The 125,942-nt window shown below is 34.5% G+C and overlaps 7 protein-coding genes and 2 pseudogenes across 7 annotated transcripts; 2 read left to right on the forward strand and 7 right to left on the reverse strand.

Moving 5' to 3' along the window:
* Positions 1 to 1,183: 1,183 nt before the first annotated feature.
* Positions 1,184 to 4,465, reverse strand: LOC115975536 (probable indole-3-pyruvate monooxygenase YUCCA10). Its single transcript, XM_031096344.1, has 4 exons — positions 3,857 to 4,465; positions 2,748 to 2,981; positions 2,053 to 2,175; positions 1,184 to 1,360 (listed from the first exon to the last, which is right to left on the reverse strand). The coding sequence occupies exons 1-4, from the start codon at positions 4,463 to 4,465 to the stop codon at positions 1,184 to 1,186; spliced, it is 1,143 nt and encodes a 380-aa protein (XP_030952204.1).
* A 6,474-nt stretch (positions 4,466 to 10,939) lies between these two features.
* Positions 10,940 to 14,796, reverse strand: LOC115976575 (annotated as a pseudogene).
* A 6,223-nt stretch (positions 14,797 to 21,019) lies between these two features.
* LOC115958079 lies at positions 21,020 to 29,030 on the reverse strand (annotated as a pseudogene).
* An 11,618-nt stretch (positions 29,031 to 40,648) lies between these two features.
* LOC115974245 (lysine histidine transporter-like 8) lies at positions 40,649 to 47,055 on the forward strand. Its single transcript, XM_031094507.1, has 5 exons — positions 40,649 to 41,254; positions 43,988 to 44,121; positions 44,838 to 45,265; positions 45,391 to 45,522; positions 46,395 to 47,055. The coding sequence occupies exons 1-5, from the start codon at positions 40,869 to 40,871 to the stop codon at positions 46,881 to 46,883; spliced, it is 1,569 nt and encodes a 522-aa protein (XP_030950367.1). The 5' UTR covers positions 40,649 to 40,868; the 3' UTR covers positions 46,884 to 47,055.
* Positions 47,056 to 53,968: 6,913 nt separating this feature from the next.
* LOC115958107 (zinc finger BED domain-containing protein RICESLEEPER 1-like) lies at positions 53,969 to 56,282 on the forward strand. Its single transcript, XM_031076474.1, has 4 exons — positions 53,969 to 54,141; positions 54,308 to 54,382; positions 55,085 to 55,796; positions 55,944 to 56,282. The coding sequence occupies exons 1-4, from the start codon at positions 53,969 to 53,971 to the stop codon at positions 56,280 to 56,282; spliced, it is 1,299 nt and encodes a 432-aa protein (XP_030932334.1).
* A 7,049-nt stretch (positions 56,283 to 63,331) lies between these two features.
* LOC115977864 (dof zinc finger protein DOF1.6) lies at positions 63,332 to 64,779 on the reverse strand. The gene has a single exon (XM_031099889.1). It carries the CDS (start codon positions 64,490 to 64,492, stop codon positions 63,794 to 63,796), a length of 699 nt encoding a protein of 232 aa, XP_030955749.1. The 5' UTR covers positions 64,493 to 64,779; the 3' UTR covers positions 63,332 to 63,793.
* An 8,666-nt stretch (positions 64,780 to 73,445) lies between these two features.
* LOC115977868 (ent-kaurene oxidase, chloroplastic-like) lies at positions 73,446 to 81,671 on the reverse strand. The gene is made up of 8 exons (XM_031099892.1): positions 81,464 to 81,671; positions 81,029 to 81,189; positions 75,339 to 75,500; positions 75,101 to 75,241; positions 74,762 to 75,016; positions 74,341 to 74,502; positions 74,053 to 74,247; positions 73,446 to 73,953 (listed from the first exon to the last, which is right to left on the reverse strand). Exons 1-8 carry the CDS (start codon positions 81,618 to 81,620, stop codon positions 73,642 to 73,644), a joined length of 1,545 nt encoding a protein of 514 aa, XP_030955752.1. The 5' UTR covers positions 81,621 to 81,671; the 3' UTR covers positions 73,446 to 73,641.
* Positions 81,672 to 106,876: 25,205 nt separating this feature from the next.
* Positions 106,877 to 111,768, reverse strand: LOC115974246 (ent-kaurene oxidase, chloroplastic-like). Its single transcript, XM_031094508.1, has 8 exons — positions 111,609 to 111,768; positions 111,285 to 111,445; positions 108,615 to 108,776; positions 108,378 to 108,518; positions 108,012 to 108,266; positions 107,762 to 107,923; positions 107,361 to 107,555; positions 106,877 to 107,276 (listed from the first exon to the last, which is right to left on the reverse strand). Exons 1-8 carry the CDS (start codon positions 111,766 to 111,768, stop codon positions 106,965 to 106,967), a joined length of 1,548 nt encoding a protein of 515 aa, XP_030950368.1. The 3' UTR covers positions 106,877 to 106,964.
* A 6,967-nt stretch (positions 111,769 to 118,735) lies between these two features.
* Positions 118,736 to 121,563, reverse strand: LOC115974247 (pollen-specific leucine-rich repeat extensin-like protein 4). The gene has a single exon (XM_031094509.1). It carries the CDS (start codon positions 121,385 to 121,387, stop codon positions 119,033 to 119,035), a length of 2,355 nt encoding a protein of 784 aa, XP_030950369.1. The 5' UTR covers positions 121,388 to 121,563; the 3' UTR covers positions 118,736 to 119,032.
* Positions 121,564 to 125,942: the final 4,379 nt, after the last annotated feature.

A 125,942-nucleotide genomic window follows, 5' to 3' on the forward strand; every position in this document is an offset into this window, starting at 1 on the left:
CATTACAGAAGATTTGCTCGGTAAGATGGCCATATGATATGACCAACGTTTTATATCCTTAATTAATATCCTAAATATTTATTTATTTATTTATTTTATAATCTGCAAACTTCATTAAATTAAGAAAAGTGTTACGTCCACAACATTTTTACAAGAAATTATAGGTAGTTAGTTGTTATTGGTTCAAATTTAAACCTAACACTAAGATTATTTTTTTCTCCAACAATAACAACCAGTAACAACTTATCACTTAGAATTTGTTGTAAAAATATTATGAAAATATTATGGACATATTGTTCCTCTCAAATCAAATAGAGGCAACTACAATAATGCAATCAGTTTTGCAAGCATCCAGGATGGCTTTAGGAACTTCATGTTTATTACAACAAAAATGGCTTTTAAGCCTAACAGAAAGCTTGGCAGTAGCGTGGGCTGCAGAATTTAGCTTTCTCATGACCCAATTAATATGCTGAACATCTATGTTTAAAATCGAGTCATTTTTCTTTTCCCTGTAGGCATATACTTTAATCTATGCCATCCTCGTTTATATTTCAGATGGAAAGGTAGTGATGAAGTACATATTGGGTCACTGGGCTTTTCAGCAACATTTGATTGGACCCTGTTTCAATTGAAGATAATTTATCACATTGACTTCCATCTCTTAATGTTTGCTTTGGTATATATCCATACAAATCCATCTTGCAAGAAAAAATATGAGACACAATAATATTCATCCATATTGTGCCATTTTATATATAACATATTAGCATCTGCATGGCCAAATTACCAAACATCAAACTATTCATTTTTTTTTTTTTCAATGGGTGAATATTACATTCAAATTTCAAAGTCTTCAATGGAAACGTTAATGACTATGTGAACCACCAACAAAAGGATAATAGTGATAATATATAGTTACAACAAGGATGAAAGAGAATTCGAAGCTTGATTCATTAAAAGCCAAAAAATCACAAGTGATGCCTTAATTAATTAAGTAATCAAGGACATTAATCACCATTGGATAATTTTTTTTTTTCTGTTACATAGGGTTATTATTATTATAGTGGATCCATCAAACAAAACAAAAAGGGGATCTTTATTATAGTGCTTCCATGTAGGCTAGCTACTGAGAGAACCATACTAGCTTCTGGAATATGGTCGGGACGAAAGGCATTGAGAAACTTTATTTTTGGCCAGTTATAACCTTGTTGATGTCATTGGCTATGGCCTCGGCATCCATTGATACTCCAAAGAGTCCTCTCCTTGACAATCCAGCACAATATAGGCCCTTCTCTCCTTTCCAGTGGTTTGGCATTCTATTCTTTGGCATTCCATCACCATTAAGAGCATACTTATAGTCCTGCAAAAGATAATATTACACATTACTACAGGACCAAGTGCCCTTTTATAACACATTACTTAGTGCCCATCCTTCCCATTTTGATTTTGTTATACCTATTTAAGAAACCCAACTTTCTAAAAGGAAATTATCTATGTTGTTTTTTGATACTTGAATTTAGATTTGAGTTTGAATTTTAAAGTGATGGATTTAAAATTCTTTAATTCCAAATTCATAAATATTTAAGCATGTTGGATTTATAAAATTTTATAGGTTTAGAAGTTATTTCAAATTCAAAGATTTTACGATTTAAAGTCTTTGGTAAATTTGTCAAATTCAAATTCTTGACTATTTGTAAACTATTCAAACAAGATATTTGGATTTTAATATATTATCCAATCCAAATCTGTGTGCCTAAATCTATCATCCAAACACGACATTATGCATTGTTTTTTTTTATATAAAAATTGCAAGTTTCTAAAACTATTTTAATTATAACTTCTTCTTTTTTTGAGAGAATTTTAATTTTAACTTTAGTGTAAGAAGAATGTTGTCTTTTTAAATATATAAAGTGAAGGGTATGTTACGAACTTTATTTATTAACTTTTCAAAGATCTTCATTTTGGGACTTCCTAAAATGGAATAAATATTGCTCAACAATATGGGACAATAGGAGACAGGGAATATCATAATAATAATAATAATAAAAAAACCTTTAGCCATTTATTTGCTGCGCTCTTATAGCCAGTGGCCAAAACAATGGCATCGAAATTCTTTTCTGTGCCATTTTTGAACTTCACATTATTCTTTTCAATGTTCAAAATCTCCGAGACAACCTGCAGTAAACAAAGCAAGGAAATTTTCATATTAGATATCATGTGAACTATGTCTTGTAATCTGGAGAAAACTCAGGCACTTAATTTCTTGATTAAATAAAAATAGTAGTGACAAATTTCATTTATTTATTTTGCTTGTGAACGTGTTCCGCAAATGTTAAAAAGGAGTCAGGAAAAAAAAAAAAACATTTCTGATTCTTATATTTTTATTTTTTCAGAATAAACTTCTTTTTTTCTTTTTCTTTTTTTTGAGAAGAAAACCTGATTTTTAACTTGGTTATTAAGTTTTCACAATTTCTATTTTAGTGTTTATATTTTTTAAGTTACTATTATTTTGATCCCTAACATATTCTCATATTTAGAAAATTTTATTTTTAAAATAGCAGTGCAATTCATTAGCCACATATGAATTATTATTCATAAGTAAAATAAGGGTCAAGACCAAAATGATAGCAAGTTTAATAATATAATGACAAAAACAAAATATATAAAAAATATTGTCAAAATATATATAGGAACAAAAAATGTGTTTTGCCTTAATTTAAAACATAATTTTAATTATGAGAAGTTACCTCTATCTCTCCATTTTGAATCTTTCCTATGGTTCCAACATCGATAACCGGAGATCTTCCTGTTACATTTTTATGAGCAAATGGACCTCTCGGTGGTCTATAAATCCCATACTTAGTCAAATCACCATATTTGAGTCTTGCAAGCATTGTGATTAGAGTATCCACCATGTAAACTGGGAGATAATTCAACAAAGACATTCCCCGATGCACCAATTCTTTGGTCAACACATGAAACTACAATCAAACACATTAGTATATAGTGAGTTAACTATTAAAAAACTATTATAGGAAGAAGTATATATGGCTTTAAACATGTTTGGAACTGTATTGCCCCAACCTAGATTTGGCGATTAAATTAGATATCATTTATATGTAATTTTAGTTACATGATTTTTAAAAATAATTTATGTGAATTGTTTAAATAATACACATAAATAGTTTTATAAACTATTACACAATAGATTAGAAAATATAATTCCAAACATATTTGGAACTAAACATTTTTTAAAATTATACATATTAGATTTTTATGATGCCAACCGAATCCAATTCTACGAATTCCATGTGCCAAGAGTTGAGAAAAAAATAATGGATTGTTGTTGTTGTTATTATTATTATTATTATTATTATAATTATTATCAGATTCAAGTATATATATAAAATTAATAAGTAAATATTATCAGGTTCAAGTTTATTTCAAAAGTTTTTTTTTTAATAAATAATGTTTTTATAAAAAATATTTACTTATATATTTCTAGGATGTCTCCTCAATATTATTTGGTTCAATGAGCTATTATGGTTTAAGAGTAATTAGAGGTCTCATAGAAAAAGAATAGTTAGAGGAAAAATGAAGTACATTAATAATTTATAAACTTTTCTATTTTTTATGAAATACATTAAATATATTATAAATTCTTATACGAATATGTACCATTTTTTTGTATTTTACCAATCACAACTTGTCTATGTGTTTATTTATTTATTTTTATTTTAAATTTTGGTTATTTTATAAGGAAAGTAAAACAAATATATAACAAGTTATGACTGGTGGAGAGAGAGAGAACATACATGCATGTTAATACGTACACAATAAGAAGAGAGAATCTTACTGGACTTCTAATAACAATTGAAGTGCGAGCTCCATGCTCTTTAAGGTCATAGGCAATCTCCATTCCAGAGTTACCACATCCAATTACCAAAACATCCTTAGATTTATATCTTGAACCTGATTTGAAATGGTTGGAATGGACAATCTCACCTGGAAAACTTGACAACCCTTTAATATCAGGAATATAACCCTCATTATTCTCACCACTAGCAACCACTAAGAACTCAGCATGGTAAACTTCCACATTTCCTTCTAATTTGTTCTTAGCTTCAATTCTCCATTTCTTTCCAGCTTCAACCAAAGAAGCCGATTCGACAGTCCGATGATAGAGAGGGTTTATATTAAATTGTGAGACATAATCATCCACATATTTAAGAAAAAAATCTTTGGGCATGAAGGTAGGTGCATCAGGAGGGAGAGGCTTATGTGGCAAGAAACAAAATTCTTTTGCTAAATGGAGACCTAATCGATCATAGGTTCTTTTCTTCCAAAGAGAAGCATAACAATCTTCTCTTTCAAGGATCAAATGCGGGATCGAGTGGCGAGTTAAGCATGCTGAAGTTGCAAGACCAGAAGGCCCAGCTCCTACGATCAACACTTTTGTTTCCATGGTAATCACAAATTCAACAATTCGATCACAAGGTCGAATGTATATGATTTTTACTTTTGCTTTAATTTTCTAAGTACTTCCAAAGTGTAGTGATGGATATTCTTTTCATGTTTGATTTTATAAATAAATCAAAACTTATCTCATTAATGACAATATCTGTACAATTCTGTCTCTGGTTCTCTTGGATTTTGATTTCCATAACTGTAAATCATGATGTATATCCGTGCATGTATGCTACCCCAGAGACTACATGCAAACTATGCAACAACTCTAATTTAATTTATTGGCTCTCTCGTTAAGGAAGGACTGACTGGACTGTAACTTATACTTACCAAAACAAGATATAAGCTTTGTTCATGCATGGAAAAAGAAAACAGTGGGCTAGCTCTTGACCTAGAAACAAATGAGTGCAAACAAAAACCTTCTAATCATGGTACTAGTTAATAAAATCTTACAATTCTGAGTTGTTTTACAGATTTACACATTCGAGATAGTTATATATAATATTCCAAGATAGAGAGAGTTATAAATAGTATATCAGGTCTATTCTCACAAATTGTTAAAAAAGAATTGTTCTATTATTTCTTCCTTTTGATTTCTAAACTTACTGCCCTCACTTTTTCATAAATAGATAACTAGATAACTCAAAATATTTTTAATCTATCCAACACCTCATAATTATGAGTTTATTAACTATTGTCGTAATATTTGACTCTTTGAAGGTTCGAATTGATCCTACTTCCTAGGATACGTACTCAGTCTTTAGGTTAGTTGTTACATTGCTAATTTGGTATGCATAACAAACGATACTTTCTCCTCATTGAAGGAGGCAATAACATGAATCATATATAAATCTAGCACATCTGACAGTAGAATTAATCTAGATTATATGCAATATTATACTTGCATATTTGTTATTAGGTGAAACTAATTACAATAAGTTCTAATTAATTCAACTAATAAAGTATTTGATGGTGAAACTTTTTTTTTTTTTTTGGTTTTTTGAGAAAGATCTTATGGTGAAACTAATTATTCATATTTGTTATTGTAGGAGCCCAAAAACGTAAAGTCCACTTAGAATAGTGGAGTCAGATTCTTTGGACCCAGTACAATTAATTTTTTAGAGCATGGGCTTGCAAGGTTAACTTTGACACATGGTTATGGTCCAGTTAGAGGGCTAATATAATTAGAATTTTAAAGATAACAAAAGAGATACAATGATGAAGGAACAACAATCCCTGGGGTCTGGCCGGCCGAGAATGTACTAATCAAAAAAAAAAAAAAAAAGCTTAAGAGTTTTATACAAAGTCCTGTTCTTCAGTTTATATTTCTCTCGGTTTAGTATTTTTCTCTCATCCCCCATTTTTGGTGGTATTCCTCTTCTTTATATAGGTCTTGGGATTGCATCCTAGCCCTTCACTTGTACAGCTAGGGTTTTTCCTTTGGATGCTTGTCCCATCAGAGTTGTGCTGGAGGTGGTAAACTGTGCTACAAGCTGTAAGTTCACTGTTCAGGGGTCACTCCTTTATTAATATGGCCATCTGAGTTGTTATAATGTATTAAATGCAAAAGTGATAGTTACTTTATTAAGATATTTTCTTTCTTCTTTGTTTCCTTGTCTCTTCCTCTCTTGGTTTCTTGTCTCATAGTGTTGTGGGCCCGCCTGGGAATTCCGGAGGGATGTTTGCTCCTCAGACTCCTCAGAGGATTGGCTTCTTTATATTTTCTTCCTCAGGCTCCAGTCCTTGGGTCGAGCCAAGATCTAACGTGTGTGTGGCTCCTTTTTTCCTCCTTGGGCTAGGCCCACAGTTTCTAACTTGTACTCGATTACTTCACTCCTACAGTTATAGTTATATCATGTAACAATCACTAACAAGTTAACCACCGTGTGTGTGGCTCCTTTTTTCCTCCTCGGGCTAGGGTCACAGTTTCTAACTCGTACTCGATTCCTTCACTCCTACAGTTATAGTTATATCATGTAACAGTCACTAATAGGTTAACCACCGTGCACCTTTGGTGCAATGGTTAGTACTCTATAAGTATAAGTACTTGTGGAATGAGAGGTTAAGGGTTGGGGTTCAAGTTTCTAAGAATGAGTTTTACACACATATAAACTAAAATTAAGTTACAGTAGAATTTTTATCTTTGTTAAAAAAGAAAAAAAGTTAAACTTGGATAATTGGGTGTATCTAATACAAAATTCTATCTATTCTAGCTTTTCTTTTTTATTTGTTAATCTTTGTTATATCAATTCTATGGTTAATGGTGAAGACATAATTTTTTTTTTCCAAGAGGACCAATAAAATATATATATATATATATATATATATAATACAATAAAAAAATTGCAAGAGAGAGGAGGGGATTTTTTTTATTATTATTTATTTATAAAAATCCAGGGACCATGCCACACCTCCCTATGCCAGTGTCTACACTCTACAAAATGGGGTAAGTGAGTTGTTAGGGGTACCTGCGTTGTTATCCTGGTTAAGCATATCATACTATATTATATTATATTATATATATATATATATATATATATATATCATGATAAAAGTTTATAAAAGTCAAAGTTGTGCCAAATGGTTGCCATGTTTAATTGCCAAAAGATTATGCCAAATTGAAGCAATTTTTTTTTTTAATATAAAAAAATAGAAACAATATCTACTGTTTTCTTAATTCTACAGATAGACACAAACCAGGGATAGACCCGGGGGGCCTAAGGGGCCCGGACCCCCAGCCTAAAGAAAAAAAAAAGAAAATAAATTTTGGGCCCCCAGCTCAAAGAAAAAAAAAAATTATTGGTTATATTTTTTTATTTCTAGAGTTGTGCCTCTCTTTTTCAAAAATTTAGTCCGGCTCCCTTTTAATTAGTATAGCCCAACTAGCAACTATTCAACTCAAAAACTTAACAAAAACAAAATTGCAATATAGAAAATAAAAAATCTTAGTCAACCTAGTATTAGAGTACTAGCATTTGGTGTTCTAAATGCTAAATATTTAGTATTTAGATTTTGAAACACTAAATACCAAAAATACTACTGTACGAAACATTTCAAATGTTATATTAAAGTAGCAAAAGTAATTTTTGATTCTTGAAAATAAATTTATTTTGCAATAGTTGATACTCTTAAGAAACAATATTATTTTGTGTATTTTTGTTGTTATTAGTAGGATATTACATCTTAATGTATTAAAAAACAATTATTTTGTGTATTTATCTTGGTTGATAGTTTGTTAATACGATATGAATACTTTTTTTTTTTTTTTATTACTTCGGCCCCCTAGTTTGAAATCCTAGGTCTGCCCCTAACACAAACGCTTAATTATTGATATCAACCTTTTTTTTTCCCCTCACTAGTTCACTTATTTTTATTAGACAAAGGAATATTTGCCGTAAATGCTTCATTCTTCTTTTCCTGACGTACAACTTGTGTCCTACATTATATGATTGTATCAAACCAATGGATATCTTCACCTTGTTTCACCTTTTGCTATATGGTGTATATCTATCCAGTTTGACTCTAGAACAGGCAAAATATATATATATATATATATAGACAATCATGCTTGACCATCTATAATCTTAAAATATCTAAAAGTATAATCTAAAGGAGCAATGACGGCTCTAAGAATTTTTTTTAAACTAGTTACTAAGAAATTTAAATTATATAAAATTTAATAAAGAGACAACTTGAATATATCAACATCACCAAAAAAACACACACACACACATACAAATACATGAAATATTACAATATTTTTGTACTAGTAAAGAAAAAAAAAAGACTAATAAGAGATAAAGTGGAAATTGAAAATGTTGATATGAGAATAGTAAAGTGACTTTATAATTAGTAACAGCTTACTAATAATTTGGTTCAATGAGCTATTATGGTTTAAGAGATAAAATGGAGATTGAAAATGCTGATATGAGAATAATAAAGTGACTTTATAATTTGTAACAGCTTACTACATAAGATTTATTATGAAAATATTGTGGATGTAGCAATACTATTATTTTTGTTGAATTCAAATTCTTGTGATTCTCATGTCATGTTGTTTAACATTTTTATTAAGGTAGTCAAAATAAGTTAATATAATATGTAATATATTTTTTTGTAAGTATATATATACATTTTTTTCAAGTCAGAGTGGTCACTGAACAGATTAATTTAAACTAATTTTTTTTTTCTAAGTATTAAAAAAAAAAAAAAAATTGCAAGTGAGGGTGGTCTTGTGATCACTCTCAGTCCCCCACATACAAGTGAAGCTGCCATTGTAAAGAAGTACACTATACATACCAACCTCCATTTGAAGTGCAAAATTTTCCAACAGCCAAAATGGGCATTTTTCCCTATCGCCCAAAAGATGTAGCAAAATGCTCCTGTTCTGAAATTATCTAGCAAAATGCTATTGTTTTAAAACTCGATTTTTAGAAAATTGAGTTATTTGGAAAAATTCACATGGAACTCGAGTTCCATAATTTTTTTTTTTTTTTTTTAAAGTTTGATTGCCTATAACTTGATTTTCTAAAAATCGAGTTTCAATGTAAAACTCGATTTATAGAAAATCGAGTGTCAAAACAGGGGTATTTTCCTAGATAATTTCAGAACATGAACATTTTGCTACATCTTTTGGGCAAAAGGGGCAAAAGTCCATTTTTGCCATTTTTCGACTCTGCTTTTAGCGAGAAAACATAATTAAAGTTGGCAACGGCTAAATCTCTCTCAAAGTCACTTTATTTAAAATAAAAAATCCAAATTTATGATTAATTAGTATTTAACTTTTTATAAGACTATTGATTTGCAATTACGCATGCTTACTATCAAACAAATAGAATTTCCTCAACCAAAAAATAAATAAATAAAATCACAAAATAGAAATGCCACAACTATCATAACATACGCACGGTCATTTTTTGTTGGGATAAAGTGTTGAAGACAAGCAAATTAAATGACACCGTGCATTTAAAACAAAGTGTTAGCTCAACAAAGCAAAACGCACAGTTTCATTAAAGGAAGCTTCAAACGCACCGTTTTGTTTAAATGAAGCAACGGTCATTCATTACTAGCAAGCCGGTGTTGTATTGCTCAGTTATAAATTAGTTGCAGAAGGCAGGAATGTTTAGTTACTCTAATCCAACTGTTCATCTCAACCAATTCCACCTTTCACGGATTAATTCCATATTTTCAGTAATTATAATTGTAGGGGCAAAGGCCCACAGGCCCAAAAGTCATACAATGGGCCTTAGGCCCCATACGGGATGATCAACCTTGTCCGAGGAGATGACGTGGATACCAAAAGAGGTCCCAGTCTAGTTCTCGTAGGCCTAAAGTCACGCAAAAGGCGGTCCGAGGAGAAATGTCTGCTCGGACGTAACAAATATGGTTCAAACATACACTCTACCTGTTAGAAGGACCGATCCCAACGGGCATTAGTAACAAGGAAGCGTAGGGTGTCCAAGGAGAGGTTGCCGCATTAAATATATTGCAGCTACTTTTCTGGCCACATTAATGTGGAGAGGACCTGTGAACAGTGCTGCCTTAGCTACCACAACTCACAGAAAGATAGGGGGGGATGTCCGATGGGACAGACACTCAAGTGAGGGTCCAGATGATCAACAAGCGTAAGACCCTGATGACTTCAAGAAAACCATATAAGAAAGGGGAGTCCCCATGAAGAGGGGAGAGAAAAAAAAGAAAACTAAAACAGAAGAACAGTGAAAGAACCATAATCTTTGAACAAGGATCTGTGTCCGCTCCTCACGCCTCCTCGGACTAAGAATCTATGGACATGAAGGGGCTTTTTCTTACTTTCAATCGTTCTATGGCCCAACTTTAACTCGAATATACTTCGTTTAGGCCTAGTTCTATAGCCCACTCTCTATAAATTTATTGTCTCAGCGCTCTTTGGACCAAAACCCCATACTTGTTGGGCCTGGGTTCTGAATTATGACCCTACAGTAATTATTCTATTAAGATGGTTTTCTTGTATAAATACTGGCATAGTGTTCCTATTGTTAATTAAACGAAGATTAATCAAAATCCTTCTCTCTTTCTCGTATTGATATTGTTCTTTGAGTATTACTTCATATTGAAGAATTATCACAGATTGTATTTTTGTCATAAAGAACCAAAGAGGAATTTAGTTATTTATCTGACAAGTCTTTCATAAGATGTGAACTTTTCTCCAATATTTAAATAGAGTGTACTCTTTGTATGTACGTTGCAAAAAGCTCAAATACTGTTATTTTTTTTTTTTTTTTGAGAATAAAGGATATAAGCTCGAATTTCGCTATTAAAACAAATTCAATCAATGTCTTAGATTAATAATAAAAACAATTATCATAAAATAGACGCCATACATTCAAATCTTATTATCATTATCATAAAATAAATACAAAGCACTCTCAAATAAAAATAGGAGAAGTCGGGGAAGAAAATCATTAGTTGTTTCCTTGCAATAAATTGAACTCTATTTTTTGCTAGTTATGACCTTGTCGATGTCATTGGCAATGGCCATGGCATCCATTGATACTCCAAAGAGTCCTCTCCTTGACAATCCAGCACGATATAAACCCTTCTCTCCTCTCCAATGTTCTGGCATTCTATTCTTTGGCATCCCATCACCATTAAGAGCATACTTACAGTCCTGCAAAATATAATATTACACATTACTATAGGACCGAAAGCCCTTTTATAACACATTACTTAGTTCCCTTCCTTCCCATTTTGATTTTGTTATACCTATTTAAAAAACCCAACTTTCAAAAAGAAAATTATTTAGGGTGTGTTTGGATACTTGAATTTAGATTTGAATTTGAATTTTAAAGTGATGGATTTAAAATGTTTTAATTCCAAATTCATAAATATTTAAGCATGTTATATGGATTTAAAAAATTCTATAGGTTTAGAAGTTATTTCAAATTCAAAGATTTTATAATTTAAAATTCTTGGTGAATTTTACAAAAACACCCTTATGCATTGTTTTTTGGGTCATGTTAACGAGTGCTCTTAGGGTATTGGTTAACAATCTATTTTAGGAAAATTTTAATACAACTTTTATGAAAAATGAAAAAACTATCAAAACATTAGTTGTTTTTTTTTTTTTCCTCATAAAAACTTTCTTTAAATAGATTATTAACCAATACCTTAAGGGCATTCGTTAGAATTTCCATTTTTTTCTTTTACATAAAAAGTGCAAATTTTCAAAACTATCTTAATTTTAACTTTAGTGTAAGAAGAATGTTGTCTTTTTAAATAAAGTTAAGGGTATGTTATGAACTTTGTTTATTAACTTTTCAAAGATCTTCATTTTAGGACTTCCTAAACTGGAATAAACATAGCTTAATTAACAATATGGGACAATATGAGGCAGGGAGTAATAATAATAATAATAACAAAACCTTTAGCCACTTATTAGCTGCGCTTTTATAGCCAGTGGCCAAAACAATGGCATCGAAATTCTTTTCTGTGCCATTTTTGAACTTCACATTATTCTTTTCAATGTTCAAAATCTCCGGGACAACCTGCAGTAAACCACGCAAGGAAATTTTCATATTAGATATCATGTGAACTATTTCTTGCAATGCGGAGAAAACTCAGGCACTTAATTTCTTGATTAAATAAAAATAGTAGTAATAAATTTCATTTATTTATTTTGCTTGTGAACGTGTTCCGCAAATGTTAAAAAGATGTCGGGCAAAAAAACATTTCTTATTCTTATATTTTGACTTTTTTATTTTTATTTTTTAGAATCACCTTATTTTTTTCTTCTTTTTTTTTTTTTAAGAAGAAAAACTTATTTTTAACTTCACAATTTTTATTTTAGTTTTTATATTTTTTAAGTTACTATTATTTTGGTCCCTAACATATTCTCATATTCAAAAAACATTATTTTTAAACTAGCAGTGCAATTCATTAGCCACATATGAATTATTATTCGTAAGTGAAATAAGGATCAAGATCAAAATGATAGCAAGTTTAATAATATAACGACAAAAACAAAATATATGGAAAATATTGCCAAAATATATATAGGATCAGAAAATGTGTTTTGCCTTAATTTAAAACATAATTTTAATTATGAGAAGTTACCTCTATCTCTCCGGACAAAATGGGCTTCTGCCCTTTTCCACAAAACTAATTAGCCTTTTGCCCTTCTTCCCAAACTAAATAGGGAAATGCCCCTCTTTTGAAACTCGACTTTTTCAAAATCGAGTTAAACCCTATAGTGACGTTTTTAAAGACCTATAGTGACGTTTTTAAGGACCTATAGTGGCGTTTCGTAACTTGATATCCATAAAATCGAGTTATAGGCAATTTTATTGCCTATCACTCGATTTTGTGAATATCAAGTTATAAAACGTCACTATAGGTTCTTCAAACGTCACTATAGGTCCTTAAAAACGTCACTATAGGGCTTTAGATTTTTTTTTTTTTTTAAACTCGATTTTGAGAAAGTCGAGTTTCAAAAGAGGGGCATTTTCCTATTTAGTTTGGGAAGAAGGGCAAAAGGCTAATTAGTTTTGTGGAAAAGGGCAAAAGCCCATTTTGTCCCTATCTCTCCATTTTGAATCTTTCCTATGGTTCCAACATCGATAACCGGAGATCGTCCTGTTACATTTTTATGAGCGAATGGACCTCTCGATGGTTTATAAATTCCATACTTAGTCAGATCACCATATTTGAATCTTGCAAGCATTGTGATTAGAGTATCCACCATGTAAACTGGGAGATAATTCAACAATGACATTCCCCGATGCACCAATTCTTTGGTCAACACATGAAACTACAATCAAACACATTAGTATATAGTGAGTTAACTATTAAAAAATTATTATAGGAAGAAGTATATATGGCTTTAAACATGTTTGGAACTATATTGCTCCAACCTAGATTTGGCGATTAAAGATATCATTTATATGTAATTTTAGTTACATGATTTTTTTAATAAGTTATATGAATTATTTAAATAAGACACATAAATAGTTTTATAAACAACTACACAATAGATTAGAAAATATAACTCCAAACATATTTGGAACTAAACATTTTCAAAAATTATATATATTAGATTTTTATGATGTCAACCGAATCGAATTCTACAAATTCCATGTGCCAACTGTTGAGAAAAAAATAATGGATTGTTTATTATTATTATTATTATTATTATTATTATCATCAGGTTCAAGTATATATATATAATAAAAATTAAAGGATTCCTAACTTTTAACCATGAAATCCAAATTTATAATTTCTTCTAAAAAGAAAAAAAAAATCTATATCTCTATTTTTTTTAAAATAAAAAAATAATGTTTTTATAAAAAAAATATTTACTTATATATTTCTAGGATGTCTCCTCAATATTATTTGGTTCATTGAGGTATTATTCTTTAAGAGTAATTAGAGGTCTCATAAAAAATAAAAAATAAAAAATAAAAAGAATATTTAGAGGAAGAATGAAGTGCATTAATAATTTATAAACTTTTCTATTTTTTTATGAAATACATTAAGTATATTATAAACTCTTATACAAATACGTACAACTTTTTGTATTCCATTAATCACAACTTGTCATGTGTTTATTTATTTTTTTCATTTTAAACTTTGATTATTTTATAAGAAAAATTAAACAAATATATAACAAGTTGTGATTGGTGGAGAAATAGAAAACATGTATACAAATTATAATATGTACACAATAAGAAGAGAGAATCTTACTAGACTTCTAATAACAATTGAAGTGCGAGCTCCATGGTCTTAGAGGTCATAGGCAATCTCCATTCCAGAATTACCACATCCAATTACCAAAACATCCTTAGATTTATATCTCGAACCTGATTTGTAATGGTTGGAATGGAGAATCTCACCTGGAAAACTTGACAACCCTTTAATATCAGGAATATAACCCTCATTATTCTCGCCACTAGCAACCACTAAGAACTCGGCATGGTAAACTTCCACATTTCCTTCTAATGTGTTCTTAGCTTCAATTCTCCATTTCTTTCCAGCTTCAACCAAAGAAGCCGATTCGACAATACGATGGTAGAGAGGATTTATATTAAACTGTGAGACATAATCATCCACATATTTAAGAAAAAAATCTTTGGGCATGAACGTAGGTGCATCAGGAGGGAGAGGCTTATGTGGCAAGAAACAAAATTCTTTTGCTAGATGGAGACCTAATCGATCATAGGTTCTTTTCTTCCAAAGAGAAGCATAACAATCTTCTCTTTCAAGGACCAAATGCGGGATCGAGTGGCGAGTTAAGCATGCTGAAGTTGCAAGACCAGAAGGCCCAGCTCCTACGATCAATACTTTTGTTTCCATGGTAATCACAAATTCAACAATTCGATCACAAGGTCAAATGTATATGATTTTTACTTTTGCTTTAATTTTGTAAGTACTTCCAAAGTGTAGTGATGGATATTCTTTTCATGTTTGATTTTATAAATAAATCAAAACTTATCTCATTAATGACAATATCTGTACAATTCTGTCTCTGATTCTCTTGGATTTTGCTTTAAAAAAGAAGAAGATTCTCTTGGATTTTGATTTCCATAACTGTAAATCATGGGACTTAGCTTTTGTCCAGTGGCCACTGGACACATTGGATACGCGACATATGTCCAAGACTGGACATGTGTCGCGTATCCAACGTGTCCAGTGGCACTGGCCTATGGACAGAAACCTTACCCTAAATCATCATGTATATCCGTGCATGTATGCTACCCCAGAGACTACGTACATGCAAACTATGCAACAACTCTAATTTAATTTATTGGCTCTCTCATTAAGGAAGGACTGACTGGACTTTAACTTAAACTTACCAAAACAAGATATAAGCTTTGTTCATACATATATGGAAAAAGAAAACAGTGGGCTAGCTCTTGAGCTAGAAAGAAATGAGTGCAAACAAAAACCTTCTAATCATGGTACTAGTTAATAAAATCGTGCTTCTCAGTTGTTTGACAGATTACACATTCGAGATAGTTATTTATAATATTCCAAAATAGAGAGAGAGAGTTATAAAATATATAGTATAACAGGTCTATTCTCACAATTTGTAAAAAAATAATTGTTCTATTATTTCTTCATTTTGATTTCTAAACTTACTGCATTCACTTTTTCATAAATAGATAACTAGCTAACTCAAAATATTTTTAATCAGACTCAAACACCTCATAATTATGAGTTTATTAACTAGTGTCGTAATTTGACTCTTTGAAGGTTTCGAATTGATCCTACTTCCTAGGATACTCAGTCTTTAGGTTAGTTGTTACATTGCTAATTTGGTATGCATAACAAACGATACTTTCTCCTCGTTGAAGGAGGCAATAACATGAATCATATACAAATCTAGCACATCTGACAGTAGAATTAATCTAGATTATATGCAATATTTCTATGTATATAGTTGCATATTCGTTATTAGGTGAAATTAATTACAATGAGTTTCAGTTAGCTCAACTAATAAAGTATTTGATGGTAAAACTAAGGGGATGTTTGGATTTATTGTTTCCATTGCTCATAACTCGTTTCCTTCACCCATAACTTAAAAATGGTGGGACCCATGGTTGAGAAGGTTTTTTTTTTATTTTTTTATTTTTTTATTTTTTTATTTTTTTTTCTGTCACTCAATTTTTTGATTTTTGAGTGATGAGTTATAGAAACTGAAAACACATTTTAGGTGTTTTCAATTTCCAAAACTCAGTTTTCAATGACATTTTGGTAATTAAACACACACTGAGGGACTCACTAGTCAGAGGTCAACCGCAACTTTTGACCTTTTTTTTTCTCACTGGTTCGGTGAGTTTAGGTCTTTTTCTTCTTCTTTTTTTCTTTTTCCTTTCACATTAATCTTCTTCTTCTTCTTCTTCTTCTTTTTTCGTTTCCCTTTCACGTTGGGTTTGGTCTGGTCTTCTTCATCTTCCTTTTTTTTTTCTTCTTCTTTTCTTTCCTTTTCACACGGCTTCATATCCAAAACCAACATCATACCTTCATCCGAAAATGCAACATCAACCTTCAATTTAACATTAAAATCCATAATCCCCTTAAGGAAATCCAAAATTCAAAATCCATAGAAGTGAAAATGAAATCTAGAACAAAATTAAAAAACCCAAATTTCTCAATCATAAAAAAAATAAAATAAAACAAGCAAACTCAAATCTGCAAACCCAGATTTCCAGAACAAACTCATCGCACCAACAAACCCATCTGCACGAACAAACCCATCTGCAAACTCAAAAACAAACTCAAATCTGCAAATCTAGGACCCACACATTGAGGTCGCCTCATGTTTTCTGGGAACAACTATGCAATTTTGTGGGTCGGTGATGGCAAGCCTGGACTATGGATGAATTCTATTTCAAAGATGGGAGCCATATACAGCTTGATAATGAGAGAGGAAGAGATTTTGAAGGAAGCTCAAGAAATGGCTTGTGGTTGAAACATATAGGGATGAAGAAGGTATTGAGCTTGTGGTACCACCTGTTTTTGAAAACTGTATAAAGGTTTTAGATGTAGGGGAGCAAGTAGGCAGAGAAAGATGAGACTAAGAAAAAAAAAACCCTAATTATTCATAATAGTTATAATTATATTATGTAACAGTCACTAATAGGTTAACCATTGCACATCCTTGGTGCGATAATCACTTACTTATGAGGTGTGGAGGGGGGCAAGAGCTGGGGTTCAAGTCTTTAAGAGGGAGCTTTACACACATATAAACTTAAATTAGATTAGAGTAGAATTTCTATTTTTTATTAAAAAAAAAAAGTTGAACTTGGGTAATTGGGTGTATCTAATAACAAGTTCTATTTATTCTAGCATTTCTTTTTTATTTTTTATTTGTTAATCTTTGTTATATCAATTCTATGGTTAATGATGAAGACATAATTCTTTTCCAAGAGGACCAATAATATATATATATATATATATAATACAATATAAAAATTGCAAGAGAGATGAGAGGACTTTTTTATTTTTAAATCTAGAGGCCATGCCACTCCTCCCTACGCTGGTGTCTACACTCTACAGGATGGGGTAGGTGGGTTGTTAGCAAAGACGGATCCTTAAGCTAGTAGGCCAGGAAAAAAAAATCAGGCATCCGTATAGTATTAAAAAAATTATAAATACACAAAATCATTGTTTCTAAATACATTAAGATGCAATCATTCACCAATAAAGACAAAAATAAAAACAAAATAATGTTTTTTCAAATACTAGGTGTGGTGGGCCTTTTTGTGGTTAAAGTGGTAAGGGCTGTCTCCTGTGATATTGGACTCGAGTGTTTTGGGTAAGGGAGTTGAGACCAGTCCAACTGCAATTTAACTTGGTCCGGCTTGTGCACAAACCATGCCTCGTCTGCCAGGTGCATGCTTACGGCGGGTAGAACTGTTTTAAATGAGTTACAACAGGCAAATATGATAATAACAATAAAATCAAATACTTTGAGATCTTTATTAAGGTGAACAAATAAACCTTACTTAAGAAAAGATAACCACAGTTTTAACAACAACTATTTTATAAGAAAAGTAAAGGGGAACAAGTAGATAGTATGTGAGTTGATTGAGAAAGTAAATAAATTAAATCAAGTCTGATCCGCAAGACCAAAACCAGAGAGGGAAGAACACCTCTTCTCAAAGTGAATAATCTCTCAAGGAGATCCCGCTATGGAAATTAATCACTTTGAGGGAAGTGGACCTGAATGGTTGGTACACAAAACACTTTTCGTTTCTAGCAGAGAGCAAGATTTTGAGAGGGAGAGAGGGAATTAACTTATTGGTGCATGCCTGCTGTTCTAACTCTCTATCTTTTTCTTTCCTTTTTCTAATATTCCCCTTTTTCTTATTTTTCTTTCTTTCTTAAGCCCTGTTTTCTATTTCCTGACTTTCAAGTTTTTAATAAAGTGGTGCTTATCGTTGTTGTTGTCCCCCTTTCCTATACACGGCAAGGGCCTCTTTATAGTACTTGTCGTGACTGAATTTTATTATTTTAGCCTTTAACTATCTTTATCTGGTCTGGGTGTACCTACCGACCACCACTGGTCTGTCTTCCCCATCGCAAGACAAAAGAAAGCTATTTTGTTTGTTTGTCTGCCGTGGCACCCTTTTCCTGCTACGATGTGGGTGCTTTTTCTCTCCCTATCCCTCATGGCATGCACTTAGTGGTTCTAACTCAGTTTTGCCCTTTTGAGTGGTATATCATCCCAACAGGACACTTCCCCCAAAAGAGTTCTGGTAGGAATTTCAAAATAGGTTTTCCCCTCTCCCCACCGCCAAACCATGCCCTCTTACCTCTGACCCATGACCTCACCGTGTCCTGTATTAGCTGGGTACAGGCTGGTGAGGTCTAGGCCTTGCGCGTGCCTCTTTTCCATGTATGTCCAAAATCTGCCTGCTGCTCATGCGTCTGTCTAGTTGGTCTGCACAGTTTGCTGTCCGTTCTTTACCATTTTCTGGTTTTCCTTTCCTTTATGGGTTGTCCTATTCGGGGTTGGACCTTGCTTGATGGTGGGCTTTGATTTTTCTTCAGCCCACCCTTCTTTCTGCTACTATCTCCTGCCATACCAATCTATCATTCCTGCTGCGAAATTGTTTTGTTTCAATCTGGCTGGACCTCTTTGGATCTGCCGTTTATTCTTCCCCTAATGACCCAACAAGGCCATTGGTTCTTGTGTTATACCACTAGTGAGCTCCTGTGTCCCATTTGTTTTCCCTTAGGCGTCCCAGGCCCGTTTGCTTTCCTTGGGCTTCCTCGACCCTTTTCCTAACTTCGCATAATCATGGGTTTTTACCGAATTTTTTGGGCTTCCCCAACCCAATCACATTATTCCTCATCCTTGGGATTCATAGGCTTGCTATCAACTCCTTACTTTCTTTGCTTTCATTACTTTGGGCTTGCCGCGGTTCATTCTCACTTTTCCACATCATACATTGCCCATGATTTGCTTTTTCTCTCTTTCCGGGCTTTTTTAAGCCCATTTACCTCTTCAAGACCCATTTATTTATCTCATGGGCCCGTGATCCATTACTCCTACCACTTGGGCTTAATGGATTTTCTATCCATTTGCCAACTCCTTTCTACCCGTGTTGCTAGGCTTCTCCCTTCCACTTGAGCTTCCGAAATGGCCATCAACACTAGGCTAGCTAGGGTTTTTTTTTTGGAAGTTAGAGCATTCATAGTGATGATACTAAACATTTTAGCTTTTAGCACCTCAAAAAACTACTTTATCTATTTTACCACCTCACTTTACGATACATCTAATATCAAATGTTCTATTTTTTCTTTATCATTTCATTTAAAATAATATTAAAAACTCATTAAAATAATAAAGGAATAGAGAGAATTTGAGTTTTTTTAATTGAAGAGATATAATCTTAATAAAATATTGTATTTTATTTTTAACAACTTGTTACAGTTGTGAGAGACCGCACCCCCGGCCCACTTTTATAGGATGTTGAGCCAAACCCACGTGAATGGGTGGATTCATGTTATTGTCTCTTAAAATGGATGTTCAACTAGTTATATTTTCCCTTTTAGATTAAAGGTTTTACAATAGAATCGCTACTTATTTAATTATTGGAAAAATAAAAAAACGATAATTGAAAAATTCTTTATTTTATTAATTTGAAATTGAATTTACATTAATCATAGGAAAATTACATGACTTTGGTCCTAGATACAATCTAAGATAAAGTACATGATTTTGTTTCCTAGTTACAATCTAAAAATCGAAAATTACATGGATAAGCATTTGATCTATTAACTCTTGATCTAAACTCGGAGGCTATGTTACAAGGTGGGAAGGTGTTAGACACCCATCTTGCCTAGTGAAACCGGTCTTCTAGACTATGGTGGCCAACATTCATATCACATCATCCAATATGTTATCAATCAATTTGTATGTTGAATTTAATGTGTGTGCATGTGATAAACCCTAATTCAATTTATTAAATATGACATTTGGATTGAAAAATAAACTCTAATAAGTGTGTGTGGATGGTGATAACCTAGATTCAAAGATTTGAAAGAATTATTAAACAAACATGTTTTTCATATTTTTGATGTTGATTTAAGATTAAATATAGTGATATGCATGAACATGTGACAAACAATCAAGAACATGTGAAGAACATATAAGAACATTTAAGAACATTCAAATATATTCAAGAGAATTTAAATGATTATTTTCATGCTTTAATCATAAACTCTCATCATGGCAACACAAAAATATAATTAGGGAAAGAGATTATACCTTCAACCAAGATCCATGTGGTGGAGAAAGAGACTCTTGGTAGAGGTCCTAAGGGTGGAGGAAAAAAAGAGTTAGAAGAGGGAGAGTGAGTCTCACTCAATACCTTGAGTCTCAAGAAGACTAAGATATGATAAGACTACTCAACTTCACTAGAACTCAAGAGAAGAGAAAAGATGGGGGTTTTTTGTGTCTTTTGGAATGAAGGAGAGGGAGAGTTTTTATTGTAGTAGTAGATGAAATATAAATGGAAAGCCATTTAATGAGAGTTGACAAAGAATCATGAACCTAGACCTTATTTTAACCTTTGGGGAAATCTGGTGCATTAAATGTGGAGATTGATGAGAGTGAAGAGTAAATAAGATTCGGTTTTTCTGTAACTGTTGTAACAGCCTGTAGAGCCAATTTTGAAAAATCATATCTACCTCAAATCTGATTGGAATTATCTCATTCTTATACTCAAATTGAAGCCCCGGATGTCTAATTTTTTGTAAAATTAACTTCATTCATAGATTCAAAATATTCTGAGAGATATCGATGAAATGATGAGCAGAGGTCATTTGTTAGAAAATGGTTTCAGCACAATTAACATGAATAGATCCCAAATTATCTCCCAATTAACATTAAATGACTTCAATCACTCCCATTTCAGACTTAGTTGGTTCCAAATTTACTTTAATTAAAAGATAATTGCACAAATTACTCATTGAATAATTAATGTTTAACTATCTAGTTAATTAGGTGTGTGCAACCCTACCATAGAATGTAGTCCTAACCAATCAAATTATAACACATCCTCAATCTCAAATTAATTATACTTATAACCAATTGAAATCAATTGTTCATAATCATATATAGTCGGACTCAATTTGTAATAGTACATCTCAGCCATTAAAACTTGATTTGATGATAACTTTCAATCTGATGGTCTAATTAGGGCTCATGACTGATCGGTTTGATCGTTACAACATCAAGATCATTTTGGTGAAATGAGATTAAGGATCTAATAACCAGAATCAAGATGTATATTTTTAATGTGAAATTACTCTTTTACCCTCCATGTGAGGATAAATGCGGGTTACAAAATAGGGTGTCAACAACAGTAAATTGGTATTTATACAAGTTTACTGTAGTTACAAAAAATTAAGTTTTAATTTCTCCAATAACACATAATTTTTTTGTTCTTTGGTGGTAAAATATATATATATATATATATATTTTTTTTTTTGTTGCTAAAATACAATCACTATTGTGAATTTTTTATTATTTTTGTTAAGCTTTTGGGTTCGATAGTTGCTATTTGGGTAAGGCTAGTTAGGCTTATTGAGGAGAAGGAGCCTAAGGTTTTGAAAGGGGTCCAATTACCAAAAAATATATATTTATATAAAATAACTATATATAAAAATAAATGTAAAAAATTGGACCCGAGGGGGCTCAAGCCCCTTTAGGCCCCCACCTGGGTCCATCCTTGATTGTTAGGGGTAGCTGTGTTGTTTTCTTGGTTAAGCATATCATACTGCATTATATCATATATCATAATAAAAGTTTAATTTAAAAGTCAAAGTTGTTCCAAATGACTGTCTTGTTTAATTGCTAAGATTTTACACCAAATTGAAGCAATTTTTTTTTTTTTAAATAGAAACAATATCTATTGTTTTCTTAATTCTATAGTTAGACACAAACCAGGAGGACAGACTCAAGGGGGCTCCCCCCCCCCCCCCCTTACCCTAAAAAAAAAAAAAAAAAAAAAATTGGGCCCTCCCAGCCCAAAGAAAAAAAAAAAAAGAAATTTTTTTTTATTAGTTAAATTTTTTTTTCCTAGAGTTGCACATTCTTCTTCCAAAAACTTAGACCTCTTCCTTTTAATTAGCCTAGCCCAACTAGCAACTACTCAACTCAAAAACTTAACAAAACAAAACTTTAAAATAGAAAATAAAAAATCCTAGTCAACCCATATTAGAGTACTTGCATTAGGTGTTCTAAATGCTAAATATTTAGTATTTAAAACGCCAAATACCAAAACACTACCGTATAAGACATTTCAAATGTTATATTAAAGTAGCAAAAGTAATTTTTGGTTTGTGAAAATCAATTTTTTTACAATAGTTGATGCTCTTAAGAAACAATATTATTTTGTGTTTTTTTGTTATTGTTGGTAAATGATTGCATCTTAATGTATTAAAAAATAATGATTTTGTATATTTATCTTAGTTGATGTTTGTTAATATATATTATATGGATACCTATTTGGTTTTTTTTTTTTCCTTACACTTCAGCCCCTTATTTTGAAATCCAAAGTCCATCCTTGACACAAACGCATTAATTTTTTATTATATCATCTTTTTTTTTTTCCTTCACTAGTTCACTTATTTTTATTAGACAAAGGAACATTAGCCCTGAATGCTTCATTCTTATTTTCCTGACATACAACTTGTGTCCTACATTATAACACTGTATCAAATCAATGGATATCTTCTCATTGTTTCACCTTTCAACTTTTGCTATATGGTGTATATCTATCCAGTTTGACTCTACAACAGGCAATATATATATATATATATATATAGACACACATGCTTGACCATCTATAAAGTTTAAAATATCTGAAAGTACAATGTAAAGGAGAACGCTATACAGACCAACCTCCATCTGCAGTGCAAAATTTTCCGACTCTGCTTTCCCCGAGAAAACATAATTAAAGTGGGTAACGGCAAATTCTCTCTCAAAGTCGCTTTATTTAAAATAAAAAAAAAATTCACATTTATGATTAATTAGTTTTTAACTTTTTATAAGACCATTGATATGCAATTACGCATGCTTAATATCAAAAAATAGAATTTCCTCAACCAAACAAAAATAAATAAAATCAAAAAATAGAAATGCCACAACTATCATAACATATGCATGGTCATTTTCTGTTGAGAATTTTCCCAATAAATATGTGGGGGGTAAAGTGTTGAAGACAAGCAAAATGACACTATGCGTTTAAAACGAAGTGTTAGCTCAACAAAGGAAAACGCACAGTTTTATTAAAGGAAGCTTCAAACGTACCGTTTTGTTTGAATGAAGCAACGGTCATTCATTAGTAGCAAACTCAGTTAAAAATCAGTTGCAGAAGGCGGGAATGTTAGTTACTCTAATCCAGCTGTTCATCTCAACTAATACAGTGGCAAAGTCAGGATTTTAGTTGAGGAGGGGCAAGATTAAAATAGTATTAAAAGGACATTAAGTATTTTTTTTCCTAATAATTATGTGTTGCTTATGAGGACCACTAATTGAATTGCCATGAAAAAAAAAAATGTGATAAGCAAGATTTTTATAATACTTTCCCAACAAATCATAAGTGGTAAGTTGTTACTGGTTCAAATTTCAACCCACCTCTGAAATTAATGTTTTGCTTACTAATAATAACCTCTTACTTAAAATTTTTTACAAAAGTGTTGTTAAAATGTTATGGATATAGAATTTCTCAAAGCCAAAACGACTATAAATTAATGTTTTGTCAAGGTAAAGTACCAAAGAATAGTTCATAACGTACCTATTTCAAAGATTTTTTTCAAGGAGCTAGGGGGTCAATCGCCGCCCCCCCCCCCCCCCCCCCCCCCCCCCCCCCCCCCCCGGCCTGCCTCTCAACTAATCCCACCTTTCACAGATCAATTTCATATTTTTAGAAATTGTAATTATTCTGTCAAGATGGTTTTCTTGTATAAATACTGGCATAGTATTCTTATTGTTAATTAAACAAAGATTAATCAAAATCTCTCTCTCTCTCTCTCTCTCTCTCTCTCTCTCTCTCTCTCTCTCTCTCTCTCTCTCTCTCTCTCTCTCTCTCTCTCTCTCTCTCTCTCTCTCTCTCTCGTATTGATTACTTCATATTGAAGAATTATCACAGATTGTATTTTCATAATAAAGAACTAAAGATGGATTTAGTTGTTTATTGGACTAGTCTTTCAAAAGATGGGAATTACTTCATATTGAAGAATTATCACAAATTGTATTTTCATCATAAAGAACTAAAGATGAATTTAGTTGTTTATCGGACAAGTCTTTCATAAGATGGGAACTTTACTCCAAGATTTAAATGGAGTGTACTTTCCGTATGTATGTTGCAATAAGCTCAAATACTGTTAAATTTTATTTTTTGTAAGTCTATTAAAATTTGTTGTTGCTAAATAAAGGATATAAGCTTGAATTCCGCTATTAAAACAAATTCAATCAATGTCTTAGCTTAATAATAAAAACAATCATCATAAAATAAACGTTATACGTTCAAATCTTATTATCATTATCACAAAATAAATGTAAAGTACTCTCAAATAGAAATAGGAGAAGTCGGAAAAAAAATCATTAGTTGTATCCTCAGGATGAATTGAACTCTTTTTTTGGCTAGTTATGACCTTGTTGATGTCATTGGCAATGGCCTCGGCATCCATTGATACTCCAAAGAGTCCTCTCCTTGACAATCCAGCACAATATAAACCCCTTCTCTCCTCTCCAATGTTCTGGCACTCTATTCTTTGGCATTCCATCACCATTAAGAGCATACTTATAGTCCTACAAAAGATAACATTACATATTACTACAGGACCAAATGCCCTTTTATAACACATTACCAAGTGCCCTTGGTTCCCATTTTAATTTTGTTACATCTATTTAAAAAATCCAACTTTCTAAAAGAAAATTATTTAGGTTGTGTTTGGATACTTGAATTTGTATTTGAATTTGAATTTTAAAGTGATGGATTTAAAATGTTTTAATTCCAAGTTCATAAATATTTAAGCATGATGTATAGATTTCTAAAATTCTATAGGTTTAGAAGTTATTTCAACTAGGTGGATTTGTCAAATTCAAAATTTTGACATTTTATAAACTATCCAAACCAGGTATTTGGATTTTAATTTCTCAAATCCAAATTTATATTCCCAAATCTAGCTACCATCCAAACACACCATTACGCTAATAATAAAAAAACACACACCATTACACATTGTTTTTTACATAAAAAGTACAAAGTTCCCTAATTTATTTATTAACTTTTTGAGGATAACTTAATTTTAAGACTTCCTAAAATGGAATAAGGAGGATTGACAAATGACAATGGGACAGAGAATATATAATAATAATGATAATGTTGATGAAGAAGAAGAAGACCTTTAGCTACTTATTAGCTGCGCTTTTATAGCCGGTGGCCAAAACAATGGCATCGAAATTCTTTTCGGTGCCATTTTTGAACTTCACATTATTCTTTTCAATGTTCAAAATCTCCGGGACAACCTGCAGTAAAGCAAGAAAGGAAACTTTCATATTAGATATCATGTGAGTTATGTGGGACAAAATTGCCAAATGCCCATTTCAGGAAAACTAATTAGCATTTTGCCCTTCTTCCCAAACTAAATAGGGAAATGCCCCTCTTTTGAAACTCGACTTTTTCAAAATCGAGTTAAGCCCTATAGTGACGTTTTCAAGGAAATTGCCTATAACTCGATTTCATGAGTATCAAGTTATAAAACGCCACTATAGGTCTTTAAAAACGTTACTATAGGTCCTTGAAAACGTCACTATAGGGTTCCAGAATTTTTTTTTTTTTAAACTCGATTTTGAGAAAATCGAGTTTTAAAAGAGGGGTATTTCCCTAATTAGTTTGGGAAGAAGGGCAAAATACTAATTAGTTTGGCTGAAAAGGGCAGAAGCCCATTTTGTCCGAGTTATGTGTTGCAATGTGGAGAAAACTCAGGCACTTAATTTCTTGATTAAATAAAAATAGTAGCAGTAAATTTCATTTATTTATTTTGCTTGTGAACATGTTCCTCAAATATTAAAAAGGACTCAGGTAAAACCACATTTCTGATTCTTAAATTTTGACTTTTTTATTTTATAGAATCACTTAATTTTTAACTTGGTTGTTTAAGTTTTCACAATTTTTATTTTAGTCTTCATAATTTTAAAGTGACTATTATTTTGGTCCCAAACAACTTCTCAATTTCAGAAAATGTTATTTTTTAAACTAGTAGTGCAATTCATTAGCTACGTATCATGAATTGTTCATAAGGGTCAAGACTCAAGATCAAAATGATAGCAAATTTAATAATATAAAGACAAAAATAAAAGATATGAAAAATATTGACAAAATATATATATATATATATATATTTTTTTAGGAGAAGACGTAGGAACAAAAAACATGTTTTGCCTTAATTAAAAGCATAGTTTTAATTATGATCATGAGAAATTACCTTTATTTCTTCATTTTGAATCTTTCCTATGGTTCCAACATCGATAACCGGAGATCTTCCGGTTACATTTTTATTAGCGAATGGACCTCTCGGTGGTCTATAAATCCCAAACTTAGTTAGATCACCATATTCGAGTCTTGCAAGCATTGTGATTAGAGTATCCACCATGTAAGTTGGGAGATAATTCAACAAAGACATTCCTCGATGCACCAATTCTTTGGTCAGCACATGAAACTACAATCAAATACATTAGTATATAGTGAGTTAACTATTACAATGTTATAAACGAAGAGGTATGGCTTCAAACATGTTTGGTACTACATTTCTCCAATCTAGATTTGACGATTAAAGAGATCATTCATATGTAATTTTACTATTTTAGTCGCATGATTTTGTTAATAAGTCATGTGGATTTTTTAAATAATACTCAAAAATAGTCTTATAAATTACTACATAATAGACTAGAAAATATAACTCCAAACATATTTTGAACCAAACATTTTTTAAAATTATATATATTAGATTTTTATGATGTCAACAGGATCGAATTGTATGAATTTCATGTGCAAGAGTTGTAAAAAGAAATAATGGATTGTTTTATTATTTTTATTATCATTATTAGGTTCTAGTATATGTGTGTGTATATATAAAATTAATAAAAATTAAAGGATTCTTAACTTTTAACCATGAAATTGACATTTATAATTTCTTCTAAAAAGAAAAAAAAAGTCCATATCTTTAATTTTCTACAAAAATTAAAAAATAAATAAAGAATGTTTTTATTAAAAATATTTACTTATAAATTTCTGGAAAATGCTAGAGATACAAACTTTTTTGCAACAAATTTTACAAACTGTTGGTGGTGAGTGGTTATTGGTAAATGAAAAGATAATGTTAATAATGAATCTAGATGAAGACTTGTAAGAACTAAGAAGTTGATCACAACAACAATTTGTAAAAATATTGTAAAATAGTTTGTGGAGATATTTCTAGGATGGCTCCTAAATATTATTTGGTTAAATGAGCTATTATGGTTTAAGAGTAATTAGAGGTCTCATAACAAGAAAAGAGCAATTATAGGTCTAGAGTAATTAAAGGAAAAATGAAGTACATTAATTATTTATAAACTTTTCTATTTTTATGAAATACATTAAATATATTATAAACTCTTATACAAATATAAATTTTTTGTATCATTTTTTGTGTTCCATCAATAATTTATAAACATTTCTATTTTTAAAAAAGAGTCATGTGTTTATTATTTTTTTTTTCATTTTAAATTTTAGTTATTTTATAAGAAAAGTTAAACAAATATATGGCAAGTTATGATTGATGGAATATAAAGTGAAACACAATATCCATTAACTTTTCCCTTGTTATTATTATAAGATATTGGGTTGGAGAGAGAGAGAGAGAGAGAGAACATGCATGCAAATTAATACGCACACAATAAGAAGAGAGAATCTTACTGGACTTCTAATGACAATTGAAGTGCGAGCTCCATGGTCTTCAAGGTCATAGGCAATCTCCATTCCAGAATTACCACATCCAATTACCAAAACATCCTTAGATTTATATCTCGAACCCGATTTGTAATGGTTGGAATGGAGAATCTCTCCTGGAAAACTTGACAACCCTTTAATATCAGGAATATAACCCTCATTATTCTCACCACTAGCAACCACTAAGAACTCAGCATGGTAAACTTCCACATTTCCTTCTAATGTGTTCTTAGCTTCAATTCTCCATTTCTTTCCACCTTCAATCAATGATGCCGATTCAACAGTGCGATGGTAGAGAGGCTTTATATTAAATTGTGAGACATAATCGTCTATATATTTAAGAAAAAAATCTTTGGGCATATAGGTAGGGGCATCAGGAGGGAGAGGCTTATGTGGCAAGAAACAAAATTCTTTGGCTAAATGGAGACCTAATCGATCATAGGTTCTTTTCTTCCAAAGAGAAGCATAACAATCTTCTCTTTCAAGGATCAAATGCGGGATCGAGTGGCGAGTTAAGCATGCTGAAGTTGCAAGACCAGAAGGCCCAGCTCCTACGATCAATACTTTTGTTTCCATGGTAATCACAAATTCACAATTGGATCACTAAGGTCAAATATATATGATTTTTATCTTTGCTTTAATTTTCTAAGTACTTCCAAAGTGTAGTGATGGATATTCTTTCATGTATCTGATTCTCTTCGATTTTGATTTCCATAACTGTACATCATGATGTTTATCCCTGCATGTATGCTACCCCAGAGACTACATGCAAACTACGCAACAACTCTGATGTAATTTATTGGCTCTCTCGTTAAGTATGATTTTATTAAGTACTTAACTTATATTTTTTGTGGTGAGAAATAAGCTTTGTTCATGGAAAAAGAAAACAGTGGGCTCTTGAGCTAGAAACAAATGAGGGCAACAAAAACCTTCTAATCATGGTACCAGTTAATAAAATCGTACTTCTTATATAGCTAGGTATTTAACAGATTACACAATCGAGATAGTTAAAAATATTATTCCAAAATAGAGAGAGAGAGAGTTACAGCAAGTATAAGAGATTAACAGGTCTTAATTTTGTGTTTCTCACAATTCTGTTAAAAACAGAATTGTTCTTATTTCTTCATTTTGATTTCTAAACTTGCTGCATTCACTTTTTCATAAATAAATAACTAACTCAAATATTTAATCTGTCAAACACCTCATAATTATGAGTTTATTAACTAGTATCGTAATTTGACTCTTTGAAGATTTTGAATTGATCCTACTTCCCAGGATATTCAGTCATTTTGGTTGTTAGTTGTTACTTTGCTAGTTTGGTATACATAACAAACGATACCTGCTCCTCGCAATTACATGAATCATAAATCTAGCACATTTGACCGTAGAATCAATCTGGATTAATCTAGGTTATTTGCAATATTGCGATGTATATACTTGCATATTTGTTATTAGGTGAAACTAATTACTCAACCATAATAGTTATAGTTATATTCTAGAATTTATTCTATTTACATAGACAAATTTTTTAATCAATCTGAATTTATTCTAGAATATGTCATTTGCATATTGCGATGTAACAGTCACTAACAGGTTAAACTTGGATAATTGGGTGTATCTAATACAACATTCTATTCTATTTATTCTAGAATTTTTTTTCTTTTTGGTTAATCTTTGTTATATCAATTCTATGGTTAAGGGTGAAGACATAATTTTTTTCCAAGAGGACCAATAATATAAATATATATATATATATATATATATATATATAAAATACAGTGTAGAAATTGCAAGAGGGAAGAGGGGATTTTTTTTTATAAATATAGGGGCCATGCCGCTCCTCCCTTCTCTGGTGTCTACACTCTACATGATAGGGTAGGTGTGTTGTTATCTTGGTTAAACTATTCATATCATATTATATCATATATCTTAATAAAAGTTTGATTTACAAGTCAAGGTTGTGCCAAGTGACCATCATGTTTACTTGCTAAGAGATTATACCAAATTGAAGCAATCTTTTTAAAAATAGAAACAATATCTTTATTGTTCTTATCAGCTTTTCTTATTAATTATTTACATAGACAAAAACGCTTAATTTGTTATATCAACTTTTTTTTTCTTCAAGTTCACTTATTTTTATTAGACAAAGGAACATTAGCCGTAAATGCTTCATTCTTCTTTTCCTGGCATGCATGATACAACTCGTGTCCTACATTATATGATTGTATCAAATCAAATGAATATCTTCTCCTTGTTTCACCTTTCATCTTTTGCTATATGGTGTAGTATTATCTATTCAGTTTGACTCTAGAATAGGCAAAATATATATATAGACACCCATGCTTTACCATCTATAAAGTTCAAAATATCTAAAAGTACGATGAAAAGGAGTAACACTATACAGACCAAACTCCATCTGAAGTGCAAAATTGTCCGACTCTGCTTTCAGCGAGAAAACATAATTAAAGTGGGCAACGGCAAACTCTCTCTCAAAGTCGTTTTATTTAGTTTTTTTCTTTTATAAAAAAAAATTCACGTTTATGATTAATTAGTTTTTAACTTTTTATAATACCATTAATGTGTATTTACGTATGCTTACTATCAAAAAATATAATTTCCCCAACCAAAACAAATAAAATCACAAAATATAAATGCCACAACATAATAACATACACGGTCATTTTCTGTTGAGAATTTTCCCAAATAAATATGTGGGGGTAAAGAACTAAAGATGAATTTAGTTGTTTATCCGAAAAGTCCATAATATGGAAACTTTACCACCCCCCCCCCCCCACCCAATATTTTAAATGGACTGTACTTTGTATATAGGTTGCAATAAGCTCAAATGCTGTTAAAATTTGTTGTTATTGAATAAAGGATATAAGTTCGAATTTTGCCTATAACAAAACCAATCAATGTCTTAGCTTGATAATGAAAACAATCATTATAAAATAATCGTCATAAGTTCAAATCCTATATATATAAAACAAAAAATTTACCCTAACCTTATCTAAGTATATATGTGTGTGTCATCTTAAAATAAAACCTCATATTTTTATTATTGTACCAAACCCGAACTCACCTATGGTCTTAAGTAGTTAATAATTTTTAAGTGCTTGTTACCATTAGAGGTATGCATGGGATTGGGTTTGAGAGTTTTTTCAACCCAACCCTTTATCAGGTTGAGAAATTTCAAACATAACCCAACACATATGTAGAACTAACGACCCAACCTACAAGGGTCATGTTGGGTTTGGCTAGTGGGTTATGCTTAGATGCATTCATGCATTGTATGAAATTAGACTTTCATAAATTATTTAAGCATTTTTCAATACATTATTACAATTTACATAATATGCCTAAATTATATTCCAAATTTCTAATTTCATCGAAACCAAATCTTAAGATACCAAAATGAATTAAGCTAGAAAAATTAAAATAAGAATAATATATGGTAATTCATATTGGGTCAAATAGGTTGGAAAAATCTCAACCCAAACTTGACTTGAGACTTGTATAAAATTGCAACCTAACCCACAAACTCATGAAAAACCAACTTTAGGAGTCGGGATATTTCAATTTTGTCGGGTTGGTGGGTTTTTACCCTTTAAATTTGTGGTTATTTTTATTTTACCATTTACAATTTGACCATTTTTATTTTATTTCATATTGGTCATGTTATCAATTTACTTACATAAAATTTGGTGACATTTGGCATTATATGAATGCCAAACAAAGCCAAATGTGTTCCCAAAATATGAAAAACATAAAAAAGATAGTTTTGAGCAACAAATGTTTTCACAAAATTTGGGATATCGAACTATATATATGATTAATAATAAAGTCATATTAGTGATAGTCTATGTTGGACCGTATGCCTTACCGATCTATCCAACGACCAATTGGTGAATGATGAGGGGGTACAAATATTTTATAGCATTCGATCACAGACCAAGCCCATTGGTATTAGAGCGAATTGTGAAAATCTCTCACAATCCCTCCCTCACAATGCAGCTCTAACGACTTGAACCTATGATCGGGCTCTGATACCACTTGTCGGACTGTGTGCTTTACCAATCCATTCAATGACCAATTGGTGAAGGATGAAGGGGGTACAAATCTTTTATAACATTCGATCGCAGACCAAGCCCATTAGTATTGGAACGAATTGTGAAAATCCCTCACAATCTAAAATTTGAGTTATCGAACTATATATGATCAATAATAAAGTGATATTAGCTTCTTTTTTCTTTTTTCTTTTTTTTAGAAGAAAAGTGATAATATTGTGTGGTGGTGGAAAACTAGCAATAAAAATAAATAATTAAAAGTGACGTGAGAAGAGAAGGTGACGAGGAAATTTATTAAATACTTCAGAAGTATAATTCCTCTCTCTTACATGAAAGCAAGTCTCATAGTAAGTGAGATCTACTTTTATGTGAAAGGAAGGAAGTATATTCCTAGAGTACCCAATAATAACTCAGGTAATGATTGTATGAGATAATCCACCATAGTAATTGGAATTCACTTCTATGTGAGAGGTAAAATGAAACAATTGAATGAGATAATTTTCAAGTTAAAAGGTATGAGTTAAATAAGTCTTGTACCACATAAAGTAGCACAACAAATGTCACAACTCTCCCATGTAACGAGTTGTGGTTGGTAGAAGAACGACGGTAAATCCATATGAAAATACCCCTTCACCAAATACAACTCAAAATACCCCTTCACCAAATACAACACACCGTATAGACGAGTTGTAAAACAAAACTTCCCATGAGTTATCAACCTAACACTTATCGGTTATTGGTGTGAAACAGTAAGATGAAACGCTGCACTGTAAGCGCACATTAGCATTTGATGGTAGTACTAGACTACAACGGAGCAGGCGTGGTTTGGCTAAGGTAATAATCGCAGGGTCGCAGGTGGCTGCCCACGCGAGACGCCGCACGTGGTTCTGTCGGCAAAAATCTGACATTTCTTCATTGTATTTTGCACTTTTTCAAAGTAACCGCCGCGCGCAAATCGATAACGGTGGGGCCCCAATTCCGTATGTGCGCTCACCCACGCGCAATTTGGCGAATCTTCGTACTATTTTTTTTTTTTTTTTACTCTATTAAATTCATTACTATTTGTGTAATAGAGATGAGAATATTTCATTATTCATTTAACAAAAGCCATTTTTGAAGTATGGACTAATTGCTTAATTTAGAGACAAACTCAATTACCAAGTCTAATATTGTAACTTGTTGAATCGTGACGAGTGGATATTTTCTATCAGCTATTTACTTGCAATCGAACAAGTTGCAAAATTGGATATATAAATGATTACATTTGCATTTTTAATAAATAGTTTTAACTTATGATGTCCGCTATTGATAACAATTTCTTTATCATTAGACAAAGACATCAATCGATTTTTTGTGTAGATGGAAATTAATCCACATATCTCTTATTCAACCATAAAAAATTTTACCAGTTGAGCTAATTAGAACTCACTACATTATTAAATGTTGGGTATAACTAAAATGACATGTTTTTTTAGTTTAGGATCTAAGTTTTCCAATTTTTTAAAGGGAAAATTGCACTTTAATCCCTCTAAATTTTATGAATGCATATTTTACCCATTTAAACTATTACTTACATAACATTTGCCCCTTTAAATTATGAGTGTGCACACTTACCCCCTAAACTTAGAAGTGACAAAATTTGACACGATTTGTGAACTCGACATGACTAATCCGTTTATAAACAGGTTATGGGTTAAGACTAAATGGGTTCGGGTCATATTCGGGTTGACACGACTAACCTGTTTACTAAATGAGTCGTGTTCGTGTTTAACATGCGAACCCGTCTGACCTGTTTAATTTATTTAGCTTATTAAGTTACTATTTGTTTTGATATTATTACATAATTTATGGTTGTTTTTATATGTTTATTACTATAGTTATGGTTGTAATTGTATTCTAATTTTAGATATATGGGAATTGATAAAAATTATATAGGTTAGGTATAACCTATTAATCAAATAGATTATTAAACAAGTCATTTGTATTGACTTTTACATGATTTGTTAATTAAACGAGTTAAATGTGTTGGGTTGGTTCGACTTGTTTAATAAACAAGTCGTGTTCGGGTTGAGAATTTCTAACATGTTTACTAAATAGTAGAGTTCGGGTCAACCCATATAACTGAATACTCAACACGACATGAACCCGATTCGCAAACACGAATTACCATCTCTACCTAAACTATAACTTGTGTAATACTTTGCACCAAATCATGTGCAATAATTTAAAAAAGTAAGTGTGTACGTTTATAGGTTAGAAGTATAAGGGTAAAAATTTTCATAATTTAGGCAGGTAAGTGTAAAATTGATTATAGTTTAGAAGGTAAAGTGTGTATTCTTATAGTTTATGAAGTAAGTATAAAAGATGGTATAATTTAGGGGGATAAAATATGTATTCTTATAGTTTAAGGGGCAAATATAAAAGGGATAGTATTTTAGAGAGGTTAAAGTGTAATTTTTTTCTTTTAAGGAAGAATCCTAAGTTTTCAATTTGGTACATGAAAACATCTATGTTATTCTACTATTTATACTTTTTTTTGGGAAAAAAAATTATTTTTATTCGAAACACTAAAATCAATTAGTTGAAGTTGAACTAGCTAGAAGCTGCACATCCCTTCACTTTTAAAAGTCAAACGTTACAATCCAATTATTACTATGATCTTTTTTATTTTATTTTTAGAAACATTACTATGATAATGCTGGTATATATTAGTGGATACATTCTGATTTTGTGATGAGATTTTGGATCTTTGTCATAGTGTGAAGAAACAAAATGTCAGTCAAAATAAATGAGTGATCGAGAATTATAGTCAATGGTCATGCTTTCCGCTATCGATTTTGTCTAGAGCTAGGAGTGGTGGTAACAAATTGTGTAAAACCCAAAAATCGATTCCCACGCGAACGTAGCCTCGATATTATTACTATTATTTTTCACACCCACACGCGCCCATAATCACGCGCGTGACTTTCTTTTGCTCTACCCATCATCAGACAAAACGGACAGTCATAAATGATCATAAACACTGTGAACCGTCTGATTGATTGACTATTTGACCCAACACGTCACGTTACCGTCTACACTGTATTCCTCTCCGTACACAATCACTCCCTCTCCCCTCCTACCAAACAAAAGAACCCTAACTAATCAATCAAAATCAAAAAAATAATCGAAGCCAGTCAACTTCACATCTGATCTCGATCTCAGGGAATTGATTCGCGAGCCATCTGAGGACCCCTCCATCAGAACCGTCCAAATTGCCATATGGTCCACAGTTCTACATAATTAACGGTCACGATCAAACTTGTTCAAACTTTTATGTTTTCTAGTTTATCTGTCACTTCAACACTTGTGAAGTTGTGAGAGTGATGACCCCACACTCTGTTTTGTAACTGACACTCCCTCTCAGCTACACCGAAAAGCACCCAAATAAATAATTAAAGTGAATATAGATTTTTTTTTTTTTAAAAGCATTAATTTTTAGTATGACTTTTCCCTCAACAATTTATTATGATAGAAGCATTAATTTTAGAGCAAAACCTTTTTTTTTTTTTTTTAATTCCACAATTTAGATTAGTAAACATAATTGGAACAAATCATTTTAATTAAATTTATTCTTGGTATTATTTTTATTATACACTAATAATAATAAAAAAATCAAACTTGTTATCAATTTTATGAATACCAATAAAAAATTCCACTTAATAATAGTTTTTTTAATATAAAAATTAGGTTAGGATATACTATGAAATATTAATCCTTAAAAATTTGGTCCATAGTGTATCCTTTAAAATGATAACCTTAATAAGGAAAAAATTAATGGATACTTTAAGAATATTAGTTTACAAACTATTTTTAGAAATTTTTTATGAAAAAATAAATTTATTCTTGATTTTTTGTAATTTTTTTATGTCTTTCATAAGAGTGGAATTAATTTTTTTTTATAAATGATTCACAAAGGAAGGGTAAACCAACCCACAACTCTGTTTGTTTCGATAGAAAACCTTGTATAAAGACAATTTTTCATGTTTTCCAGTGTTTGGTAGCATAAAAAAATATGAATCAAAGAAAAACTATTTTTGGTCAACATAAAAAGTATGGCTTATGTGGGGTCAGAGAATCTACAACTCTGACCCACTTTACATTAGGGCTCAAAGCCTAAGCCGAGGAGAACAATTGCCGAGGACGCATAATAAAAGTCCAAAAAAGGGCCTAAGGATCTGGCCGAGGACGATCTTATGCTTGGAACCCCACAGGACGCCTGAAGAAAAGGACGAGCTCAGTGCAGGGGCAGGACAAGTGAAAAAGCTGTCAATACTGTAATAAAGAACTCTGCGTCTGACAGGTCCATACCCTTCACCATGCTATTCAACTTTTACAACTACTCCCAACCACTCTAGGTATGGGCTGATAGGACAAGTCTCTGCCCCAGAAAGTGAAACTTACACGTGGACATTAAAAGGAAAGTAAATACTAGTATAAAAGGGAATAAGAACCAAGGGGGAAGGGGATCTCCCCCCTTCCCATAGAGGAAGAAGTCCTAAAAGAGGGAGAATGAGAAGAACACTAAGCTCCTCGGACGGGGTCTGAGGACCAGAACCCTCACAGGCCGCACCGAAGGAAGGTTTTGCTAGTCACGCCAAGTCCACCCTCGTATAAATTTCCATAAAAACCGTGACTAGACCGCTATCCGGTGACCAAGGCCTAGCCTTTCAAGCCCACACTCTACAAATTATATTGCTTGGACCCTTTACGTACGAGCCCAATATCATTTGTGGGTCGTTACTAATTGTGTCCTTACAATTGGTGCCGTTTGTGGGAAGGGCTAGTGCGGTGGCACAGATGGTGGGTCGAGCTCTTGTCAACTCAGGGTCTGCGAGAGCCCCTCCATTACTTCCGACGGCCTGGTGTTGTTACCTTAGTATAGAGTCCTACTAGGGGCTATGCATCGAAGTACTAGTGAAAGGAACAACTCCAGGGGCTTCTGAGTTTTGGACAGAACCAAGTATTGCATGGTCCTCGGACTCAAGCCTATGGGGAAACCAACTACTTAGAAGAAAAATATTGAGTTTTGGACAGAATCAAGGCATTGCATGGTCCTCAGACTCAAGCCTATGGGGAAACCCACTGTTATTATTATTAATTAGTTGTTATTATAACTCCTAGACACACCCCGGACATTGTATGGTCCCTGAACTCTGTCCCATGGAGAGGTTACCCATTAATAATTGGATTGAGCCCTAGACCGAATGGAAGTCCCGGTCTACCCTCGGATCCTCAACTCCAAGGGAACCAATGCGAATGTGTTTGGGCCCGGTATAACTATACCTCAATCCTTGGATCAGAGGCCATAAAACAATAAGGCCAGGTGTTATCATGAACACGGCTAAAGTCCCTCACTACTCGGCAACCCTCTCGGACGGTTCATTTTGGGTTACTCATTCTCGGATGACTGTCTCACGCGCATTACAGAGCACTCAGCTGTTATCTCGGTTAGTCTTGTAAGTTTAATCTACTGTAGGTTGGTATTATTATGCTTGATAGTTTCAATAAGTTCAAAATAATAGCTTTTTGTTACAAGGTTTTCTGCCCTAAGTATCGTTAAAGGAAAAATACACATGAAATACATCCATTCACAAAGTAATTACTGCAGAAAAGAAAGATATTTAGAATGAAACAGAATCATCTTTTATTAAGACAAAGAAATAGTACAACATACAACGTACAATGAAGGGGCTTAAGTAAGCCTATACTAAAAGCTAACTACATAAGCAAAAAGAAAAGATACAAGGGAGAGAAGAAGAAGCAGAAGAAGAAGAAGCAGAAGAAGAAGAAACAGAAGAAGAAGAAGTAGAAACACCAGGGTGGCCCCGGTGATGGGAAAGAAGAAGAAGGGGAGGCAGAAAGAGACACCACTGAAGGAAGAGAGGAGGAAGCAGGGATACTTAATCCCCGCATCAACCCTGACTCCTAACACGAAGGTGCCATATTAGCAACGCTCGCGATAGAGCGGATGGTGCTGACGACGAGAAATTCCACTGCTGTCGCACCAAAAATCTGACGTGACCAGCATCTGCTTCGGATTTTGGCTGAAAGAGGTGGAGGAATCACTCCCACCTTGTGAAAGCGGAGAGCTGTCTTGAGTCTCTGTCTTCCCTGCCCTGACCGCGCCATCCTAAGCCTCGGAAGGACCCAGTGCTTCTGAAGCGGGTGTGGTTCCTTCATCTCCATTTGTGCCTCAAACATCACTCTAAGGTTTAATTGCACTGGCAATGAAAACCTTAAGCACAGCTGAAGGATTAGGAATTTGAAAGGGGTGAAGGGTTTTTACGTAAAGAGAGTAACCTCCTATCCTGCTTCTTATATATAGGGCAAGTTAGCAGCATTTAATCTATGCAGGTTTCCAAGAAATGCTACAGACGAGATAGTTTTTACTCAACTCCCAACACCGTCTGCAACTATAGGATTTGGGTAGCCTCGTAAAGGGGACATATTAAAGACGCACCTCGAGCAACGAAGCGGCAGAAGCGCATCGTGAGTAAATCTAGAAGAATGTCTCGTAATCCGGCGCAGCTCCCAAGCAAATGAAGAGACACTGATATTAATGAAGGATGAAAGCTGGGCAAGCCATGATGTAGGTCCGACACCATCAAAATCCTTCTCCCCAACCAGGAGGTCGGGTAGTAGGATTTTGAGGGGCTATTGTGGGGCCAGAGAATTTACAACTCTGACCCACTTTACATTAGGGCCCAAAACCTAAGCCGAGGAGAACAATTGCTGAAGACGCATAATAAAAGTCCAAAAAAGGGCCTAAGGATTTGGCCGAGGATGATCTTATGCTCGGCACCCCACAGGACGCCTGAAGGAAAGGACGAGCTCAGTACAGGGGCAGGATAAGTGAAAAAGCTACCAATACTGTAATAAAGAACTCTGCGTCTGACAGGTCCATGCCCTTCACCATGCTATTCAACTTTTACAACTACTCCCAACCACTCTAGGTATGGGCTGATAGGACAAGTCTCTGCCCCAGAAAGTGAAACTTACACGTGGACATTAAAAGGAAAGTAAATACTAGTATAAAAGGGAAGAAGAACCAAGGGGGAAGGGGATCTCCCCCCCCCCCCCCATAGAGGAAGAAGTCCTAAAAGAGGGAGAATGAGAAGAACACTAAACTCCTCGGACGGAGTCTGAGGACCAAAACCCCCACAGGCCGCATCGAAGGAAGGTTTTGCTAGTCACGCCAGGTCCACCCTTGTATAAATTTCCATAAAAACCGTGACTAGACCACTATCTGGTGACCAAGGCCTAGTCTTTCAAGCCCACACTCTACAAATTATATTGTTCGGGCCTTTTACGTACGAGCCCAATATCATTTGTGGGTCGTTACTAATTGTGTCCTTATAGCTTATTTTTAGACATTGTTTTCCATTAAATCTTTTTGGAAAACAATTTTATCTCACAACAAGCTAAATAAAGGAAGTTAGGAAATTGTTTTTCAACTCATTTAAAATTGCTAACAAACATTGGAAAATGAGATAGTTTTATAGAAAATAATTTTTAAAAAATGACTCATTTTCTAAAAAACATCATTATTGAAACAAACAGAGCGTAAATACTTTTGGTCTTTTAAGTATTTAAGGTGATGTTTTAGTGCTTAAAAAACTTGAACCGATAGCTTTTAATTTCTAAAAAAAATTTAGATATATATATCTTTAAGGAATTAGTTTTTAAGGGTTTTTCTAGCCTATGCTCTAAAGACATATATTAATAAATTATTTTATAAAATAATAACTAATTAATTTGACAATTATTTCAATTTTTCATAAAAAATTTCTTAATTTATTTTAGTTTCTAAGGATTAATATATGCTCTTAGGGTTAATATATGAGTTTTACTAATAAAAAGTGAGTAACTTTTTAAATAAATTTTTTTTTAAAATTTTTATAAAAATAGTTTAAAAAAATGATGATTAATGTATATACTAAAAAAAAAAGTTTTATTAACGTATATTAGTAATCTATTTTAGAATTTTACTATTTATTTATTTATTATTGAAAAATGAAAAGAAAGAAAAAGAAAAACAAGAACAAAAACAGTAACAGTGTGCGATATTATTCTTTCTTGTACTCAATCTACTTGAGACACATAAAGATACACTTTGTTAACAAGTTGTAAAGAGTGAAGAAGAAGAGCTAGAGGGCACTATAGCGCTATAGATATATACCCCCCATTGGGTGAGCCAAAGACTCACAGTCACATTCACACACAAACAGAGCAACTTCCTCATTTTGTGGCTTTTCAACTTTTCAAGCTTTTTTGCTCAGAGAGAGAGAGAGAGAGAATACTGAGAATGGAGGAGAGGCCAGAGACAGAGCTGATATCAATACCAGCAACACCAAGAGCTTCAACGCCGGAGATACAGACTCCTTCCGGTCAGAGGTCACCGAGGCCGGCGTCGAACAAGGAAGGGAAGTCATCGACGGCATGGACTCCGTCGTCGTTTATATCGCCGAGGTTTCTGAGTCCGATAGGGACTCCAATGAAGAGGGTGTTGATTAACATGAAGGGTTACTTGGAGGAAGTGGGTCACCTCACTAAGCTGAATCCTCAGGATGCTTGGCTTCCCATCACTGAGTCTCGTAATGGGAATGCTCACTATGCTGCGTTTCATAATCTCAATGCTGGTGTTGGCTTTCAGGCTCTGGTTTTACCTGTTGCCTTTGCTTTTCTGGGCTGGTATGTTACTCTAATTATGCTTATTAGTTACGGATACGGCTTCTGTCCAGTGCACCGGACTTATACACCGGACATCGGACACATGTTTAGTTTGGACACGTGTCTGAATCGTGTCCACCCATTAGTTACTTAGTTTGTCCTTCGTTTATTTATTTTTTTTTTCCGTTGAGTTAGGCGTTCTGGAAGCTTTTTTTTTTTTTTTTACCTTAAAATTTTAAAAGATTAAGGCCGTTTGGTTAATGAGTTTAAAAATTAAAAACGGTTGTTTAAAAACATTTGTGAAAATATGTGTGAATTAAAAAAATGTGTAGAAATATGTGTAATGTTGTTTAATTAAAAATTGTTGTTTGAAAACATAAACCAAACACCCCTAAAACATTAATTTACTTACTAGTTTCACGACAATTTTCACAATAAATTTGAAGGGGCTGATTATAAGCTGTAGAAAAAATATTGTAAGTTGGTATGAAAATGACAAATAACTAATTTCGTATAAAACAAGGAAAATAAGTGTGAAATTGGTTTAGCCCTAAAACAACTCTTATAGAAAAAATCTAGGATGTGACGAGGTTCTAGGGTTCAATTCATCCGCGAGATTTCTGCGAGAACTTATGAGTAGGTAGAGAGTAAAATAGTACTAGTGGCTTACAATATTTTATTAACAAGTGTGAACTTTTAAACATATGATAAAATTTATTACGTCAATATGCAGTCATCTCCCTAGGGCCTATATTAGTGTGTATGCGCTTCACATTACACAATGGAGAGATTTGAGGATATACATCAGATACATGAGACATTGATATGACATCAATCACATCTATTGTTTTATTGTAATAATATTGATAATAAATATTTTAAGCATTTTTTGTTTTTCCTATGAAATTCCAGTTCTGATAATTGAATTGAATTTATTTTCAGTTTTCTTTTACAATATTATTACAATTTCCAATTCACATATTTATTGCTATTTCTCTGTTTCCTAGTCTTCTTCTACTAGTCACGTTTTTTCCAAAACGGCTCTCTTTTGATTCCTTGCATATTTTTTTATTTCCTAAAGACTATGTTTGTACCTTACATACATCTTTTTTAGTATCAAACACACTATTTTCTTTACTTTAATTTGAATCTCTCTGTGTATGTGTTTGTCTGTCTGTGCTTTCCACAAGAATTTAAGTAAAGTTTTAGAGTTTGTGGGTCTACCAAGCAAGCTCTTTTGTCTTTTGGTTTACTTAAAGTTCATATGATATAATTAAACTTTACTTTTAATAGAAGAAGAATGATCATGCATACTTGAGGCAAGTCATTTCGTGCATTTATCTCTTGCTTTTTGACAAGTTAAATTTATTCTAGAGAGAAAAAGTAAATCCACAAATCATCAGGGGTCCACAAATCATTCTGTTACTCCTTTTTGAAATAATGACAGAGGGCCCTTTATACTTTGATTATTGCTTGCTTTGCTTTTTCCCTGTCATAATATCCAGTTCTAATCACTGCAAATAGTAACTTATTGCAGCCTTTAATTAGTAGATATTTGTTTTCCCTTGATGTTAAGTATATTATATATTAATTAACAAAAAAAAAAAAATAATAAATTAATAATAGCATATTCAGTTCAATCTCCTATCTCTATTTCCTAACCAAGGTTGCTTTTTTATGCTCAACCTTAATGGGTTTGGAGCTTTGATTAAGTTGCATATGCTACAACAACAACAACAACAACAAAGCTTAGTATCAAAATTTTGAAATTAATTATGGTTCTTTAACAAACTAGTTAGGGTTGGCCACATGTATTCTTTAATGGATACAACTTTGCAAATCACGGAACAACATAATTTTCTCTAATGAATGACTTTAATTTGAATAAAATTGCAGCGACAGCCGACTGTTGGCAACAAAAGCAGCATTTTCCTAAACCTTACTCGCAAAATAAAGCCTTTATGATTTAGGTTTTTTCAATTTGTGAATTGGTTGAAGCAGTTCTCATCTGCAGCACAATTAAACCCGTGAGATGCTAAAAACTTAAACAGCATAACTAGGATCCACATTTTAACAATTGAGTAGTAGTTACACAGAACAACTAGCCTCATGTTAATGACCAAATAGCATAGACCTTTCCAGTCAAATATAATTTGTGGTCTAATTAGATAACATCTTACTTCGAACATAGGAGTTTGTTAAAAAGCTTCTTAATGGCCTTGTGAATTTGCCAGTCCTATTTTAGAAAGCCAAGGCTCCCCTGATTTGCATCCCTTGGCTGTATATACTTAGTTGCTCTATACTTTTTTATGTCTCTAGCTAGCTCCAAATGATTCACAAATTGAAGTGTCACCCCCCAATTTCACATTGCATTGTACTATTGCTGTAAATTAAAATGATGGAAAAATTTAGGTCCAGGAAGTTCAAATTCTCCTTCTTCTTGTTGTTTGCCCATTTGGATATTTAGAAGAAAAACAAATGGATTTTCTTCTGATTTTGTGTAGTTATGGACTCTCTCTACATTGGTGAGGCAAATCTAGGTTGAAAACTTTCATATCTATTAGTCTCTTGATACTGGGAAAGGGAAGGATTACCAAGTGCCAAAGTATTTAAGGGAGGGGGAAAAACTAAATGGGAGAAAGAGAAAACAGCCTGCAGCTTGCTGCCTTATATCTGATTGGCTCTCGTAACAAATTTACAAACATTGTAAATTATATTAATTGATTTGGGTTTCAATCTTTACTGCATCCACAGGAGTTGGGGAATACTTTCTTTAACCATTGCTTACTGTTGGCAACTCTATACTCTGTGGATTCTAGTTCAGCTACATGAGGCAGTTCCAGGAAAGAGGTACAACAGATATGTGGAGCTTGCAGAAGCAGCATTTGGTGAGAATGAGTTCCAACATAACTTTTGGCTTTTTAAATTTTTCTGAGCACCAAAAATTATGAATACTTCCTCTCCTACCTCAAAGCTGGTTATCGTATTCTACTTCTGAGTTGACAAACACACAAATGAATATAATGGCTGAGTACTTATTAAATAGTGCCTGATTGTTTGCATGTATACTTGTACTGACTTGCATGGATGATATTAATTACCACATTCATCACATAAACTCAGTCTCAGATGAGTAAAAAATACATGGATATTGCCCGTTTTGATTGATGCTCACTGCATATATGATAAATGGTCAATTATGAAATGTACTGTCATATGAAAGGATATTGGTTATCCCATCCCATTGTCCTTTTTTTTCCCAAATTTGGTACTCACAACAATTAATGCTCTCAAACTAGCTGGTTGATCTATACTTCTGAAGTAATCTTGATCGCTGCTATGCTGCACAACTTTGAGTTTGTAAGAAGTAATCAAGCAGAAAAGGATTTGATGTTGCCCTTTACTGATTTTTCCCCCTAAGGATTTGTATATACTTCTGGAGATATGATCTTATTGTTCTTAGAATAATGGTTAAATGATTAAATTCATCCTTACCTAATAGTTTATGCTTTTGGGATAATCGGTAATTATCATTGGTATCATAGAAAGTGTTCCTAACAATTGGCAATTTAACAATCTACTGCTGATATTGTTCCTTGTGCAGGGGAAAGATTGGGTATCTGGCTATCCCTCTTCCCAACTGTTTACTTGTCAGCGGGAACTGCAACAGCTTTGATTCTTATAGGAGGGGAGACCATGAAACTGTTTTTCCAGATTGTTTGTGGGCCCCTTTGTTCATCGAATCCCCTTACAACAGTAGAGTGGTATCTGGTGTTTACTTCTCTATGCATTGTTCTATCTCAGCTCCCAAACCTCAATTCTATTGCTGGACTTTCCCTCGTAGGGGCTGTGACAGCCATCACTTATTCCACCATGGTGTGGGTTCTCTCTGTAAGCCAACAAAGGCCACCCACAATATCTTATGAACCCCTTCCAATGCCGTCCTTTGCTGCTTCTGTCTTCTCTGTAATGAACGCACTTGGGATTGTTGCCTTTGCTTTCAGAGGCCACAATTTAGTTCTAGAGATTCAGGTATGCACTCTGAGTCCTGAAAGGATATAAATTCATTTTTTTACTTTAGAAACAATATCCAAAATCATCATTTCTTGAAGATGTGTACCTAGGTCATCTAATGGAGTGTATTTGGCTTTTTTCAGGCAACAATGCCATCAACATTTAAGCACCCAGCTCATGTGCCAATGTGGAGAGGAGCTAAAGTTGCCTATTTCTTTATTGCAATGTGTGTTTTCCCTATTGCAATTGGAGGTTTTTGGGCTTATGGAAACCTTGTAAGTGTACCAACTGCACCACTCTTTATTCTTATCAAATCATAAAGCATGATGATTTAAAAGAATCAAAAGCTAAGTTCTTAGCAGCTGTGCATAAAGGAAACAATTTAGTGGCTGAAATCCCAATGGAAACGGCTTTGGACAATTAGTGTAAATCCATTACATCATTGACATTTCCTGGCATCCATCTTTTATCATCATTTATATCAAAGAACCTGGGTTTGGAATTGGATTTACTTGTATTCAAAATTCTCAAATGGTTAGTGGTAGGGTTCCAAACCTTCTTGCGACCAAATAATTGTTTTCTTGCACTTTTATTTATTTATAAATGTTCCATATTATTTTTGGGAACCAGATATAGGCTGTGGAGGAGTTTGTCATTGGCAGAATATACTTCTTGTTTCAACAATATACTTTGTAGTCTTCAGAATGTTGGTGAAGAAGTTTCTTGATGACTCCAAGGAGTAATCACCCAGCAGGATGAAACCCTCACTGTCCAGTATTCTGTTTTTGTTCCTTCACTTGCTTGGCCTCCATTGCGGAACATTGTTCTTTGCTCCTTTTTTTTTTTTACTATATTTGACAACTTCTAGTTAACATGATACTGTATGTTTGTGCTTACATAGTCTCAAATTGAGATAAAAATTGATGACATCATAGTAATGATTAAAAAGCTAATTCATCAGAATATTGATCAATGCTTTATCCAAGATAGTTCCCCACTTTTCCTTCCTATATAATTATGGTCATGTTGACATTAATTAATGCCACCAAATATATTAGGCTTTTAACATCTTTTCCGAATAATTTACATGAGTGTTCCATAATGCAAACCGGTTGACTGAACTCAATGCTTCTGTTTCTTGTCACAGATGCCTTCATCAGGGATTCTTAATGCCTTGTATGGATTTCACAGTCATGATATTCCAAGAGGACTTCTTGCAATCACTTTTCTGCTAGTTGTGTTCAACTGTTTGAGCAGTTTCCAGATATACTCCATGCCTGTTTTCGACAGTTTTGAGGCCAGCTACACGAGTCGTACCAATCGTCCTTGCTCAATCTGGGTCAGGTCTGGTTTCCGCGTATTTTATGGATTTGTCAACTTTTTCATAGGGGTGGCACTCCCTTTCCTCTCAAGTCTTGCTGGTCTGTTAGGAGGACTTACTCTTCCAGTCACATTTGCTTACCCTTGCTTCATGTGGGTTCTCATAAAAAAGCCTACAAAATACAGCTTCAATTGGTATTTCAATTGGATCCTTGGTTGGTTGGGGATTGCTTTTAGTGTGGCCTTTTCCATTGGAGGTATTTGGAGCATGGTAAACAATGGACTCAAGTTAAAGTTCTTCAAGCCGCCCAACTGAGTTGTAGGCGAAGAGTAGCTAAATAGTGAATCTGAGTTCTGCATAATGAATGTTGGAATTGTATTATGATGTTTTATATACACCAATGTAAGAACCTAAGCGCTAATAGTAAACTGTTGTAATGATGAATTCATTCTCAACTTCCTATATATAATATGGTCTTAATGCGGAATTTAGTTCCTCGCCCAGCTGTCTTGGCCCCATGTTGCAATGATGAAGAATGTGAGGGATCAATGTATATACACTGCAGGTTTTTATCAAAGGGGGGAGTTTAGGTCCAGTGCATTGGACCCGTTGGAATGGTGACATGTGTCCATTTTTGGATACTTGTCATAATCCCAACGGGTCCAGTGTTATTGGATACTAGACCTAATCCAGACCCTTATCAAAGATATGTAGACTAACTCAAATTCATAGGTAGGACAAGACCAAGTTGACCAAGTTACACATTATGCAACTCTTTACGAATATCACACTAGTCAACACACGTTTAAATGTTATTTACTATTCTAACAAACTTGAAATTTAAATTTTTTTATAAATAAGATTTTTTTTTTTTTTGGAGAAGCATTTTTATAAATAAGATGGATATTAATTTATGATAATCTTGAAATTTTCTGTAAGTATTGGGAGTACAATTCTAAAATGTAATCAAGCAGGGGATTTGTCTAAAAAATACATTTAATATATAAAATTTTTTAAAAAGCTTATAAAAAGAAAAATGGATTGTTTAACAGGTGCCCTTAGAAACTTATTAAGGAGGCTTCTAAGGGGTGGCTTCAAAAGGATATCACTTACATTGAAAGTGGCTTGACTTAGTTTCAACTTTCAACTAGACTTTCAAGATGAAAGTGACTTGACTTAGACTATAAATATGGTTCAACTGCATTATTAAATTCTATATTAACGGATGTTTAAGAGTATATTTAAATAGGAAGAAAAAATTATTAAGTGGTGTAATATTTTACCAAAAGGTTATAAAATGTGCAACTTCTAGCCTTCTAGGTGTAACTTGACACACTCTTTTTTTTTTTTTTTTTAATTAATAATAATAATTTTATTAAGTGGTGCATATTGTATCACTTTGAGTTCCACTTATCCAAAAAAAAAAAAAATCACATTGAGCTCCTTTGTGCTTGTGCCTAGAGGTGGGAATGGAATGCTCAACTTTCTGCCTTCTAGATGCAGCTTTGTGTAAGCATTTGGGATGAAATTAGAATTTGTATAAAAACCAAGTCAAGCTAATTTGTCATTATCCTTTAGAACAACTGTAGAAGTGTTGAACCTAAATGCTTCATTGTGTTTGGAAAAATCAACGTCTTCGCAGAGACTGTCAGGGTCATCCATCAGAGAAATTGGGCTTTTGACAAAATGTGAGCTAGCTAGTATGAAATCTAGGTGGGGTCTGGTGTAAACTGTCCAGCAAATAACGAAAGAACATTATCATATATATCAAAATATCTGTGTGGTTAATTACCACTGCAAGCCCAAAAACTCTTACAATGTCCGTACCACAGTGAGAGGCCCAATAAGTCAAAGAGAGTGTGCGAACAAAAGAGACAAAAAAACTATTAGGATTCACACTGCGTGGTTGGTCCAACAAGAAGATGTGGACCAAAACTATCATGTGAAAATGAGAATTTGGGGTTCTGTAAGAAAGTAAAGACGAAGGAAGGAGAAGAAGTGTGAACACAGAGAGAGAAATTGAGAGAGAAAAGATGAAGAACTTTCTCTTATTGATACAATGAATGAATCTGTACAGAATTAGAGCTTTATACAATTACATCTAAGCTAGGAACCTAAACCCCCAAAACAAAGCATAACTAATTAAATCAAATTATAAGGGAAGCAGTTACTACACGTGCAAAGCTTAGTTATAACACGTGTGATACAACTGAATTAAATTAACACCTAGACTACTTGTAGTTTAGCTACTAAACTAATCCTCTTGCAGCTTCAGCTATCATTGTGTCGTTTATCATTCTTCCCTTTCTTCCTATACTCTGTTCTCTGATCCTTGACAGTCTGATACTCCCCCTTAAGATGAAATTCAGTGTTGTGTATGTTCAATATACTCATCTTGGAAAGTAAGGACCTTAACTGTTGACTACTAAGTGCTTTGGTAAACAAGTCTACTAGCTATGTATGTGTAGGAGTAAAGAACAAATGTATCACCTTTTCTGGCACCTTATCTCTAACCAAATGACAGTCTACTTCTATATGTTTTGTCCTTTCATGAAAGACAGGATTCTCACCAATATAAATTACTGCCTAATTGTCACAAAAAAGCATACCAGGTTGTGGGTGATGAACGTCTAAATCTTTCAATAGAGCTAGCAACCAAGTCATCTCACAAACAGTAAAGCCATTGCTCTATACTTAGCTTCAGCTGAGGATCTAGAAACTATAGATTGTTTCTTAGACTTCCATGAAACCAATGAATCTCCTAAGAACACACAAAACCTTGTAGTGGATCTTCTAGTGTCTACACAAGATGCTTAATCTGCATTTGTGTAAGCTTTCAAATGCAAGTATGATTTTGATGATAGGAGAATGCCTTGACCAGGACACCCTTTAATGTATTGCAATACTTTGTAGGCTGCATCAAGATGTGGTTTTCTAGGCTTGGCCATGAATTGACTTAGTTTGTGGACTGGATATGTAATATTTGGTCTTGTTATAGTCAGATATAGAAACCTTCCAACTAGCCTTCTATAAACACCAGGATCAAGCAATAAATCTCCTTGACACTTGCTTAATTTCAAGTTTTGTTCCATTGGCACTTTGCTAGGCTTACAACCTGTCATACCAACATCTTTAAGAACCCCTAGTGCATACTTTCTTTGGTACAATGAAATACCCTTTTCTGATCTAGGCACCTCAAGACCAAGAAAATATTTCAGATTACCAAGATCTTTCAACTTAAATTCATGATTCAAAGAACTCTTAAGGTCTTCAACTGCTTGAACATCTTTACTTGAAATAAGGATGTCATCAACATAAACTAGCAATGCTATAAAAGTTTGAATAAACTTCTTAGTGAACAAAAAGTAATCAGATTTTGACTGGTTGAATCCATACTTCAAAATGGTTGTGGAAAACTTGGAGTACCACTGCCTTGATGCCTGCTTGAGGCCATACAAAGATTTGTTAAGCTTGCAAACTAGGTTCTCTCCCTTGCAGTGAAAGACTTGAGGCAATTGCATATACACCTTTTCATGAAGGTCACTATTGAAAAAGGCATTGTTCACATCAAGCTGAACCAAATGCCAATCTCTCACAGCAGAAATAGCAAGCAAAGTCTTGACAGTAGTCAATTTTGCAATAGGAGAAAAAGTGTCAGTGAAATCCAAGCCTACTTGTTGAGTGAAACCCTTGGCAACAAGCCTAGCCTTGTATCTGTCCAATGAGCCATCAGCATTATATTTAACCCTATAGACCCATTATATTATGAAATTGCTTCCAAAGTAGCAATTTCAGATGCCATAACATTCTGCCAGTTAGGATCTTGTATTGCCTCATGGTAAGATATAGGCTCAGGAATGGCAAAAATGAGAGAACAAAAATGGGCATAATTGGAAGACAATTTAGAGGAATCAAGGTAAGTGGATAAGGGATATTGTTTACCTGACCTGTTGGCAGGAAGAGAAGAAATGAGTTTATCACTGACAATGGAGCTGCACTTATAATCCTACAAGTATGAAGGTGGTTTAGACAACCTGGAAGACTTCCTCAAAGGAGCAGGTGGTACAATATTGGAAGGAAGTTTAGGTGGGACAGATGGAGATGGATTGAGGGCTGTTGAATCTGCAGAATCCTCAACAGCTAACACAGGATGTGAAGAATCATCTAAAGGATTAGCAGGACTAGAAGGAATATCAGGATTAGAAATACTATCAGGATTGTGAACTTGAGGAAGGGAAGCAGAAGAAGGGTTTGAAGTGGGAAAATCAAGCAAGGAAGCAGGTGGTTGAGCCACTTAATGGAAAGATGAGGTAAAGGTATGCTAGTGTGAGGGGCGAAAGAATGAGAATGTGAAATAAAAGGAAACACAGTTTCAAGGAAATGAACATCCCTAGAGACAAAAATCCTTTTGGTAGTTAAATCAAGTAACTTGTAACCTTTAACACCAAAGTGGTAACCAAGAAAAACACAAGAAAAGGATCTTGGTTCAAATTTAGTCCTGTTATAAGGCAAAGTGGATGCAAAACAAAGGCAACCAAAGACTTTCAAATGAGCATAAGTAGGAGGTTTGCCATAGAGTTTTTCAAATGGAGTTTTATGGTTTAAGATCTTAGAAGGCAACCTATTAATAATGTGAACAGCAGTAAACACACATTCACCCAAATAAGAAATAGAAACATTAGATTGAAACTTCAATACTCTTGCAATACTTAAAATGTGCTGATATTTCCTCTTCACAACTGAGTTTTGTTGTGGAGTGGCAACACATGAATGTTGGTGAATAATGACATGTTTAGCATAAAAATCTTTTAAGAATAATTTAGGAGCATTGTCAGTTCTAATGATCTTAATGTTGGTATGAAATTGTGGGTTAATCATGGTATAAAATGAAATCAACAAAGCTCTAGTATCAGATTTTGATTTCATGAGATAAACCCAAGTGGATCTTGTGGCATCATCCACAATGGTAAGGAAGTATCTAAAACCATCATGAGTGAACCTAGCAAATGGTCCCCAAACATCACAATGGATCAAATCAAAAGCATTATCTAAAACATGATTAAAAGAAGGAAATGGAAGTCGTTTCTGTTTTACAATTGGACAAAGAACACAATTTTTATTACTATGAAAAGAACGTACATTAGGAAGATAACTGTGTAAAATATGAAACTTATTATCAGAGACATGACCTAACCTCATATGCCAAAGATATGGCTTAGTAACACCAGGAGTTGACACAGAATTAACAAAAGATTGAAAAACAGACTCAAGAATTGAAGAAGCTTCTGAAACAGACTTGCAAAATGATGTAGTGTGCAGCAAATACAAATTGTCATGCATTTCACCCACTCCAATCGTTCTCCAACAAGTAAGGTCCTGTATGAAACATAAATCGAAGAGAAAAACAAGACAACATGATAGAGTTTTGGTTAATTGGCTGACTGATATCAGATTGAAAGTGAAAGAGGGAACACATAGTACATTTTCAAGAATCAAAGTTGAAGTAACTTGGATTGTACCTATATGTGTAACAATAACCTTTTCACCATTAGGCTATTGAACAAATGTTGAAATGGAACTAGTGATAGGTGTAAACAAAGATAAAGAATGGACTATATGGTCTATAGCCCCAATGTCAAGAACCCATACATCATTACCATAAGCAACTTTATTGGCAGGATTAACAGCAAAAGCTGAATGATGCAAGTCTAAGGAAACAGAATCTAACCAAGCATTACACATATTACCTGAAAGGGCAAAATTGGTTGAGGGTAAGGCATCATTAGAACCACCATATGTGGAAGCATGAGAGCTGAGCATTGAAATCAGTTGCTAATATTGCTCTGAAGCGAAAGGGAAGGAATTGACCTGCTAAACATCAGAAGTGCCTTGATCACCTTCAACCAGGACTTGATTGGCTATAGCCACTTTACCTTTCTGCTTGTAACTAGGAGGAAAACCTACTAGTTTGTAGCATTTCTCCATAACATGACCAACATTCCCATAATGACTACACACTAGTAGGGATGGCAATTTTTACCTGACCCACGGGTACTCGGCCTGGCCTGACCCGACCCTAATGGGCCAAGTTTTACCCAATCCGATTAGGAATAGAGTCGAGTATGGGTTTAAAAAAAAAAAAAACCTGAAGCGTGTCCGGGTTTTATCAAAAAAACCCGAGACCCGACCCGAAACCTGACTAGTTTAAAAACCCGGTACCCTTATCTGGTAATCCCTCATTTCTTCAGCCTCCCTCAGCTCAGTCTGTCAGTCCGACATTCCCTCTTCCTTAGTACGACACTCCCTCTCCCTCAGCTTGGTTCGACACTCCCTCACTTCGACCGACACTCCCTCACTCCGACACTCCCTCATTTTGCTCTGTTATGATCTCAGTCTGACCTATCTGGTTTGTGCTCTCACCATCTTCTTCTTTCATTTTCCTTTTGTTGTTGTTGTTGTTTTTGTTGCTTTCTGGGTCTCTTATTTTATGTAAATTCATAGGTTAAGTGTACAGAAATTGGATGCTTTGTTTTGTACCAGTGGGGTCATGGATTGATTAATTGATTGGGTTTTTTTTAGGTGTATTGGTTGTATCACTGTAGATTTTAGTTTGTTTGTGGTCATTGAAATTTAAGATTGATTCTTGTTATCCTGGGGTTTAGTTAAGGACTATGTTGAAGTTTCTTTTTTGAGTCTTCTTTGATGTTTCAGTTTGGTTTATAATTTTGTAGGCCTAATATGTTATTTTTTATTTGTTTATTAGTTCAATATTAATGCTTTTGCATGTTTTATGGTATTTTAAAAAAAAAATTCTTTTAGGAAAAATGATTCCTTTAGGAAAATTTGGGAGTGTGAGGTGCATGCGAAAAAACATGGAACAAAGTATATACAAGTTTCTTAATGCATATAATTTTCAAGGAAACAACCTACAACCTTAAATTATCTTTGATCATTACGCTTGTTTCATGTGATAACTTTGGTGTCTTCTTCATTGGCATATAAGTTGGGTGATCCCTGCATGTCAGATCCAATTTGTTTGAGCACTTTATATATATTTAAAACAAAAAACATTTGGAATGACTGAGGAAAGAGGAAATATTAAATTGAAGTGTTGTGTTGCTTCTAATGAGGGCCAGGACCCTCCATATATATATATATGGAGATTTTGTTTGTTTGGTAATTAGGATTGGATTTGATGATAAGTAATACATTGGGGATGTTGAAATCGGTGAAACTAAGTGTGAAATATGGTAGTGAATTTTTGTACACATATCTTTCACCTGATTCAAGTCTCAAAGCATTCTGTTCCCCTGTTCTTTCCCTCATTTCTGCATAGTTTGTTTAATGGAAGAAATTTTTTGTTTTTTGTGTTTGTTGGGAATGCAGATCCTAAAACGGAGATGGAAGACACAAACACAGACACAAACAAATCTGGTTCTTCCTCGCCAAGTGGCTCTCCCTTGAGAACGGGACGTTGTCCCTTGCCAACTATGCGGTCTCCTTCGCCATTTTCACGATCACCCTCGCCATTGTCGCCTGGCAACTCACCCTCAAGATCACCATTAAACAACGAGTAAGTGTTTAAATTTGTAGTTAATCATGTTTAATTATGATTGCGTTGATAGAATTTGTGAATCTATGTAATTATGAATTTGTGCCTATTAATCAATGAGTATGTGTAATAATAAATTTTTGATAATTTGTTTTTATTCTAACTCCCAAACTTCTGAACCAATTAGGAATCTGAAATCTCCGACGGTGGACTTAGTGGGAGAAGACTTAGAGGTAGAGGAACAAGAAGGGACAGAGGGAGAGTAAGAGCTTGCAAATGAGGACTTGGATACAAGTAAAAAAAGAAAGACTACCTCAGATGTTTGGTCTCATTTTACAAGGAAGAAAGTTGATTGAAAAGTTAAAGCCCAATGTCATCATTGTAACAAACTTTACTTGGGTGAGTCTAACCAAGGTACAACTCATTTGCGTAATCATTTAGCAAGATGTCCATGAAAGTTTAAAGATATAAGGGATATGCGACAACAAATCTTAATTAAATAACAAAATAAGGTGGATGGAACTATGAGTTTGAATACTTACCAATTTGATCAAGTTAGAGTGAGGAATAAGCTTGCTTGTATGGTCATCCTACATGAATATCCCCTTTCAATGGTTGACCATATTGGGTTTAAAGAATTTGTAGTTGATCTTCAACCTATGTTTAATTTGTCACAAGAAATACTTTGAAGAGTGACATTCTTAAAATCTATGATAATGAGAGGGAGAAAGTTTTGAAGATGACGGACAAGAATGGAAGTAGGATGGCAATTACAACTGATATGTGGACTTCAAGTAACAAAAAGAGACGGTTTATGGTCATTATCACTTATTTTATTGATCATACTTGGACGTTGCAAAGCTGAGTTTTAAGGTAATTTTTTTATCTATAAATTGAATGTTAAAGACTTTACATTTAGAATGTTTATTGAGTTATGTTATAATTATTCATATTATTTTTCTAGGTTTGTTTATGTTCCTTCTCCACACACGAAAGATGTCTTGGCTGAAGTCTTTGTTGATAGTTTTTTAGAGTGGAACATTGATAGGAAGTTGTCCATAATAACTGTTGATAATTGTAGTACTAATGATGCCATGATAAGACTTCTCTTGAATAAGCTTGATACTAGTTCTCTTATGTTGGGTGGGTCTATGTTGCATATGAGGTGTGCTGCAAATATTTTGAATATGATTATTCAAGATGGGTTGTCTCTTATTGGTGATGGTATTGAAAGGATTCGTGATAGTGTAATTTATTGGACTGGATCACTAAAAAGGAGGCAGAAATTTGAAGAAAATGCACATCAATTGTGTGTTCAATGCACCAAAGAGTTAATCTTAGATTGTAAAACTCGTTGGAATTCAACTTACTTAATGCTTTCTACTGCATTGATTTATAAAGATGTTTTCTCACATTTGGCTAAACGTGAAATATCTTATACTTGTTTACCATATGATTATGATTGGGAGTTAGCCAAAGATATTTGTGGGAGGTTGGAGTTGTTTCATAGTGCGACTGAGTTTTTCTCTGGTCGTAAGTACCCTACAATTAATATGTATTTTACTTTGGTGTGTGAGTTGAAAATTGCATTGAATGAATGGAGTTTATCTTCAAATGAGATGATAAGTACGATGGCAGAAAGCATGCTTGCTAAATTTAATTCTTATTGGGCTAATGTTAGTGTTGTTATGGCTATTGCTGCTATCTTAGATCCAAGATATAAGATGAAGTTATTAGAGTTTTATTATCCTAACATTTATGGTGATAATTCTGATTTGGAGATTGAAAAAATTAAGAATCTTTGTTATGATTTGCTTGATTAGTATGGAGATATAGATGAGTCCCCTGTAGATAATGAAGGAAGTTCTCGTATTCCTGCAAGTACTTCAAGCCCTGTGGCACAAATGAAGTTTAGGTTGAGTGGGGCAATGTCATCTGTTGATTTGTTTATGAACAATAGTTTAAGTAGTTCAAAGAAACATGGGAGTGCTAGAATGGAATTTGATCATTTCATTGATGAGGGAGTGTTGAAGAGGAGTGAAGATTTTGATATTTTGGGATGGTGGAATAGTAATGGTCTCAAGTATCCTACTTTACAAAGGATTGCAATGTCACAACTGTTGCTTCAGAATCTGCCTTTAGCACTAGTGGGAGACTTTTAAGTCCACACCGTAGTAGGCTACATCCCAAGACTATAGAGGCAATGATGTGTGCTCAGAATTGGTTATGAAGTGAAATCAACGGTTAGCAATTGTCTAATTTCTATTTATAAAATCAAAATTGTATTTTTATAATTGCTAGTTACAATTTGATGAAGTTTATTCCATTTTTTATTTCATTGTTGTTGTAGGTTCTTCAACTATGTCTAGAGATTACTTCAATCAATTCTTGATGATAGAGAGCCTAATGAAGAGGATGGGAGTTGTGTCACAATTGTGGATGATTAGACATTTTGTATTAATTTAGTAGCCTTTGTTGGTTTGTAATTATTCTAAGCCTTTTTAGCCTATTGTAATTTCTTAGCCTTTTTAATTTCTTAGACTTGTGGGATTTGTTTTGTGACTTTTTAATTTCTTGGACTTGTTGGACTTGTGATACTTAGTTCTTGGACTTGTTGGATTTATTTTATTTTTATGTTTAGCTGGTGATTTTAGTTATGATTTATTGATTTATGATTAACCTATGATTTTGATTGATTTGACTGCATATGATTTGGATTGATTTGGCTGCCATATAACATGGCCCAAATGCCAAAAATCTTAATACAAAAAAATTTTAATGGGCTTGAATGGGCTGCCCAATAATGCCTTGAATGGGTTTGAATCCGGCAAAAAATCTTAATGGGCTTAAAATAAAAATAAGAAAAAATTTGGTTGGGCCAGATTTGGGCCCAAGCAGCTAAACGAGGCCCGACAGGGCGGGTCTAGGCCCCGAAAGAAAAAAAAAACGATTAATAATCGGGCCGAGTTCAAGTCGCGGGTCTTGACCTGCAGGTCGGGTCCGGGTATGCAAAAACCCAGTCCGTTGCCATTCCTACACACTAGCCTCCCTTTAGCATTGTTTCCTTTGACATTCTTACTATTGTTCCCTAGAAATGGATTGCCTTGGTTGAATCCTTGATCCTTGACGGCAAGAGCAGTTGACTCAACTGAAGGAGCAACAGTAAAACCCAAACACTGTTGCATTTCCTCTTGAATCACTAAGGAAAATGCCTTATCAATGGAAGGACTAGGCTCAATCATGAGGATTTGTGTTCTGGCTTGAGAGTAAGAATCATTAAAGCCATTGAGGAATTGCATGAGAGAATCTTGATGCTAAAAGGCTATGATTTTATCATTCACACCACAGGTGCACTTACCACATAAGCAACATGGTAAAGGCCTAAAATTCAATAATTAATCACAAGTAGCTTGAAGATTAGTGAAGAAGCTTGTTACTGTAGCAGCACATTGCATCATAGTTGAGATTTGCTTCTAAAGCTGAGAGATTCTTGGTCCATTGGCTTAAGAAAAATGTTTCTTAAGAGTATTCCATACCTCAAATGTTGTGTCTCTGTAGATCACACTAGCAGTGAGGTGAGGAGACACTGAATTCAAGATTCAAGAAGAAATCATTGAATTGCACTTGGACCAAGCTTGCTTCTTGAGTGGTGTGACTGCCATTGAAGCATTGACAGAACCATCAACAAAGCCAAGCTTGCTTTTGGCATCCAAAGCCATTCTCATTGCTTTGGCCCAAGTAGGGTAGTTATCCTCAATTAATGGTTGAGTAATCGAAATTGCACCTGGTGTTTCACCATGATGCAAGAAAAATGGACTTCGTGGATCTTCCATTGGAGACAATTCTCGCTGAGAAGAAGAAGATGAATCAGTCTGAGTATTCGACACCATTGATGAAGGCTCGAGCTCTAATACCATGGAAGAAAGTAAGACGAAAAGGAGAAGAAGTGTGAACATAGAGAGAGAAATTGAGAGAGAAAAGATGAAGAACTTTCTCTTATTGATACAATGAATGAATCTGTAAAGAATTAGAGCTTTATACAATTACATCTATGCTAGGAACCTAAACCCCCAAAACAGAGCATAACTAATTATACCAAATTATAATTAAGGGAAGCAATTACTACACGTGCAAAGATTAGTTATAACATGTGTGATACAACTAAATTAAATTAACACCTAAACTACTTGTAGTTTAGCTACTAATCTAATCCTCTTGCAACTTCAGCTATCATTGTGTCGTTCATCCTTCTTCCCTTTCTTTCTATTCTCTGTTCTCTAATCCTTGACTATCTGATAGGTTCAAATAATTGCACAACTACTAATATAGTAACATTTTTTGGTGGTGTTTCATGTTTATGATTTGAATTCCACATTTTCTTCCCTATTATTTACATTTAAAAAAGAAGAAGACAGAATTTAAAGTCAAGTTCCAAGGTAGAAGTTATGTCCTTTTAGACTCCGTTTGTTTCAGTTAAGCTTTCTAAGGATAATGGATAATAAACTTGGATATATTTTTCGTTGGTTAATAAAACACAAACCTAATAAAAGTGAATTTTTTTATTTATTTATTTTTTCAAATCTCACATCCTAAACAAACTATCACATATACATTTTAGGTTACAAAACACTCCCATGTATCTTTCTATCTTTACTCACTTTTTCTCTTTTTTTTTTTTTAAATTAAATTTTAAGAGAAAAATTTATTAACTCATTCTTGAAATATGCTAAAATCAAAATTAATATCAGACAAACTCATTAATAATACAAGGTAGTTATCTTAAAATATGCTACAATAGAGATTATAAATTTCAAAAACAAAAGAAAAATCTCTCATCTCTCTTTTTCTCCAATCAAACCGACGATTAACTATAGTTAACCCATGTTGACAACTATTAACTTTTTTCCTCAAACAAGTCACTTCACCCTTGATATTTTGCATTAATTTAGAATTAGGGTTTTGTTTTTCCATTTGGGGCTCTAAATGATACAAATGCAATATCCCCCCCCCCCCTCCCCAATTATGAATATGCTTTTGTGAATGAAAGTTTGTGTTTATATAATCATCTATAATAAAAGAAATTAATGTTAATGATTTTTACTATTAATCAAACAAAAAAAAATGCTATTTATCTCATTTCAGGATTGTAGCAAAATATAAAAAAAACAAGTTGTTCTGCAAGTAGTTTTTACTAATATTTTACAAAGTATGTTTTCCGTTAATTACACAAACTAAGGATACTAGAGTCTTCTTTTTATTTTTTATATTATTTTTGAGAGACAAAGATAATAGAGTCTAAGACTTAATCTTGCCGAGCAGTGATTATAAAGGTTGTCAAGATAAATGGAGTGCTTTATCTAAAATTGAATAAGGTGGGGCCAGGAATCATAATGGATGCTTCCTGGAAAGGAAGATATCACTTATTAGTTCCCATGCACTTTTGGTGGCTCTCATTTTGCAGTGAACACACTGTTTAGAGCGTGTTTGGTGGGTGGGAAAAGGGGGCTGAACAAAATCATTCCCTGCGTAAATGATGACTCCAGCTGACAGACAAAAACATGTATGTTTTCCCATTTCAATGCCTATAAATATGGGATGTACCGAAGTAGGGGGAAATCAGAAAATGACTAATAATAAAATGTTTGTGAAGTGTCGGGCAAGTCCGACGTTTAAATTTTAAGGGAACTTTACATATATATGTATATATACATTTAGATTAAATTAAAATAGAATTTATATCTTGTATTAAAAATAATGACTAATAATAAAATGGGTTCATATCAATATCATCCACACTTATCAATTAGTTAGTTCAACTGGTAAAATTTTTATCATCGAATAAGAGATTTGAACTTCAATCCTCATCTACACTAAAATCAATTGGTGTCTTGGTATGATGATAAAAAAACAATTATCAATAGCGGATATCATAAGTTAAAACTATCTCCAAAAAAGAAAGGTTGAGAACTAAACTTGTCATACCCTCCCTTAAAAAATTATAAAGATTTTTTAGTGCAATTTGTAGTACCTCTACGCTAGAATCTTTTTCTCTTTCTCTTGTATGTATTTGTTACTTAAAAAAAAGAAAAAAGAAAAAAGAAATTGAGTACCCTTCTTGAAGATATCTAGCTCTTAAGAATAAATTTCCTTATTGCAAAATTTTACAAGATGAAAAAGAGAAGCAAATGAAGCTATCCATGAGTTTTGACAATGGTATCTAACCCTATATGTTGTATGGAGGTAGAGAAGATAAAGAAATATGATTAACATTAGAATTATGGTTAAATAATTTTTTTTAACAGCTTAAACTTTTGGAGACATCTGTTAATTTATCGATCAAAATGTACTTAATTTTAGTATATAACTTATTAACTATTTTTCTTTCTGCTATTTTATCCTCTTCCTTCATTCTAGACATGCCTAAACAAGAAAGTATTTCAATTCTATTAAATTTGAAATATTCCCATCCCACTCTTTTGAGTTATGGGGCTCTTATAAAGGATGGTTGTACTTTTTTTTTAAGTTTTAAAATAATTTTTTTTATAGAAATTTCTTTTTTAGGAAGAAAACACATCATTCTTTTTCTGGAAGTGCACATTTTTTTCCCTTACAATAACTTGAAGATTATTTTTAAAAATTAAGAACTGAGATATGGTCCTTGGCATTCTAAATGTTAGAAGATTGACTATATATATATATATATATATATATATGAGTTGAGTTTAGGTTACGCCTAATGTAACTCTAAGCAATGTTACACTACCCAATAACTTATTATTGAATTCATATTTTAGAAATCTTATCGTTGGATTACATGTCCTATATATTCTTAGCATGCATGCCAATTTTCATACTAATCGAATGTTATTTACCATTTCATTCATAAACTCATTTTTTATGAATTATTTTAAATTACAAAAATTTGAATTTAAACAATTGATTGATGACATGGTTATTAATATTTGATCACTTTAAAATTTTGCAAGCATGGGGAATATATGAAGATAATATAACCCAACAGTGGATTTGTCAAAATTGGCATCCTATTAAAAAATATTGAGTGGTGTAACTTAAACACAACCCATATATAGATATGTAACGACTCAAGGAAAAACCTTAGTCACATCTGCGCTATACTTCAAAAGGACTAGTCACAATTAAGACTCCTTGTAATTGTTAATAAAGCTCAATTCAACCCAGTATATACCTGATGTAGGACTCATCACATATTCACACAAATCAATCAAATTGAGGCATCATAATTATATATATATATATATATATATATATATAAAACAACTTAATGATACAAATTAAACTTATTACATGGATGAAGTTAGGACTATCCAAAGACTTGTGAAACTCAATCCACTTGAACAACTTGGCGAGTTGCGGTCAATTTCAAAATTTTACAAGTATTGAAGACAAAGATAAAAATCTGTTTGATATTATTTACCATTTGAACCATAAATTAATATTTTGTGTATAATTTAAAAATCTAAAAAATTTGAAATGTAATATTTTATAAATAAAATAATTATTGATCACTGATTATCTTAAAAAATTAAAATATAACTCCCTTAATCGAAGTGATGAGATTGATTTTTTTTTTTTTTTTTTAAATGTCTGATACACAACTCTAGGATCTAGAATTGGGATATCTACCAATTTAAAATGCCATTGCCATACTCGGCCGCCGCCCACAATGTGAATTTTATAAATACGAAACCAATGAAACATAGGATGGATGAATGTGCTGATTCCAGAATTTCATCCACAACATATATATAAAATGGGGCTATTTCAAGGGTGAGGTATTTTTTTTTTTTTTTTTGGGTGCAAGAAGGCAATTCTTTTATGTAAGTAGTCATTATCAACAAGTAAAGAAAGCACCCGGTAATTAAGCATCGACCTAGGAACATGCATGCGCAGCAGTCAAATGCATTAATTAGGCACAGGATGGATGAACCATCAGAAAATGAAACCCTTCTCGTAGTGGGTGGAATGTCAGCTATGATCACCCTTTTTTCTAGATGATAACAAGCAATGTGTCAACCATGACTTGACTATAGGTCACCTCACTTGCCCTTTGCCCTTTTCCTTTCTTGCCATACATTATTGAATCCCAAATGATAAAAGTGAAAAAGCTTATACAAACTGTGTTATATATATATTTACACGCTGTAAAAGCAATTGAAATTTTGAATTGAAATCATGGCCATGGTTTCTGTGGTTTTCAATGGTTTCGGTTGTTTTTATTTTTGTATGTGCAATACTACTCAAATATTATGTGTAATTATAAAAAGTTGAATGGTAGATGACTCTAGAAGATTATTCATCATAGCTGTGGTTTTCTTTGAACTAAATGGTAAATACCCTTCATATTATCTGCTGACAGCTAATTTATACTGCAAATACTATTAGAAATTTAGAATGTTCATTCCCAATAGTTTAAAATGTAATTTTGACATTTTTAGCAAAAAAAAAAAAATTGTAGTTTTGACATGTGTCAAATTAAACAGGAAGTCATATTTGGTTACTCCAAAACATTCAAAGTAAAATGTTTTCCTTGATCAAAGGAATCACGTGGTGCGACATTTTGTACCATCAGTAGAAGAATTGGTTTCCCTTGGGGAGGAATCAAACACTGAATTCAAACAACTAGGGGTTGAATTGGAGCTGAACATGCCTGATTTAAAATTGAACACTCAGTCTGCCGGGTTTAACCAAAAAAAAATGTGAACACATATAACTATTTAAGTGTGCTTGGAATCTTTGGATGTAATTGCTTTTAATTACTAATTGATTAAAGTAATTTTTTTCCTAGAAAAAAAAAATTATACATAAACAAATAAATTAAAAATCTAAAAGAAGAAAAAAGTGTGCCAAACACGCGTAATAAACCAAATCTCAGACATTGTTCTTCGAGAGTCGGAACTCCAATTATATTCATGCTACCCTACATTGTTCTGCTTAGAGAATTCAATACATTGGCATTGTTACCCAAAAAAAGAAAAAGAAAACTGGGCATTTTTTAGAGTGGATACTCAATTCATCATGCATAACCCACACAAGTGCAAAACAAGTAGATACTGTTCTTAAAAAAGAGAGTACCAAAGATGAAAGAGCAAGAGAAAGAAAGTGCAAAACAAAACCCCATGAATTAGGGAGGAGAAAAAACAGAGAGAGAGAGAGAGAGACTACGCAATCCAAAGAATTGCCTTTTCTCAAAGTAGATATATTGTGGTAGTAAAAAAAACTCCCCAAAAAGGTTTCCTTGTCCATTTGCTTCCACCAATTTGTCCAAAGACAAAACCCAAAGATTTTTTACATAACCATGAAAAACAAAAACGAAAAAAAGAGAGCACTAACTAATTAAGACCAAGGAATCAGTATCCCACAGGTACTCTTTCATCCTAGTCATTCTCTATGTAACCCTATACCAGTCTATCTATACCCCTCCAACCAAACACTGACCCACAAAAGAAAGCGACTGAAAGTGAAACCCCACAAATACCACTTTTCCCTAGTATTTCAAAATCCCACCACCATTCACCCAAAAAAGAAAAAAAAAAAAAAAACCGAAAAACAAGGTGAAATGAAAAACCATTTCCCTGGAAAATGGTAAAACTAAAAACAAGCATTACTATTAAAAAGTAATTTAATTAATGGATCACTTCAAACCCTGGCCAGGAATGGAATCCCCTGCAGCTGCAGCTGCAGCAGAATCAGCTAGTCCACCAGCTTCAGCACCATTCATCTGCCACGTGTTGAACCCCATAGAGGCCACGTCGGCACCATTGCCACTCCCACCACCGCCAAAGTCACCGACTTCAGGGAATGTCCAGCTCCCTCTTCCCAACCCGAACCCCATCTCATCGTACCCGGGTATGGGCCCAAGCCCAAGCCCATACCCACTCAGGCCCAACAAGCTGGGACCTTGCGAGTTCAGCAAGAAATTGAAGCTCCCACCACCCAAATCCATGTTCTCAACGTGAAGACCCGAAGCAGCAGCAGCAGCAGGGTTCCCTAAAACGGCGTCGCTGCTGTTGGTAACAGTGGAGGAAGAAGACGAAGAGGAAGAAGTAGAAGAGGAACACGTGGCGGAGCGAGAGCGCTTAGTCATGGCAGCCTTGCGGGTCCCACCACCAACGGGTACGTTGCGGAGGGTGCCACCTTGGGTCCAGTAACGCCGGCACGACTTGCAGAAGTGGCGAGGCTGAGAGAGGTTGTAGTTGTTGTAGTAGCAGAACTTGGTGGAGGTCGAGTCGCAGCGAGGACATGGTAGCGGTTGCGCCTGCGGTGGTGGTGGGTGGCCCAAACTCTGGTGGACCCTCGTAACCGCTTTTCCTTCACTTGTCTCCGATGGCATTTCTAGTTACTTGTTAGGTACTTAGCTTCTTCTTGTTTTTGTGGGAGTGAGAGATAGATTTTTTGTGTTTTTTAGAATGAGACAAATGGGGGGTTTAAAGTTAGAGACTTGGGGATAGATGATTCAGGGAATTGAGAGAGAGAATAGAGATGTCTTGGAAGCAGTGAGGGAAGATTTATACTGAGAGAGAGGGAGAGAGTATGTCTGTATGTGTTATTTGTTATTTGTGTGGGTGGGTTAAAAATGTGGAGGGTGAAATAATAAGCTGAGGACAAAGAGAGAGAGAAAGAGAGAGGCATAGTGGGAAACATTGACAATGGTCAATGTGGGATTTTTGATGTTGTTGTCATAAGCGGTGGTTTTGTGTACTGTTTGTATATCAGCGGCTCATCAACACGCAACACGTAGCTCTCAGCTCATGTTCATGCGTAATGCGTTAGATCATTTGAAAAAGTGTCAATTTTTTCCAAAATCATACTAAAGTGAGTCAAGCTAAAAATATGTAAAATTTTTAAAGTTTGAAATTATTTGAATTTTATATTATAAAATTTGAGAAATTGTAGTTTGTCTCAATTTTTTTTAAAAAGAATTGATAAACAAGCATAAACAAATTTTGGTAGAAAGAAACGAAAACTGTTCATAAACCATTCGTTCAATTACAATTTTATTTTGGACTTTTTTTCTAATTGGATGATTTGATGTCGACATTACAATCCGAGCATAGTCGCCTTCTTGTCGTCAGCCAATTGGTGAAAATAATACCAGAGAAAACTCTTCTTTGTAACGTAATTTTCAAGCTTTTGTTTCATGAAAAGTATTTCATGCAACAATCTGATATGATGCATACGATGTGATGTATGTAAGGCTAACATGTAGGTATGAAATTTTTACATATTATACGTATTTACCAATTATCTGCACGTGGCAATTGTACATAAAAAAATATTTTATTTATTTAATAAATTAAAGATTAATTTTGTCAAATAATAAATTTATTTCTATAGACATTAATACCATACTATATTTCTATTCACATATGTAAATTTTAGAACGAGTTGATGTGTTGTCTGAGTGTTTGTAATTGAAGAAAAGCAAGCGATAAGTATTCATAAAATAAAATAAAAATAGAAGAATACAAAAAAAAAAAAAAAAAAAAAAAAAAAAAAAAAAAAAAGAAAGAAAATGTTATCTGGGAGTTTGTGGTTAGTGACTTGGTTCTGTTCAACTAGGGTCTCTAACAGTGGGTCTACTCTTCCTAGAGCAGACAATTAGTAGCTAGTTATTACAGCCCCATTAGTCAGTGGTCAAATATTCTTTAGTTATCCCCTCCCCAAGCAAACATTCAATTAATTTCTCAGCAGCCAAGGTCTTCAGGGTATAGGAGCCCTGACCAAATTATGATTGCTACAAAAATAAATAAATTAGATTAGAATAATAAAATCTGACATTGGATAAGTTTGATGTCTATTCCAAATCCATTTAGCCTCCAAGAGAATAGTCAAGATAGTCATGCTCGTGGCAGTAAGTTTCTTGTGATGAATAGACCGTGATTAAGAAAATCAACTCGACCTTATTGTTTGATAAGGAAATTAACCAACTAAACATCAATTTGGCCAGCAAATGAATTCCATATCAGCAAACAGAAAAGTGAAAAAAACCAGTGATATTTCTCCTTAGTATTCAGGTTGGAGGGGAAGATTGTTGTAGATAGGGGCCAGAACTGAATGATCAACTGGGCCCAAGCCTGACCTAGCTTGGTACTTGTAGTCCAAAACCACATGGTGGAAGCAAAGGGTTGCTACTGCTAGAGCTGAGCAAGTACACTGTGGTTGTGCAACTAACATGGAGGGTGTGCTAAGCAATGAGCATTATGGTTCCATCGGAACCAGTTTCTTAAGACTTGGAATTCAACAATCAACCACATCCCAAAAAAAGAGTGTCTAGAAGAACCATAATCTGTCACACTCTCGTTCATCCCATCCCATCTACAACTTCCTTGCAATAAGATGAGCAGTTGAGCACCATCATTTTGTTGCTTAAGAATATGCACCCTAAGATCACGTCACCTTCTTTGTCGATCTCGGGGAAAAAAAGTTTTGTTTTTATATCGATCCAAATTTATAGGAATGAATTGAAATAAATGTTATGGACCAAAATTTAAGTCAAAAATAAAATAATGGTAATTTATTTCAATTAACTAATTATTTTAGTCTAAATAAAGAGTAATGTTATAATTGTAATTTTTACCATATTTTTGTCACATCTTGCTCATGTAGTACGGGACCGTGAGGGGTGAAATTTTAATCCTACTATTTCTACTCTACCATTTTTAACTGATTATTTAGACAAATTGTAGTATTAGCATTTTTACCAAATAAAATAAAACAAAATTGACAATATATATAACACGGAACACCTATCTTAATTATTATTTAAAACGGCACATTAAAAAGAAGGATTTAAAAATGCATTTTTTTGCCTCGGCAATGGAAGGTTCTTTACTCAATTAAAGTGTGACAAGAGTGACATAAAGCAAACCTAATTTTAAATTGAGTTTAAAAAGCCCCACCCTTGTGTTAAAATCACAATCCAATAAAAAAAAGTTTTTAACTTTTATTACATTTAAAAAATTAAATTGATTACTTTTTAAATTATCAATTTCTTTTGTTAATGAACGGAAGTTTAATTGACATTCAATTCTAAAATGATGATGAGAGATCAAAGATTAGATCTTGTTAATCAATATAAGTAAAGTTAATTTATCATTAGGAAAAAGTTTCCAAAATTTTTGTTTTTATTATTTTTAGATATTTTAGATGCAGCTAGAGCAAATGTAATTGGGTTGGAGTCGGCTTAAAAAAAGAAGGAAGGCAAGGTGAGTTGGGAATTTTTGCATTGTATAGATCCGACAACATGATGGATGTTGGGCAGCGTGGGAAGCAATAATTGGATATGCCTGCTGTTTCGGTGGCTGTGGCCAACACCTTCTCTGCATCAAAGATTCCATATTTCTCTCTCTCTCTCTCTCTAACTTAGTACCATTCATAGACTTCGGCCTGTGCCGGATTTCTCGGCTGCCGTGATCTCTGCACATTGATTGACCTTCTCTAATCACTGCACCGTGCTTTGTACTTGTAAATACTACCAAAATACCATATACATATATACTCGATCGTACCTAATAATGCTGTACTAGAGCTTGTATATATGTACTCCTATGTCTCTTCCATCTCTTTTTGTATATGCGTGTCACTGCCCCATGTTTTGTTTTGACAGTTTTTGTTACGCCAATACGGCAATACCAAAGCCATCACCAATAAACACTGCACTACAACATGTATGTATGTACTATCTATTGTACTCCTACGGCTTTGTGCGGTAGTTGATTGTGGAGGAATGAAAAAGATTTAAGTTGATTGCATATTTGTTTGTGTGTTTGATTAGGGGCGAAAAAAAAAGTGGGATGAAAAACTTATTTGGTTGAAAATATAAATTTATTCTTATGCTCTTACTACAAATTTTTTTTTTTTAAATTATAATAAAAAAACTATTTAGATAAAAAGAAACCTAAATGCAAGAAAACATAATACAATCACACACAATGAGAGAGGAGAAGAGAGTAATTGGGTCATTTTCTATCTAACTTCCTCTCCTCTCAATATGTGAGGGCAAAATTTTGGAGAGTTTGGGAGAAAATAGTCGACCCCACCAAAATCATATCCAATTTATGGGGGAAAATTTTTGGTGGGTTGGGGAAGAAAATTATAAGGCCCACCAAAATCGTCTTCTCTTTTTTACTCCCAACCAAGCATCAGCTTTCACCCAAAATTCCCCCTATTTTTTCCTCCCCTTCCCTTTTATTTTGCATATTATTATTGTAGGGGTAACGGGCCCAAAAATGAATTTTAGGTTGTGGGTCATGTCCAAGGACATATAAATAAGTAAGTAATGGAAGAAGTCTGGTGGTAAAAGGTTGGAATTGTAATTCGAGGATAAACCTCTCCTCAGCTAAGCAGAGTATAGGTCAAGGGTCTGGCCTGCCACCAAGAACGACATGCCAGACAATTATATTGGTAAGGATAAGCATAAAAAAGGACTGGGACAAAGGAAAGCTGAGAAATATCTAAGAGAAAACTGATACAACTGCATTGAATGTTCTGCAGCTAACTCTTTGACCATATTAATGTGGAGGTGATACTTGAATAATAACATTCAACCTTACAGCTATCCACAAAGACTTTGAAAAGATGCTGATGGGAAAATGATCAAAACCAGTAATTTGATTTACACGAGGAGGGCGAAGATGAAACAAAGGAGGGAAATATGAAGAAGAAAGATACCCTTTCAAAGAGATCATCAGAGAATGGAGGGAAAACGACTATAGACACAAGAACTATAATTGTACTTAAATCTAAGAGAAATATATAAGAATTACCATCCTCGGACTTCGCCAAGGAGGATTTTCTTTGCAACAAAATTTTTATTCCAACTTTTTAGCACTATTTAGCCTACTGTAATTATTGTTCAATTCATTGAGGTTCAGTTTTTAGTCCACTTTCTACAAATTCATTATTTTGAACTCTTTGGGCCTTAGTCCTTTTCATTTTTGGGCTTTGGGTTCAATCTGTGTCCACACAATTATTATAAAAAATAATATAAATATATATATATATATATATAATTTCATTAAAAAATTTATAATTTATTAAATTGTTCAAATGTGAGGGATAAAAAAATTGGTTAAGTCTTTACAAAAAAAGAAAAAGTGGTGATCTAAAAGTAACCAATTATTTTGAGTAACTTTTGTTAACAAATGCTCTAAGGATAGTAGTTAAATAATATTTTTATACATTTTTAAAAAAATTAGGTCAAACAATACATGTATTTTTTCATTGAAAAATATGCATTATAACTCAAAATTGAGTATTTATTCATCTTTTAACTTGTATACTTAGTACACTTGTTAACCCGACTATTATTTTTTTTATTTTTTGGTAATTAAATAGGATGCATTAATAGAACTTAAGAGTTTGGCCGAGACCTCTCATAATACACTCTCATAAAATCAAAATACAATAACATAGAAATTTCCCCCATAAGGGAATAAAAAACCAGAGTCTTCCACACGATTTGCTCTGTATTTGGCAAAGCACGTTGGCACACTAGTTCGCTTCCTTAAAGGGAAGGGATGGCAAACAAGAGGAGAGTGAGAATTTTATTGAAAGGAAGTTGAGCCACCGACCCAGTCAACCACAATTTTTGCATCCAATCCCACTTCAACAACCTGACTCTTTTATAACCAATTACTTTAGAAGATGTTTTGAAATTGAACTTGTCTTTAAATTTATTATTTTAATTATTATTATTGTTATTCTTCATTTCAATGCATTCTTGTATTTGTGTGTATTTTTAATAAAAAATACTATATACATAATATTTGTACAATAAATTTTAAGTACCAAGTTATAAGATTTTCTAATTTAAATTCATTGTTTAAGAATGAGATGGCCTATAAAACATTCCTAACAATTTCACAATAAATCTTAAATAATTAATTGTTATAAATTCTTATAACCATTTGTGATTTAATATTTATTGAAAAAATATTTAAAATTTGTAAAGAAAAGTACCAAAAAGGTTTAACAACTAACAACCAAGTGGGGTACATTGTTTTCTCCTGCTAACATTGGACGAAGAGGTCTGTCAGAAGACTATATCCTCATTTCATCATACTTGCACCCCCATGGACTTGTCTTATTCATTGATCTGACTAATCTGTAGAGTACGGAAATGACGGGTTTAGAGGGGTCCACAGTTTTGAAAGTTTGACCAGGTAATAAAACAAGTGGCCGGTTATAACCGGTCCAAATTGAAGTGGGAGCTAGCACGCGCGGCTACAGAGTGTGGAGGTAATAGCAGCTGCAGCTAGCCGAGGAAGTCACGGTCATTGACAGAGTTAACACGGATTCTCTCTCCACTGCCGCTTTCAACAATCAAACATAATAATAATATACGCAAGTTGTGCGTGTGTGAAATCGACACTTTCGTTTTAGAGGATTCAGATTTTTCTCAGACCGCCTTTGACGGTCTCACTCACGTATATAGGACTGTAATGGACCGACCTGTCCATTTCTTGCATTCCCCTTCTCTTATTTTTTTCCCCCATTTCCACTTCAATACCAACCAATTTTGTTTCTTGCTAGTTCCTCAGAAACTCTTATGAAATTGCTATTTTGTTTTTAGTAAAAAATATATAAATTTAAGGGGAAAAAAAAAAGTTAACTAATACTCTAAACACAATAATTTAAAAAATATTTTTAAAAATTTTTATGAAAAATAAAAAAATAACTAATTCTTTGGACATTTTTTTTTTGACAAAAATGATTTATTAACAAATATTCTAAGGGAACTTGTTAATGGAACTCTAAATTTAAATCCTATAATTTAGGTAAAATTTCAAATTATACTTCATACTATAATTTAGTAAGATTTTAAATTAAACTCTAGATTAAAATAAGTTAAAAATTAAAATTCAAACTTTTAAATCTGTTTCATATCAAACATATTTTTCACTCTTTATGTAGTTAGCTACATAACTTAAGATTTGAATAGAAATATCGTTTTGAGTATAAACCAATCTTAAGAAATATGATATAAGTTCGGTAACACCTAAATTAATAGGACTTTTTGTGAAATATATAAGTTAACAACGAGAGTGAGAAAATTAAAATGCCTAAATTGTAATGCCTACTTTGCCAAGCTTTCTTTATCGAATAAAAACACATGTACATAGCAAATTACAAAGCCTAACAAGTAACAACTACTTGATTTGCCTACATCTCTAGATAGGAGTCTCTTGATAGAGATATGAAATTTTCTATTGTGTGTTCTCTTTGTGATGATCATGGACCTTTTTCCTTGTATAATGCATCTTCTATTTACAGAGATGAATGGTAGTTATTTCCAGCCGATAACTACCCTACGAATCAACAAAGGAGATGGTTTTTGTAGTACTTAATGACCATTCTTCCCTTATAATTACAAGTGTCGTCTTCTTGTCAAACATCTTCCACATAACATAAGTAACTATTAAAATTTATTTTCATATGAATGAATATATTTAAAAGTATGGTTTAGTTTGTAGCTTATAAAATTATATGGAGTATGAGAATCTCCATAACAATTTGTAACTATAGGGTATGGAAATTTGTGGTTCATATAGTTTTGAACAAATTAGAGTCTCAGAAGGATTTTTCATGGCCATAATGTCAAACTCAATATAGTTTTGAGAAAGAATAGGTGCTAGATGTAGAACAAATGACTCAGACTTTTATGGAATAGAGGGCTCAGATAGCTCAGATCTTTTTCTTGTAATTTTTTCTATTTTTCTAGTCTAATTTCATGTGTGATGCGAATTAGAATTTTAGATATTTCCTAGCCGCCATAATTAGGAATGTTGTTGATAGTCTCAGGTCTCCTTTATCAAATTCAAATCCTTTGTACCACTTTTTGTGTACTACTTTATGTTTTATCAATCACTACTTACCATGTGTATGATTACTTTCAATTTTAAACTTCGGTTATTTATAAGGAAAGTAAAATCAAAACATGGCAAGTAGTACAAAACTCAATATAGTTTTGAAAAAGACTAGGTGCTAGATGTAGAACAAATAACTCAAACTTTTATGGAATAGAGGGCTCAAATAGCTCAGATCTTTTTCTTGTAATTTTTTCTATTTTTCTAGTCTAATTTCATGTGCGATGCGAATTAGAATTTTAGATATTTCCTAGCCGCCATAATTAGGAATGCTGTTGATAGTCTCAGGTCTCCTTTATCAAATTCAAATCCTTTGTACCACTTTTTGTGTACTACTTTATGTTTTATTAATCATTACTTACCATATGTATGATTATTTTCGATTTTAAACTTTGGTTATTTATAAGGAAAGTAAAATCAAAACATGACAAGTAGTAATTGGTGAAACATAGAATGGTACACAGAAAATAGTATAGATGATATGTATTATCTTTTACCTATTTAAGAGTATTTGTAGTGTAGCCTATAAGATAATTCAGAGTTTCAATTCAATAAAAAAAAAATTTAGACTTTTCTCCTGCATTTTCTAGTGGTTTTCGTAACTTTCCTTATAAAATTCAAGGAACCCAAACTTGGTCCTGCATTCAAATTTATTACTCACCAATCATAAACCTTGTAAAATTAAAATGCTGAAAGCTAGACAGGGGTGTCATCCTTGTTGTCTGAAAATTCAGATATCAATCATGTCCCATACCAACTCCCATGTCGTCCGAGGTGAATAAGTAAGGTAGGGCTAGTTATATTATCAACACCGCCATACCTCAAGCTCATAGAATGACAGGGCAAGGCCCATTAGGAGTTTTTGTTCTTCTTTGTTTGTATTTTATTTTATATTTATCAAGAAAAATGGTATTAAAAATTCTAGCTTTCAAAGACCTTACTCAGACGAAAAATATTGACAAATACATTTTCACCTAACTTAATCATCGGAGCATCTAAGATCAATTTCTTACTATTGATCATGGCTAATGTGAGTAGGCCTTACTTGTCTTGCGGGGTTTGCACAGAGGAGCTCGGCCCAAGGAGAATTCGTTAAGTTAGGATCTATTTGTGGATCCGTCTAAATTTTCCCCCCTCACGTACGTAGTTATAAAATGTCTTTGATTCAATTTTACATTTTACAGAAAAAAAATAATAATAATAATTTGCTGTATATATATATATATATATATATGTATTGTTCTAGGAATATGAAATACGATATATATTTTTTTCCCTTTCAAAATCTAGCATTTTTATTTTTATTTTTTCATATGACAAGGTACAGTATTGTTCATGAAAGTCTAGACTAGAAGCAGTGAAGCACTACAAAGTTAGGAGGCAGGATACGAACATAGGTACAAACACAGCAACACAAGAAATTTCTGAAAATTATAACATAAAACGGCCAGTACGACACTGATATAATATGGATACAGCATAGATATGATACGAATACAGCATCTTAAATGAAGTATTAGTACTTCTTAACTACAAAGCATAAATAAAGAGGCACTGGGCTTTGATCACTAGTCACTAATACAGTTTATTGTAATGAAACTAAACAGTAGTATTAATTCCTAGGCTTTAGAATTGCTTGCATGGGATAGAGTTTGTGAGTAGTGAGTCCAAGAGTATCCACGTTTTCCACCTCTCCATCTTTCAGCCTCCACTCAAATTCCTGTACTAACCTACCTATTGATGTGCATGCTATTAACGATGCCTGAAGTGAACCTGCACATACTCTCTTTCCACTTCCAAATGACATCGTCTTGTACATATCCATTGGATCGTATTTCTTATCAAGAAACCTCTCTGGCTTCCACTCTTCAGGGGTTTCCCATTGATTCTTGTCCATGTTACACCCGTATATGTTTACAGCAATCTGTGCAACATTGTTCCAAGTCAAATTTTGCTAGCAGAGATAATAACAAGTCATGAAATCTCATGGACAGATATAAGATAAAATAAGAAAACAATCAACCTCAGTCCCTGCAGGAACATAGTACCCTCCTATTTGGGTGTCTTCATGTGCGTATCGCAAAGGTACTAATGGACTTGGACTGTGCTTCCTCAGAGTTTCATGGAAAACAGCACTCAAGTATGCAAGCTTAGACAAGTGTTCCTCAGTAATCTTGTCAGTCCCACAAACATTTTGGATTTCCTGATAAAGACGATCCTGTTGCATGTACAATATTCGGTATTTTATAGTACTAAAACAGCAAAATTATAATCAAACCTTAATACCAAAATTGTGATTGACATTAATTACCTGCTGGTTTGGACTTTTAGCAAGTTCATACATGGCCCATTCTGTTGTAACGACAGTAGTATCTGCTGTCTCGATGATAGTTTCCCATGCCAAAATGCTAATTTGCTTTTCCGTAAGTGTTTTTACTTCAGATAACAAGTAATTGAGATAACAATTTTCTCCCTGTTCCAAATCCAAGGTGAGTTACAATACTAACTGTAAGAAACTTCATAGTAATTTTGCTCATCTAAGATCAATGGGGACGCTACTTTTTTCACAACATGTTCCATAACTTGATAATGCAGTGAGTTGTGATTGGAGCAACGTCAATATCACATGACTTCTTTACTGATATCACGTTTATTATGTACCAATCACAACACGCCATGCATAAAATTAGTTATGAAAAATTATGTCCTCAGGCTAATTTGAAAAACATTACCTTTCCTGAAGCAATGCGCTTCTTCTGCTCCTTGACAATGGAATTCATCACTGCTTGTCTGCGGGAAGCCAATCTCTGAATTTTCATTTCAAAGCTCTTATTTGGAATCCATTTTAGATATGGGAAGAAATCTCTCCAATCAATCTCAATCGCACCCTTTAACATGTCAGACACTAGAACGTTAAATATCTCTTCTCTTGACAAAGTGATTTCAAGCTCTTCCACAAAAAGTGATTCCACATCATATCCCAAAGCCTACAAGCCACAACAACAACAAATCTTGAGTCACTCTTATTAATTAGCACATATTTAATATTAAACCAAAATGAAGAAACTCACTTGTTTCATTGCCAGTCCAAAAAGTTCAGACTCAAATATTTTCCTGAAATTCACAGCTTGAAGAGGAGAGTTCTTTATATGAGCATGTAATTTGTTTGAAACATTTTCAATCAGAGTGTCTCTGTGGATTCGATGTCGCTTCTGAAAAACAAATGGATATGTTTATTAGACATATTTTTGGCATAGTAGATAATGTGATGGAGGGTACAAATAGGTGGACGAAATTATATGAGCCAACCTGTGCATTAGCTCCCAGAAGCTCTGCGATTATATATTTCTTTACCATTTTGTGAAACTCATTGTAGTCACTTGTTGCAACCATAGATTTATTACTGGTGAGAAGCTCTAGGGCCTTTGATAACTTTCTTGTTGAGATGGATGAAAATCTGGTCACCATAGCCTGACACACAACCAGAAAAATTAAATTCCGTGTATATTATTATCATCCAGTATGTGCATGAGAATGTTGACGGTAAAGCAAAGAAAATTTAACAAATGGAACATCTTTATTATTAACTTATGGCCCGTAGTGTCCTTAATGCATTGATCCAATAAATTCAAGGACTTTAGTGGTTCTCATGGACATTCGAGCACTTAAAGAAAAACAACAAATTAAGAGGAACTGAAATATTTTTGCTTGTTCATGAATCAAAAAAGGGATTCTAGTACTGCCGAAAATAAACATGGTTAATCTTAGTAAAGCAAAAGGTGGTGCCTAAAATATACAAGAAAACTCTCAGCATAGGACTATTTCTGATAAACTGAAACCAAATCTATCTTAATTTATATGGCCAGCTCATATTAGTTTCACTCAAATGTGCCAAATATTTGGCATTTGGCACATTTACCACATCTAGTGTGGATGCTCTTAAAGCATAAGAACGATCTCGTGGTACTTTATTAGGACTGACATAGTCAAAATGCTGAAATCAGGGAGTGAATAATGCCTGGTAGACATAAAATAATTTCTGAATAGAAGAGTTTGATCATTACCTAGTTCTAACTTGGATTCCAATTCCAAATCTCTTAAGGGGGGCTATTTGAATAATCTCATATTTTACTAGTTTAATAACTAATAAGTCCAACGACACAATAATTTTCAAAATTGTTGAGATAGTAGATTGTGATTTACATACAATAACAATAATATCAATGGTGATTAGTTATGTTGCACCATTCACAAGCTGTCACTTCAATTAGTTATGAAATAAGTTGTGCGTGTAGCATTGTTGAGCAAAGCCTGAACTAAGAGCTCATTTAGTAGCAGAGTTTAAACCACATTTTTCAGTGCTTTAAGTGCTGAAAACTGTGATAACAGTGTCTTATAACTCAATGGCATTGCTTGTTGCTGGAACTAGACTTCAAATGCCCCCACTTTTTTTTTTTGATAAGTTGCAACTATCATTTCTTTCATTTAAACAGGACGCCAATAAGGTGATTAACATTTTTATTCATAAGTCCAACAAGGCCTGCCACCATCAATAATTGGGTTAACGTTCATTCATGGCTACCCAACCCGCCAACCTATTTTGACGGGCCTAACTACAATATTAATTAATTTGTATCCTATTGGAATCTCATGGCTTTTTTTTACAAGCAATTAGTTTCTCATTATTTAAAAAAAAAAATGTAATTTATGGTATTTCATTTGTTTTCTTCAAAATTTTAAATAATTATTTGATTTGGTATTTACACACGCTGCAAACGTGTTCATGGGCTCTTAAAAGAAATCAGATAAGTTCCGAGTTTGGCAACAATGTATTATTGATAGTTTTAGAATTAGACGTAGCTAACTAGTTAAGAGAGATGAGGCAATTGACAACATATAGAAAAAATATGTTTTTGCCAACTTATTTTTGGCAACTTATTTTATTATTCAGCTTATTTTTATTTCTATTCATGGGTCCTGTTGCACTTTTTGGTACTATTCATGGGTCTCATTGTACTATTTCAACTAACTTTTACCTTTATTTACAGTACTTTTAGTAAAACATTTTCAATTTCAGCAAAATAAGTGAATCCCAAACAGACTCTAAATGACAAAGGAAATGAGGAATGTTTGGATAGGTTGTAATTTAATAAAAAGATCACATGCAAAAACTTTTAAGAATTTTGAATATATTCTTGGACTATTTTAAGCTTATGTAGATTTAAAAAAAAAAAAAAAAAATTCTAATAAACAAGGTTGTTTGTATTGAACTTAAAATACTCGATCTACTTGTTTCGATATCAATATTTTTTTAGAAAATGAGTATTTTTTTAAAAAGAATTTTATAGAAAATTACTTTATTTTTCTATATTTGGTAACAACCTTAAAATGAGTTGGAAAAACTATCATTTGAAAAAAAGTGAAAAATATTTGTAAGAGAGTTAAGAGGAATTGCATCCTCACCCAGTTGCACTGGATGTTAATCTAAGTGGGGAAGGAGGATGAATTTCAAATCGCAGACATCAAACACTATGTAATGTATCACTATCTTTGGACTCTTATAAAATTTGAAACCTAAAATTTGTTAGGGGTCCATATCTTACCTAATGTATCAACCTCCATTCCAAATGTCCAAAATTAATAATAGATAATGAAAAAAAAAAAAAAAAAAAAAAAAAAACCTAGAAAATGAAGAAGATTGGTTTGCACAAAGGTGAAGTGGGTATGTGTATTTTCTTTTAGGATTATATCATTTGTCACAAGACTCAAATCTTGTTGAAGTTAATTAATCGATTATAAGAGCACCCACAGTAGATGTGGGATATGTGCCAAATATCTAGTATTTGGCACATATCCCACACCAAACACAAAAAACAGCTCCTATTAGATGTTGCATATGTGCCAAAATTATACCATTTGTGTCTGTACCGTTGCAAATTTGCAACGGTACGGACAGATGTGGTAAACCAAAATAATTGTGATGCCCCCTAATTTGATTGATTGTGTGATGTGTGTGGGTGTGTGGTGAGTCCCACATCGGGTATTTACTAGGTTGAACTAGGCTTTATTAACAACTGCAAGGAGCCTCAATTGTGACTAGTCCTTTTGAGGTATAGCACAGATGTGGCTAGCGCTTTTTCCTTGGGTCATTACATAAGTATCATTGTAGTGACCCAAAAATGGGGGTCTTGCATTCCATAGAATCCCACATCGCCTAGGGAAGCATATAGAAATGTATTTATAAGGAATAACCTCCCTTTAATGTGTAGAGGCATTTTCCTCAGTGCAACCTGACGATGTCGTTCCATATGGTATCAGAGCCGGCCCGGTAATCCCATGTGGGCTCAGAGACATTACCCCACAAAGTGGCCCTAACGAGGACGTTAGGAATTTAAATGGAGGAGATTGTGATGCCCCCTAATTTGATTGATTGTGTGATGTGTGTGGGTGTGTGATGAGTCCCACATCGGGTATTTACTGGGTTGAACTGGGCTTTATTAACAACTGCAAGGAGTCTCAATTGCGACTAGTCCTTTTAAGGTGTAGCGCAGATGTGGCCCAATTTGATTGATTATATGATGTGTGTGGGTGTGTAATGAGTCCTACATTGGGTATTTACTAAGTAGATTTGGGTTTTATTAACAACTAAAAAGAACCTTAATTGTGACTAATCCTTTTAAGGTATAGCGCAGATGTGGACAATATCTACACAGTTGGGGCGGGGTCGTTACAGATGGTATTAGAGCCATGCCCTAGTCGGAAGTGTGGGCCCCACACGCGAGGACGCGTGTGCCCATAAGGGGGGTGGATTGTAGTGACCCAAAAAGGGGGGTCTTGCATTCCATGAGATCCCACATCGCCTAGAGAAGCATATGGAAATTTGTTTATAAGGAATGACCTCCTTTCAATGTGTAGAGGCATTTTCCTCAGCGCAACCTGGGGAAGAACAAAACCATGAGGGTTATGGGCCCCAAAGAAGACAATATCTACACAGTTGGGGCAGGGTCGTTACAATAATATTTTTTATTTGGCTTTCTCTCTCCTCTCACTTTTGGTCTTTATTTTTTCTCTCTCCTCTCACATCAGACCCAGCTCTTCCCTCAACAGAGAAAGAACAAAATGACACACTCCACATCTTCATGGGCGAGGCCACTCCAATTGGATCATCGCCATCGTTATCATCGTCAGAGGCACAAGCGGCATGGGTGAGACCACTTCGATCATCGCCACTCCGATCGGATCATCGCCATCGTCATTGCCGTCGGAGGTGCAAGCGGCATGGGCGAGGCCACTCTGATTGGATCATTGCCATCGTCATCGTCGTTGGAGGCGTAAGCGGCATGGGTGAGACCACTCCGATCATCACCATCGTCATCGTCATCGTTATCGCCGTCGTCATCGTCGATCGTCATTGCCATCGTCACTGCCGCTCCAATCTCGCCGATCTCTCTCTCTTTTTTGGTGGTTGGTTGTTTTGATTGTTGGTGGTTGGCTGATTTTGGTTGATGGTGGTAGGTTGATCGGGTTGTAGGTGTGAAATTTGGGATGGGTATGAGATTTTGGTTGATGGTGTTTTTTTTTTTTTTTTTTTGTGTAGGAGCTGATATTGGTTGTAGCGTTTGATATTGGTTGTAGTGTTTGTTTGAGGTTTTTTTATTTTTATTTTTTTATATAGTAGTGGCTGATATTGGTGGTCGGTGGTTGATATGTGGGGGTGGCCGGTGGTTGTGGACTGTGGCAATTGATCTACGATGTGGGTTATTGTTGTTGTTATTGATGAAAATGGGGAAGAGGATAATATATTATTCTAATGTGTAGTAAATATTATTTTAATATAAAAAATTAAATTATAAAACATTTGATAAATGAAATGTAAAATAATATGATAAAATAATAAAATAGGCATTTAATATAATAAAATAGCATAATTTTTCACTAGTTTCTACGGATGCTCCAACTATCATATAAATCTTTTTTTTTTTTTATTAACTTTTTTTCAGCTTTTTAAAAACCACCTGCCACGATTTGACAACACGTGCTGCCACGATTTGACTTTAACATAGATTACCGCTTCAATCACAAATGAGAGTTGTTACTTTTTTTATTGATTCAGGTAGATGGAGGGGCACACAAAACAATGAGCATGCAAGGAGAAAAAAAACAAGAAAAAAAATATGATCTGGGCGTACAAAAGAAGAAAAAGGAAAAAAAATAAATAAGAAGAAAGAGAGTAATACTAAAAAAAAATGGCAGACAAAACAAAATGGAAAAGAAGCACTGAAGCAGTAGCAGAAAAGAAACGCGGTGCCGATCGGCAACATGGATAGCTGACTTCATTGTTGTAAAGTTTTTTTTTTTTTGGTTAAAAATTGTTGTAAAGTTGGGTATGGTATTATAGTACGCAACCATTACTTCACTATTAAACTAAGAGTTTTCTTATGAAGTTAGTTTTGGGTGTTTGATATTCAAATCCAAATAATATATATATATATATATATATATATAAACGATTAATTACACACTAATGGTTTTATTACTGGTCAAAGTCAAACCGAGCTTGTGAAAGGGGATGAATGCAATTGGATTTGTATGGGGTTATGATTGAGAGCTTTTTCTATCCACAAACGAATCCATTTAACCCAGCCCACCAGTTTCCCTACTAGTGTTGATACTTTTGTCACTTCAAAAGGTGTTTGTCTTTTTCTTTAATCTCAAATAATCCATGAAAGTGCCATTGAAGTGGACACTGCACTAAAATAAAGGCCTAGTGTGGTGTACTGGTCCTTAGAGAACTCGAAAGAGTAAAAAAAGAAATCGGTAATTGTTTTCTCACCCTCGTTGATGACGATTTTTTATAAGGGCGTTTGATATCAATTCATGTTTATAATATGAAATAATTGATGCGTACGGATCATGTATAATAAGAAGTGTATGAGAATCAACGATGAAAGAATAGTAATACTTTCTCAAAAAAAAAAAAAAAAGAATAGTAATGGTACCTCTTTGGCAACATGGGTGGAATTGAGGACAACCATAGTGGAAGCACCAGTTCTGATGGAATAGATTGGTCCATGTATCTCAGCCCACCTTAAGAACGTCTTGTAAGGTTTCTTCTCCTTCAGTTGCAGCAAATTTCCTACCACTGGCAGCCCTGGAACCACTGCATGCACCACCCAATGTTCCCAAAATCCATTAATCAATTCCCCAAATGAAAAACCAACTGGCCCATATCAAGATTCAAAATGAAAAACCAATCAAACCCGAAAGAGAAGAAAAAGGATCTTTTTGACAATTAAATAATAGTTATAACAATAAGGTACGCAAAATTAAACTTTGGATATCTTTATTAGAAACATCAAAAGATGCTAATTAAGCTACAAAGTTGAGTTATTGGCAAAAGAAAAATAAAGGATTTAAGGCACTAGAAGAAGTACCTGGAACAGGAGGGAGTTTGGAATATTCATTCTTCTTGGTTGAACGAAATCCTCGTATGAAGAAGAAGGAAATAAGCAAAGAGAGACCACCAACAGCAAAAGAGGTTGCAAAGGGCGTTGCTTGGAAATCTTGAAGAAAATGAGTAATGTTGGCCATTGATTTTGCAGTTCGATAGAGAGAAAGGATTGAATCCCTGTTTATGAGATACTTTCTAGTTTCAACCTGCAGTATACAATTATATATATATATATATATATAGAGGGTCCGTTTGGATTGAACTTATTTTTGCTGAAACTGAAAACTGAAAACACTGTAGCAAAATAATTTTTAAATGTATGAATAGTGCCGTAGGACTTGTGAACAGTGTATAAACAGTGTTTTTTGTCCCCTGCACAATAAATTTACGCGCAAGAAAAAAAAAGGACTGAAAACGTAAACGCAAAATGTAAACGCCAAATTAAGTGGAATCCAACACACCTTAGTTGTACATCACACCTTAGTTCCATATTAATTTGGAAGGACCACATGAAAAATTAATACTTTTAAAATCAATAAATTATTAAAATGGTTGTAATGTATATATATATATATATATATATATGTGCTAGTCTCTATACACGTGTTGTGCGTTCTCAGTGACTCTTTTTTTTTTAAATTTTTTTTTAATATATATGTATATATCTTGAATATACAAAGAATCAAGATGACGACGACGACGACAAAAAAAAAAAAAAAAAAAAAAAAAAACCTCTGAACTCACATCCTAAAATTTACTTGAATCCTAATAGCTAAAATGAAAAACACTGTGTTTGTTTGTTTAGATCCCTTAAAAACAGATTAGTTTAACCCAATGAATTAGCTAAGTATTTACTTAGGTTAATTATGAGATCTAAGTTAAATACATGCAAACATATTACTTGGTGTAGAAAAGTAAAGAAGACAATAATATGATGACTTGGAAAAAACCAATGAAACCAGCCGTTTTAAGGTAAAAATTTGAGGAGGATTTAACCTAACTATTCTCAAGGTAAACAAATCCACCATGATAGAATGGAACATTACAATAGATTTAAACCCTAAATATAAAGCTACCTCATGTAGAACTTACTAACACCACTACGTGCTATTCCGACTCCATGAACTCTTCTATCTTGGATTTGCTGAACACAAGCATCCACGTTTATGATTTTGAGATCCCACTCAAAGGTTTCAGATCATCAGCAGTTATTGATCTTGTAGCAGCAACTTTAGATCTACTGGTTCTAATGGTATGAGAATGATTTTCGGTATTAATTTTGAAAGGAGAATGCATGGTATCTTTTAGATCTCACAAGAGCACCTCCAAAGTTATAACAAAACGTGTCTTAGGGTTTCTTTTATATACTAGGAGAATTAAATTTGAAACCCTAATCACTTAATGGGCTTAACAGATCGATGGGCTTTAATTAAATTCTACAGAACCCGTATTTCGATCGGTTGAACCTGTTCTCTCGATCGGTCGAACCTGGCATGTTTCGAATTCTTGAACCTGCAGCTTCCTTTTTATTGTATTTTAACTTGCAGCACCTTAAGTATTGTCTAATAAACCCTATAGACTCTAAAATCTATACCTAAACAAGTTTGTGCTCACGGTTTGCTAATTGTTCTAAACTTTTAGAACCCAACACATTGCAAACCACACTATAACAAATTTGCAGTCTCCTATCATGTCTAGAATTCCTTAGCAAGACAAAGAATTTGAGTACTGTTGATAATACCAAACCAGTCCTGAATTTGGTCCTATAACTCTAACTAAGGCCATGGAAATAAAAGCTCCATCATGCTAGCAAAACTCTCTGCATATCTTATTAACAAAAAGTCAAAAATTTAAATGAACGGGTACATGAATAAATATGTAGGCACGTATTCAAACTCAATATATCCTCAAAGCTATGTAGGAATTAAAAAAAAAGAACAGTACAAGATTACTTGGAGAAATTGCCGAAAACATTATTATTTTTTCCCTATGTCATTGAGTAACTCTTAAATATGTTGAGACTACTGTGGATTTTTTTGTAAGAAGAGAAGAGATAAAGATGGTGAAATGTGGATTAAAAATTCTGGATAACATTAAAAATTTAAAAGAGAAAAAGAACAAGAAAAACAATTACCAGGCACGCAAAACATAGGAGTGTGAGAAATCTTTTTTGTTTTCCAGTGTTAAATCCATTAGCCTGGTGGGGGAGTCTTATATAAGGAAAAAAAAAAAAAAAAAAAATCCTATTCCATTGTTGTTACAAACCTCCGATTGTATGTTTAGTTAAGTGCCTAATTTTAAGGGAGGAGATAAAGATTAAGTAGAAAAATCTGAAAATTTTAAAGAGAGGAAAACGAAAGAAATAAAAAATAAGGATGAGAAGTTATAGTAGGAGTGTTTTTTTTTTTTTTTTTTTTCAAAATAAAGAAAAGAACATTTCTCAATAATAATAATAATAATAATAATAATAAAGATATGAGAAGGAAAAAAAATGTGTAAGATTAGGGGCCAAGGAAACCGAAAAAATTTTATGAAAAAAATGCTAAATTTTAGGGAATAAAAAGATGAACGTGAAGGAAAAAAAAATCCTAAATTTTAAAAGTTCTCTTTTTGAATTCAAAATGAAATCTATTATTTGTTTGTTTAACATTTATGATTCTATTTCTAAGAGAAGTTACTTCTCAAATAGTAGCATAGATATAAATAGTAGTATATATATAGTAGTATAGATATTTATACTACTCTCTCTCTCTACATATATATATATATATATATATTTTGAGAAGATATGACAAATTAATGATTCTTAGTTTGTTAATTTTGATGTACTGCACGCCATATTAGTTTGTTAATTTATATTGCATGTTAAATTCAAATTAATACATTACAAAAAAAAAGAATATATATATATATATATATATTATTGTTTTAAGAGACCTGACAAAATTGAACTCGAATGAAACAATTTGTCGAAATTGGAAGCAATAAGTAATTAAGTACAAGGATAAGTTTAACCTCTAAAAAAATGGGTCATTGAAACCTAACCCATGAAAACATATAAGGTATCGGTTTTATCCCGTTGATTAAAACGGGTTAAAATAAAATTTAATTTTGTCACTAGCAAAAACTCTCCCACTTCTTCTTCTTCATTTTTTTTTTCCCTTTCTATTTTTAATATTTAGCTTTAGCTTCTCATTTTGGTTGTAATTGTTAATATGGAGGCTAACTATCTAGAAGGTAATATTAAAACTGTATGAATTGGGCCTGTGGCCCCAATCCGAGGATGGTTAAATAAGGTTATAATGGGAATGGTGTAAGAAGAAGAAGTAAAGATTGTATGTAATAGTCCAAAATACATCCGATGAGAAAATTCATCTCGAAAATGGAGATCCGAGGTCAGTAAGAATGTCTTATCATCTCAGGCATCCTTCAAGGTTGCATCACAACTAAGAGTTGGGCATTGGATAAGGGATAAGCAAAGGGTGGCAACAAATATCTTCAAAAGCTGCTACCTTTGCATTAAATGCCTCCCAATCAACTCTCTAGCCGCATTAATGTAGAGGTGATACCTGAATAGTGATCAAGCAGCCTTACAGCTACTAGTTGATGGTTCTGGGAAGTGTTGAATCGGACAAGAAGGAGTTCCTAGAATCCAGTCTACACATGTATGGTAGGGATGATACCAAGATTGTAATATATAGCATGGGAAGGTGACCTAAAAAAAAGTAAGAAGGGATCAGAAGAAAAAACAAAAGAAATCTTTGTAATAACATTGTGAACTCTTGGGACTTTGTTCATCAACAAAACATTATAACATAAGCTCCTCAGGCCGTGTCGAGGACAGATTTTCTCATTTTACTTGTGTTCAACAACCTTAATTCAGCAACTTTTATTGTCTTTCTTCTGGAGTAGAACTAGTTCTTTCATCCACGCTCTATAAATTCATTGTTTGGGCTTGTTGGGCTAAAACCCAATCTTATTCTTGGTCCAATCCAAATTCAGTCCTTACAGTTAACATTATTTGAGCTAAATAGTAGCAAGTTAATTATTTTATTCCTATGCTAGACAATGTATTAATTGGAATTTTTGTAGTTAGTATCATACAATAAACATTGTAAGGACGCAATTTGGGTCCCTAGTCCAAAAGATAAATGAACGTAAGCCCAAATAGTCCAATACAATGAATTTATAGAGAGTAGGCACTAGGAAATAAAAAGTACCTACTGGTCGGCACAGACTATTTTACCAAATAGGTCGAAGTTGAACCTTTAGCTAATATCAGAGATGTGGATGTCAAAAGGTATATCTAGAAGAATATCGTTACTCGATTCGAGGTTCCCTATACCCTCATCTTGAATAATGACCTTCAATTTGATAGCAAAACCTTCAGGCAGTATTGTTCTGATCTGGGGATAAAGAATAGATATTCCATTCCAGCCTATCCACAAGGAAATGGGCAAGTTGAAGCTGTCAACAAGGTTATAGTGAATGGACTTAAAAAGAAGTTGAACAATGCAAAGGGAAAATGGGTGGAGGAATTACCACATGTCCTTTGGACGTATCGAACAACGCCTGGACGGTCAACAGGAGAGACCCTTTTCTCAATGACATATGGAGCCGAGGCTGTAATCCCTCTGGAAACAAGTTTCCCGACGTTGAGAACAAATGCATTTACCCCGGACAGTAATGATGGATTGCTGGAAAAAGTCTGGACTTGATCGAAGAGCGAAGAGAGAATGCAATGGTCCAGCTGTCCTACTACCAACATAAGCTCAAGCAAGGTTATGATACCAATGCAAAGCTAAGACCATTGGCCCTAGGAGATTTGGTGTTGAGAAAAGTTTTAGGGACTACCAAGAATCTAGCCTGGGGAAAATTAGGGCCTAACTGGGAAAGGCCATACAGAATCACTTCGGTGGCAGGAATAGGTGCATACTATTTGGAGGATCTAGACAAAAGAACTGTACTCCATCCTTGGAATGTAAACAACCTAAAGAGGTATTATTATTAATAAAAATAGCCCTATTTAGTTCTTCTTTAATTCGTTCCAACCATGTATCATGCATTCCCCCATCTATTGAAGTATTGAACAGAAACTAAGTCATGTCAGGTTCCTTGAACCACAGATTTAGTGGAAATTAATACCCTTTGACATCTATTGAAGTATTGAATAGAAACTAAGTCATGTTAGGTTTCTCGGACCACAAACTTAGTGGAAATTAATACCCTTTGACATCTATTGAATTATTGAACAGAAACTAAGTCATGTCAGGTTCCTCGAACCACAGACTTAGTAGAAATTAATACCCTTTGACATCTATCGAAGTATTGAACAGAAACTAAGTCATATCAGGTTCACTAATACCCTTTGACATCTATCGAAGTATTAAATAGAAACTAAATCATGTTAGGTTCCTCGGACCACAGACTTAGTGGAAATTAATACCTTTTAACATCTATTGAAGTATTGAACAGAAACTAAGTCATGTCAGGTTTCTCGGACCACAGACTTAGTGCAAATTAATACCCTTTGACATATATTGAGGAATTAAACAGAAATTAAGTCATAGTAGGTTCCTCCAACCACAGACTTGATGAAAATTAATGCACTATGGTACTTATTAGAATGCTAGTCCAACATAAACTTAAGCATTTAAAGGGAATGAACCCCTAATTCCATTCCTTAGATCACAAGGTTCGTTATCATCTAATAAATATATATCTTGCAGCAAGCCCATGAGCATCACTTAAAGTATTCTGGGGTACCCTGGACTTAGCCTTATTTGATCAAGCATTAGAACATTTTCTTGAAGTGAAACTTGTTAGGATTGATAGATTCAAAATATGTCTTAATAGCGCTACGGGTTCAATGGTTACAATCCACTCTTACTACCAATTAAAAATATGTGTAAGCTTTGTTTTTCTTTTGTATAATCAACTTTGCGCTTTCCTGGCATATGATTATGTTCAAACAAAGGACAACCAAAATGAAAATTACTTAGAAAGAAAAATACAATATAAAAAATAAAACAAAGAAAGTAAAAATAAAAAAAATGACAACTCATACAAATTTGAGAAAGTAAAAATGCATATTTTATTAAAACATGTCCCGGAGAAAATGAATTCCATTACAAAATGAGGATTCAATGTTTCAATTTTATCTGAAGCTTGTCCTTTGGGTTTTTGTTAACTGGCTTGTCCGCTTCAGTAGGAATTGCTTTCTCTTTTTCTTTGGGGGCTCCTTCGGCAAGCATAGTAATTAAAGCTAAGGCTTGTTCAAAACCTTGGGAAGCTGCCCCGTCTTGTGGAACCTCTATGGCCTTATCCGAGGATGTTTCCTTCGAAACTTCAGGTTCCTTTGGTTGTTCCTGCTGATTGGGAGGAAGAGGATCCTTAGGTTGTGCTTCCTCAACCGGGTCAGCAACTGTAGAGGCCACCTCATCTTGGTTAGAAGGAAGGTTCGAGGCTCGTATGGCCAGAGGGAGGTAGATGTTTTCTGGCCTTCTCAGCTCAGAAGAAGCCTTAACCCCGGCTCGGTTGAGAGCTTTTTCCCAAGTATGAGCACAGTAGGCTCGACATACGGCAAGGACCTCTACCCGGAGGGTATCCTCGGTCTCGGCTACGCCAACGTCATAACCATGCTGTTCAGCCTCGTCCCTAGCCTTCTCGGCCTCTACTTTTGCCTTCTTGACCTCAGCTCTCAATTTTTCAGCCTAATCCTTGAGCTTCTGGGTTTCTTCTAGTTTCTTCTTGAGGGCTACTATTTGCTCCTTGGAAGAAGCCAACTGATCATTGGCCTCACGAAGGAGCTGCCTCTGGTCCTCAATCTGCCTCTCAACGCTCTCCAAAGTCGAGTCAACACTCTTCCGGGCTTTCTCCTCCTCGGCTAACTTTTTTCTTAAATTTGCATTGCTTTGATCAGTAAAGTTGAACAATTGCACAACAGCTATCCGCCTTTTTCTCTCGTCGTCCAGTTGCTGGTAGTAGGAGTTGGTTATCTCCTTAAACCTAAAAGTGGCTTGGACAGCCTAAAAGAAAAGGGTTAGTAACATAACAAATAACTAAAAAGAAAAAAGAAAAAAAAAGAAGGATAGCATCATATCATGCCCACATATCTTTTGACGTTGAGGAAAACCTTATGCTTCTTGATATTCCTCAGCTCGGCCATATAGTTCGGGAGTAACAGAGCCCCCTCCAAAGCTGAGGCAACATGGCATCCAACACCCCCATTGAAATCCTTGAGTGATGCATCTTCCCTCAGGGGTTCACCATTTAGCATGGGTGTTAGAAGCTAAACACGAGGCTTTGGGGGTTGATTATCCCCTCTCTCCACCCCTCTTTGCGAGGTTTGGCTAGTCCTTTGTTGTTTCGCGGCTCTCTAGGTCTCGTCCTCATGAACAGGACAAAACCTCCCAGCATCCACCACATCTTTGCTTTCTGCTCTCTCTTCCTCTTCTGATCTACAGGATTAGGTCTGGGTGGCAGAGACGGCTAAGGAGGAGGTAGAAGAGACTTGGGAGGAGGAGGAGGAAGTTTTGGCTGTGCAGACTTCCCCAGTGCACCTTTTCCCAACTGGGATTCTATTAACTCCATCAAACTCTTTTGGGGCTTCCTCTGGATACCCATCTCGTCCGAAGTGGTGACTTCTCCTTAATGTGGAAGTTAACGTCACCCGGTATACCCTCAGGAGATGGAGCTTGGTTGAACACTTCAAAGTCCTCTGAGGAATCTGACAAATCTACGATCCCTTCTAGACTTTTTTTCTTCTTCCTCTTCCTCTTCTTCAAGGATGGGTTGGGATAAGGATGCTTCTACTGAAGGGGTGGCTATGAAGAGTGGCTGAGTAAGGGATGTACCTTCAGGAATGGGAATACCCTCTGGAACAACGAATCCTTCGTAGGCAATACTGATATAGTGGAGTCGAGGATCGCGGGCTTTTATCACGTACTTAGGGGCTTGAAATGCAAGAGAAATTGGTGTGTACCCAAGGATTAAGTGCGCCGCTTGCAATTGACCGTCTGCTTCGTTTACGTATACCTCAGCCCGTAAAATCCTATCTAAGCTCTCATTGTTGACTAAGCTGAGCTGGGGTTTAGTAGAACTTTTATCTGTAAAATCATTAACACAGAAGAAAATTTTGTCAGAAGCAAGAATATTGGGAAGTAAAATAGAAATACAAACCAAGACACATAAATCTACAACTATACCCCCACCTGGTTTTCCCTCCTTAGTCGGACAATGTAGGCCATCGTGCCATTCCCCAGAAAAAGAATAAGAAGTCCTCCTTTAAGTTTTTGTTTGATGTGGGGAGGCACTAGATTAATCTTACTGCGGGATACCTTGACTTAAGGTAATATCCCTATCCCGTCAGATGGTGCAAGTTGTATACCCAATTCACATCGTGGTGGGTCAAATTTAGGTTCATTCTCTCGTTTACAACTTCTATACTCCCCAATACCCTAAACATATTTAGGGCGCACTGAGTGGGAGATAGTCTAAAGAACCTAAGATAGTTCCTAGTGATAATGCCCATAGGAATGGTCATCCCTCCCTCTATGAAGGCAATCATGGGAATGACCACCTCTCCTGTCTTCCTAACATCCACCCATTCCCCCTAAGCAACGTATCTCATGCCTACTGTTGGTGGGATTCTATACTTAGCCCTAAAACTTTCCATACCCTCCTCGGACTTAACTAAATGTTTGAACTTACCCATTTTCCTAAGAAGTTTTGAAGAAAAATTAACAAGTTTTGAAATGAAAACTAAAAGGGTTCAAGGAAACTTATAGGTTTGAAAAGAAGATCCTTGGAAAAAATTTTAGTATTTGTAGGCGCACAGAGAGGTGAGAGAGAATGACAGGTTCAGTGTATAAGCTCTAGGATTATGTGATTGTTGACAGTAGGGAAAGGAATTGATTTGAAAAGCTATTTATAGTGGCGCAAAAGTTACAAGCGGGAAAATTCCTGCTCGTAAACCTAGGAAAATCCTCCACCGTTGGATTTACATCCTACCGTTGAACGTGGGGGATAAGGAAGCCACCAAAATTTAATGATGGCACGCTCTGGACTCCGAAGCGTCATGAGCGTGCCTTGATCAGGTAAAAAGGTATTTGGGAGCTCGAGAGGGCATAACTATAAGCGAGATGGGTTGAGGATATCAAAATCCTCCTTTCCTCCCGAGGAGTCGGAAAGCAAGATTTTGAGGGGCTATTGTGGGGGCCAACTATCTAGAAGGTAATATTAAAACTGTATAAATTGGGCCTGTGACCCAATCCGAGGATGGTTAAATAAGGCTATAATGGGAATGGTGTAAGAAGAAGTAAAGATTGTATGTGATAGTGCAAAATACATCTGAGGAGAAAATTCATCTCGGAAACGGAGATCCGAGGTCAGTAAGAATGTCTTATCATCCTAGGCATCCTTCAAGGTTGCATCACAACTAAGAGTCGGGTATTGGATAAGGGATGAGCAAAGGGTGGCAACAAATATCTTCAAAAGCGGCTACCTTTGCATTAAATGCCTCCCAACCAACTCTCTGGCCGCATTACTGTGGAGGTGATACCTGAACAGTGATCAAGCAGCCTTACAGCTACTAGTTGATGGTTCTAGAAGGTATTGAATGGGACAAGAAGGAGTTCCTAGAATCCAGTCTATACGTGTATGGTAGGAATGATACCAAGATTGTAATATATAGCATGGGAAGGTGACCTAAAAAAAAGTGAGAGGGAATCAGAAGAAAAAACAAAAGAAATCTTTGTAATAACATTGTGAACTCTTGGGATTTTGTTCATCAACAAAACATTATAACGTAAGCTCCTCAGGGCATGCCGAGGACAGATTTTCTCATTTTACTTGTGTTTAACAACCTTAATTCAGCAACTTTTATTGTCTTTCTTCTAGAGTAGAACTAGTTCTTTCATCCACGCTCTATAAATTCATTGTTTGGACTTGTTGGGCTAAAACCCAATCTTATTCTTGGTCCAATCCAAATTCAGTCTTTATAGTTAACATTATTTGAGCTAAATAGTAGCAAGTTAATTATTTTATTCCTATGCTAGACAATGTATTAATTGGAATTTTTGTAGTTAGTATCATACAATAAACATTGTAAGGACGCAATTTGGGTCCCTAGTCCAAATGATAAATGAACATAGGCCCAAATAGTCCAATACAATGAATTTGTAGAGAGTAGGTTGGAAAACTGGGCTTAAATGAGTTGGAAAACAAGTAAAGTCGGTTCAGATGACAAGAAAAGAAAGATAGATTGATTTAAACTGAAGAAAATCGTCATTGGCATAGTCCTAGGAGATTAACTCTTATATATTTCTCTCAACTTCGATTACAAATTCAATTCTTGATTGCTACAGTATTTTTCTCTTGATTTCTCGACCCCCTCCTTTCTCAAGGGTCTCTTACATTATATATCTCCCTTTGAATGATCTTGGCCCTCCACTTGTCGATCATCTAAGCCATTACTTGAGTGCTTGTTCCATCGGACACCCTTACAAGCCCTCTGTGAGTTGGGGTGACCAAGGTAGGTAGCACTGTTCAGGGGCATTCTCCACATAAATGCGGTCAGAGAGTTAGATGTAGAGCATTCAGTGTGGTGGTAGCAGCCTTTTCTTAGATATTTCTTGGCTCCCATTTGCCCTGTACGTTCGCAGTGCATATCCTTATCAATAGAACTTCCTAGAGTATCATCCTGGACAACATAACACACTTTCTGACCCTTTTTTTCGTTTAGCCAAGGAGATACTCCTTCTCGGCCTACCTCTTCCAACCTTTACTACCATAGCTTGCTCGTGAAGTTTCAAAGTTTTACTTCTTCCTCACTACTGATTTATTCTCGGACCACTGTACCTCCTCGGACAAAGGTCAAAGCCCAATACATACTTGGGTCTGTGTCCCTACAATAGTCCCTCAAAACTCCAGTTTTTCCTTCCTATCCGAGGAGAAAAGTGGGGTTTATCTGAGGAGAAAAGTGGGGTTTTGATGTTTGAAAAATAAATCCCACATGTTCCTCTGATTTCCACGCGTGAGAATGTCGTTTCACGTGTCCCATAACTACTCCTAACGATTTGGAGCCCGCGATGTCTCATTAAATGCTCCAAGCAGCGCTCTATTCCCCGTATACTATGGTGAGATGTAGATCGTACAGCTGACATTTCTTCTTGAAATTTGAGCGGGATAACTCCTACTCAATTCCACCTTCTATATAAGGCACCTAGGGGAATTCCTTTTCCTCATTTTACAAATCTTCGAGCTCTCAAGAAATTCCTAATTTTTAAACCTTCAAGGCTCCCCAAGTTTCCAAAGTTTCCAAGTCTTTTTCTTTAAAAAATTTAAACATTTACGAAGTACTAGAAGCAATACACGTGCTCATTCTCGTAAGTTTCCTCTTTTTTAGGTTCTTTATCCTTAGCCAATCTCCTCGGCCTTTTATTCCTTGTTTCCATTCTTTGAAAACTTCTTTCGCTTCCCTTTAGCTCACCTAGATGGGTAGATTTAAGCATCTTGTAGACTCTCCCGTTAGTATGGAGGGTTTTAGGGCCAAGTACCACATTCTGCAAGGAGTTGCCCTGCGGTATTGTGCTCCAGACCAGATAGTCACAGATAGAAAAGAATGGAAAGTTGTCATTCCTATGATCACTTTTATAGAGGGAGGACTGACGCTTCCCATGGGCAGGGTAACCCGAGACTACCTACTTAACCATAGGCTGTGTCCTCACCAGTGCGCGCCCAACTTATTTAGAGTTTTAGATAGCGTCAATGCTCTCAACGAGCAGATGGGTTTGTGGCTGACCTGGCACGATGTCGTCCATATGCACGAGTGTCATTCATTTGCTAACTCAAGCTATTACCTTAAGTCTAGGTCCAACGTTGTTAGGTTGGTATCATGTCTTCCCAAGTCCAACAAGGGCATGAAGGACGACTACTTAATCACCTCTGGGGAATGGTACGACGGTCTTTACTGTCCAACTTGAGAGGGAAAACCAGGTGGGGTACCTTAGGGTTAGGTCCCTTGGCACGAGATTTAGTTCTTTTAGCTTTGTTACTCTTCTCTTTAATATTTCGTTTTATTATTATTATTATTATTATTATTATTATTATTATTATTATTATTATTATTATTATTATTATTATGAGTTTTGGTGGTCTGACCATGATTTGCGTCTCGGCTGTTTTTGCAGATAAACAGCACGTAGCGCCCTGCCTCAATTTGGTCAACATCGCGGGCTTCAACAGAATCCTACGGTTCAAGGTGTTTGTGAGTGAAGATAGATAACTTAGGGCAGTCCACCTCATTCTAGACTTCAAACCAATTTCTGACAACTTCCAAGAAGTAGGTTACGTAATCAGGGCAGGCGACCCTAGGCTTCGTCAGATAGACGTCTCCATGCCTGGTTTTCTTGCCCGAGAAGCCCTTCCCCCAGTTAAGCTACCCCTCCAACGTTCTCCCCATAAGGTAGCTCTTCCAAGAGAAGAAACAGCCACATCTTGCCTATCACTTGAGGTCGAGATAGATTAATTTTATCTCAAGGATGAGGGAGAGAAGTAAGGAGAACAAGTGGTTGAAGTCCCAGACTCTGAAGACAAGCTTGACAGAGTTTTTGGTGTACACCCTTCCGGCCTTGTAATCACGCGTCCAGATAAGAGCTCGGAGGACGAAGAAGAAGAGATGGCCTTAAACCAAAGGAAAGGCTTGAGAGACCTCATGGTCGGGAGGAACAAAGGATCTTCATCCAAAGAGGTCCCTAAATCCCAGCCTACTGACAATCTCCCCTCTCCCTCTCCTCCTCCCACAACTGCAGTCGGCTTGCTCCACTCTGAACATGAAGAAGAAGAGGAAGGATTAGGAATTGGAAGAGGGTGAGATGGTCCCTCAAAAGGGGGCTAAGCAACAAAAAACCGCCAAAGATAAATGGGCCTCCTCCGTGGACAACGGGGAGGAACCAAGTAGGGTCGAGGTGCGCCAACAGCAACGCGTTTGGGCTCCTCGGCTGGAGTTGGACGATGCTACCATCCCATGGAACTACTCTGTTAGGGAGTTCCAGAGAGGGCACTCCGCCTACATTGCTGAGGCCTTAGAGTAGCCCCTCCTCCTGCCCAAAGATATGGAAGCTCTAAGGTGCATGAGACAGCCAGACCTCTTCACGTCCTTGAAGAGGGATCTTGCCATGGTACGTTCACTATCAAATCTTTTAGATAAATTCCAAGTTGCCCTTTTCATTCTCTCTTCTTTTTCTTCTTCTCCATTTTTTTTTTATTTTTTTATTTTACGTGGGATTCCTTTGTTATTTTGTGCAAGTTACCCAGTAGGTCTTTGTAGTTGAGGAATGGGTCAAGGATGCTCAGAGCGAGGCCAGGGTTGAGGCTAACCTCTGATTGAGGCCAACAAGTCCTTGGGAGCCTTGAAGAAAGAAAACTAGGAGATGACCGCTTAACTAACTACCGAGGAAAGGGCAAGGAGGAGTGTTGAGGCTAGGCTGAAAAGCGCCCAGGACTAGGCTGAAGATCAGCGCAAAAAGCTCTACCTCATTTAGATAGAGTTGGCTACACAAAAGCAGCTGGTTCTAGACCTCAAAGCTGAACTGGAGAAGGCTAAAGCCACCTTTCAGGCGGCCGAAAAAGCTGCGGAGGCCTGAAGGCAAGCATCTTACAACCTCGGGTAGAAGAAATAGAGATCCAACTAGCTGAGGAGCTAGCTGAGGTATGCAAGGATTACTGCAAGGAAACTTGGAAAGAGGCCCTCAACCTTGTAGGGGTCCCTGCTATCTCAGAGTGGAGGCAGCTCTTCCACCCATCTTCCTTTCGCATCATCCAACCTTTTCTTGAGTCCACCCACTATGACCTTATTAACAGCCTCGACCTATCCACTCCCTTATGAGTAAGTCGGGGTGGAATACCTATTCGTAATTCCCAGGTCACAACAATACCTCCTGAAAACTTTGCTATCAAATTGAAGTCCACTCTCTGAGATGAGCGTATGAGGGATTCCAAACTGAGTGACAATGTTTTTCCAAACAAATCTCTTGGCATTTGCGTCCCTGATATTTGCCAATGGTTTAGCTTCTACCCACTTGGTGAAGTAATCTGTGTCGACTAGTAAATACCTCTTATTCCCTACTGTCTTAGGAAAAGGTCCAACAATATCCAAGCCCCATTGAGCGAAAGGCCAAGAGCTGGACAGAGGATTAAGGACCCCTTCTAGTTGATGAATATTTGGGGCAAATCTTTGGCACTGGTCGCACTTCTTCACATATTCTTGTACTTCCTTCTGCATGTTCGGCCACCAATATCCTTGCATAAGGGCCCTGTGAGACAAGGATCTGCCTCCTGTGTGGCTTCCACAAATCCCTTCATGTAACTCTTCCAAAAGTAGTTTTGATGCCTCAGGGTGTATATACAGCAAGTACAGTTTAGAAAAAGAGTGTTATACAACTTTTGGTCCTTAACAGCCAAAACCGAGGAGCTTTCTTCGCACCTTGTCAGCCTCTGATTTCTCTTCGGGTAAGATATCCTCCTTAAGGAATAATATTATGGAGTCCAACCAGCTAGGTACCACCCTGATTTGATGGACATGAACCACCTCGTTCTTCATCCCAACAGGCTTACACAAATCTTCAACAAGGATAACCCAAGGCAGGCTTTGTGCTGAGGACGTTGCTAGTGTGGCTAGAGAATCGGCATAGGTGTTTCCACTTCTAGGAATGTGCTGTAATTTGAAAGATTCATATCCTAACTACAAATGCCTAACCTGACTTAGGTACTCTTGCATTCTCACGTCCCTAGCCTCCAATTCTCCCTGAACTTGGCCCACAACAAGCCTTAAGTCTGAGAATATTTCCACTGTTTTTCCATCCATTTTTTGAACCATAGTCATTCCCACCAACAGGGCTTCATACTCAGTTTCATTGTTTGTGGCCAAGAAGTCTAGTCTCAAGAATTTCTCAATTATGATCTTCTTAGGAGATATCAAAACTAGCCCCACTCCAAATCCTCTATGATTTGCTGCACCATCAACGTATACCCTCTAGGACAAAGGTTCTTGTACAGAGATTAACCCAACCGATTTTACATCCATGTCCTACTTCTCCACTCTCTCTTCTAATGGGGATTCAGCAAACTCGGCCACCAAATCAGCAAGGACCTAACCCTTTACAGAGGTACGATGCATGTACTTGATATCAAAAGTCCCTAGGATTATACCCTAGTTGGCAATCCTCCCTGTACAATCAGCACTTTGAAGTAGAGATCTGAAAGGGAGTTAGGTTAGGACAACAACTGTGTGTGATTGGAAATAATAGGGGAGCTTACGCGTAGCATACACCATTGCCAAAATGGCATTTTCTAGTGGTAGGTAACAGACTTCAGCTTCATGCAGAGATTTACTCACATAATAAACTAGCCTCTGCACATCACTATCAACCTGCACAAGCACCAGGCTTACTACATGGGAAACCATAGCAATGTAAGCAAACAAGACCTCGTCTACTTCGGGCCTGAACATGATGGGTGACCGAGAAAGGTATTCCTTTAACTGCTGGAAAGCCAAGACGCACTCCTTGGTTCATTCAAATCTCTTCCGCTTATTTAACAACTAAAAGAAAGGCCTGCACCTGTCTGTTGACCGAGAGATGAATCGGTTTAGGGCAGTAGACATTCCTGTCAATTTCTGGACCTCTTTAGGATTCTGAGGTGGTTGTAAGTTGTTGATTGCCCTAATTTGGTCAAGATTGACTTCAATTCCACGATGGGTAACCATAAATCCCAAGAACTTCCCTGATCCGACACCAAAGGAGCACTTAGAAGCATTAAGCCGTAGCTTGTGCCTCCTCAAGATCTCAAAGATATTTCCAAGGTCGTTAATATGCTTGGATTTTAGTTTACTCTTAACCACCATGTCATATAAATCTCAATGTTCTTTCTTAATTACAGTTCAAATATCTTGGTCATCATCCTCTGATAAGTAGAACCTGCGTTTTTTAGACCAAAGGGCATCACCTTGTAGTGGTAATTCCCAATAGGGGTGACAAAAGCCGTCTTTTCCTAGTCATCCAGAGCTAAAGATATCTGATGGTATCCTTGAAAGACATCCAAGAAGCTCATCCGAGGATAACCCACAGTGACATCCACCAACTGGTCTATTCAAGACATGGGAAAAGGGTCTTTAGGGCAGGTTTTATTCAGATCTGTGAAGTCCATACATACCCGCCACATCCCATTCTTCTTCTTTACTACTACTATATTGGCCAACCACTTAAGGTAGAAAACTTCCTGAATAGCCTCAGTCTGTTTAAACTTGTTCACCTCCTCCTTGACAGTGTCAGAATGCTCTTTAGATGAGCGTCAAAGTGGTTGCTTCTTAGGGAGGACAGCTTGGTTGATATTCAGGTGATGGCAAATGAAATCCGGATCCACCCCAGGAGTTTCATAAGTGATTCGTGCAAATACGTCAATATTCCTCCTGAGAAACTCTAGAAACTCTTCCTTCTCTTAAGGAGGTAGCTGAACTTCGACCTGGAAAAACTGCTCCGGATCTTCATCTATAACAATTTTCTCCAAATCCTCACATTTTGCCCCCTCGGCTATCTCCTCCATGGGCAACACCGGAGTCATTGATTGCTATAAGCTCCTCTCAGCTGAGGTTGAGGACTTAGCTACAAGCTGGTGCATAATTGCAATCACCAAGCACTACCTGGACATGGATTGACTCCCAACAAGCTCTTCAACCTGGTCTCCGGACGGATATTTTACCTTTAAATGCAGGGTGGAAGATACAACACCTAAGGTCGTGCCACAATGACCGTGTAGGGAGAATAAGCATCCACAACATTGAAGTCCACCTCTAGTACCTCTAAACCTATTTGTACAGGTAGTCTAATCTGTACAGGTAGTCTAATCTGATGACAGGATGACAATTTTTCCATCAAAGCGCACCAAGGGTGAATCATATGTTGTCAAATCCTCAGGCTTCAGGTTCAGCTCGTTGTATAAGTCAGGGTACATAATCTCTGCACCACTGCCTTGATCAACCAACACTTTCTTCACATTATACCCTCTTATCTTGAGCATGACCACTAAAGTATCTTCATGTGGCTGTATGGTTCCAACCTTGTCTTTATCCGAAAAACTCAACGCTAGTTGGACCTCCATTCTAATCCTCTTGGGCTAAGGATTAGAGTCCTCGACAGATGGCTGAGCTACAAACATCACCCTGGAGGGTTGCGAGCCAGTTCTCTCAGGAGCAGCAAAGATGACGTTAATTGTACCCAAAGGAGGCCTTGAAGAAGCGTTCCTCTGAGCCCTTGACCCTGCTTGGTCCCCTTGCCCGCTGGGCCAATACAAAAACTATTGTAACCTTCCATCTCTAACTAGTTACTCCAAGTGATTCCACAGAGTTCTACAGTCTTTGGTGGTGTGTCCTCGTTCCTGGTGGTACTGGCAATAAAGACTTTTGTTGCGCCTCATGGGGTCTCCTCCCATCTTGTTTGGCTATTTGAAGTATGACTCATTCTTGATTTTCTCCAAGACTTGATGCATTGGCTCTCAGAACACCATGTTAACCACCAAAGGAGCCGTAGCCCTAGATTGCCTAGCAAAATCCTTTCGGGGTCTATTATTATTGTAGAGGTCCAACCTGAAATTCCTCCTCTCCTGAGGGATAACCTTACCCTTTCCCTTGCCTTACTGCTGGTCCTCCTCGACCCACTTATACTTATCAATCCAGTCCATAAGTTGGCGTACATTGGTAGCGGGTTTCCCTGTTAAAGACTTCCTCAAGCCATGTTGGGTAGGTAGGCCAACCTTGAAAGTCCTAATGGCTACATCGTCAAAGTCACCATCTATCTGGTTGAACATCTCTTAGTATCTATCTGAGTACGTTTTCAGGGTCTTACCTTCTCGCATGGGTATGGATAATAGAGAATCTAAGGGCCAAGGAACCCTACTGCATGTAATAAAACGAGACCCAAATGCTCGAGGGAGCTCCTTAAAGGAGTCAATAGAACTTGCACCCAGACCATCAAACCTCGTCATCGCCACAGGCCCTAAAACCGGAAGGAAATACCTTGCACATCAAGGCCTTATTCTTGGAGTGATAGTCATTCTCTGGTTGAAGTGACTTACGTGCTCCACAAGGTCTGTACGACCATTGTACATGGTGAACGTGGGCTGAGTGAACCACTGAGAAAGTCTCCCTCCCTCAATTCTGCGCGTGAAAGGTGATTTGGAAATTTGGTTGAGTGCTCTGCTCATCGCATCATTTCCTAAGCCTTTGGAAGATGAGCTCCTGCTTTTGCGCTCATGGTGGTAGTCTTCATCATATAAGAAATACTCACTAGGAGGAGTCCTTGATTTATGCCTATAGCTGCTATCCTCTTCATCGTCAGAAGAGGCGTCAAAGTTGGAAGGAGTTCGCTTTCGCCGTTTGTGGCGTAACCTCCTCTTCAAGTGATTAATCTCCAGTTGCATGGCTTTGGTATTTTTCTCATGAGAGAGGTGGCTACCACCTGGAGAATGGCCTCTACTAGTATGGGTAGTATGCACACTCCCCTCCCGGTCCCTTTTTCGCTCGAGGTTGACAAAATGATTTTCACGTTGGGACCCCATAGATTCTGCTTGGTGTGGACCTGAATTTACCATAATTGAACGTTAAGCTCACTATAACACCAGAAATCCCCCACAGATGGCACCAATTGTAAGGATGCAATTTGGGTCCCTAGCCCAAAGGATAAATGAACGTTGGCCCAAATAGCCCAATACAATGAATTTGTAGAGAGTGGGTTGGAAAAATGGGCGTAAATGAGTTGGACAATAAGTAAAGTGGGTTCAAATGACAAGAAAAGGAAGATAGATTGATTTAAACTAAAGAAAATCGTCATCAGCACAGTCCGAGGAGATCAGCTCTTATATATTTCTCTCAAGTTCGATTACAAATTCAGTTCTTGATTGCTACAGTGTTTTTCTTTTAATTTCTCGATCCCCTCATTCCTTAGGGGTCTCTTACATTATATATCTCCCTTTGAATGATCTTGGCCCTCTACTTGTCGATCATCTAAGCCACTACTTGAGTATTTGTCCCATCGGACACCCTTACAGGCCCTTTGTGAGTTGGGGCGACCAAGGCAGCATTGTTCAAGAGTATTCTCCATATAAATGCAGCCAGAGAGTTAGTTGCAGAGCATTCAATGCGGTGGTAGCAACTTTTTTTTAGATATTTCTTGGCTTCCATTTGCCCTGTACGTTTGTAGTGCATATCCTTATCAATAGAACTTCCTGGAGCATCATCCTGGGTGACAGAACACACTTTTTGACCCTTTTTTCGTTTAACCGACGAGATACTTCTCCTCGGCCTATCTCTCCCAGTCTTTACTGCCATAGCTTGTTCATGAAGTTTCAAAGTTTTACTTCTTCCTCACTACTGATCTATTCTTGAACCACTGTACCTTCTTAAACAAAGGCCAAGGCCCAATACATATTTGGGCTTGTGTCCCCACAAACATTATGTACAAAAAAACTTTACAATTGAAAAATAATTTTTCCCGCTAAAAGAAATATTTGTTTTCAGTTTGGTTGCAAATATAATAAATTTATTTTTAATTAATGTAATTGTCTTATTTGTTAAATATATTATGATCAAATTTAGTCAATTAATTTTTATTGTCAAAGTATTTATTTAGCATACGATATAGACATTCATACATACATATATATATATATATATATAATACATAATGAAAATAAAAATCAATTCACATAAGATTTAAATTTTGACAATATTTTAGTGAATATTTAGGATATTCTTCTTGTAAGGTCACAATTTGGTTCTTAAGCTCAAAGGGTAATAGGATCTAGGTCCAAAGAGCTCAATACAATGAATTTGTAGAGAGTGAGTTAGAAAACTAGGCTCTAATGAGTTGGGTAACAATTATCATGGATCCAGATGACAATAAAGTAAAGATAGACTGGTTTTATCTAAAGAAAATCGTCATCGACACAATTTAAGGAGATCGATTCTTGTATATATTTCTTGAATTTGATTATAAGCACAATTCTTGTTGCTACAGTATTTTTCTTTTAATTCTCCGATCCCCTTACCTCAGGGCCTTCTTTCTATTTTATATTCTCTTCCTTCTTTCATCTCTACCCTCCACGTGTAGATTAGATTGCCGGTGTTAATCCTTGTCCCATCAGCACCTTCCTGAAGTCTTTGGGAGTAGCTGTAAGGCTGAAAGTTATTGTTCAGGTATGATCACTTCCTTATTAATGCGGCTAGAGAGTTAGCTACAGAGTATTCAATGCGGTGGTAGAAGTTTTCTCTTAGATATTTCATAGCTTTTCTCTGTCCTGTGCTTTCATGACGTATATCCTTGTCAATAGAATCTCCCAGAACGTTACTTCTAGATGGTAATCTGCACCTTCGGACCCTGCTTTGCTTAGCCGAGGAGGCATTCCTCTTCGGACCACCTTCTTAAACTCTTATGACCAACCCCCATTTCCTCATTCGCTAACGTGGAATCCCATGACAGCATTTACCTGTCCTCGAATTACTAGATGTCCTTTGATTAGGCCCCCGACCCAATATATATAAATATATACTATTGGACCTATCATCCCTACACTTCTTATTTTGATTGTAATTAGTTAAAGTTATTTGACTTATTTAATCGTGAATTATAATAGTTATATTATAGATCACTTACTAATTGGATATTTGATAATTTATTAAGTTTTATGTTTACTAATAAATCAATTAATATATTTTTAATGTTTATTGAAAATTAAATTTAAAAAATCATTGATTTTGATCCAAACTGATCATGCGGACCGATAGCGAGTTTTATAATAATGACTCATTTGAATCCGGTTAATTTTAAATTTAACTTATAAATTACAATTCATAATGGACTAGGTTTGAACCCAAACCTTTTGGTTTTTTGGTTTTGTTTTGATTTTTCAAAATTTGAGAGGGGAACCCATGACCTATCCTGATTTGTTGCCATGTCTGACTGTAAAGTTGGCATTTCCTAGAAGCTCATAATTTAATGTGGATGACAACAATTTCACTGGTTGATGACGAAACTAAAAACAAACAATGCATAACTCATCTCATAATTTAATGTAAATGACTACAATTTAATTAATTAAAGACTTAGACCAAAAATAAACCGTGCATTTTTCTTTTCTGGTGTAAGCGGAGATTGTATCCTAAATTTATTATTTAACCATCAAAAACTTCATTAATTTAGCTAACTGAAACTCACAAAATAAACAATGCATATTGAAGTTGCAACTTATTTTATTTTATTAAAAAAAAAAGGTCTGGTTAGTGTATTCGTTAAATTTTTCCTTTTAAAAATGGTTTTATTAACAAGTACCTAAAATGTTTATGTTAAAGATTGATAAATGTTCAATTATGAGTTGTAATAATGCACATTTATCAAAGAAGAAAATAAACACTACCACGCACCTTTGATATGGTGATCACTCCATAAGTATAAGTGTTTGTGGGGTGTGAGAGGTAAGGGCTGGGGTTCAAGTTTTTAGAAGGAAGTTTCACACACATATACACTTAGATTATGTCAGAGTAGAATTTTTATCTTATATCAAAAAAGAAAAAAATAAACTTGTTAATGAATCATTTGCTTGCATGTATAAATTCATTATGGTTGTGTCCGTTTTTCAAGAAAAAGTATTAAATTCATATGAAAATGATCGACAATAAATTTTGAGGAAAATGATATAGTAAAAGGTTAGCAAAAACCCTTTAGAAAAAACAAGCCGCAATTTTGTAACTGTGGGTAGATGGCAACCAAGTTCAAACAATGCACATTGAAGGTATCAAGAAGAAGAAGCGGAGAAAGTGTTAACTCTCTCGTGTTGCTAAAAGCCAAGAGAGAGAAAGAGAAAGAGAGTTGTCGTATTAGTTGGTAGGGAAAGAGAAACGAATATGCCCAGTTGAGTTAACTACTGTGCGGACGTAACCTTTGTAAATCTTATATATATTATCTTGTTGTCTCTTCCTATTGTTGGTAAGCCTTTGCCGTCTGATTCACCAAAACCCTTTGGCTTTTTTGCTTTGATGCTTTCCTTGTGGAATAGGGGTACATGACAAAACAAATTAATATCATTATTGTTTACTTGCTTCTGTGAATAAAACAACAATTGGTCTCTAAAGGAAATTACATATTTTTCATGAATTATTCACTCTTATTTGAAGACACAGCTACCTTTGGATGTAAAAAAAGCACAGAAAACATTAGCAAGTGCCGCATATATGGAAGTTATGTAATTTTTTTTTTTTTTAAGGGAAGTCATGTAATGTTAGTAAACCCCTTTGTGTACAGAGATGGAGCTAGGACTAGAAATTAAGGGGGCGGTTTTGCTGCTGACGGCATGTTGTGATTCTACCCTTTGGATTTGTTGTTTAGCCGCAAATGGTTTTTTTTTTTTTTTTGTCTTTAATGTGTACTGCTGGGTAAGGACAAATTTAGTTTGTTTAAATTTTTTTAAAGAGCCAAGTTGTTTGTTTTGAGTAAAATTGGTTGACTAGACTTAATTTTTTTTAAAAATTATTTTTGCTATTGGTAATTTTTATTACTGGGCTAATTTTTCTGGATTTGTATATTTTATTTTAAGTTTTAGATCTATAAATTTTTTATAGCCTTTAAAAGGAGTAAAATGCTAGAGTTACAACAGTTTTAATAAATTGCTGACGTGGTTAGTGGTTATTATTATGTAAAAAAATGATGTAAGTAGCTGGTCTAAATGCGAATCAATAAGAATTTGCAACTTCAACGGTTTGTAAAAATTTTGTGACTATAACATTACTCTCAAAAGAATTAGTGATATTTTTTAGGGGACAAAGTATAATTTTATAGAACAAAATTACTAAAATTATTATATATATACACTAATAATTTAAAAAAAAAAAAAAAATTATGGGGGCCATTGCCCCTCTTGTCCAAGAGTGGCTCCGTCATTGTTTGTGTACTCTTTCGCTCTCTTTCTCTTTGAGAAATGGTTTTCCAAAATCCCAAAGAAAATTCTAGTTCTCAAAATATCTATACCAAATCCAATTTGGTACAGAAAGGCAAGTAATCAAACATGTAGTTTGGTCAATTTTTTAGAAACGAGTGTTTAGTTCACACAGGAGTGCTACACCACTTTGTAACATTTACCCTTTTAGAAACAAAGAATGAGTTTATGTATTATGTTTGACAACTTGGTGAGTCACCTGTGTCCCATGGGGGATCGCAATTTATTTGGTGGCTATCAATACAATGTTCTTGCTGCCACACTGCGTAACATGTGACACACCCTTGGAGTTTTCGTTAATCAGATTGAGCCTTTCAACAAGATCCGATTCTCATAGAAATTAATAAATAAATAAATAAATAAAATAAAAATAAAAAAGAACCTTCAACAAGATCCAAATGTGATTTATTTCTTTGCCTAATTATTTAAGAGATAAATTAGGGTCTAAGACAATTATATTCACTCTTTCTTGATTAAGTTTTTTCAAATTAAAATTCTTCTTTATTAAAATATTAAGATGATTATATTAGACAACAAGATAAAAGTATTTTATCTTCTTGTCTCTTAAATAATTTAAGATAATTTTCCGTACGTTAATAATACCTTGGTCAAAGCACTATTTGTGCCTAGTAAAAAAAAAAAACCATTTTTCCCTTATTTGAATAATAATCTCATATAATTTTTTTTTAAGAGAATTTTAACCTATGACGTTCACTCCTGATGATAGCTATTTCTTATCAGACCAAGACACCAATTGGTTTTTAGTGTAGACGGGGATTGAACCCCAGATCTCTTATATAATCATCAAAGACTTTACTAGTTGAGCTAACTGGAATCTACATGATCTCATATAATGGGACAAAATGGGCTTCTGCCCTTTTTGGGCAAATTAATTAGTCTTTTGCCCTTATTCCCAAACTAAATAGGGAAATACCCCTCTTTTGGAAATCGAGTTAAAAAAAAAAAAAAATTTGGAGCCCTATAGTGACGTTTTTAAGGACCTATAGTGACGTTTTAAGAACCTATATTGCCTATAACTCGATTTCATGGATATCAAGTTACAAAACGCCACTATAGGTCCTTATAAACGTCATTATAGGTCCTTGAAAACGTCACTATAAGACTTAAATCGATTTTAAAAAACTCGATTTTCAAAAAGAGGGGCATTTCCCTATTTAGTTTGGGAAGAGGGGCAAAAGGTTAATTAATTTGCCCGAAAAGGGCAGAAGTCCATTTTGTCCCATATAATGTGAATCTTAATGTTGGGGTGAATTATGAAATTTTCTACCTATGTGAAATTATAATTTTATTCTATAGTGTTATAAGTTAAAAATATGAATTTTTATAATTGTAAAAATTAAATGGCATGTCTATAGGTGAACAGCACCCATCCACACAGTTTTCCTACTTTTTTTAGCTCAAGAAAATGGAGGATTTAACCGATCACCTTACATAGTTACACCCACAGTTTTCCATACTTCCTTTTGCATCCGAACACACCCTAATAAACCCGTCTCATTATTTGAAAACCCGTCTAATAAACTATTTGTCTCATTGTTTTATTTCACTTTTTGCCTTTCATTCTGTACGATCACCAAATTAACCAATTGGTAATTAAAGCATAAGTGATCATTCTATATGTCACCAAATTAACTAATTAGTAAGTAGAGAATAAAGTGGAATAAATAAAAAATTAAAATATGAAAAACATGAATATAGTATAGGGGGGACAAAAAGTGTTGGTGCAAACACAGTAATAATGTAAATGACATAAAGAAGATTTGAATAATACTTCTGAATATTATTAATGTAAAGTGAAAATTTACACAATACTATTTGGACTGAGCCTAGAGTCACACAATTAATGGTGAGATAAGCAGTTAGGCACAATGGGCCTCATAAAATTATTACCCAAATTAATTTGATTAATTAGGTCTATTATTCTGATGTAGTGAGTGTTACAAGATTAATTGTTGGACATAAATATGATGGGCTGGAGTAACACAATTAATGGATGAGATAAGGAGTTTCTAAAGAATAAATAGACCCTACAGCTAATCTATTAAGTGGGTGAATGATTCTTCATTTTTTATAATAAAAAAATCTAATGAATATGAAAATTATTTCTGATATAGCCTAAAATTTGAATCAATACATATCAACCCATTAATCATTTTAATTATAAAAAATAAAAAAAATAAAAAATAGTTTCTTTCATTTTCAATGTTAGATTAAAAATTTTTACTAACTCTTTATCTTCCATATTAACTCTCACATCTTTATATTTATATGATAAAATAAATCCATTTTAATTAATTAAGATTAAAATGCTCATGTTCCAACAAAGAGTCTAGACTACCAGCACAACAAACAAATAGGCGCTGAGGGTTCAATCAACAGTAGTTCATTGGAATGAAACCAAAGGCAAGTGTGATTCTACGCTATTAATTTCTCTGCTTTAGAATTGCTTGCATGGGATGGAGCTTGTGAGAAGTGAGTCCAGCAGTATCCACGTTTTCCTCCTCTTTATCTTTCAGCCTCCACTCAAATTCCTGTACTAACCTACCAATTGTTGTGCATGCTATTAACGATGCCTGAAGTGAACCTGCACATACTCTCTTTCCACCTCCAAATGACATTGTCTTGTACAAATCCATTGGATCATATTTCTTATCAAGAAACCTCTCTGGCTTCCACTCTTCAGGCTTTGCCCATTGTTTCTTGTCCATGTTACACCCGTATATGTTTATAGCAATCTGTTCAACAATGTGCAAGTCAATCGAGTCATGAAATGAATAATTGCAACGTCAAAAGATAGATAAAATAAGAAAACTATGTACCTCGCTTCCTGCAGGAATATAGTACCCTCCTAATTGGGTATCTTCATGTGCGTGTCGCAGAGGTATTATTGGAGTTGGACTGTGCTTCCTCAGAGTTTCATGGAAAACAGCACCCAAGTATGGAAGCTTAGATAAGTGCTCCTCTGTCATCTTGTTAGTCCCACAAACATTTTGAATCTCCTTATAAAGAAGATCCTGTTGCATGAACAAGGAATAATCAGTATCATGTAGTACTAACTAACCAAACATTAGTCTCAAAATTAAATTTTGAGATCGGTTGTGGATCCTTAACAGGTAATTCAGAGTCGGTCGCATGTATTATTTTTTGACAATTGATTAATGTAGCACTACAACAATTGGCAAATTAAGTGATACACAATTGTGATCGAAATTATAAATACCTGCCGGTTTGGATCTTTAGCAAGTTCATACATGGCCCATTCTGTTGTAACCATAGTAGTATCTGATATCTCAATGATTGGCTCCCATACCAACACAGTAATTTGGTCATTCGTGAGTGTTTTTGCTTCAGATAACAAGTAAGTGAGGTAAGAACTTACTTCCTGTATCAAATCCTCGGAGAGTTACAACACTTGAATGTAAGAGAGACTTTCATAAATAATTTTGCACTTCTAGACATAAATATATTACCTCTCCTGAAGCAATGCGCTTTTTCTGTGCCTTGATAAGGGCATTCATCACTGCTTGTCTTTCGAAAACCATTCTCTGAATTTTCATTTCATGGTTCTTATTTGGAATCCATTTAAGATATGGGAAGAAATCTCTCCAATCCACTTCAATTGCAGCCTCCATCAAGTCAGATACTAATACCTTAAATATCTCTCCCCTTGACAAAGTGCTCTCAAGCTCCTCCACATAAATAGATTCCACATCATGTCCTAGTGACTACAAGTTCCATGGTGCCCCCCACCCCACCCAAAAAAAAATCTTAAGGTTACTATTACTAATAAGCACATAATCAATATTAGACCCAAACAAAAAAAAAAAAAAACTCACTTGTTTCAATGCTAGTCCAAAAAGTTCATACTCAAATATTTTCTTGAAATTCACAGCTTGAAGAGGAGAGTTCTTTATATGAGCATGTAATTTGTTCGAAATATTTTCTATCATAGTGTCTCTGTGGCATCGATGTCGCTTCTGAATAGCAAATAGATATAATAATTAGACTTATATTTGGCAACATAAATAATATGAAGAACGTACATGTGGGAGGATGGTATTGTATTAGCCAACCTGTGCATTCGTTCCCAGAACATCTGTAAGTATATATCTCTTTACCATCTTGTGAAATTCATCGTAATCGCTCGTGGCAACCATGCATTTATTACCGGAGAGATGCTTTATGGCGTTTGATAAATTTCTTGTTGAGATGGAGGAAAATCTGGTCACCATAGCCTGAAACAACCACAGAGAAATGAAACATTCCATGTATAATATAAAACAGGTCCCATTATCTTATTATATCTAGTATTTGTACGAGCATGCATGTTGGATGATAAAACAAAGAAATTCTAGCAAAGGGAACATTTGGTAATAAATTCATGGCATCTAGACTCTTTAAGGCATTGATCCAATAAATTCGAGGATTCTAGAAAAACAGCAATAAGAAAAATTGAAATATTTTTGCTTGGTCATGAATTTTTATCAAGGACATTCCAGTACTGCTGAAAAAAAATAAAGAAATACACAAAAAATGTGGTTAATCTTAGTAAGTAAAGGGTGGGTGCCTAAAATATACAAGAAAACAGTCACGAGAAGACAATTTCTAGTAAACTGAAAGCAAACTGGTTTCTATCTTAATTTAAATGGCCAAATTCATATTATTTTTACTTAACTATTAGTAACTTTTTTTGTTTTAGTACTTAACTTTGAACGCAAAAGAACAATCTCCTCTTTATTTAGATTCTTGGATTAGATATATTAAGAGATTTTTTAATATTTTAAATTAAAGTTTGAGGTCATTTATGTTTCAAGATTTTCATTTAAGTTTCAAAATTTTCATTTTGTCTAGCATGTTTTATAGCTTTCTTAGCATGTCTACTTGTTTTATAACATCTTTTATCGCTGTGATGTTGTTGGCCTAGCCTTCTTAGGCTAGGATATGCCTAAATACATTGTTTGTGCTTAGATCTATGCATTTATGGATTTTTTGTCATTTCTATTATTAGATCTACATGTTGGGATGTGGTGCCTAGTGTTTGACTATGTCTTTATATCTCTTGTCTATGTCTTTTTCTTGTGCTCTGGCTATTGAGTAGGATTTGGATCTAAATCTTGTGGTCCAAGCCCATATCTATGAAGCTAGGCCTATAACAAAGGGTTTGTATTATTACCTTCATGCATGCCTGCTAGTGCGTTTGGCTTTTGCTTATTTCAATAGCTTTTTGTATAGTGTTTTTAAAAAAAATATATAGTTTTGGTAATTTTATGTTAAATGTGTGACAAAAAGCGAAAATATAGTTCATATCCGTAAAGCTAAAAGTTAAATTATTTGCAAAAAAAGCAAAAACAAAAAGCAAAAAAGCAAAATTTTTAAAGAAAAATCTAAAAGTGCACTTCACGTTTGATTCTGTTTTCATATTTGTTTTTTACGTTTTAAATTTTTCATTTCAGCCTCTTATGTTTGATTTAGTTTTTTGTTTGGCCCTTTATGTATCAAATTTTTATTTTGACAATTTATTTTAGCCTTTCATGAAAATGAAAATTTTGTAATGTAAAGAACCAAATAGAAAGAAAAAAAAATCAGAGAAGTTAAAGTGAAAATTTTGAAACGTAAAAAAATTAGTATAAAAATAAAAATCAAACATAAAAAGCCAAAAATAAACCTCATTACATGTCCACATCATCCACTTTTTGCCTTTTTCTTAGTTGGCCTAAATTGGCATATATGTCACCCAAATTAAAGTGGCAAACAAAATAATACTAAAAAAAAAAAAATTGATGTTGGAACAACAAATCATAAAATGCAAAGTCAAAAATCTAAGTCTAAAAACAAAGATAAAAGGAAAACATTACAACTATAATCAACGAAACAAAGTCTAAGAAAAGTTAATGAAATTGTGGTGCAAAGGGATGGTAATTTGCTTTCGACCCGTAGGAATCCACCCCACCCCACCCCCACCTTGCCTTGAATAGGGCGGGTTTTACTTGACCCGTGTTGGATTGGATTGTACACATGTAGTGGGTTTGGGGTGAGGACCCAAGCTTCATCCCCCAAATCATACCCTACCTTGGTATATTAAAATAAAACAATACATATAGCTCAATAATTTAGGGATGAGAAAAAAAAATGCAAAACCCACATATGCTTTTTTTTATTAAAAAAATTATTTATTTAATTTTTTGTTTAATGACACTCAAAACCTTTAAAAATATTTTGGGCCAAAAGAATATCTAAGGTTAGGATTTGATCTTGAGCCACCATTAATAGATCTCGCTAATTAAATTTATGATAAGATTCACTATTCATATAAAAAATAACAAATATGACATTATTCTACTGTTGAAATATATTGTATTATTTTTTGGTCGTGACTTGAGAGAGCTTATTTAAACCACAACTTATTCAAGGAATATAGCATTATTGACTATTTTATTTGATTTAAAGAAATCCAGTTTATCAAAGAAAATAAAATATTCAAACCACATCCTAATGTATCTGACCCGGCCCACCAAATCCCTACGGTTAAGACTTAAGTGGTGTCTGTCCTTGTCAACAATCTCAAATCTCAATAATACCAGTGCCATTGTAGTGGAGTGCACTAGTGCAGTACTAGTGATCGATTGGTTACTTGAAAAAGTTTTGTAAAGTGGCACAGTACTGTACTGGTGCTAGCTAGTCCCCTCTATTCAAGGCTTAAGAAGAAGAAGAAGAAGAAGAAGAAGAAGAAGAAGAGTACGTACCTCTTTGGCAATATTGGCTGAATTGAGAACAACTACAGTGGAAGCACCAGTTCTGATGGAGTAGATTGGTCCATATATTTCAGCCCACCTTAAAAAAGTTTTGTGAGGTTTCTTCTCCTTCATTTGCAGCAAATTTCCTATCACTGGCAACCCTGGAACCACTGCATGCACCACCCAAAGTCCCAAAACCTCATTAATCAATTTCCAAAACATGATCCAAACTACTTAGTGCATGATGCAAAAAATTCAACTAGCCCATATCAAAATTCCAAATGAAAAAACCAATATAACCCAAAAGGGAATTAAGACACCAGAAAAAAGTACCTGGTACTGGAGGGAGTTTGGAATTTCCATTCTTCTTTGTAGAACGAAATCTTTGTATGAAGAAGGAGAAGAAAATAAACAAAGACAGACCACCAAGAGCAACAGAGGTGGCAAAGTGAGTAGCTTGGAATTCTTGAAGGAAATGTGTTATGCTGGCCATTGATTTTTGCAAGTTAGATAGAGAAAAGGACCAAGGAGACCTTGTTTATTAGACACCTTTATGAACTCCCACATTATATTAGAGCTATTTTTTTTATTAAAAACAAAACTAGTATTGGATTTTCAAAATTCATGATTTGAAACGTTGCATCTGCTAAATGCAGTAGTAGTCACACACGTTATATCATCTGCTTCATGCATTGGCGGAGCGTGTTGCTACCTGAGGGGCCAATGTTTCAATTTGTCTTCGTTTGTTTCTAGGAAATTTTGTCTTTTCTTTTATAACATCCGTTATTTTAGAAAAGCTATTCAAAAATTTGATTTGTCCCCCCTAAAACAATTTGAACTAATCTATTTACCCTCCGTAAAAAGGAATGAAAACATAAACCATCAATCAACTACCTTTCTTAAGAGAGAGTTTATGGAGACAAATGTTGTGCCACAACCATGACAATATTGCAACCATTAATGATGAAAAAATTGTAAATTTATGTGAAAGTGATGATTCACCGATCATACATGTCATCAAGTTATAACAAAAATCGTGACATATGAAATGTGTGGTGGTAGAAGAATTGTTTGAGGTAAAAAAAAAAAAAAAGTCTAAGTAATCTCCTAAAAAAGAAATAAATAAAGATTTTAACCAATCTATCTTTTATTAACATTTCCTTTTGTCATTATATATTCGTTTTTGAAAGATGAAATATGATATATATAAAAGTTGATAGTTTTATATATATACACATACTTACGAGTTGTAATTTACTCTAGTTTTAGAAAATTAAGATTTATAATTTTTTATACACTTACAATATCTGTTTTGAGTTTATCTTTACCAATTTATTAATACCATAATTCTTTCATCCAGAGCAAAAAATTATGACTTCTCCAATAGCTCTAGAATGACTGCCTTTACGATCAAGTCAAAACACTAATGGAAAGGAATAACTATAGTTATATATTATACATGTGAGGTTAAATTATAAATTTTACACAACACCTTAATTCCAAATTAATTTTGTGGGAGGTAAAAGACCCGGAGGCCCATGCGAATGTCTACATTTGGGTCAAGGGCCCAGCCCAAGGAAAGACCCCTCCTGGACCATGAGGAGAATCCTCCTCGGCATGGATATAGCTGAGGATAAAGGAGACAACCTGCCACTAGTAGTGACACTCTATATCGTACCACAGAACAGGAAAAATACTATAACAGAAAAGGACAACGGAGAAAAGGGAGATTTCTAGGGAAAAGGCTGCCATTATTGCGTTCATGACCTTGTGCCTGACACGGCCATACTTCCCTATCCTTACAACCACTCCCAACAACTGGAGGGGAGGGCGGATGGGACAAACACCTACCCTAGAGACCCCATTCAGGAGGAAGAAATCTACTATAAAAAGGGAGTAAAGAGAGATAGAAAGAGGGGGGGGGGGGGAACTCTCCAACACAAGAGAGGGACCAGAAAGGGCTCCCAGAATTGTGCCGAGGACCAATTCTCCCAGATGAACTCAGTCCATCTCATCCTGATCGAGTAAAACACCATGATAACTTTCGTTCATACACCGAAACCTAACTCTTTGGCCCACTCTCTACAAATTTATTATACCGGGCTCGCTGGTCTAAGGTCCCACGCATCTTGGGCCGGACCAGAAAAATCAGACCCTACAAATTTGTAGGGTGTCTTCAAAAAAAAATTAATTTGTAAGGTGTATTTCATCATCAATAATTAATATTAGAAGAGAAAAGTATACAAAATCACTTATATTTTCTCAATAAAACATGGAATTCTCTTGGAATTTTGAGTATAATATATACTTATCTCCTAGTGGTATTGTTTTAGGTGTAAATCACACTTAACCTATTAGATTTTTTAGTATAACACAAACATAAAAATTTAGAGTTGAATTTTCACATAAAATGAAATTACATGGGGGGTTTTGTGTTACACTCAAAAACCCCATAAGAGGTTAAGTGTTACACAATGAACATTTTACACAAAAAACAATAGCCATAAAGAAGTTAAGTATTATGCTCAAAACTTGAAGAGAGATTCGTGTTTTAGGGGAAAATCATAGGGGTGTTTTGTGTATTTTTCCCATGTTAAAATTAACAAATTAACACATTAATTAAAATAGATATTACAAACTACTGATAATTGATTTGTTAATTTTGACGATGCATGAGATGGACATAACATGTTAATTTTACATTAATATATTAATTATTAGATTAATAGATTTGACAAAATTGGACCCGGATTTGTCAACACAGTCAAGCTTGAAGAAAAAAAGTCGATATGGCTAGATAAATTTCTAACCCAAGGAAAATTGGTCAACTAGAAATCCAAACCTGGAAAAATGGATTAATTATGGGATTCACCCGCTGACTTAAGTAGTTAAAACACAATTTTGCCATAAATTTACAACCAAAAAAATCAATTAGCAAAAACCCCATTTTTGTGAATTTTTAGGGTTGTCTTGTCATTTTAATCGTTGTTTTTTTTTGAAAGGATAGTTAAATATTATTTAACTTGAATGGTAGTAGATTGTGTTAATCTTGTGATAATCGACCTACTAATTTAGGGGGGATTTTTTGTATGTGGTTGTTAATATTGTATTGTGTGCAAAACACACAAAAATTATACAATTGAAACCTACCTTTTTAGTGTTACCATTTTTTTTTTTTTTTAGAATTTCAAGTTATAGCGTCCGCTCCCGATAATAGCTCTTATCATCAAATCAAGACACCATTCATTTTTTGGAGTAGATGAGGATTAAATTTCAAATCTCTTATTCAAGCGAGAAACTTTACCAGTTGAACTAACTGGAACCTACTAATATCACCAATTTGGTTGTTGATAATATAAATACATTTCTAACAAAATATGTCAATTAGAAATGTATTAATGCTATTAGATTTAGGTTAGTTTGAACTTGGATTAATTTGACCAAGTTTTGATGCTATTAGATTCTCAAAAAAGAAGAAGTTTTGATACTATTAATTAATCAATTAATCAATTTTTACTGGTTTTTTTTTTTTTTATGGAAATTTTTACTGTTTTTCTTTAACCCATATATATATATATATATATATATATATATATATACACACACAAATATATTACTGTTTACAAGAGAAGACCTGTAATTGCTTGACCTCATGCCAACCCCTCACGGGTCTAAAAATAATAACCCATTTAAATTTGGATAATTTTGACCTATTTTTGACCCCTATTGGATAAGGTTGAGCTAACCTAGCTAAGACCTATTGAAGTAGACATTTAAAGAATCTCATAATTAATTTAATGTGGATGACTACGACAATCTTACTAGTAGATGTTTTTTTTTTTTTTTTTTTTTTTTTTTTTTTTGTGAATAACTAATAGAAGTTAAAAACCAAGGAAAATGCTGAAGTATTCTTGGAGACGGGAAAAATAGTATTTATTTTTCTTATATTTATGGTGAGTTTTATCATAAATTTAATAAGTGAACTTCATAAATATGAAAAGAGAAAGTATCATTCTTTGTACTATAAGAGTATCTAAAATTTACTCGAAAATTAAAAATAGACACGTAAAAAAAAGGAAAATTACTAAAATATTACAAACTGAGGTGACAATGTATATATATAATTGATAGATTTCAATTACCTAATAAATAGCTCCATATAGTAAAAGTTGTATCATCCGTCTTTGTACTCAACAATTAATACATGTTGAAATGGTCCCGATTGAGACCAAGAACAAACAATGCATGCATATTGAAAGTATAAAAAAACTGGTGTGGGATAAAGATTGAGAAAGACGTACTCGTGTTGATCAAAGAAGGCAAAGAGAGAGCCATTTGTTGTATGAGATGGTGAGGAGACATCGAATATGTCCAGTTGAGTACTCATATATGGGTCCTCTCCCTTCTTATTGTTGCTAAACACTTGGTGTCTAATTAAATCACCGATTCCCTATGGGTTTTGCATTGATGCATGCTTTATAGTAATCTCTCTCCCTCTCTAAGAAATGGTTTCGGAAGAATGTATACTTCTCAAAATCTAAACCACAAATTAATCCAAGTTGGTACAAAAAGGCAAGTAATCAGACATGAAGAACTTGGGTCAATTTCTAAAGGGGACAAAAATAAATAAATAATATTCTGTTTGAGGACTTGGTGAGCTACCAGTGTCCATGGGTGATCGCACTATAGGTGGCTACAAGATCCAATTTTGTTGATAAATCCAGGCAAGTTCCCACCAAAAATAGTAACTACAACCAAATATATGGTACTATATTGCAAGATCAAAGCTATCCAAATAGAAAGCCTGGTCAGCTGCTACCACAATGGTAGAATTCATAATGGCAAAGTGAGAATTAATGATGCAAGAGCTTGTAACACCACGATTAGTGTTGATTGACATGATACGACTCAACTCACGCCCATGATTTGTTTGTTAAGCCATGATTAAGACCAAGACAATCAAAGAGGAGACAGCTTCACACTTTTTATTTATTTTTTATTTTTATTTTTATGTACAACTTAATAGACACTAACATCTTCTAGTGTTTCCAATGAAAACGTCTATGATTCAATTGAATTATAAGAATAAAAAAACTTAAGATTATATATAATTTAATTAATATTTAAATATAAGAAAAATGTTTAATGAAAATTATTGTCATAAACTTCAAATTGTACCGAGCTGACCTTGCGCTCAACCATAGTTATATAGAATATTGATGCAACTTAAGTCCAATTTATTATATAGAATATTAAAATTTGGGTTATTAAAAAAGTTGTACATAAATTTTTTTTTTTTTTTGAAAATGAAGTTTAAAAAATTTGTACTTCTACTAAAAAAAGGATGTGTTATGAAAAGGTGAGATTTGAAAAAAATATGTTACTAAATGATCAAAATTTGTTGGGGCAGAAAAATGTGTATAGAGATCTCATTTGCTTGTGGGGCATACACTTTCAGAGGTTGGATGAATTGATTGTAAAGAGGGTTGAAGACTGAAACTTCTGCTCACTATGCAAGATTAAAGACCTTAATTTAGCAATACACTATTATAGAAACTCTAAGATTTTCTTTCAGGATTATATTTGTAGCCCACCTCAACCATAATCTCGTGAGAATAGAAAGACGGCTATGCAAACAAGAGAAAAACCTTTAGAGAGTTTTATTTTGCATTCTTACCTTTTTCATTGATCATCCTTGTGAGGTTTCTTATTCCAAAACACAAATATTATCATTTGTGTCGTTGGATTGGTGTTTGAAACCATAAAGATTTAGACAAATCTTCAAGAAGTCTTGGGAGTGATTGATACTTGAGAGGTGAATTTTACATAGCTTTTTTGTTATTATATTTAGTGTAAACTTTTTGTAGCATCCATCAACTAATGATTTTTTAGAGTTCCAACTAACTTTATTTTCTTTAGGCCAAACTTTTAATTTTATCTACATATACTTTTTTTTAAAAGGGGCAAAATGCAAAAATATCCTTGGGGTTTAGGTTAGTTGCAAACTAACTAGTCTCTTGAGATTTCAAATTTTCTTTTAATTTCATGAGATTTTCATATTCGTGAAATTGACCAGAGTGTTAAATTTTTTCCACTTGAGTGATGACTGGTCGCATCTTGCATGTGACCACTTTTATCATAAAATTTTCAAAATTTTAAATAAAAATTATTCTTCAACAATAAAATAATTTGAAAAAATAAAGTTGAATAAAAACATATATAAAATTTGTTAAAAAAGACATTGAAATTATGTTGCATTAAGATGAAAAACATCATTTTTTTTTTTTGAGAAACTGAAAAACATCATATATATATAGTTGCATTAAGATGAAAAACATCATTTTTTTTTTTGAGAAACTGAAAAACATCATATATATATATATATATATATATATCCAATCTCTTGCAAATGGGATGATCTTATATATGGTCCAGCTATTTAATCGGCAGAGAATTGTAGTTGCTTCCAGGATTGTAGGTATTGCAAAGGTCTCCAGAAGCCTCTACTTGGGGAAGAGTTTTCCAAAGCTTTGCAGGGCTGTCATTATTTGGTCGTTGCAATGCAAGTTGCCACGCCAGAATAAGGAAAACTAAGTTTAGAGACTTGAGAGATCATACCCAACTCTCTTTGAATGAATCCTATGGCGATTTTTACGGTGTTTTGCAGGCATCTCTCATTCTCTCTAGAGAAATGGCTACTACTGCTTTAATCGACCTCTCAAGCTATGACGTTTGCATCTTAAAGCAACATTAATTCAATATTTTTTTTAAAATTCTGATTTTATATACGTTTTATTAAATTCAATTTATAAATGAATATTTTATAATGAACAGGTGGAATTTTAATATAAGAATCAATTTCACAAATATAAATATGATAAGAAAAATTGAAATCCAAGAAGCTTGCAGCATGGCCCAAACCCCATTATAGTCTCTTTACATTTTGACCAAAAAAATAAAAAGCTACCATACATATTATAGTTAAATAAATAAAACTCACAGCCAGAACTTAGTCCAAACTTGGTTCGGCTCTAATTAAATTACCCTTCAAATATGTTGTATGTGGGTTAACAGTCAACAACGAAGATGTCTTCATTTTTTTTATTTTTTGAGAAATAGTTTCAATTTATATTATCTGTTCTTATTCGACGACAATAAATTTTATCAGTTGAGTTAACTGGCGTTCACAATATCTTCTAATTTCTAAACAATTTTATCATATCATATAATAATTATGTAGAAAACATTCAATATGATTGGAATTTTTCAACACTAATTATAGTTTAAGGCCAAAATTAATAGAAATAGCACCCCCCACCTCTTTAAATTTACATAGTACATATGGTCATATGTAATTCACAATTCAAATTTTGCATGCTTGCACGTACAGATGTGGACGTCTTAATTTTCTTTATTAGCAAGAGAGGTTGGGAGATATTCAGGGAAAAAAAAAACCGCCAAACCAATAGCTACATTCACACTTCAAGCAAAAAATAAATTTAGAGAACAAATACAGAGCAATAATTACAAACGATATTCTCTCTGGTTATCAGATTTACATTTGGCCGACGGTGTCATTTATGGAGGCAATTGAAACACATCACAACTTCATTCATATCAAATTTCAAGCTATTAACTAACAAAAGTGGGGGTATAATGTGAGACTGTTAAAACTAGCAAAGAGAGTCTCTTCTTCTTCTTTTTTTGGAATTTGAAAAAAAAAAAAAAATGAAGCAAGGAGATTAATGTTGTGCTAGCTATTTATTGTAGCCTTGGTATAAAGGTGGAGGTGGTGAACTGTATTCAAAGCCGGTCGTTGGGGGAAGAACCAACTCTGGTGGTGGGGGTGAGAAAACTGGTGGTGGCGGTGAGTGTGTTGGGGGAGGTGGTGAGTGAACTGGGGGTGGTGGTGATTTTACTGGTGGCGGCGGTGAATGGACTGGGGGCGGGGGGGAATGTACTGGTGGTGGTGGTGAGTGAACTGGGGGTGGTGGTGAATGTACTGGTGGAGGAGAATGGACTGGAGGTGGTGGGGAATGTACTGGTGGGGGAGGAGAGTGGACTGGAGGTGGAGGGGAATGAACTGGTGGTGGAGGAGAGTGGACTGGTGGTGGTGATTTCACAGGTGGGGGTGGTGAAGGAGATGGGGGAGGTGGAGGTCGTTCCCTGATAATGGGTGAATTATCATAAGGATCAGGAGATGGTGCAGGAGACGAAGCTTGTGGTGGTGGAGGTGGAGAGTGAACTAGTGGTGGAGGTGAGTATACTGGAGGTGGAGGTGGTGGTGGAGAGTGAATTGGAGGTGGAGGGGAATATACCGGTGGTGGAGGGGAATATACTGGTGGTGGAGGTGAGTGAGCTGGTGGTGGTGATGGTGGTGGGGAATGTACTGGCGGTGGAGGAGAGTGGACTGGTGGTGGTGATTTCACAGGTGGGGGTGGTGAGGGAGATGGGGGAGGTGGAGGTCGTTCCCTGATAATGGGTGAATTATCATAAGGATTAGGAGATGGTGCAGGAGACGAAGCTTGTGGTGGTGGAGGTGGAGAGTGAACTGGTGGTGGAGGTGAGTATACTGGAGGTGGAGGTGGTGGTGGAGAGTGAATTGGAGGTGGAGGGGAATATACCGATGGTGGAGGTGAGTGAGCTGGTGGTGGTGGTGGTGGTGGGGAATGTACTGGCGGTGGAGGAGAGTGGACTGGTGGTGATGGTGGTGGTGGTAGGGAATGTACTGGTGGTGGTGGGGAGTGAACAGGAGGGGGAGGAGAATAGACTGGTGGCGGCGGTAGAGAATGGACTGGTGGCGGTGGTGGTGGTGGGGAGTGAACAGGAGGGGGAGGAGAATAGACTGGTGGCGGTGGTGGAGAATGGACTGGTGGTGGTGGTGATGCTTTGGGAGGAGATGGTTTTGGTGTAGGAGGTGGTGATGAGGCTCCACACTTGGCCTTGCTGCAATTAACCGGTCGGTTCACCACAGAAGCACAAACTTTCGATGACTTTTGTTTTGGCCTATCTGGTAAGCAATTGCTTGTATCATCATAAGCAATGTCCTTACTGGATTGAGGCTCACATTCTGGGGCCTCACCATTGAAGTAATTGTAGGAGAATGTGAAGTTCACCAATTTAGGCAATCGGCAAATGCTCTCGGACACAAACCCTGTCAACATGTTGCCCGAAATGTCCAACTCTTCAACCTCGGAAAGCTCTTCGAATGTCTTTGGTAGGATTCCACTGAATTTGTTGGAACCAATGTCCAACACCGACACATTTCCAAGCAATCCAATATCAGCAGGCAAACATCCTGAAAAATCATTGTTCAAGAATATAATCTCGTTCAATGTGCTAGCCATTTTTCCAATACTACTTGGAATGCAGCCCTTGAAATGATTATTGGCGACTACAATAACTGAGGCAGGAGAGTTTCCGAAATTATCAGGAATTGTGGATGTGAACCGATTATTGTTCAAGAATAGAGCATCAAATTCCTTGTCGAAGAGCCCATGAGGCAACTCTCCCTCAAAGTCATTGTACCTAACATCAAGGTACTTTAAATTTGGAATTGAAAGAACAACCTTAGGGAATGGACCTACAAACCGGTTGTTGCTGATATCAAGCTCGTGGAGAAGCGTAAGTCTATTGAAACTCTCAGGAACAATCCCACAAAACCTGTTGGAATTGATGTGGAACAAAGCAATTTCTGTCAATAAACCCAACTCCGCCGGAAGGTACCCAGCAATATCAGCTTGGTTCATATCGATGCCAGCCACAACAGTTTCTTTTGGTTCATCAAGAGACGTAGCACAAAATACACCATTGTAATCACAAACATTGGGACCAACCCAATTCCCTGTGGTGTTCAAAGGGTCTGAGTAGATTGCATTTTTCCATGCATGGAGTGCAATGTAGGCACGTCTAAGCCTAGAATTAGGAAATGTACAATTCAAATCAACATGAAACTCATAGTCATCAGGTAAATCACCACCGTGAGGATGCAAACTTAAGAGTTGGCGACGAGCAATGATATTGACTTCTTTATTGGATAGCGCTGAAGAGAATGATGAGAATAGAAGGAAGGAGAGCACTAAGCAGCAGCAGCAGCAGCCTAAGGCCTGCATTGTATAGAGGTTTTGAAGAGCGTCGCCACCTTGGAGAGACCCAAGGCTGCTAATAGAATCGTTTGGGTGGAGACGGTGAATGAAAATAGGGTGTTATATTGAGGGAAATAACCAGATTGTATGGAAGATATATGAGAGGGTGTGCAAGAATTTTCTGTGCCGTTTTGGCCAAGAAAAGAAATTGGTTTTCCTCAAGCACCACAGATTTGATGGGTTTGTTATAACTTTTTTTGGTATATTTTATTTGGAAAATGTCTCTAATTATGGGTGTTTTGGAAGCTTGGGTTTTAGCACTATAAGCTAATTTTGGATTTAAGTTTGTTAGATGACAGATTAGCAATGACCAAGTCTTCCTCAAAAAACCAAAAGAGACTTGCTTAGCCCAATGGCTTAGTGTTTTTACAAGGTAAGAGCTAGCTGGTGAGAGTCTTAAGAGATTAGACCGCGTTAAAGAGTCTTAAGACACGTCACGTGAAGCCTATATTTGAATTTCTTCATCAGAATTAGAAGAGTTGTAATTGAGCTTTGAGCATTAGATTGTAAATTAATATGCTGTATAATTTGATAAAAAGAAGCCTGTATTCACATCCTAATTTTTCATTTTTGAGTCTTAATAGTTAAAGAGTAGAAACATACATTTTGTAGCAATTTTTCTTTCTTCTCAAGTTCAGTTTTAAAGTGCTCTTTGTTTACCCTTGTTTTGAAATATATTTTGTTTATTTTGTTAGATATATCTTTTTAAACTTCGCCTTCTTATTTATATTTAACTCTTACCCCCATGTATTTTGTAATAAAATTAGCAAACACATAACTATTAAGTTAAGGGTTGTTAAATTTTTGAGAAGATTAAGGGTTGTTAAGTTGGGATAAGGATCCTCATGAATTAGATTTTATTAAGGGCATGTTTGGTAGACTGTAATAGGTATGTAATGTAATAGTTATTCCTATCGTTTAACTATTCTTTAGTTATGTTTTTATTACAAGGAATAATCATTCCTTATAAATAACTATTCTTTAAAATGAGGAATAATTATTCCTCTTTAAGAATGTCGTATTTTTTTTTTTAAGAATAAAAAAAGGGGGTATTAGCTATTTCTTACTAAGTGCAATAATTTCAAAACTTAATATATTTCCAAATAAACAAAATTTATATATACATCTAACAATTATCAAAATAAAAAATCATAAAAAATAATATATATATATATATATATATATATATCTCTTTTAAATTTAAAAAATAACAATTTTTAAGGAGATATAATTATATGAGTAAGATATTTCCTAAAATAAATCTTAATTTTTATTCTAATGTAATAATTCACAACCAAACTTATAAATAAGTCTAGTTATTACATTACAACACATTTTATTTCAAGTAATAAAGATTACAATTTTTGTTGTAATCTTCATTTAGTGTACCAGATGTACCCTAAATGTATTTAAAAGTGCATATGTTGTTACGTCAAAAAAAAAATATATATATATATATATATATTAAAATACAAGACACTTAATGGCTGTTAAGTTCATTACTATTCATATATTCACAATTGTTGGCAAATAGGTCCCAGACCCTAGTATCTATAAGGGCAAAAACTATGTACAATTCCTCAAACGATACATGCATCTTAAGTTTCTCAATTAAATTTATTCATGTGATTACATTAACTAATGCAATATAAAGATGCTTATAGGTATTGCCAATAGTATAAGAAAAATAGTTTGATATTGTAAGAGCATTCTCATCAGCTCTTTCATAAAAAATGCTATTTTGACACTCCAAAAACCTACATTATCATTTTAACACATCATTTTACAACATATTATTTATCAGATGTTCTATACTTCAATTCTATACATTAAAATAATATTTACTACACATTAAAATAATATATTAATTACTCCCTATCATCCTCATCCTCATCGTCAACAACAACAGCAACGGCACAACCACCACTGCCGCAACAACGGCCACCAACAACCACTGCCGCAACAACATCAACAGCCACCACCGACACAAACCCACATCCACCAACGCCACCTCAAAAAAAAAAAAACACAACTAGAGAGATCAACACAAACCCACATCCACCAAACCAAACAAACCCACATCCACATCCACCACCGACACAAACCCACAAACCCGAGATCGGCGTGACAAGAGGGGAGAATGCCACAGAGACGTAAAACGATGGCATCTTCAGATCGGCGGCGATGGAGTCTTCAAATGAGAAGCGGTGGTGGCGGCTTGATCAGTGAGGCCACCGTAACGTTGATTTGAGGGGGAGGAAGGGCGATCTGAAGAAGAAAGAGAGAGAACACGGGTTGGAGAGAGAGAAAACGTTGAATTAAATATTGAGAGGAGAGAGAAAATGTTGAATAAAAAATTCTTATTCTGAAATGGCATTTGTGTTCGTACCGTCTCATATTTGAAACGGTACTATAACATGTTCTAAAATTATAGAACATTTAGAACACCTCATGAAGCTTGAATAGTAGTGTTTGGTGTGCCAAATGCCAAATATTTGGCATTTGGTACACCTAATGAGAATGCTCTAAGATAGAGAGATCAAAAGGATCAAGTTGAGTCTAACCTATCCATACTGGGATCCTTATTTTCTTTTTAATCCAAACTAAACTCAATTTGTATCTCAATTTTTAATAATAATGCATTCTATCATGATGAATTATATTTTAATAAATTTGGTTAAAATACACTTTCTAACCCTTGCTAGATTACATTTTTTTTTTTTTGGGTGGAGTTATCGAATTCTATTGATGGGATTGACGAAGCCCATTGTCTCAGATGAACTAAGCAAACATCTCCGTCAATAGATCCACGTCACCGACGAAAGTAAGGAAGCCATTCAATGCAATCAATAATGCCACGGACAGTTACGAGACCAACTATACAGACCGTTGGAGGCCCATCAAAGCCTATATTATTGAGCATAAAGCATTACCACAATAGGCAGTAAAACCACAATAATAGCCACAATGGCTAGGAGGAGTGGAAACATATATAAACCCCTCACAACCTCAACACAAGGTACATAGACACACCTAAAATCACTCATAGTCACTCTGATATTCTTCTTAAAAGACTTCATTATACTGACTTTGGGGCCAAAATGGGAAATTAACCCTGATTTTCAAACATTATAATTAGTAGGCCACGTTTTCAAACTATATTTTTTACTAGCATCTCAAGTCTTAAATACTCGATTTTGGCCTATAAATCAAGTCTCAAAGACTTGATTTCCATGGTCTGATCACGTCTGATGTGGCATTTTTTTCACATGGTGTTCACCTAGAAATCGAGTCTCAAAGACTCGATGACTCGATTTATAAACCAAAAAAATTTTAAGTCTCAAGTCTCTTAGCCATTCCCAGAAATACAAAAAAAGAAAAAGAAAAAAAGAAATCCAAGAAATGCAACAATCCAGCATAATCAGATCAGAGACACAACAATCTCAGCACAATCAGATCAGAGAGAGAAAGATCTAGAGACCTAAATCAAATAGAAGAGAGAGAGGTCGCGTTGCCTAGGGTCACGCGGCCTGGGTTGGCGTGGGACCATGGGTGGGTGGGTTTCAAGTCGGCGTGGGTGGCTTCAGCTCGAGTGGATGGCTTCAGATCTTGAGCTTGCATCTCCATTTCTTCTTCCTCTTCTTCTTTTTCTCTCTCTCTCTCTCTCTTTCTTTCTTTCTGCGTTTTTGCTGTTTCTGCATTTTGGGTCTTTTAAGTATGAATGATTGTAATTATTTTTGGGTTATAAATCGAGTCTTAGAGACTCAATTTCCAAGTAGATGCCAAATGGAAAAAAATATCACATCAGACGTGATCAACCCATGAAAATCGAGTCTTTGAGACTCGATTTATAGGCTCTAAATCGAGTCTCTTAGACTTGAGATGTTAGTAAAAAATATAGTTTGAAAACGTTGCCTACTAATTATAATATTTGAAAATCAGGGTTAATTTCCCATTTTGGCCCTGACTTTGGCATTGGAGACGTTGTGGTAGGCACCACACCGATAATCATCTTGAGAGAGCCATCTTTTCTTATTTGCAGGAACTCAGACGAGGACTCAACTCCATATGGACACACTTACAAGGACTGACGATTTGCACTTCATCGTCTACCATTATGCATCTTGCAAATACTTTTTGCTAGAAAAGGGCCTCTTTTTGCTAATACTTTTTTTTATTTTTATTCTTTGGGATTTAGATGACATAATGAATTATATTTTAACATATTTTTATCAGGCTACATTTTTCTATGGTATGTATTATCAGTACGGTGTTTGAACGCTACCTTAATGCATCTTGCTAATACATTTTATTGGAAAAGATACCTAAACCAAATGTGTAAGTTTATTATTATTATTTTTTTTTTATTATGATAGGATTTAAAACTGATAATACTCGTTCCATGATGACTATTCATCAAATAAAGAAAATAATTTTTATTTTATTTTATTTTATGTAGAAAAAATTTGAACCCAAAGCCCTTATCATAAGAAAAGATGACTAAAACAACATGGCATAACTG

Source organism: Quercus lobata, chromosome 2 (assembly GCF_001633185.2).
Source record: "Quercus lobata isolate SW786 chromosome 2, ValleyOak3.0 Primary Assembly, whole genome shotgun sequence".
Classification (NCBI taxonomy): Eukaryota; Viridiplantae; Streptophyta; class Magnoliopsida; order Fagales; family Fagaceae; genus Quercus; species Quercus lobata.

What these genes read in the sequence shown, in the direction of transcription:
- LOC115974245 (XM_031094507.1), top strand. Translation starts at nt 40,869, where the DNA reads ATGGAGGAGAGGCCAGAGACAGAGCTGATATCAATACCAGCAACACCA. An exon ending in GCTTGCAGAAGCAGCATTTG is followed by an intron (nt 44,122 to 44,837) that starts GTGAGAATGAGT and finishes TTCCTTGTGCAG; the next exon opens with GGGAAAGATTGGGTATCTGG. An exon ending in ATTTAGTTCTAGAGATTCAG is followed by an intron (nt 45,266 to 45,390) that starts GTATGCACTCTG and finishes GGCTTTTTTCAG; the next exon opens with GCAACAATGCCATCAACATT.
- LOC115977868 (XM_031099892.1), bottom strand. Translation starts at nt 81,620, where the DNA reads ATGGCCAACATTACTCATTTTCTTCAAGATTTCCAAGCAACGCCCTTT. An exon ending in TTGGACTGGCAATGAAACAA is followed by an intron (nt 75,017 to 75,100) that starts GTGAGTTTCTTC and finishes TGTGGCTTGTAG; the next exon opens with GCTTTGGGATATGATGTGGA. An exon ending in AGCGCATTGCTTCAGGAAAG is followed by an intron (nt 74,503 to 74,761) that starts GTAATGTTTTTC and finishes GATTTGGAACAG; the next exon opens with GGAGAAAATTGTTATCTCAA.
- LOC115977864 (XM_031099889.1), bottom strand. Translation starts at nt 64,492, where the DNA reads ATGCCATCGGAGACAAGTGAAGGAAAAGCGGTTACGAGGGTCCACCAG.
- LOC115958107 (XM_031076474.1), top strand. Translation starts at nt 53,969, where the DNA reads ATGGAAGACACAAACACAGACACAAACAAATCTGGTTCTTCCTCGCCA. An exon ending in AGATCACCATTAAACAACGA is followed by an intron (nt 54,142 to 54,307) that starts GTAAGTGTTTAA and finishes TGAACCAATTAG; the next exon opens with GAATCTGAAATCTCCGACGG. An exon ending in CAAGAAGGGACAGAGGGAGA is followed by an intron (nt 54,383 to 55,084) that starts GTAAGAGCTTGC and finishes TTATTTTTCTAG; the next exon opens with GTTTGTTTATGTTCCTTCTC.
- LOC115974247 (XM_031094509.1), bottom strand. Translation starts at nt 121,387, where the DNA reads ATGCAGGCCTTAGGCTGCTGCTGCTGCTGCTTAGTGCTCTCCTTCCTT.
- LOC115975536 (XM_031096344.1), bottom strand. Translation starts at nt 4,465, where the DNA reads ATGGAAACAAAAGTGTTGATCGTAGGAGCTGGGCCTTCTGGTCTTGCA. An exon ending in CAATTGTTATTAGAAGTCCA is followed by an intron (nt 2,982 to 3,856) that starts GTAAGATTCTCT and finishes GTTTGATTGTAG; the next exon opens with TTTCATGTGTTGACCAAAGA. An exon ending in TTCAAAATGGAGAGATAGAG is followed by an intron (nt 2,176 to 2,747) that starts GTAACTTCTCAT and finishes TGTTTACTGCAG; the next exon opens with GTTGTCTCGGAGATTTTGAA.
- LOC115974246 (XM_031094508.1), bottom strand. Translation starts at nt 111,768, where the DNA reads ATGGCCAGCATAACACATTTCCTTCAAGAATTCCAAGCTACTCACTTT. An exon ending in CAAACTCCCTCCAGTACCAG is followed by an intron (nt 111,446 to 111,608) that starts GTACTTTTTTCT and finishes TGGTGCATGCAG; the next exon opens with TGGTTCCAGGGTTGCCAGTG. An exon ending in TTCTGGGAACGAATGCACAG is followed by an intron (nt 108,519 to 108,614) that starts GTTGGCTAATAC and finishes TTTGCTATTCAG; the next exon opens with AAGCGACATCGATGCCACAG.